General features: G+C 36.5%; 2 protein-coding genes across 3 annotated transcripts; one reads left to right on the top strand and one right to left on the bottom strand.

Annotated features, from left to right (window-relative positions):
- The first annotated feature begins 26,310 nt into the window (after positions 1 to 26,310).
- CALB1 (calbindin 1) lies at positions 26,311 to 47,244 on the top strand. The gene is made up of 11 exons (XM_068525954.1): positions 26,311 to 26,573; positions 27,069 to 27,145; positions 31,011 to 31,085; positions 39,268 to 39,351; positions 39,466 to 39,522; positions 42,757 to 42,834; positions 45,318 to 45,373; positions 45,463 to 45,502; positions 45,632 to 45,685; positions 46,537 to 46,608; positions 46,956 to 47,244. The coding sequence occupies exons 1-11, from the start codon at positions 26,495 to 26,497 to the stop codon at positions 47,067 to 47,069; spliced, it is 786 nt and encodes a 261-aa protein (XP_068382055.1). The 5' UTR covers positions 26,311 to 26,494; the 3' UTR covers positions 47,070 to 47,244.
- A 7,324-nt stretch (positions 47,245 to 54,568) lies between these two features.
- On the bottom strand, positions 54,569 to 134,069 carry DECR1 (2,4-dienoyl-CoA reductase 1). 2 transcript variants are annotated; one of them, XM_068526005.1, is made up of 10 exons: positions 133,990 to 134,069; positions 117,203 to 117,405; positions 115,573 to 115,630; positions 115,361 to 115,447; positions 114,176 to 114,323; positions 67,660 to 67,759; positions 63,315 to 63,387; positions 55,366 to 55,512; positions 54,830 to 54,892; positions 54,569 to 54,727 (listed from the first exon to the last, which is right to left on the bottom strand). In XM_068526005.1, exons 1-10 carry the CDS (start codon positions 134,038 to 134,040, stop codon positions 54,668 to 54,670), a joined length of 990 nt encoding a protein of 329 aa, XP_068382106.1. In that variant the 5' UTR covers positions 134,041 to 134,069; the 3' UTR covers positions 54,569 to 54,667. The 2 variants fall into 2 exon arrangements, with proteins under 2 accessions (XP_068382106.1, XP_068382107.1); XM_068526006.1 differs by lacking the exon at positions 133,990 to 134,069 and adding an exon at positions 125,561 to 125,580.
- Between the last annotated feature and the right edge of the window lie 10,110 nt (positions 134,070 to 144,179).

Here is a 144,179-nt window from a genome sequence, read left to right as displayed (position 1 = left end):
GCACAGGTTTCTGGTAACTGACTGTACTGCTGAACTGAATGAATAAGCATTTTCAGAACTCTAATGAAAAACTGATGAACTCATAAAAGTGCTAACAAAAGATCAAGATGAAAAAAAAAATTAATTACATGGGACTGAGTGAACTGATGAGGATGAGTATAATTTTTGTGACTTTCTGTTTGAATTAAAAAAAAAAATCCCACAAGGACTCAGAGGCAAAGAATATACAAATCAATTTTCACTGCAAAGTAAAGGAGCTGTTACAGTGGATTACTGGACTGAATGTCAATATTATGACATAGTATGAGTGTGTTTCATGTTTGGTAATTGCAATCATTGTTGCTTTTGTTGTGGTCATCCATGTACAATGCTTGGTGTCAGTCTATTTATCTCTTGTAAAAATAAAATACAGTGTGTGTGTGAAAAAATAAATAAATAAATATAAATAGCTTATGTTTTGCCCCAAAGTCACCAAAATGTGATGAAAGGAAAGGAGAAAAGGTAGGCTTAAGCTACCTGATTCTCTCCTGGGATCAACAACTCTTTTGGGATTCCAGTCAGTTACTTCTTTTGGGGCACTTTAGTGCATAAAGGAGTTACTGCATCTTGTTAGAGAGAACAATTTTTCTATCTCTCTGATTACTCCTAGTAAATTGGCTTGTTTTGAACTCTGAATAAAAGTGTTGTAGCCTATATTATGCCAGGTTCCCATTGGCTGCAGTACTTTGCCAATTTCCCACTGAGCAATGTAATCTCAAATTTTTTCCGTCAATAAGCGATCACAGGTTGGAGAAACTCACTTGTTAATTTGTGCTAGTGGTGATAGGGACTATTGAAAATTACCACATTTTATATATTAGAAGATATCTAAGAAAACATGATTAATACTCACTAAATATATTTTTTCTGAGAAACTGCTTACTTTGAATTATTTACATAAATGTCCTTTGCACTCACTGTACCATGATAGTGAAATATCACCAAGTTTTAGTAACACTTTAAATCATTTAATCTTTTCTAAGCAATGGAGTGAGACACTCATTTCTTTTCTTAGCAATTGGGCAAGACATTGTGTATTTGTTTTCTCCAACAGAGCAAGGACAGGAAAAAGATTTAAATTCTACTTATAAGGGAAACTTCATTTTAAATGAAGGTCATTAAACACTGAAATAAGGATTGGGAAAGGTCAAAATAGAACAAAGATGTGTTTTAACTAGAGAATAGACTATCTCCTGGAAGGATTCAGTTATGGTTCAAGGACCATCAATTCCTATAAATTTAAAAAGTCTTAGTCTGCATCAACATATTAAAAGATGGTCTATTCATACCTCTTCAATTTATAGGCAAGGAAACTGAGAGAGAAGGATAAAATGACTTCTACTGAAATTAGAATTCATGGGTCAGACTTAAATTTTTCAACTTGAGAAATACATTTTCACAGCTATGGTTGACAAAAATAAATAAAATAAACAAAAACATGTTACTTGAGGTTTGGGGAACATAGGTTGAAGAGTTAATGAAAGCTCAAATAACACTGCTATATCACTCACAAAAATATTGAAGTTACATTTCTGTCCTTACCCTTTTCTCTTTATATAAAATTACTCCTTTTGTATCACTCTATGAACCTGTATTCTACAGAGACCTGATTATATAACCAGTGGCACAGCTTGCTTAGATTTCAGAGTTTGTATTAAATAAAAAGGACTTTGAACTCCATATTTAGGGATATATGAAAGAAACACAAATTTCAAATGTGTACCTCCTCAAGTTTTGAAATTAACTTTTAGAACTAGGCCAAAGGAGTTGATTTTGTCTCTAATTAGATGGATGGGTTCCTAGAAGAGTTAGCAATGAGTCATCCAATCTAAATTTGAATTCATGCTGTTATTTGGATTAAAGATAATTCAGACTGCTATCAAAGGATTCATTTAATAAGGGCTTTTTAAGTAAAATTCACAGCAATGAAAATAGGAAAATATATAGAAAAAAATCTAAAAATATGCATTTATTTTATGGCAAAATTGTACAAGGAGAAACATAAGGTATTTTAAAATGTAAGACTAAAATAATAAAAATAACAACAAGATAAGAAAATGGTGTTTTCACTACAAAAGTGAGAAACTGACAAGAAGAAAACATTGGGTCAAAGTTTTGATATACATAAAGTTACATATGTATACTGTTAAAAACAAGAAATCAGGTCCAAAATGGAGTTGCTTATGCTAAGCCCTACATCACCAAACCAAGACTTCATTACAGTTTCTAGTCTCTCAGAAATGAAATCTTAAACCAGTCAATCAGGAATCTCTTGATCAGCACTAGTTAGGTCATCTGCCTGATAGATTCCTGCTACGCCCTAAAGGAAAGTAAACTTCCAGTAACCAACCTGCCTTTTTGACTAGTGCAACTTCCTTGTTCCTCCTCCTTTCTGCCCATAAAAGTCTTTCATTTTATACAACTCCTCGAAGCTCCTTTCTATCTGCTAGATTGCATACTGCCTGATTCTAATGAATTTTTGCTGAAATAAACTCAGAAGTTCTAATATGCTTCAGTTTATCTTGTAACAGCTCTGATGTCAGAAGAGGGAACCAAAGAAGACCCTGACAGCCTGCAGCAGCAATGAACAACCAGATAGAGGTACCTGTTGAGCCCCTTGAGTTCGTTGCTTTCTGGAGGTGATGGGTAAGTCCCTCTCAAATCTTAGGTCTGTAGCTTTTGCATTAGGAGCTTTCAAACTTTATTTGAACATTTCTTTTTCTGGACTGAGTCCAGAAATCAGCCAGAGTTGAACTGCATTTGACTTAGAAACCAGACTGGGTACAAGTTAAGCTGAGCTGGACCCAGTGTAAGGCCTTGGGTGAATAAAAATTTATTTTAAAGCTGAACAAGCATGATTACCTTACCAAAGATAATCTTGAATTATAGTGGCCTTAGTGGAGAACTTCTAACCTAGATAAGATTACCCATTTATGAGATGCCCTAGAGAAAAAGGGGTCTCAGCAAAGCACTCACCATAAAGTGTGGAGGGAAATTACTTTTTCTCTACAGTTTATGGTGACTAAGATGAGACCCACTGGGACACCCCACTCACACCAGAGCCTGCAGACAGTGGGAAAACTGGCAGAAACTGGCAAAGGGTGAGAATTCTTACCAAAGCTTTTCCAGATTTCTATCTGTGGTGCTTGGTCAAGAAAGAGTGCTTTGTGACCACCTAGAGGGGTGGGATAAGGAGGGTGGGAGGGAGGGAGGCACAAGAGGGAAGAGATATGGGGACATATGTATATGTATAACTGATTCACCTTGTTATAAAGCAGAAACTAAAACACCATTGTAAAGCAATTATACTCCAACAAAGATGTTTTAAAAAAAGGAAAAAGAAAGGAAGGTAAAACTTCACTTTGTCCCTTCCTTTCCAAATTCAGGTTGACAGGCTGTTGGAGGAGATCATCAAGAGAACATGACTTCTGGTGACCCCAGAGTTTGACACGGGCAATGAATGGCTCCTCATACATTTTCCTGTCCTTGGAATGTATGGTTGGCTCATCATTCCCACAGTGGGAACCTTTTTCAAGGATGCAACCTTGAGAGAAATGTGTTGTTGAGACCATCTGGGCAGTGTTCTTGACTGAACCCAGTTAAGGCCTCTATGTAAACTTTTAAGATTCTGGTGGGTGAGGGCAGATATCTACTCAACTTATAGCCACTAAAGGCAACCTTTGTATGTAAGTTCCTTTGCTTAATAAACCTTCCACCTACCTATCTGGAGTGATCTGCCTCTTTCTTCAGTCTCTCCCTGCCCTCCATGTAGGGGAGGCCGGTTTTAGATTTCACCTGGAAGCTCCCAAGTTTTCAAACCAACAATTGGTAAGAAAGCCAAGAGACAAACAAATAAACAAACAAAAAAGGGGGTCTTATAAAAGAGGCATGTGGTGGGGAGGAATCCCAAGTTGGTCATCAACCTCTGTGTAAGGAGGGGTGGTCCATACACTAGATGCTTGTGGACCACTGAGTGAGTATGGGACACCCTATAAAAGCCAGCTGGTTTGATGTACTTGTTTGAGGAACTGCTGCAAATTAGGGAAATGAATGGTTACACAGTGGGTTGGCTTCTACGGTGAGCAGGTCTGTGACCACTGATGCTTAACTAGAGGCTGATACTCAAGTTAGAAAGTTGGAAGAAGAGCCGAGGTTAAAGAAGGATGTGCAGTTATCTCTGCTAGCTTCAGGGCTGGCAGACAAGGTGGGAGAGCAGGATAATAAATTGAAGACCCTAACATGCCATTTTGCAAAGCTAAGGAGGGAACAATCTGCTGCGAATTACTGTCTGAGTACTTGTGACAAAGCACTGATTGGGATGTTAAGCACTGACAAAGCCTGATTGGGATGCTAAGAGGTGGGATCCCTAGGAAAGTGAGGAGAGTGAAGGGGAGGATGTTGTGGTGATTGACAGTAAACACCCCATGCTAAAGGAAAGCAAAAGCACAGCAATAACAACCCAACCAGCAGGGAAGCCTCAATTCAGGAAACATTCAAGATGAGAGAATATATTCCTGTTGAGCTTATTGTTATAACTGCCAAGTTCCAGCAAAAGTATCCAGGCACAGTTAGTACAGCTATGGGATATGGAGTGGGGCAGTGAGGAAGGGCGAAGGTGAGGATATAGCACTTGTCTGACAAGCAGTAGGTAAGAAAATGAACATTATCACACAGCCTGACCTTAGGCAGCACCTGCATGGAGCTGGGGGGAGGGAGGAGGAGAGCAGTGTTCAAGGTACTCACTCCCTTATAGATTGGATTATTCTAGCCTGCAGGGAGATTTGGACCAATGAGAGGGATCTCCCTGGCCATGTGGGACCCTAGAAATCTATAGAGGAGGTACAACAAATTCTTAGGGAGTTAAGAATGAGACAGGCCATCTATGACCCTGTCTTTGAAGTACCTGATCTGGCCACATTCACTGCAGGAATGAAAGCCAGATACTTCAATCCCCAGCACCTGGTGTGGGATGCTGATATCCATGGTAAGCTCAGTTATGGGATGAGACATTTATGATGTGAGTGACCATTGCTGATCTGAGGTAAATTGACAAATCCCTAGGTACATGTATGGGCTGCAGGAAAGACCCAAGACAGAGAGAGAGCTAGAAAAACCAAAGACTATCCTAATCAGCTGTAAAGGGTCTGGCCAACTTTTAAAATTTTTAATATGCCTTAGTTCATCTCTTAACATTTTACATATATCTACATGTATCTATATATAGCTATAAATATGTATACATAAATACTCATAGTTTGTGTGTGTGTATATGTACAGATTAAATTCTGTTCATTCTAATTCTCATCATGTGTCAATTTTCTCACTGAGTCTTAAATTTTAAATTACTAGGACATTCTTATTAACCAACAATGTTTCTAATCAGGCTATGACTTCTGGTCACTTAATCTTTTCCTGCATAAAACATTACTAATAATTGTATAAGGTTCACAGTTTGAATATAAAAGAATACTGAAAATCTAGTCTTCTAACCACTAACACACAAAAAAACCTCCAGGGATATTGCTCAGCAAATAAAAAATAAAGAAACATTTCAGTTGTTTCACAATGTTTCTCATTTTGAAATTTTTGATAACTGCAAAGGGAAATAATTATTTCTTCACTATTTACATTTCACACCCACAAATGTTAATGAAAATGGCACTTGGGAAACAAATGCCAAATTTGCCTCTAGTGTTGCTGGAACCCCCAAAGTGGCTAGCTGAAAATATTCATACATGATGACATGGTAAATAAATCTCATTGGTAAATAACTCCACAGCTGAGTAGCTGATTTGCACTAGCAAATTCTAATTATGTTAACTAGTTTCCTTAGCATCCCCCATGGAAATATAGACCTAATTCAAGATCATAGGGCTCAAGTGATGAACTAGTTAACCATTTCAGGTTATGTACTTTAGTTACTGCTTTTTTCCCATATAACACTATATTGAGATGCCATTCATATAATGTATTTGCTTTTGAATCACATGGAATTGACCTATCGCCATAGTAAGATTTGAAATTACACAATTCAGAATTTCCAGTATTTATTTCAGGGCTGCCACTAGTTATTAAGGCTCCCCCTAGCTCCAACATGTTACTAATATGAACATTTTCTCAAGGGATAATTATGACCTCTCAGATACCAACAAGTCTATAATGGAATTATAATAAATACATGTAAGTAAAAATGTGTATTTCATTAATTGAGACCCAAATGTTCTTAACTCTAAATACTTTTGCTTTAAATTAACAAACATTTATTTTATTTAAAAGTCAATATCTTTTTTCCTGAGGAGTATCTGGTATATAAAAAACTTATTTTGGCTAAATATTAGAAATATTTTTATTTATAGCTGGTGATGGAGTTTTCAGTGTGCTGATAACAATATAAAAATTATAAAAGCATAGCCCAGTCTCTCGGCTTTTAAAAACTACTTAAAATATATGCATTCTCTGTCTATGATGAATGTTCTTCTCTTCCCATCCCCCTCCCAACCCTACATCCTCCCTCTGTTATTCTTATAGGGACTGTGTAGACAAGAAATTTCCATATAGAAGGATCATGGTATAAATGTTCAAGTTGTGGTGCCTCAATGCCACAGTCTTCTTCACTGGGGAAGATTTTCTAAAGCTGCTTTCTTAGAATATCATAGAACTTCAGAGGTGGAGGAGATCTTAAATGTCAATTAGTCCAACCCCTTCCTGGTTCTTGATTTTCATCTTCAACAGTTCATGATACAGAATATCTCACCTACCAAGATTCCACTTCTGGATAGTTTGATTCTCAGTTTTTTTCTCAAATTTTGAAATTAAAATCCCTAAGTTTTTCATCCATTGCCCTTCTGAGGCAACTTTTTAATAAAAGGCAAGAAAAAGGCAGATAGTGTAGGAAATTTTAAGTGCTGAGAAAGCCCAACAACCCAGGAATGTCAACGGGAGCAGAAAAAAGCCCCAAGAAAGGAAGATCTCTCTAGCTAAAAGATCAAAAAAGGGCTGCCTAGCAAAACAGTAAGCTTTTAGACAATAACCTATCTACTCCAACCAAACACTCCAGAGAAAACTATGGCTATACCCTATCCTCTGCCAGCAAAGGCCAAGTGAAGAATATTGACTTGTGGAGTCAGGATTTTCATCCCTGCCTGGCAGTAACCAGCACCCACCACAGTGTCAGTGGAGGCCATGTAGAGAACAATACCAGTCTTCCCTCCCTTTCCAGCCAGAGTGGTGTCAGTGCAGGCTTAGTAGGGAGCTTGAATTCCTACCCACATTCAACAATAGCAAGGAAGGCTATCCCTACTCTGGGCTGTCAATGGAAGCTGAGTAGAGAATATGCACTTGCACTTCCACATGACAACGAGACTGCACCCCTCTTTGTCCACAGACATGGTGTCAGAAGAGACCTATCACATCTTAAGATTTTTTAAAGATCCATAGTTTCATTACATAATACCCAAGATGTCCAGGATACAATTTATTCAATAAAATCCCTCTTCCTATCAAGAACCAAGAAAATATCAACAAGAATAAGAAAAGATAATAAAAAGATACCAACACTGAGATGACAGAAATGGTGGAATTATCTGACAAGAGTTTTAAAGCAGCCATCATAAGAATGTTTAAATTAGCCATAACATACTTATTAGGTGAAAAAAATAGAAAGTCTTATCAAAGAAACAGGAGGTATAAAATAGAACCAAATGAAATTTTTAAATTTTAAATTGAAAAAGTTGAAATTAAAATTTTTAAATTTTAAATTAAAAAGTTGAAGTTTAAATTTTTAAATTTTAAACATTAAAAAACGTTTTTTTAACTCAATGATGGGCATAACATCAGAATGGAGAGGACAGAGGAAAGAATCTGTGAACTTGAAAATAGAATAATAAAAATTACCTAAATTGAGCAATAGGTAGAAAATAGACTGACCAAAGTTAAACAGAGTTTAAACAGAGTTTCAAAGCCCTGTGAGACTATAACAAAATATCTAATATTCACACAATTTGAGTCTCAGAAGTAGCGGAGAAAGAGGGAAGGCCTAGAAAAGTAATGAAAGAAAATAATAGACCCAAATTTCCCAAATTTGACAAAAAGACATAAGCCTACAGATTCAATAAGCTAAACAAACCACAAACAAGATAAACTCAAAGTAATCTGTGCCAAGACATAGCATACTCAAATTTCTGACAACTAAGGACAAAGAAAAAACTGGAAAACAGTCAGAGAGAATACCTTACCTACAGTGGAAAAGCTATTGAATGACAGATCATTTCTCACCAGCTACAATCATGACCAGAAGAAGTAGAAAAACATGTTCAATGAAAGTATTCTTAAGAAATGAAGGAGAAATCATAACATTCCCAAATGAAAGAAAACAAAGAATTTGTCACCTGCATACTTACTTTAATGAATAACTAAATGAAGTTTTTGAAACAGAAAGGAAATGATGACGGAATCTTGGAACATCAGGAAGGAAGATAAAACAATGGTAAAAGTAAAATTTGCGGTACATAGACTTTTCTCCTTTTGAGTTTTCTAAATTGTGTTTGACAATTCAAGCAAGACATTTAAAATTAAGAATTACTAACAGAACTGAACATGTATATTTATTGAAAATCTACACACACAAAAATCCAGTTTTTTTAAAAAAAATCAAACTTAGGAAATAGCTTAACTTGAAAAAACTAAAATGTTGAAGTAAGAGATCTCTAAGTCTGGGAGCAATAAAATATAGTATTGCAGTTCAGTTGAATCATAAATATTTAGAAAAGGAGTAAAGAGTTAAAATTTAGTGACTGATAGTGTAAAGAAATTGTCGGGTTTGGAGGATGCTAAGATGGCTAATGGCTGATATGAGAAAGGCTGAAAAAGACATTCAGGCTATACACTTGCAACTATTAGTTGTAACCTGAGATTCAGTTTCCTGAACTTTAAAGGAGCTGTGCCAAACAATTTCAAAGATTCCCTAAAATTCTAAGATTCTAAGTTTTGTCTCCCACTGAATGGAAAGTGTCACCTAGTAAAATGGCTGCTGATTTTGTGAGTATATAGGTATGCATAGGTGTTGAGGAAGTAAGTTCAGTTACAACTTAAAAAAGGAAAGGTTATTTAAACTAGTGATGAATCACGATAATGAATGCATCTACCTCCCTCCCTCTCCACAGGCTCTTTCCTAACAACAGCTTATCAGTCATGATCTAGTCTCTAATAGTTGTATGCTGGATGAACTGGCTCTCAAGAGTCAATTGTTAAATACTGAGGAATTTTGCACGGCAATTGTTAAACCACTGGTAGCATGAAAGTGGCCATGGTGAGAGTCTTTACAGCACAGAAATGGGCAAACATTACAAAGCAGAGCATTTTATTCATAGAACTGTTTACCAGCACACCACAGAACAGTAATTCTCCTTTCATAGGCTATAAACTTATTCATATTCTGGCCACTGCCGGCCTCATCTCTCACCTCATCTCTCACCTTCGACATCTCTCCATTCTCCCATATTAAACCCTTCAACAATACTTAAAATGTGCAGATCCACAAATACTTTGTGCTCCTGCCTAGAACACCCCCTACCATCACCAACACCACCATCCCTAACTCGGTGCATCTACCATCATCACTAGGCCCTCGATAGCCACATTCTACTCTATTTTTGCCTAGATAATTCCTTCTTGTGCTTAGATTCCATCCCCTCTAGGAACTCCCTCTGCCTCAGTTGACTGTGTTAAGTATGGTCTGTATTCTTCCATACTACTCAGCATCATCTTTATATAACATGTTACATTGTGTTGAAATTCCTTGTTTACTTCTCTGTGTCTCTAACTAAAGGATAAATCCCTTGGAAATAGAAAGAGAGAGAGTTTGTGATTTAACATTGCATCCCCAGCTTATTTGCAGTAGAGGACACATAGTGATTGTTGAAAAATTGTTTTTGAGTAAAAACTTTATTAACAAATTCCAGACCAGTATTTACTTCTCAGTTTCATTATCTTCCATGGAAAATGTTTCCAATTACCTGAATGGGATAGGTTGGAAAATAAGATTTGCTATATGGAAACTCACTTTAAATTCATTAGCACAAATATATTTCATAAAGTGAAATATGGTTCATTAACTACAGATAAATGGAATATTGCCTGCCATATCAGTAAACAAAGGATGTCACAGACATCAATGATTGCAGCCACCACTGGATGGTAAGTTGGTGAGCCCTGAGGGGACTCAGGAAAGAAAGAGTACCTGCCACCTAGCAGCCATCAGACTGCAGCCACTCCCTATGGTGAACCCTGAGAAAACTTAAGATGTGAAAACACAGGATACTGGCGCCAGATAGCTGAGGTGCATATCAAAGGAATGATTTCAGTGAACCCAGACTCTTGTATCTTCCCATACATAGAAAAGCGCTATATGCCTTAACTTGGGGTATTTGGTTTTCTTTAATTAACAATAATATTTTGATGTTCCCTACTACCTGCCCTTTGTTGCAAAACTCCTATATATCCTAGCTCCCCCCTCACCTTCTCAAAGCAGTTCTCTCAGGGTTACTTGAGATGCTGCCTCCTGGGCTTGAAGTCCTAAAAATTCCTGCTGAATAAAACATAACTCTCAACTTTTAGGTTGTGAATAATTTTTTAGTTGACACTACATATGCTTGCATATATACATATATATCCTTAGTACATATTTATAGATAAAGCTCTGTCTATTTATCTTCAATAATTTTTAAACAGTGTTCATCATAATTAACATTATGATTATTGGTGCTTTAGTTATTTTGCATTTCCCTGGCACCAAACACTACAGTGCTGGGTGCAGTACCTCTGAGCATATTCTAATTGTTTTCCATCTGTCTGTCAAGATATTTCTCTACTGCTCATCACTGCTCTCCCTGGGCATATACATGATTTTTAAGAAAAAAAAATTAATAACATTTTCCTAGAGGAAATTGAGTATAATGTAAAAGCTCTCAGTCTGATTTATCCCTAAGTGTTCCAAAGCTCTATTATTCCAAGAAACAAAACAGAAAAGAATCCAACTTTCAAATTTTCCCTGATGTCCGAGAACATTCTTAATGTTTTGTTTGCAGAAGACACACTCACAAATGTGCTGGAATAAAATATGTTTTGCATCAGGTAGTTCTCTTTGTTTGCTTTTGTTTTGTTTCGTTACTGATTATCTTCTTTTACCCTCATTTTTGTGGTGCCCTTAAATACTCCTTTTATTCATCTTTCATGAAGGCATTTTTCTCGGGAGATCTCTTTATTTTGTGTCTGATTTTGTGTCTATTTATTTTTGGCTGATTGGAAATGGATATCCTAAGATTCATTTACTGAGACTGTGCTCAGCTTTAATAGTCAAAAATACCTCAGCAACACTGTGATAAATAGACCTCACCTTTATATTTTAATTTATGCTGGCATTGCTTGCAATGAATAAGTCAAAAGGTCATTCAAAACAGCACCTCTAGTTAATGAATTATGATCTATGAATGAAAATTAACAATAACCATACAATAATTATGCACCAATAAAAACTGCCATGGAATTTTGCTATCATAAAGGGCATGGGAATAGTTTCCCCAGTCAACTATAATGAATCAGGATTAGAGAATTTTAAGATAAGAATCTTGAATCTAATTGAGTACTCTAATATGCTAACCTTAAAAGATGCTTATTATTACTACATTAATCACTAACTATTTGACCTGGCTAGCACCCTACCAGGCACTTTTTCTAAGGTTTCTTTTTTAATTTTACAATACCATGAGACAGATATCACCATTTTACACATTTTAGAACTCCTTTTGACCAAGGTCACAAAATAAACAACGGGTCTTGCAACCAGGTCTTGCAACAGGTCTTCCAAGATGCAAAGCCTGTGCTTTTCCTATTATCCTGTGGTTCCTAATCAGTAATATCTGTTTTCACTTAATGAATAACAGAGTAACAGTAAAAGATGCTGATTTTCTTAAAAACTCCCCATATACTCAAAAAAAGCTTGTCAGACTGGATTAAAAAAGCAAAACCCAACAATATGTTGTCCAAAAAAGATATACTTTAGATTCCAAATGTACAAGTAGATTGAAAATAAAAGGGTAGAAAAACATATAAAATGCAAACAGTAACCATAAGAGAGCTGTAGTGGCTATATTAACTTTAGACAAATATGTTTTAAAATAAGAAATATTATGAGACAAAGGATACTTTATAATGATAAAAGCCAGGGATGTATAACAATCATAAATGTATACACACCTAAGAATAGATTATCTAAATACAGAAGCAAAAACTGAAAAAATTTAAAGGAGAAATAGATAATTGAAAAACAATAGTTGAATATTTCAATAACCCACTCTCAATAATTGAGATATCATCTACATAGAGGAGGAGAAGGATAGGGAGGGGGAGGAAGAGAAAGAGTAGAAGGAAGAAAAGAAATTTAAAAATTCAGGTCAGAAATGAAGAAGTAAAAATGTCTTTATTTGCAGGTTACTCAATATGTAGAAAACCCCAAGGAATTCACAAAAGTACTAGAATTAATGAATGAGTTTTGCAAGGTCACAGGATATAAGATCAAAGTACAAGAATCAACTGTATTTCTACATACTACCAATAAACAATCTGAAAGTGAAATTAAAAATAATTGCATTTGCAATAACGTCAAAATGAACAAAATATGTAGGAATAAATTTAACAAAAGAGAGCAAAGTTTATAGACTGAAAACTGCAAACCATTCCTGAGAGAAATTGAATAAGATCTAAATAAATGAAGAGTCATTCCATGTCCATACAGTAGGAGACTCAATATTATTAAAGGACAATCTTTCACATGTTCATCTATAGAAACAACTCAATCTCTGTTAAATTACACCAGGTTTTTATGTAGAAATTGCCAAGCTACCCTAAAATTTTATGAAAATGCAAAGGACCTATAAGTGCCAAAGCAATTTTGAAAAAGAAGAAAAAGTTGGAAAACTTAAACTGCCCAATATCAAAATTAACAATGCAGTTAACAATAATCAGGACAGTGTGAAATCAGTATACAGATTGGCATTAACATCAGTAGAAGAGAAATGAGTGTCCAAAATAAATCCTTGTATTTATAATAGATTGATTTTCAACAAAGATGTCAAGGCAATTAAATAGGAAAAGAACAGTCATTTCCTATGATGCCGGGGAAATTTGATATCCATATGTAAATAAATAAACTTAGATCCTTGCTTTAAACCAGACACAAAAATTAACTCAAAAGAATGTTCATCAATGGATGAATGGATAAAGAAGATGTGGTATATATATATAATGGAATATTCTTCAGCCACAAAAAAGAAGGAAATCTTGCTGCTTGTGACAACATGGATGGACATTGAGGGCATTATGCTCAATGAAATAAGTAAGACAGAGAAAGACATATCGTGTGTGGTCTTAATTATATGTGTTATCTAAAACAAAAAATAAACAAAACAAACAAAAAACCAAGCTCATAGATACAGAGAACAAATTGGTGGTTGACAGATGTGGGGCTGGGGTTGAAATGAGTGAAGAGTCAAAAGTTCCAAACTTCCAGTTATAAAATAAATAAGTCCTGGGGATGGGGTGTAATGTACAGCATGGTGACTATATGTACTACATATTTGAAAGTTGCTAAGAGTAGATCTTAAAAGTTCTCATCACAAGAAAAAAATTTTGTAACTATGTATGGTGATGGCTGTTAACTAGACTTATTGTAGTAATCATTTCACAATATATACAAATATCAAATTATTATGTTGTACACCTGAAACTAACATAATGTTATTGGTCAATTATACATCAATTTGAAAAAATAACTCAAAAGGATTATAGACCTAAATGTAAGAACTAGAATTTAAGAACTAACATAAATTTGGAGAAAAGTTTTATGACATTGGATTAGTAAATATCTCTTAGATACAATCCCAAAACATAAGCAACAAAAGAAAAAGAATTTCATTAAAACTTAAACCTTTTGCACTTCAAAAGACACCATTAACAAAATAAAAAGGCAAGCCAAAGACTGGAATGAAATATTTGCCCATCATAAAACTGATAACAGACTTGTATACAGTATACACATAACAGGAAAACAACAAAACTTACAAAAGAACAAAGGCTTAAATAGACATTTCACATAAGTAAATACATGCCTGACTAATAAGAACATGAAAGATACACAAAATCAGTACACATGGGGAAATGCAAATTAAAACCACAATGAGATACCTCTACACACTAACCAGAATGGCTATAATCAAAAAGACAGACAATAACAACTGCTGGTGAGACTGTGGAAAAACTAAAATCTTCATGCATTGCTAATGGGAATGTAAATACAAACGATATAACCATTTTGGAAAACAGTTTGGAAGTTTCTTAAAAAGTTAAATCTAAATTTATCATATGGTTTTGCAATTCTGTTCTTAAGAATCCACCAAAGGAAAATTAGAACATATGCCCCACAGAGTTTTGTATGACAAAGTTCATAGATGCATTATTCATAATAACCAATAACTTTAAAAGAATCCAAATGTCCACTAACTGGGAAATGAACAAACAAAATGTGCTGTACCCATACAATGGAATACTATTCAGCAACAAAAAGGGAAAGAAATACTGACACATGTTACAACATGGTTGAACCTCAAGAACATTAGAAGCCAGTTGCAAAAGACTACACATTGTATGATTCCATTTATATGAAATACCAAGAAAGAGAAATTTACAGAAAAAAGCAGATCACTGATTGCCTGGAGCTGGTGGAGTATAAGTAGAGATTTATAACAGGCTTAAGATAAATTCAGGAGGTGGGGAAAACTAAAACTGTATTGAGGTGGTAGTTTTACACTCTATAAATTCATTAAAAATCACTGAATTATATACTAACAGTGGGTGAACTTTATGGTATATTTCAATAAAGCCATTAAAAAATACTAAATGAGCAAGGTTCTTCAACCTTGGTCTCACATTTGAATCACTTGGATAGTTTTAAGATATACTCATGTCTGGGGCCCATTGTCTGATATTCTGGTTTAATATTCTTAGGATCAGGGCATCAGGAATTTTTTTAAGCTGTTCAGGTAATTCAAATGTCCAGTCAATGGTTGAGAACTCCTACAATAAAGTTTGTTCTTCCTTGAAGCCTTAATATATGGTATTCCAACTCTCTATCAATTTATTTAACAATTTATTGAACATTCATTACATCCCAGGCACAGTGTTTGACACTGAGGAGACAGAAAATAAAGAAGACCTCATCTCTGTCTCCATGGACTAATGTACAAGAAAGAGGTACAATCCAATCATTATAACAGTATGATAAATTTTATAACAAAAGTAAGTACAATGTTAGTGGAAGTGCAAAGAAAAGAATAATCAATTCTGAACAATGAAAGAAAAGGTGAAATGAAAGAAAAGCTTAAGAGATAATGGTTCTTAATCCTGGAAGATTAAAAGGAAAGAAAATGGCAGGCAAAAATATACAAAGCATAGAGTATTGAAGGAAAAGCTGAAAAATTGGGGAAAGAAAAAAAAACACTGAGAGAACCTATAAAGGAGGGCAAAGTGAAATTACAGAGCATATCATAAGCCGTACAGTGGGAAGCCACTGAATGAAAGGCCTTTAGAAAGAGCACTCTACCAGCATAATAAATAATGAATTAGAAGATTTCCACTTCTGGTCAAGATGGAGCAACAAGAACCAAATACACACACGCATACACACACACACACCTGTAAAAAACAAAAACTGTACAAAATATATAAAACCATAGTTTTCAGGACAACAGAGATCAGGCAACAAAAGACAGGTATCCCTGAGAGAAGGGAAACAAATGAGATGAGCTCAATTATTGCAACAGCTACTGCCTTGAGAAGGTTCTAGTTCTTAGTTTAGGGATTAGTAACCCAGGTAGAGTCCAGCAGACTTCTGAGCTGAGGAGACAATGCCACGAGTCTGAGGAGAACAATGTGGATCAAGTTTACAGGCAAGAGTACTAGAGAGAAGAAACCTGCACAGAGAGAGAACTCGAAATCTACAGAGTGTCCTCTTAGGATTCCTGCTAAGTACTGACCAGTATATGCATATAGGAGACTAACTAAAGCTGGGAAGAAATCACCAGGAAGGATGAGAAAAAGGAATATTCAGTGCTCTCATATGGCTGGGAATATTGCCTATTCCCACCAGGTAGACTGGAAAAACTCTTGGGGAATTAGGTAGAGTACACAGGAGGTATCTTAGTAGTGGGGAATAATTAGCCTTAGACTAAACACTGCTCTGACCTCACAAGAAAGACCCAAACAGATCAAACTGCTTTCCATAATACTAACTGTGTCATACAGCAGTGTTCAAGAATATATATAGGCATACAAAAATAGACAATACCCAACAAGGTAAAATTTACATTGTCTGGAATCCAATAAAAATCACCAGGCATTCAAAGAATTATGCAAATATGACCCATTCTGAGAAGATAAATCAGTTGATCAAAACTGACCAAGAACTGACACAACTATTATTGCAGACAAGGACATTTAAAACAGTTATAACTGTATCCTATATATTCAGAAAATTAAGATATAAAAAAAGACTCAAATTGAACTAGTAGAGATGAAAACTACAATGTCTGAGATGAAGATACACTGGATGAGAGTAACACTGAATTAGAGATTTCAGGAGAAAAGATTAGTGAGCTTGCAGACATAGCAATGGAAACTCTCCAAAAAGAAACACACAGAGAAAAAAATGATTTTAAAAACTGAAAATTGCATCGGTGAACTGTGGGACCACTTCTAGTGACCTAGTATAACTGGAGTTTCCAAAAGGATGAAGGACAAAGAAAGAAAGATTTTAAAACTTCCACTTTTTATGAATTCCAAGAAAGAATTTTCCAAGAAAATTTTCCAAATTGTTAAATTTTCCAAGAAGAAAAACAAAAATGAAGCACAAGAAACATAAATCATATTATACCAAGACACATCATAATCAAACTCCTCAAAACCTGTGACAATGACAAATCTTAAAAGCAACCAGAAAAAAATAAGATACTTTACATATACACACAGAGAAACAGAGAAAAAGATTTTTTGTAAAAAACAAAGCAAGTGAGAAGATAGTAGAGCAACATTTTTAAGTACAGAAAAAAAGTATATGGTCAAAAAAACAGGAGAAAGGATAATCTTTTCAAAATTTGGGTACTCAAATGCAAAAAAATGAACTTTGATACATACTTCAAAATTAACTCAAAATGATCATAGATCTAAATGTAAAACCTAAAACTATAAAATGTGTAAAATCAGAAGATAAAATCTTTACATTCTTGTATCAGGCAAAGATTTCTTAGAAATACCGAAAGCATGATCCATAAAAGAAAATATTGATAAAGTGGACTTCATCAAAATTAAAAAGTTCAGATCTTCAAAAGACAGCTTTAAGAGAATAAAAAGACAAGCCACAGACCAAGGGAAATTATTTACAAATTGTATATTCAATAAAGAACATATATCCAGAATATATATTAAAAAAGTAAAACCTCATTGTTCAATAAGAAGATGACATACAACCAAATTTATAAAAGCCTTTAACAGATATTTCACCAAATGGCAAATAAGCACATGGAAAGATGCTCAATATCATTAGTCATTAGGGAAATGCAAATTAAAACAATAATAAGATACTACTACATACATATTATGCTACCTAAAATAAAAAGACTATTCCAAGTGTTTTCAAGGATGTGACAGAACTGGAAATCTTATGCAGATCTGGTTGGAATGCAAAATGGCACAACCACTTTGGAAAACAGTATGGCAGGTTTTTAAAAAATTTAAACATATATCTCCCATATGATTCAGCCATTCTACACCTAGATGTTCTCCCAGGAGAAATGAAAGCTTATGTCTATACAAAGACTTGTGCATGGACGCCCATAGCAGCTTTATTTGTAATGGCCAGAACTGAAACAAACTAAATGAATACCACCAGGTGAATGAACAAAGTGTGGTACATCCATGAAGTAGAATACTACTCAGCAATAAAAAAGAACTATTTATAAACATAGCAACACAAAGAAGCCAGACAAGAAGAATGTGCATTGTGTGAGCTCATTTACATAAAACCCTAGAAAATATAGTGCCATAAAGCAGATCAGTAGCTGCCTGGAGATGGGGAAGAGATAACTGGAAGGAATAGAAGGTAAGAAAGGGTCATAAAAGGGCATGAGGAAATTTTTGAGGTGGTGGGTGTTGCTCATTATCTTGATTATGGTGATGGTTTCACAAGAGTGAAAAAACTTGTCAAATTATACAGTATAAATATATGTAGTTTGTTGTATGGTAATTATACCTCTATAAAGCTGTTTTATAAAAGAATAATTAAGTAGAGAAGGCATCCAGAGTAGAGGCAGAGGACCATCTAAGAGGCTATTGCAATAGTCCAAGAAATGACTAGGCTGAAGGGGTTGAACAAAAGAGTCGCCTTGGGTGGGAAAAAGAGAGAACTTCATTATTTTGGAATAAACCAGTTTGATGCAGTGGACAGAAAAGTCCAGTCCCTGTGGCTTGGGAAACTGAATAGCCATTAACAAAAATGTGAAATACAGAATGGGAGGGCATTGACTGAGGTGAGGGTTGGAATATGAGTCCAATTTTGGGTGTGAATTCTGTGGATTTATTATCCCTGAGTATTTTTAGCCATACTTCCATACAGTTATTTACTTTAATTAGTTTTTCATTTGCCCTGAGTAATTTAGTATGCTTTTTTCCCATGATCTTCTCCTCCCTTTGTCTATCCTCCCTATCCATTTGAATTTAGATCTCAGAAAAGCAGAATAAAGAAATACAAAATGTATTGAAGCTTCAGATCCTTAATTAAGAACACTTACATCTTTATCTGTATTTAATAACTCATTTAAAAAATATCTATTGATTATGTACTTTGTGTCAGGTACTTATGAAACAATGAAGGAAAGATAGACTTGGTCCCTGTCCTGAGCGAACTTAGAATCTGGTGAAAAAAAAGAGATGTTAAAAGTTAGAGTGTCAAGTGTTATGATAAAGGAAGTACACAGGGTGCTCGCTGAGCATATAGCAAGGTTTTATAAACTGAAAGAAAATTTAGGAAAGGACTTCTTGTAAAACTAACATTTAATTTTAGTCCCAAGTGATGATCAGGAGTTGGCCCAGCTAAGAGAATGTGTGAAGATGTTGCAGGAAACAGGAAGCATAAGTGCAAATGCCCTGGAGAAAAAAAGAGAATCTTGAAGAACTAAAAAAGTTTCACACAGAATACAATAGGGCAAGTGTGCTGGAAAGAGATGATTCTAAAACTTGAGGACTCGAGGAGGGGGAAGGGTAAGCTGGGACGAAGTGAGAGAGTGGCATGGACATATATACACTACCAAATGTAAAATAGATAGCTAGTGGGACGCAGCTGCATAGCACAGGGAGATCAGTTCAGTGCTTTGTGACCACCTAGAGGGGTGAGATAGGGAGGGTGGGAGGGAGACGCAAGAGGGAGGGGTTATGGGGATATATGTGTATGTATAGCTGATTCTCTTTATTATAAAGCAGAAACTAACACATCATTGTAAATCAATTATACTCTAATAAATATGTTAAAAAAATAAAATAAAAAATAAAAAAAGTCAGACACCAGACTTTGTTAATAACTTTGAAATTCTTGAACAGTACATACTTGTTTCATTGATTAACTAGTTGTCCATTTTCAATTCCCTATTGCATTTTTTAAAAAGCTAATATTTTAATTCATTGCATGTATTGATGAGAACTTTCCACCTTTCACACTTCTAAATGTTACAAAAGTCTATTGGGAAAAAGGCACAATTATAAATTCAAAGATATTAGCGTATAATGGCTTTCTTCTAGTCAGGTGTTAATCCAGGTTAAAATCAAGATGTGTTCCATTTCCTGGCTATTGTTAGCCAAATATACTTCCTTTTATCTAGGCCTTTAAAACCACTTTATAAATAACTGCATAATCCAGCTGAGAGGCCAGTCAGAGAAGATACAGAACAGTAAGCTACTCAAAGTTACTCAACAGAGAGAATTGTGTCTTGATGAGACACCAAGAGAGAGCAACCTGGCAATGTCTAAACCTGTAGCAAGATGCTGATAGGTAGTACTCCAACAGGGAAATATTGATGAAGGAAAAAGGCAAATTTCCCAGAAAAAGAAGAATAACATAAGCAAAGACTTACTGCAAATATGCAGGTGTGTGTGTGTGTGTCTGGAAAGTTGGATATTATGGGAATGGTGTTGGAAATAAGGCTGAAAATATATTGTATAGGTCATAGGTCTCTGGATTCTAGGCTGAGAGATTTAAATTCTATTCTTCATGTAATTGGGTAACCACTGAAATTTTTGAAGGGAATTAACAAACTTCAAGTTTAATATACCATTGATTTAAGGTACATGATTATCATGTATCAACTTGCCAATTGTAGAACACTAATTGTAAGATATGTCACAATATCAGAGATTGTAAAATATGAAAAAAATGAAGTTTAGGACTGATTAAAATTGTTATCAACTGAAGAAGCCTGATAACTTTAGATATCTACTCTAAAGAAAAAAACTTGGTAAAATCTGCCTTTCATGTTTTAGATCCCTTTCTCTTCATAAATCAAAAGATTCTATGTCTTTGAAAAAATGAAAATACAGTTAATGTAAATAAAAATATTTGTAGCAGTATTTACTGGTGTTTGTAACTCAGGAGGTTAGAAGATGGGTTCAGTGAGGCCAAGGACTTCAGAATATGGGTTCAGTGAGGCCAAGGACTTCAGAATTATCTTAAGTAGGTCAGTTAGTCACCAAGAAAATCATTTTTGCTCAAGGCCACAGTCTATACTCCTCACTAGAAATCTATTTTGCAAATGAACACTACCTATCGCAAAAACACCAGACCAAGCAGAGTCACAAAATTACAGAATTGAAGAGTTAGGAAGGACCACAGAAGTTAAAAAGTTAAAATGCCCCCTGTGCATATATCCCTTCTCACAGCCTGCCATTCAACTTCTACATTCTTTCCTGCTAAACTGTAACCCCCATGAGGACAGAGACTCTCTTTTCCACCATTATAGCCCCCTGAATGCTGTGGTCAGTAAATATTTTTGAGCAAGTGAATGGGTGTTCTTGGGGGGAAATTGTGTCACCTATATCCAGTAGTGCCCATTTTGTAGACGAGCTCAAATTGAGAGATGTTCCTTTAAACTGCACTAAATTCACCTCTGGCACCTTCTGATAAATTCTGCCCCATCTTCCATATGTAAGCTTTGCAAATATTTGCAGGCAGCAACTTCTTCACCAAGCCACACTTCACCATTCCAACATTTGCCACATGTCATTGTTTCCAAGACTTTACTGTCCTCTATGTGAGCAACATTTGGTCATTTCTTTTTCTAAAACTTGTGACACTCAGAATGAAATATAATTCCTTCCAATTGTTGCCTAGCCAGCCCAGAATTTTCTGTGACTATATCTATGCAAGTTTTTCAATCTTTGGGAAAATAATATCAGATGACAAGATGATGCTGATGAGGTATCTTGCAGAGAACACAAGTAGGTAAAACAATGAACTCCTCCCAGAAGGCTTAATTCATCTATTAAGGACACTTCCAGGGAATTCCCTGACTGTCCAGTGGTTAGGACTCTGAGCTTCCATTGCAGGGGGCACGGGTTCCATCCCTGGTCGGGAACTAAGATCCCACATGCTGCGACATGGCCAAAAAAAAGGACACCTCTATGAGGAGCTATGATGCTAAGAGATAGTGATTTATTATATTCCACAAGCGATTGCCCATAGTGAAAGATTTCTGGGAGTTTTCTTTTCTGAATAGACATTAAGTAAGCATTCATTAAACCTGGGAGGTTCAGTCTTCCAATTTGCATAGTGAATTGGAACCACAGTAGCCTTAATATCAATGGAGATATGGTAATTCAGTACCATGAAATGGGAAATGCATTTTAATTACCTCAGGGAATTTTTTTTTTTTTTTTTGGCAAACGAATTGCTTCTATTTTTAGGACAATATTGGATCATGAACCCATTCACCTTAATGTTGAGTAATGAGGCCTATAAAGCAGGTCATAAAAATGCCTTGTTTGCAATGCTGTTTTTAGAAACTCCAATCTTATGGAAAAATCACTCTCATTATTAAAAGCTTGTGTAGTTCTTCAAGAATCCTAGAACTGAAAGGATTCCCATGAACTTAAGAAGATCCTTCTCACCTTAATTAAGGAATCAAAGGATTTGAAGACAATAGTAAGAATTATTTCTAAATTTACTTCAAATCTATATAAAACATACACTTCTTTGCTGGTAGCATAGAGTAGAATTTAATCTAGAAATGGCTGAAAATATTCTGAAAAGAGACATTGTAGGTACAATTAGGTAACAGTCTGAGACAATAGACCAATAATACTTTCAAGGAAAAATATTTTCTGTTGACTGACATTTCTGCTATTATATATATATATATGATGAAAATCTCACCTTAGAAAATCAAAAGGTAACTTTTAAGAATAGTGAATGCAAATTAAGAGAAGACTAATAACATATTTTTACCCATTAGATTAGCACAAAATTTAAAGGCATAGCTAATGAGGATAAGTCATCCTCATGCTTTGTATGAGTTGCTACAAATTGGGGAAAATAGTCTGGAAACGTATATTAAAATTTAAAGTATGCACAATTCTGAACTAGCAATACTACTTTTGGGGACTCTGTCCTATTGTAATTAAAAATACACATATTGGGAATTCCCTGGCCGTCCAGTGGTTAGGACTCAGCGCTTTCACTGGGGTGGCCTGGGTTCAATATCTGGTCGCCTGGTTGGGGAACTAAGATCCCTCAAGCCAAGGGCCAAAAAACAAACAAACAAACAAAAAACAACAAGAACAAAACACATTTCTATCTAAGATAAATGGATAAAGGTGTATGTTGCACTGTTGCAACATTGTGTGTCAGTAAAAAGAAGAAAAAATAAAAAATAAAAATTTGAAAAAGCTAGAAATAACTTGAATGTCTATAATTACAGTTAATCAATAAAATATTATTTGACTATAAAAATTATGAATTAGATGTTGATGTTAATATTGGAGGGATGCCTTTGATTTAATAATAAGAAGTTACAGAGTAATATAAAGAATATAGTCTCTTTTCTGTGAAACCAATTTAAAAAAAAACATATTTCTGTGTTTGTAAAAGCATGGAGATTTTAATATTGATTGCTTAAGGTAGTGGCAGTACTAAAAGATGATTTAAAAGGGGGCTTTAGAGCTCCATAATCTACAATAGTTCCCTCAAAAGCCAATTTACATAAAAATAAAAAGAAGTAAAAAGAGTGTGCTTGCTATTTGCACACAGCTCCAAGAAAATCACCTATTCCTTTCCCACCCTAAGCAAATCACCACACGTAAAAAATGTTATGTGGAAATTCTGAAGTCTTCTTAACTTCAGCAAGTAAAATGTAAAGGAGCTGGTTTTTTCATATACATCTTTAAATTTTTTTTTCAAGTTGTCATGTAATATATTTTTTAACATCTTTATTGGAGTATAATTGCTTTACAATGTTGTATTGGTTTCTGCTGTATAACAAAGTGAATTAGCTATATGTATACATATATCCCCATATCTCCTCCCTCTTACATTTCTCTCTCACTGTCATGTAATATTTTTGAAACTTAAAACAATACTCTAAAAAAAGTTATGGTGGAACTATTTAGGAATTTATACCACTGTATGTTGGGTGGGAGGAGGGTGTCAGGGGGTGTTCAGGAAGAAAATTAGTTGTAATTACCAAAAGTAATAGAAGTGTTAGCTGTCTTTTCATTGGTTTGTTCAATTCATGTTCCTTCATTTTTTTCCCAGCATTTTTCCTTCTCTCCGAACTGTACCCAAAGTCTAGACATTGTTAGCTGTTAGGACTAGAAAGGGTCAGAGTGCTTCCTCAAATTATTCTATAGTCAATTCTTTCTCACCCTGTCTTTGAAGTGATAGCATTTGCTTCCAAGTTCACATACTATATTTTTTCAAACAAAGTTCCTGCTGCTAATATAGTGGCAAACTGGATTTAGGATTAGTCTTCCAGAATTTATGAGCTTGCACAAGCTATTGGTCTTTCATTCCCATGACCATTTCTCCTTATAACCAAAAGTGCCCACCGTGGAACAAAGTTTTCTCTGTGCTTGTTACCTAAGAAAAGTTAGATAATTTAAGCTTCAACTCTCACACATGCAGAAAAATTAGGAGGTTTATACATACATAGTAGTTTGTGCATACCTCCATCATATCTATTATGTCATGTGTGTGCATGTGACTATATCCCCATAAATCTAAACTTCAATAAGGCAGGCACCATGTTTTTTATTTCGTTATTTTCCAGTGTCTAGCAGAGTGCTTGACATAATAAGTACTAATAAATGTTTATTGGATAAAAAAAGTATAAACAAATGAATATTTAATGAATGCCTATTTAGTCCAAGAATACAGTTATTTACCTTTTGTTTAAAATATTAGTAGTAGTATTGCTCTGCATAACAGCCTCAGAAACTAAATGTGAGAATCATATAAGGTAACTAAAGTGAAAATAATTTGCATACAGCAAAGTACTATGGAAGTGAGAACTCCATTGAGAAGATTATTGAAATAGGCCACAAATCTACTACTAGGTAGACTTACAGTCTCAGAAACATAAAATTGAGGGTTCTCATTCTCAATTACACAGGTTAAAAAATAGAGCTTGGTGAATTCACTTTAATTCACTTTAAGTCTATATTGGCTGTATTCGAATTTTCTCTTGTTCCTTTATTTTGCTTTTGTACCATTCTAATCAGACACTTAAGATACATCTTCAGGGCTTCCCTGGTGGCGCAGTGGTTGAGAATCTGCCTGCTAATGCAGGGGACATGGGTTCGAGCCCTGGTCTGGGAAGATCCCACATGCCGCGGAGCAACTAGGCCCTTGAGCCACAGCTACTGAACCTGCGCGTCTGGAGCCTGTGCTCCGCAACAAGAGATGCCACGATAGTGAGAGGCCCATGCACCGCGATGAAGAGTGGCCCCCACTTGCCGCAACTAGAGAAAGCCCTCGCACAGAAACGAAGACCCAATACAGTCAAAAATAAATATAAATAAATAAATTAATTTTTTAAAAAAAGAAAAACTCATAACTAACATCTTAAAAAAAAAGATACATATTTAATGGACCTCGAGGTTTCAAAATATTCAAAACCAAATATTTTAGAAGTATTTAAGTAGATAATAAATCATCTAAATATATTATTTATTATATTAAAATACATAAAGTGTTCAGTTAGTTTTTTTCCCCCCAACTCTGATGGTAACTTCCCGTTTCTGAAAAATTATTTAACAGGACTTGCTTGGCATAGCAAAAAGGAAAGATATGTGTGTTCCAGCCACTGAGCAGGGCCTTGGCTGAGTCATTAACTCACCTAGGTGTGAACTTGGACCAGATCCTTCGTTTATCTTTTTTTAGTTTGCTCACACTTTCTAAACCCAAAGGAGATAAACCATAGTATCCCTAAAGATTACTTTCTTCTCCTAACATTTTATGATTTTATAGTTTAATTCTGTCACTTTCCAATTACAATTCTACTTCAGGTTGAAAAAAAAAAACCATAATCCTGCTTTCTCATGTTGGCAAGGCTTGTTTACATAAACCATCTTAAGAAACATTCATGTGATGGTCCTCACAAGCACAAAATAGAGTAGTTATTGATATCAATATATTCTTTGCATACATTAATCAAATTAATCTAATATTTGCCAAACTTTCACCTGACTTTGTTCAAACAAATACTAAAACATCTTGGAGAAATCATGCACATACACACACAATATAAGTATCATTTATGTGGTTCTACCCATCATTAGCTTTCCTCTTCCATCTGAAATCAAAACCTCTTCATGTACGTTGTTTTACTATAATATTCAGGAGTAAGATACCTTTTGGACATAAGAATGTGAGGGAAATTAGTCTGTTTTCAGCATCCAGTCTCTGAGCTAAGGATTTCCCACCACCCGCTGCTTTCTACACTTCACAACTACTGCTCCAACTAGCTTTCCTGGGAGGAGAGGAGAAAACTGGAAGGGCGGGGAAGAAGGTTGGTGCGAGCAAGAGGCGGGATTGAGGAATGGGAGGCAAGAGGAGGCGTGGCCCAGCTCGACTGTCAAGATAAATACTGAGAACTGGGTGCCGGCTGTGGAGAGAGAACTCCGGAGGAAAGCCAGAGCTGAGCAGCACCGAGGACAGCGCCTGGCAGCGCCTGCGCCCTGCTCTTCTTCCTCCAGCAGCCCAGGATTTCTTCTTTACACGCACACACACACACCCTGAGGTTCTCACCCCACTTTCGCCCTGACATACTCACACACACATATTGCAGGCAGACACACACTCCGCTATACAATGGCAGAATCCCACCTGCAATCATCCCTGATCACAGCCTCACAGTTTTTCGAGATCTGGCTTCATTTCGACGCTGACGGTGATTATCTTCTCTCTTTTGAAGAACCTTGTCCATGCCCTTTCCCTCCCTTTCCCCTTCCTTGAGGCTCCTGATCTGATTATCCCTCATTTCTTTTCTTTACTTCTTCCCCCACCTCCTTAATCTTATCTCTCCATTTGGCGGCCAACCATTAACTTTAAAGTTTATGTATTGTTTCTATGTTATCCCAAAACCGTAAACTTTTATTCTCCAAGAATGGTACTCATAAAAAAGGGGGGGGGATTGAGGGACCCTGCCCCCAAAGTTTCTACGGCTACACTCAGCATCCCAACCATCCTCCTTTGCCCTTAGTGGGTCTAAATGTTGACGCGCCGGGAGGGGAGCACTGCTGCGTCTGTATCCTTTGCGGGTTAATGAATATCGAGGCAAGAGAGAACCTCTCCGGTGGCCAGAAAGATAGCTGTTGTGGAAATTGAATGGGGAAGAAACTCAGAATGAGATGTCTGACACCTGGGTGCCTCTTTGTCTTTACAGGAAGTGGTTACCTGGAAGGAAAAGAGCTTCAGAACTTGATTCAGGAGCTCCAGCAGGCGCGGAAGAAGGCTGGATTGGTAGGTTGAAGTTTGCAAAGGAGTAAAAGGACCTTCGCCCTTAAATAAATAGATATTCTAGCATTCTCATAAAGAGCCAGCGAAATCAAACGGTTTCCAGGAATGTAAACATTTATTTACTGAGAAGGGAAGAAAGAGAGCCTTTGCAAATCGTGTAGGGAGAGGGAGAGACAGAGGGAGAGGGAGAGGGAAAGGGAGAGGGAGAAGGGGAGGGGGAAGGGGAGGGGGAAGGGGAAGGGGGAGAGGGGGAGAGAAAGGAGAGAGAGAGAGAAATTCCTTAAAGGGAAAAAACCTTACAGTTTGAAATCAGAGCTTTTAAAATATAGATTCTATACTTGTACTTTCTTTAATAGTGCTTAAAAGGAAAGTGTGGGTGAGATCTTGTAGCAGATCACCACCTCTTCGATTGAGTTCAGTTAGGTAATTTTTAACTTCTCTTTAACAGCCTGTATGGGAGTAGAAATACATTTCTGCCCCTTGGTGGTCAGGAAACAAATCTGCAGATTATGGATCTCTTATTCTATTGCCAATTATTATTCTTGTAATGTTGATGTGGTTGGAGTGATGAAAAAATGTCCTGTCTTGACCTTCCTCTCTGGGGGAAAGTTGTACAACTTTGCAACATAACAATGAGCAAGAAATTTAGCAAAAAGGGGATTCATTTCTGTTGAGAAGGAGAAAACCAAAAGTTAGAGATGTAAAAAGTAATTTTAAGAACTTCACATATTTTAAACAAGCAAAGTGATACTCTAATGAGAAGCAATTAGTGGTGTTTTGAAAATAAGCTGTATTTGTAATTTAAGCCATTAGTTAATTAAACAAATGACAATTTTTACTAATTATGAATGACTTCCTTTAGGCATAAATTAACCTGTTAAGAAGAGATATTGTCAGCATAAAAATAAAATATGCCCAGCTTTAAAACATAGATGAGATGATTACATAGAGGGAAATAGGTTAAGAATCTTAGTAATTTATTGGGGTTTATGTAAGACTGCATTTCAGAAGGCAATGTTGGATTTGGGCTAGAGAGAAGTTACCAATCTTTGGTCTTTTTGACTATCGTTAGAGATTTTACATTATAGACTATACATATGTATATCTTTAGAGGAAAATATAGTTGTGTGTGAATCTTTTAGCAGATCACCACGTCTAGCATTGAGTTATATATATAATAGTATACATATATTATATATATATCTGTCCATACAATTTACTAATAGTTACCTTTTTGTTCTATCTAAATTGAAAATTGTGTGATACACATCTCTGTACAACATATTCAAAAGAATCCCAGAGAACACTAAAATGTATTATGATGCATTAAAAAACTATCAATTGCTAAAATCCAATGATTTAAATCAAATTGATTTAAAACCAGATAACACTCTGGGAATTGTTTTACCCAGATTTAATATTACATAAATTTGAAAGTATAATAGGATGAGATCAAATAAAATTGAAAATGTTTTATAAACTTTCTCCATTCCCTTCCCCCACCTTATACATTACCATGTAAATAAATTCATGCAATACTATCATTATAGCTCTATGTATCTTTGACTAATAAAACATTTTCTTCCACATTTAAAAATATAAATATTTAAAAATCTGGTTGGAAAATCTTACCTGCCATAAAATTTCTCATTAAAGCCTTGAAAGATGCTTCCAGCAGCTAAATGATTATATTTTAATTGTTCTGGAAGTAATTTATTTTCATTTAGAAATTCAGATATTTAGAAACTCTATACATGTTTTCAGATACTTCTTTTCCTCTTCCCATTTTAATATTTATACTTTTTGTAAACAGTGACTTCATGTTAGAGTTTTAAAGATTTTAGATCTTAATTATTTTTTTCTACTGTCAATGTTCCAATTTTAGAATATTGGAAGCTGTAATTATTAGATTATTATCCAATAATACCAAATTTGAGCACAGGTACAGGACTATATCAAGTTGCTTAATACCTTGATTATTGAATACTTTGTGAATTATGTAATATAGGCTTTGAATAGTTAAAATCTAAATCCAGATATGGATTGAGAGGTTCATGTAGTAGACAAATATTTCACTACTGACCCCATTGTACTAAATCTACTTTTATATTTTTTCTTCTCTTTTTTTAGAACTTAAAGGTTGACCTTATAAACCCAGCTTCTTTGCATTTCTAGCAATAGGATAACAGATTTTGCTGTATTAATGGAAACATTGTTTGGCTTATCATATGAATAATGTGAAATTTCAAAAATTTCAATAATATTAACTATAAGTGAATATAACATTAATGAAATATAAAAACACAGTCTACTTTCAGAGTTACCATTTTTCACTAAACATAGTTTTTAAGTTTGCATTTCTTTTTTATAAAGCTTTAATTTGTTATTATTATCATTATCATTACGTTTTACACTGTTTAAAACAAATTTGGACTAGAGGTATACACTGTTTTAAGTTTACTTTATACTTTTTTGTTACTTTAAGGAATGTGTAAAGAACATAACAGCTGATAGTCACACTATTGCCACTTTTACTTTCTTACAATTGTTGCTGTAATAAAATAAATAAACTTTAATAAATACAAGTTGAAATAATCCATATTAGAAGAGTTTTTTAAGTCTATATTAAATTGCTTAATTACTATTTGTTACCTCAGTTCTACTAAAGATATTTACTTTTAACCAAAGTAGGATTTTGTAACACTAGCAATAATAATATTCAGCCTCAATATAGCCATCAAATTATATCCCTAGAGCAAATGTGTGTGATAGATAATATCACTATCTTGTTAGTTATGATAAAAACTGAGACCTTAATTTACTTTTCCAAGGACACAGAATAGGACACTCATAAAGGCTGACCTATTTTACATAGGCTTCAGTTAATGTAAGAGGGCTATTTTAAATGGGCTATGTTGAAGACCCAAGGGTATAAATCCAACTTCCTGAATACTAGTTCTATGTTCAGGTTACTAGTTTACAGTTCAGAGTTCTCTAATCTGGCAATATGTGAAGAGATTATGTAAGCAATAGAATACATTGAAAAATACAAGTCAAATGAGATGAAAGCATTCACTTTTTCACTCTTCAACATGTCTTATGTACATAACTAAATGGGAGAGAGAACATCGTCTTGGGAAAAAAAATGGAAACAAGGAAACACTGGAAAACTGTTCCGTAAATTACTCTTGGAGTCAAAAATCTTAAGCATATACAGTCAGTGACCAAAATAAGGTCATCAGTATTGTCTGTCTCTAATGAAAGTGCAAATTGGTCAAGTTATTTTTTTTTAATCTGACACATATTTTTCTGATTTTTAATTTGTAAGCAAAGAATGTTTCTGACTACTTCCATGCTGGAAACATTCTTTGCTTACAAATGAGTTGCTCTTGAACATTCACATTATTTGCTTGTCTGAAAACACATATTTTTAACTTCCATGGATAAAACATGTTATAATAAGGAAAATATTATAGGGCAATTAGTGCAGCAATATAAAATAATCTTTCCTGAAGCAAGCAATGTTAAAGTACTTTCACAGTGATCATTATATTTAAATTCACTAAATGTTATGAACTGAATGATTCTGACTACATTCTCAAAGGATAACATATTCTGAAAACTAATAATAGAAGATAAATCATAGTGATTGATTCAGAAATAATAATAATAAGTCATTTGAAACCAGTAAAAACTGTGTATCACTTGTATCTTAATTTTCATGAAAATAGTTAATCAGTATGCATAATTCTGAATGGTTCTAATTCCAGTTTTTCTTTGCAACAAGTTATTAACACTATCACAAGCATACTGTTTGTTTGGGTTTTTTTTAAAAAAAAACTTCTTACCTGCTTTTTTATAATTTTAGGAGTTATCACCTGAGATGAAAACTTTTGTGGATCAGTATGGGCAAAAAGATGATGGAAAAATAGGAATTGTAGAGGTAAGGAACTTATGCATTGTTCTCATATAGTTTTAATAAATGAGTTTTTTGGAGTTTTATTCAACTCAAACATGATATGGCAAGACCTGTTCCAAGAGGTTTATTTTACTTAAGTAACATATTATCTTTTATTAAGAAATATAAAATCAAAAACTGCTCAGAAATGAAAGAAACCTAAGAATTTGCCTAATCCAAAGCTGAAATTTAATACATTAAGAAACTAAGACCTGGAGAAGTGAAATGATTTGCCTTTGACTATGTTATCTGTTTGCTGGCACTGGTGCAGTTAGAGGCTCAAGTCCCCAACTTCTGGATGAGTACTCATCCCATTACATTACCCAGATTCAGTTCAATAAAACACCAACCAAGTACATGGTTCGTTGGTATTTCTTATTGTTTAACAGTGTAGACCTTTCTGTTAGAATATAAAATAAAGTATTTGCAGTCCCTAAATGATATCATGGCAAAAAACTGCATGTTGGTTTCTGAAATTCCATTTTAGATTAGCAGTTGGCCTTATAAAAACATAAGAACTTAGCTAAAGTCAGTGAATATTATATGATGTGTTATAGGTACAGATTTCTTTTGAGTCTTTAAGAGTTAAAACTGTGGATGTCAAATCTTATCTTTTGACAATGACTGTTCCTATTGAGGACAACTTTTGTTTTGTCTATGAATCAAGGAGGCAAAACTTTGACTATGCATTAATTCTTCAGCATTCTCAGATTTGTGAAACAGCTGTTGCTTCCCTTACTTCTACTTTTATAAAATCTAGTGTCTCAGTTACTTTCTTTATCTCTGCAACCCATTAGAGAAGTTGAGTGAACAACTTTGTCCAGAAAAATTAATAAGGTCATATTTTAAAATATACCAAATCACAGGCATAATTATGTTCTTTATATAATGTTCTTAATGTATTAGATTGTGAAGTATTTTGGCTGTCAACAACATTTAGTCATAATTTACCTTTGATTCAGAGAACTAACCTGGTTTTCAAATAATTGATCTTATAGGACACCTGTGATGTCAATGTGAAATACACTTATTTTTAAACAGCTACTTCAAATAGAGTTAAGGAAGAACATACTATTATTATCTTTGTAATTAAAATATTTCCCTGGAGTATACACTTTCCCCTTTGCCCATGTGTAACTCATTACTATATAAATAGATAAATTAATAGTAATGGGACTTATAGACTGACATAGAGGCCAACTAATCAAGATATGAATCATCAAGGATAAGAAAATAACTTTGAAATGAGCATAAATGAGATGACATAAATCTAATTATTCAAAACTAGTGGAAATTCTAAAATCAGTGAAATTATAGATGTGGCTATTTCAGAGTTTGGCATACTTTATAATTCTAGCAGAGGAAAGACTGTCATCTTGTATTTAAAGTATTTCACCTTTAAGAACTCCAGTGGGCTCAGCTATTTATTTTAATTTCTTCAGTGATACTGGGTTGTAACAGTAGCACAAAAAGCATGGATCTGATTCACATGGATTCTACATTTTTAAAAGGATAAGAGGGATGAATCTGTTTTGAATCTATATTTTACTGTGTATGATATGGTATAATCATTTATGAAGCATCATTTGAGGTCTAATTTGAATGGGAGGCTAGGAGTCACTAGCAGATGCATTTTCCTAGAGGTTTGATGCAAGAAATTTCCCCAGAAGTTTGAGAAAAGAAACTGTTATAGGAAAGAAAAGATTTCTGTATGAGGAAAGATAGAGAGAAATAGGTAACAGAAGTGGATGAAGAAGTTAATGAAGACTGAAATGAAGACTTGAGGAACTTTTTATAGCAATAAGAGTAAGAAAAAGAATTTTCATTTATTTGTATACATTGCACAATTTATAGAGTGTTTTCAAATATGTGATCTCATTTGATCCTCATTATAACAAAATAAAATAAATACAAATATAAAATGAGCATCTAATTTATAGTTGAGGAAACCTGTGACTTCAATAGAATTTCAGCCATTTTCCTTTAAATTACTCAGCCTTTTTTTACAATTAATAATCCATACATTTTTCTGCATTAAAAGAAAATATTTTCAAGCTTCAGTTCATTGATTACTTATGGCAAGGCTTAAATTTAGCCTGGTTGAACAGGGATGCAGAAAGTATAGAGAAGTTATTTGACCAAACCGCTTGAAACATAATTTGGGAAGAATTTTCAGATCAGTGGAAGCAAAAAGAGTTTAAAGGGAGAGAAGTGAGACACATAAGAATTAATTAGAAAGTTTAAGTATTCCAGAACAGGGAACTTTTTGTCATATGGGACCTGTGGGAAAAACTAGCCAAGATTTCTCATTTTAAGGATAAAGAAACTGAAGCCCAGAAAGGTTGAATGATGTGTCCAAGATCCCACTGGCAGGGAGTGACAGAACATTTATAAAGGCCTATGTCTGGCTCTGATTCCAGAATTCTTTTCATTAATCTGAGTTATCATCCAAGAAACAGAAGGAAGTGGGGAGGGTGAGTACTTGGAGAAGTGAGAATGAGAGAATGGGAGAACAGGGAAGAGATTGCTGCTGTAGTTAATATGCATGTTGATTGTACTTAGCCTGGTTAAGCAGAAGGGACAAGAAAAAGGAGAGGTTCTGAAAAAATCATTGTAAAAAAGGAATTGAAAGCTACAGATTACATGTACAAAATGGAGAAAGGGAGAGTGGGGAATGCTTGAATTTGTTATGTGCCCTCTAGTGTCACCAGAAAGTTGTATTAAATAAACTTCATCCTTTCTGTTTTCCAACTTATATATCACTTGCTAAGAAATACTATATATAACAAGGAATACAAATACACAAATCTCAGCCAGCTATGAAGGAATGGAAAAACCCAGGTTTTCCAAGATATATAATCGTCTACTTACTCCCATCAACTCACATCAAGTACACCATCACTTCGGTGTTCAAAGGAAAAAGGGGTTAGATTTGCTTGTTTTGCCCACTTAGCAGGTGTACACATGGGCTCATCAAAATCTAATCAAAGTAAACCAAATGGTATTTAAGTGGCAGTCTACTTTCCTGGTGGAAACAGGCCAAATTGACTTGGCTCTAATTGAAATGTGTCATTCAAAAGATCAGAAAATATAGTGGTTAATTTTCAAACTTCTGTTCTAATAAAGTTGACTGATACTTTCCAACAACATGCTTTTGCTACCTAGACATGTAAAAACATGTAAAAAGAAGGGTAATGTACAGATATGCTTTCTTGTGAACTTTTCAATTTTATGTCTCCAAAGAGATTTTTAAAATTCACACAAATACAGTTCGGTAATAAAGAGATTGTTGATACAAACTCAAAACAGGAGCATTGAAATTCTGAGATAATTTAACAAATACCATGACAGTCAAAATGTTCTAAATTTATTCAGACTAATAGCTCTATTGCAGAGAACACTGATTAAAATAGTCAAAGAGAGAGACTGAATGATTTAACAGATAATAGAAATTTCTTCTCTGGTGCTCACATTAAGTATAGATATTTCCTTTAGCTGGATGTCAAATCTGCAAACTTTTCACCTGATCCCTTGGGAACTATGTGGGAAACTACTAACCTCTCCAGTCTATTGTGTCTATTTGTCTAGGTCAGTGCATCCACTGGAAAAATAGATCTATAAGCTATTTTAATCCTAAAACAATAATAACCTTCCCAGGGAAGCAGACACTTCTCTAGACTTTCCTTCTTTTCAGCCATAGTGGGATTTGAGCATGTGAGTTTAACCATAGTAAATGTGATTTTTTTATAGCAGACTACTTTTCTACCTCAGAATTTGGGGAAATGACTGACAATAAAGTCTGATTTAAAACTTCGTTCTGGATAGATTTTTAAAAACAGTTTATTAAGAAAACTTTTTGACTGAAGATTTTAATGGAGGGTGATGGTAAAAGGACAAGGTCTCAAAATCAAAAAAGTCAGACTGTCTGATTTCAAATGTGGCTCCAACTATAAGCTATGTGATAGCAGGCCATTTATCTTCTCTGAGTCTCTGTTTCCTTGGCTATGAACAGGGGTGACATATGAGTATCAACATCAAATGTGATAATACATGTCAAACAAATAGATAAACTCTGGCACACTGTAAAAACTCAATAAATGTATTTGCTATTATTATTGAAAATAAAAGTATTTCATTGGAAAATCTACACCATTTTTCTGAATGTCAATCTTTTTCCCATTTTTATAACTTGTCAAATTCAAATATTAAATTCCACTAGTCTTTAATTTGTACAAAAAGATTATTTGCCTTTCAAATTTCCAGGTTTCCTGGACTCACTTCTCATTGGCTAGAAAAATATTTCTTTGGTTCCCAAACCAAAAAAGTGAATGTTTTACTAATATGTGTTGAAGGAAGCTAACATGCACCAAGATTGTCTTCAAAAGTTATGCCTCATGTGTGCTTTAAAAGATATAGCTCAGTCACTTATACTTCTAGTAAAGTTACTTCATGTGTACTCTCCCAGCACCTAGCATGTTGCTTTGAAATTGTCTGAAAAAAACTTTTTTTGAAATTATCTGCCTCCCAGTAAAGTTCTTACTATCGGTGACTACGAATCCCCAGCATCCAGCACAGTGCCTAGTAGGTTCTGAATCATAGCCACATGAGTCATAGCAAGGGATTTCAACCTACTCCAAAACACAGGCAAGAGCTCCATTTTATGCATAGGAATAGAAGAGAGATGGTAAAGATCCCTGTCATGGGATAGGTTGAGTTCCTTGGGGAGCATATCTGAGTTGAAGAAAAGCAATGAGGAAGTTTATTAGGAAGTGCTCTTGGGATCAATACCTGTGGAAGGTAAATGAAAAGAACAGGGCTGGGCAGAGGGAGACTTTGGGCTGTGATATAGTCTCAACTTCAGTTTACCCTACAGCAGAGATGTCCCAAGTTTTCAGTGAGAGGGCTAGGTTTTATATCCCCATATGCATCAGTCATAGAATTCAGCTTCCTTGGGGAACATAACTCTCTTCAGCCCAGGTAATCTCCCAAAGAGACCTGGCAGTTGAGACCATAGCAACACTCCTAGCACCTAAAGAGAGCTCTGGATATCATATCACAGTGACCACCCCAACCCCTATCCACAACTCAATAATAAGTTATTTGAATTATCTCCAAAGGAACTTTATTTCCATTTATTGGAAGCCTATTCTGACCCTAGATAGTCAATTGCCTTCATTCATTGGCTGAGTAAAATATTTACTGAAATTTTTGCAGGTGCCAGGCAAAGAAACAGTAATTAAGACACAGACCTTTTCCTCAACATGTATATAGACTGATAGGGAAGACAGGCAAGTAGAAATTTTTGCTTCACCACTCTCAGTGACAAGCAACAAGTGAAAAGCTTCATAAATGAAGCTTTGAGAGATTCTCCTGTGGCAGCTTATCTGCCTGCCACTTATTCCCTTGCTTTTCTCCACTCTCTTCTCCAACCCATAATAAAGTTTTGAGAGTTTATAAAAAAGCAGGCAGGCAGCCCAAGAACTAAGAAATCACCAATAATCTTGGAACAGGTAGTACTGGATACTACTATGGACAACAGTGACTTAGCAAAACAGAGACAAAAGCAGCCCTACTTAACAACTTCTATAAAAGACCTCAGGTACTTTGTAGATATGGTCTTAGAGTCAACAGCTGGAGAGTTACTGCACCAGCTCTGAAATTTGAATATTAATTCATAAGCATTGTGAAACACACCTTGAAAAAGATGATTTTGGGAATTCCCTGGCCATCCAGTGGTTAGGATTAGGCGCTTGCACTGACAAGGACCCGGATTCAATCCCTGGTCTGGGAACTAAGATCCCACAAACCACATAGTGTGGCCAAAAAAACCCCACCAAAAAGCAAAAACAAAACAAAAAACACAAAAAAGATGATTTCTTAATGTTCACTAATAGCCACATCCTATCCACACATATTCATTGCTTCTTTCTTAGTGGCTGGTTTGTCTTATTACAATGTTTTATGTGTTTAAGACTCATTTCTAATGTCTGTAAAATAGGACAGCACTGTATTCAGTTTAACATTAACAGTTCAATTAAATTAAAAGATTGACTATTTTGCATGTAGATATAATATGTATTTTCTTATAATTAAACCAACTAGGACCAAAATGGCATGGGCAAAGAGATATATATTCATACTACACATGAAAAGCAATTTTACCATCTCTATATTTGACATTCTAGAGACCTCTGTACTTTATGAAAGTTATATGAAGTTTAATTTTTGAAACAAAGATGGTTAAAATTTCCCTAATTTTACATGTGGTCGTTGCTTACTAGCTCATTCTTTTATTTTTTCTGTTTTTATATATTTGGTGGATTTTGATAAATAGAAGTTTTTAAGAAAAATTATTATTTTTGTTCAAAACAACACACAATAATTAGGAAAATCCAAGCAATATAGAAAATTACAATCAAGATGGGAAAAAAATGCTCACTACAAATCATATTAAGTAGGTATTTTTAATGAAGTAAAATTATCACCAAATTCCAAACATTTATGTCAGGCACCTAACATTGAGCACCACACTAAGTATTCAGAGGATGCAGGCAAAGAATAGTCTTTGCCCTCCTGAAGTGGATGGTCTATGGGGAGGTCCACCAAAAACTTACAAAGTGGTATCTGACAAGTTACATACCAATAAATAGAGAGTTGGCATTGGCTATTTCCTGTTTCCTAAATAAATGCTTGCATTAATGCACAACCAAACTAGTGACCTTTGTTTCAAAATAAATAAGAAAATGTCTTCTGAGTCATACTAAACATCCTAATAAGATGTCTGGCCCTGTCTCTTAGTTTCATCCCATTATTAGTGCCTGTAAACTGAATGATTCTAAATTGAGATATTATTTCAAAGATCTAAAAACAAGATAAGTTAAAGGACATATTTTACAGGCATAAAGAAGCTGAGATTACTTGCCTATAAGGTAGAATGATACATTTTATATTAAATTTTATATTTTTTAATGGACCTAAAAGGACAACATTTTTTTGAAGTGTGAGAGTCTCCTATAATTTGGTAGAACTTTTGGCCTTTATGCTGACCTTAAGGTTAATCTAGACTGCAGATTCTTGGTCTAAAATCCAGAGATGAGGGTTCATGCCCGTAGTTCAGGGGATTCATCAGCTTCCGGAAATTAGATGAAATATAGTGTTGTAGGTTCATTCTTTAATGCTGAAGATGTAGTGATTCTAACAGATTCTCATTTAAGAGACACTGGTTTCTATTTCAACTCCTTTTTTTAGTGATGAGCATGCTAAGTTCCAGAAATGGCTGAGGGAGTTGCTGGGGACCACAGCTAATTAGCAGCTGAGCCAGGAATAGAACCCACACCTTCAGTGAGGCCATCAATCGAGCTCCCTCCCTCCCTGCACACAATAGATAGATTATATTCATCTTAAAATGGGATCTGGAGTCCTTCTTTCCTAAAAAAAGTGAACATTGAAGTTACGAAATGAGATCTAAGGAGAAATGTCATAGGGTCACTAAATGGAGATCATCAAATAGAATTCAAGTCCTGGACTCAAGCAGCAGATGTCCTTTTAGCAGAAACCAAAAATTTGAGAACTGATATTCCCTATTACTGGTCAGTTTCCACTGTTCATTGTGAATTGTCTTTTCCATCTCTCTTTCCACTGTCTTACAATTGTCTTGAGTTTCTCTTCCTTTGCATCTCTTAATAAGCTTTCTCCTCAGACTTGGGAATGCATTTTTTCCTTCTATCCTTTCCACTGCATTCATATTTCTCATAGTTTCTTTTATTCTACATGAAATGTATGGCCCCGTGTGTGCCATTCTGTGTGCCCTGAGAGGAACAAGACCAGATCTGTGGCACAGAAAAGATGAAGGGGTCAAGCCACCAGGATAAGTCTGCTTGTATGTCTAGCAGTTAAGAATTGGTCAAATAATCCCTATCTGAGCTTCCTATGCATGCTTGCTGTGGTCATCTACCAGACCAGAGAACCAGTCACTCAAGGACACCCAAGCACTGGAAAACACAATGGCACTTTGTAGGGGCAAAGTATCAGAAAGGGAAAATCGATTATAATGTTTTTCCTTTCCTAGTTTTCTAGGTAATAAAACTATGTTAAGAAAAACTAAGAGCAGGAAATATGAGAGACTTGCTTTCAAGCTCCTTACAATAACTTTTTAAATCTTTTCTAGTTGGCTCATGTATTACCCACAGAAGAGAACTTCCTGCTGCTCTTCCGATGCCAGCAGCTGAAGTCCTGTGAGGAATTCATGAAGGTATAAGAAAGCTCTGTCACTGAGTGATGTTTTCAGAAAGCTACTTAAAATAGGAAAATGGTTGCCTTTTTTTTTTTAATATATTTGGTTTTCCTTATCCAAAATAATTTACAGACATGGAGAAAATATGATACTGATCACAGTGGCTTCATAGAAACCGAGGAGCTTAAGGTAAGCAAGTAAAAACATGAAAGCTTTTTCCTGTCAAATATAATTATGAACTTTGTAGCTTTTTAAAAAACCTCCCACAAAAGAAACTAATGTTGAGCAATGGCACATTTTCACCCACTCTTCCAATTGTTAATAAAGAACCAGATCAAAAAAGAGACTTCAAGTACTTCTTGAAATTCTGTTCAGCAATATAAAATTAGCATTTTCTGTGGTGTATACAAATTGTTATATGAGGTAGCTTATAGATAGATAGATAGATAGATAGATAGATAGATAGATAGATAGATAGATAGATAGATGATATACTAAGCCAAAGAAGTTGGTTATTTTCATTAAATTTTGGCATTTTATTTTATAAATGAAACAGCTATATAAAATAGATTTCTCTTTCAAGGTAAATAATTATTGGACACCTACTGTATGCCAGGTGCTTTACACTCATTTAATCTTCACGTGAGTTCTTTGAGATTAGTATTACCCCAGTGAGGAAAAATTTAAAAGAAGTTAAGTGATGTACTGAAGGCTACACAGAAATAAGACATAGAACAGTGATCTTTAAACTCGTCTGTTTCCAAGACCCCTAGCTTACTGTCTCTCAGTAACAGCAATAAAAACAAAGTCCTAATATAATCAAACTTCTGAAAAACTGCAACTTTGAAAATGAATTTATCAATTCATATCTCACAGATGTACATAGGAGCTGGTGGGGGAGGAAGAAGATATGAAGGAAAAGGCAAAGAGGTCTGAAATCAAGTCCTACCTCTAGACAAATCTCTATATCATTCTGCCTGATTTTTTTCATCTTTTATGTGGGGGTAATAATACCTTCCTTTCAGACTTATTTTGAAGGTCAAGTAAGATGTTGCACGTAGAAGATTTTGTGAAATACAGGCACAGTATAAATTATATTATTCATGAACTCAATAATTTACTAGCCTTCAGAAATATAGAAACATCTTTCTCTCATTTCTTTAAATTGACCTCAATACTTCTCAGTCTGGAAGACTCTATTTTCTCTATCTTCATGGTATAGAGTGACTAAAAGGGAAGAAAATTAATAATTATTGAGCACCTACTATGTGGCAGGCATAGTACTAGATGCCTAAAATATATTTTAACATTTAATCCTCACAGAAAAGTTACAAGGGAGGTATTATAATTCCCATTATACAAACAGAGAAACTGAAATTCAGAGAGATTAGATAATTTTTAAAGAGTACACAGCTGCCTGGGAAAAGAACCTGGTTTTGGACACAGAATATCTGATAATGATAATAATGTTTTTTTTCCCCACAAGGCCAAACATTTGCAAGCTTCAGTCATCAAGAGCTACCTCTTCTGCTATTATGTAGGGAAACATGAATATCAAACACAGTTTCCTGGTCATAGTTTAACATGGTTTGAGTTACATATATTTGTACCACTGCAAAATTGTTAAAACATATTTAACTAAAAACACTTAACAGGGACTTCCTTGGCCCTCCAGTGGTTAAGAGTCCACGCTTCCACTGCAGGGGGCACGGGTTCAATCTCTGGTAGGAGAACTAAGATCCCACATGCCTCGTGGCACGGCCAAAAAAATAATTTTTTAAAATTTCTTAAAAAATTTTTAAGAAAGGAAAATAATAGTAATAACATCTTAAAAAATAAAAACACTTAGAAATGTAAAGATTTTTCCTGTGCAATCACCAAAAACAATGTCTTTCACAAATTTGCAACTCAGCAACCCACAAGGTTACCCACAAGGTGACAGTTAAACTATTGTGTTTTTATTCTATTGGACAAAAAAAAATTCTTTTAAAAATCATTTCAAGTTCATAATGAAACTTTAGCTCATTTCCAATACTGGCCTTCTTTATTCTAAATTTTATTCTCAGAAGAGATTCTAAATAGAAGTACTCCTCTCTGGGGAATTTTGAAGATAAGTTGGCATTCTTTTTTAATGGATCTTTCAAGAAAGCTAATTTTAAGATCCGTAATAGAGTAAAACATTGCTTGCTCTCAGACACGACTTTGAATCTCAGCATCCCGAGGTTTCTCCCAGGCTATTTTTGTGACCACGATTTTAGTCTCTGATGAGGATTTTTAACCCAATTAGTCTCTGACAAAAGCCTCATATGGTTCAAAAGTAAAATTCACCCCCCAACAGATAACTTTGAATTTTCCATGCTTCACTTTGAATTTGAAGTGGAATGTCTGAAGTGAAATTAAATTTATCAAACCAAGGAAAAGGTCTCCTTCCTTGAAAATAATGAAGTTAAATCAGCCCAGCAGAGCTAGAAAATCTGGGAGGGAGATAAACAACTGCAAAACTGAAGAAACCCAATCCTTCAATAATTTCTGAACATAATACCTGCTCAGTTTTCCATAATTGCGTTAATTCATTTTCTGAACAAATAAAGAAGTTGCAAATGAACAGCACTAGACAAAATGAAAGACTTTTATATTAAGTACTTACACTGTCATTTATATGGCAAGTTTTTTTAAAGCTTTAATTTATTTCTCTGTTAAAAAAATTAAATTCACTCCTAAACTTCAACTGTCAAATTAATAATCATCTTTTTTCATCCTTCCCACATTAATCTCTACTTTGATGTGATTCATATATCCTTCAAAGATTAGGTAACATCTGCAGCCAACTGTTTTAGTTTGAACAGTCAGCTGAAACATTCTAACCAAGGTGCTTTGTACCGCATCAAGCCTAAAAGCCCTCTGGTGAAATGTACTTCATATTGGCTATAAACTGATGTGGAAATACAGCTTGTGAGGGCAGAAAATGCACTTGAAATTAAGGGTAGGTCTCCACCTTCTTTATTGATAATTGTTCACATATCTTACAAAGGTTTAAGGGGGTCCCTTGTGTTTCTTGTTTCTTGGAGAATAGTTACATGAGTATTTGTGAAGATACCATTAGGTAGAAATGCATCCATTGGGCTGGCTGGTTTTACAAGTTTTTACTCTGATTCCTACATGGTGCACAATCAAGATACTTCTTTAATTGAAATCATAAAAGCATAGCATAGCATAGCACAGACTGTGACAGATCAGTTTTCAGTCAAAGAGAACTGCTGGAACACCAAGAGTACCTCCCTTCTAAGCTCCTCCCATTACCGGGTTCTACCCTCAAAAAGAGACTTCCTTTGTATTCCTGGGGTGTTCCATTTCAAGGCAGGCTGAAATGAAAGCAGATTGTTTGTTATTGATGAAATTTATCTGACTTTTTTGTCTTAACAGAACTTTCTAAAGGACCTGCTGGAAAAAGCAAACAAGACTGTTGATGATACAAAACTAGCTGAGTATACAGACCTAATGGTAAGACTGATCTTGAAAAGACTACAGCCAAGAGCCTATGAAATATTACTGTGTTCTGGCTAATTCCCAAGTCTACACAGGATAAAATTAACAAGCCATGGTGTGGGTATCACATGCACATAGGTATCATTTCACTTGAAAAGTGAGATACCTAGGGATGCTTATACCTTGTAAGGCTGAATGCTACAATTGTATTGTAAGGCTGGCTTTAAGGCTCAGCATATGAGCATTTCCTTTCTTGTGGAGGTAGGTAATTTTCATCTATCAAAATATCACTTGTTTTTCTTACAAGCCAGTGTAATTGTATCACATATATATGTAAGTTACATTATAGATATATAAATTATATCACCAAAAATTTATTATAGAGATTCTGAATCCATTTTTATCATGTCTTAGGAAATCATTGATTTTGTTACAGTTTAAAGAAAACTTCTGGCTACTTTATTCATTGAGTGACTAAAAATAGATATTTCCTCCTTCTTTCTTTTGATTCCTGTTATTTGGGAATATTGTCTTGGTGCTTTGGGTGAGGAAATCCACATATACCCTGAGCTTGATGCTATGGTAAATAGTATAACCAAGAACTATTTTAGAATATTGACAATAGAGTGAAGAAAATTGCTTCGCACATAAGCACTTAATGTTTGAAGAATGAATGAACAAATAAATTTATAAAGTTCCAGATAAAATAATACAATGCCCATGAAGTTAATTAACTTCCAAGCGGGTGAAGTTTGTTCATTTTGATTCACAGCACTAGGACTATGAGGAAAAAGCCTTTGCCAAACTGATTAAGCCATGACCCAATATTTTGGCAACATTATTTTAATTGTTTAATTTTTGAAATTCAGAGTTTTAAATTATCCAGATCAGTACCTATATTTATACACACTTTAAGTACTATAAATGTACAGTGAATTCTTACCTCATTGATATAAATAAGTAACTTGTAAAACATAAGTCCCTATTATAACAATTATGTTATTTTAGACCAATAAAGGAGTTAGAATTTTCTCCTGAGAAATAATTTTATAAAGAGTTTGATCATATTTGGTGTAACTGAGGTTTACTTTCAGCCTGTCAGCCTACTTTTATGTGGGGAAAAAAAACCCACTAGAACTTTACTATTGCCTTATTCATTATACAGTGATATTTATTATAAAGTGGGACTAATCTTTAGTTTCAAAACAATCAAAAAAGTTTTCACTGTAAGGAAGTGTCCTCTTTAATTCCTCATTACATCGCCACTTACCACAGCACTAACACACACGTGTCACAATGGGCAGATCTACACTCTGAATAACTTTTGAGAAATGGACAATAACCTACATTTATCAATTTTCTGTTTTGTGCCAGTATTAAAGGATGTCTACTTAAAGACTCCTTTCCAAGTAGAAATTTGAAGCAGCCTTTTTAAAACCACTCAGATGGGAGTTTTCCCCCTGTTGAATTGGCCTGGCCTATCTGGTTAAATGTCATAAACAAGCTCAAATCCAGGAAGCAGATTAATCAAGAACTAATTAAAATTTAAATATATTTGTAGGGAAATATTTCCCTGTGGACACTAAACTGTGTGATCTGGTGTCCAGTATCTTGGTAGACACTGTGACAATTTAGAACTTTTATAGACAATGGACTATAAAATGTTGCATCAGTATCAGATCCTGAAAAAATCTACCTCCTACAAAGGATTCTTAGAACGTCTCAAACCACAGAATGCCCTTCTTTTTTTCCCTAAAGAGACCTCACCAAACCTATATCCTTTATGATCACATTCCTTTCTTTAAAAACAAAAATAGTACCACTTTTTCACATATTTTATATATTTTATTTTATACATAGTCCTTCTATATAAAATATTAGAACAGTAGTTGCAACTTTCTAAAATGTGAATGCTTCCCAAATATGGGTAAGAATGTGTTTATACCTGGCTATGTCTTGGTATATGATGTGTATGTAAGTGCAATGGGTAGGTAAGGAGCTTTATTAAGTATCTAGTACTCAAGGCAAAATAAAACAATTCAAACTTACTCAAAAAATTTATTCTCTGAGGATTTATTTATATTACCTGCTTATTCTGATTGTACTCTTTGATACTCTAAAAGAGAGAAACAAATTAAATATTAATTTTCATACTATTATTTGGAAAGTTTCAGGACGTGCTATGTACTGCCAAACACCATCTCTCCCACATCTTGATACATATAAACACATATTTGCAAGAAAAATAAATGATTATGTTCCAGAAGCCTAGCCTAAGATCACTATTACTCTGACTATTCTATATTCTGATAAATTTTGGCAATTGACACAGGTCATAGAATAGAAATTTTGCACTGAAAGTTTAATAGATGCTAGTTTCTAGAATTCTGCTGTCTATATAGGTAATTGATAACTCAAACTGCTTTATTTTGAATTTCCTTCTCCTTAATGCAATAAACAATTCTTCAACGGCTACAGTAATGCATTCTATCTTTCAGCTGAAATTGTTTGATTCAAATAATGATGGGAAGCTGGAATTAACTGAGATGGCCAGGTGAGTTTAGGAACTATGCAAATATTATTATAAAAAGCTGATTCTTGTCAAAAATCTAATGTATTAATATAATGTTTTTCTCTCAAAAGGTTACTGCCAGTGCAGGAGAATTTTCTTCTTAAATTTCAGGTATTTCTCTTTTTCTCTACCATAAATAATATTTTTCTCGAAAGGTTAGAATGTGGGATATTTGCCAAGGGAAACACGATGGAATATAATGGTTGCATTTTAATTTTTGCTCTCTTCTCTATCATTTAGGGAGTCAAAATGTGTGGGAAAGAGTTCAATAAAGCTTTTGAGTTATATGATCAGGTAAAAAAATTTTCTTATCTATAATTTGATTCTTTAGAAGAATTTGGAAAATGCTCAGGAAGGGTTAACCTCAAACTCAAGGTTATATTAAAAGAAACATGAGCTATTAAAATTACTCAGCCAATTTATTCTTGTCATAGGAAATGAGTTATGTTATATCCCAAATTAGACAAATTTGATTCAAATCCCATGCTACAATTTATCTCCTGTGAGGCTTTGAATAAGATACCAAACTCCTCTGATCCTCAGTTTCCTCATTTGTAACCAAGAGATAATAATGCTCACTTTGCAGGGTAGAATGAGGATTAAGCTAGATGAAAATATCCAGCAGAATCCTCCCATGTAGTATATGGTAAGATCATGTGTGTGAGGAAAGGTTGTGTATGATGTCACTAGTTAACATGCTTTGTTTCTTCTAATTTCTCTACTCCTGGACCAAATCAGTCCTCTGCGGGCTCTAGTGCAGCCTTTCCACTGCCTGATGTGACATCAAGCCAGTAATATAGCTTCCCCAAGCCTATGTCCTCACTCATATGAAAATATTTGTGATTAATTTCTTACTTCAACAGGAGGTGGTGATATTGTTAACATAAAGTGAAATATTAAATGTGAAATCACTTTGAAAATTTCAAAGCATTTTACAAATATAAGATGCTGAATGAGAGGGAATTCATATCTGTTTTGGAACTTTGGAGCAGTTAAAAATTTGAGGGTCTGACCTAAGAGGTTAGAATATCTGCCAAGTTTGCAGTAGGATGATTTTCTGAGGATTTCAATTATTTCCAATTTACTACATTCTCCATTATTATGGATGAGTTTGCTTATATACTGTTTTATTACTCCTCCCTTAGGATGGCAATGGATACATAGATGAAAATGAACTGGATGCTTTACTGAAGGATCTATGTGAGAAGAATAAACAGGTAATCTAGTTACCTTGCCACACTTACTTCTTAAGCAGACTTGATGGATCCATCTAGAAGCAACCTCACATCCATTTTGGAGAATCTACTTTAAAAATTTATAGAGGAGCAGAAGTAGATTTCAGTTCTTAACCTGATTTGGTACAGGCCTGAATCAGTGTTTAACTGTGATAAATAGATTTCAAAAACAACCTTGTGATTTATCCACATTTGTATAAGAATTTAATCTAGCTCTTTTCTTGATGGATTGATGTAACAAGCAGTTTTGTCTCACATTTTATCACTTGAAGGTGGTTAATTCACTTCCATGTTTAACTGGATTATAATACATTCTATGTCCTATATAGGATCTGGATATTAATAATATTCCAACATACAAGAAAAGCATAATGGCTTTATCGGATGGAGGGAAGCTGTACCGAACGGATCTTGCTCTTATTCTCTCTGCTGGGGACAACTAGAGTTGATGCTCATGACCACTTACTAGCGGTACATTGTATCTAAAAAATAACTGTGCACTATAAGGGAGTAGGCTGTATTTTGTTTTGTATCTGTAAATTTAACTGCATATAGATAATTATCCAGGATGTGTGGCACACTCTTTTCAGTTTGTTTCTATACTCTTTGTAATGTACATTTTTTGTACATTTGAAAAGGAAAATGTCTATGCTTAGGCCAGTCAATACATCCAATTAAAAAAAATAATCTAACATATTCTTGCTTCCATAAATATAGTTGGACAAGATTTCCCTAAAAATCCCACCAGGATTAATCTCTAAAATCCTAGTCTCTGATATGTAAATGCATATTTGTCACTGAATAGAAGAACTATACATAACAAGCCAAGCATTCTTATTTCAGACAATTGTAAGTTTGCCCCACAAAGTAGTTCTAAGCTGTGTTTCCAATTAGAAGAAATGTGCTTTTGCATCTAAAATACCAAAATATCAATCAATAGTTAGTTAACTGTGGCTCTATGAGGTTAACAGTCTCACTAGGCAAGATTTAGTCAATTAATCAACAACACACCTATTGCTTGAATCCACACCAGTCTATTGGTTCAAGTTGATTTGATGACAAGGAAAGGCAGCACCAGACGATGCATAAATCTGTTTTATTGTACATTTGTATTTCCAACGAGTCTACTGTCAAAGAGTATGACCTTAACCCATTTTCTAAACTGTTTTCATGTGTTGCAGACTATAATTATTCTAGTAAACTGCTGTTTTTATGTCATAGTCTATGTACTATCTGATTAAATTATATATATCAGGTATCCTGGTGTTTAGTTTGCATTCTTCCTGGATCTTCTTTTTATGTAGAACTGTTCATTTCCACCAAGGGTAACTGCTGCCTCTGAAATTTTTTTTTTTTCTAGCTACAACTCTATTTTTACTACATAATTGAATTTTAATTTAAAGTTCATAGCACCCTGATTGTTGAATATTATATCATCAACAATTTTGTGTATTCTGTGAATTCTATGTTTCATGTTGAGATCAGCATTCAAAATAGTTCTATTTCTATCTGCAAATAGTTTCAAATGAGTTAAAAAGAACATCTCAAGAGAAATGCTAATGCAATCATTTATCTTATGTAGCAAGGGTGACTCTAAAACATTCTTTTGACCCACATCCAAGTCACAGTTTCATATATTTGTAGCTAGAATATACTACACTGGTTATAGTTGACATGTTATGGTTGGTGATTTCTCATTTTTTGATGTGAAGCAGGGAACTATGAGAGATGTGTCTCTTTGAAATTTATAAAGTTACTGCCAAAGAGTTAATGGTTCTGGGTCACTCTGAATGTCCCCATTCTATAAATTCTGCACTGATTTTCTCAATTCATATAAATAACAAAAAAGTGAGGTATCTCTTTCCCCCAAGAATGAACAGAAAAGATTGCCAAAAAATAAAATTTCTCATATGATGGCAGTAGTAGACTGGCTTTGCTTCTAGTGTGTAAATGGAAGCACTGAGCTTAGGCTGAATTTAAGTACTAAGAATAAATAAAAAGGAAAATAACTCTAATAATATTGTATATTTGTTTTCTTCCTCAAAAAGTCAGTGAATACGTAGCCCATGATCAATTCAGGGGAAATGTAGGTTACTGAAATTATTACAGCCTAGGAAATCTAAATAAATGTAAACCTGCCTGACTCAGTGCATTATTGGATGCCTCATTGAATTAATATGTGTCTCTGACATTAAGATTTACAAAGAAATCTCAAAAAATCCAAATATTTGTAGCTCTTTGCCCAACAGACATAATCAAATATTTCTGTATGAAAGATATTCTCCAGAGGAATAAGAAGAATATATAGAATTTTCCTACATTTCATCTGTAGGAAAACAACTATCCATTACAAAGTATACACTATAACTAGACCAGGTTTGGTACTCTTACAATAATAGCATGGAAAAAGAAAGAAAAGCAACAAGAAAAAGTCTGATAGGAGTATATCTGAGGGAACGTCCTAGAGTGCTCATAGTAATAATGGCTACGAATCCAGCACCTGGCCTATCATGGTGGACTTTAACTCCCGAGCACTACCAGGAAAAGAAATTCTTATAACTCAGCTAAATCAGTCACAGTTACATATAAGTGACAGGCCAGTCCCTGGAGCAGAGAACAGAATGAAGAATGGAAGATGAATCTGAAAGGGCAAATGTAAGATAGCTCATATAATGCCTACCTCATATCACAAAATTCATTCCAAGTATATTATTAAACATAAATGGGAAGTATATGCAGACAACAACAAGAGAATATCTCTAATATCTCATGCATGGAAAAATTCCTTAACCAATTATGAAAAAACAGATTGAAAAATTGGACTCTATTAAAATTAAGAACTCTGTTCCCAAAAATATACTATTAAGAGAGTAAATTTGTTTGTAGTTTGAAAAAACAAACATCAGAGTGTGAGAAGATATTTATGTTGGCTCAGAACCTTGAGAGTTCCCCAGGTGAAATCTGAAACTGGCCCCGGTACATGGAGGACAAGGAGAGACCTAAGAAAGAGTCAGACCACTCCAGATTGGTAGGTGGCAGGTTTAATAAGCAAGGAAACCTATGTACAAGGTTCGGCTTGGGTGTAAAATGAGTAGATCTCTACACCTGCCCACCAGAATCTTAAAGTTTCTAGAGCCTTTAAACTGGGTTCAGTCATGAGTTCAATCCAGATGGTCTCAACAGCACCTTACTCACTCAAGGCTGCTTCCTTGAAATAGCTCTGGCTGTGGGAACAGTGGCTCAAATCTACATTCCAGAACGAGGGAGTGAGGAGCCTGGATTCAGCTCTTGGGTCAACCTGCAGTCACGTCCTCTCGAGACCTCCTCCAACAATTTATAACACTGACAGAGGTACATATCCAAAATATATAAACATTATTCCTAAAAATAATGTTTATATATAACACAACAGAAAATATATAAGAAAGTTGAATGGGCATTTCACAAATAAAAGGATATCTAAATATCCAAAATAAAAACTAATCAACTTTATTAGTAATCAAGAGAAATACAAATTAAAATAAATGAAATACTACCATGCACTCATCAGAGAGACTAAAGTTAAAGAGATTTTTGAATGCTAAGTATTGATGAGGATGTGGCACAATGGAAATTTTTACACACTGCTTGATAGGAGGTTAAGTTGTGAAGACTTCGAAAAGCCATTTGGCGGTATCTACTAAATTTGAACATATGCACACTTCAAAATCCCGCAATTTCACTTCTATGTTTTATCTTCACCAAAAAAAGAATGCTCACAGCAGCATTGTATTTGACATAGCCCAAACTAGAAACAACCCAATGTCCACCAATAGCAGAACAAAATAAATTGTGGTATACTCATACAGTGGAATGTTATGTAACAATGAGAATGCATAAGCAATTGCTACACAGATAAAAGCCAGCAATAGAAGAATACATGTTGTGTAATTCTACTTAAATAAACTTCAAAAGCAGCTTAGCTTAGAGGTTACAAGTCAAGATAGTGGTTAGTTTTAGGGAGAGAAAGGGAGTCATGATTGGGGACATAAGCGAGGCTTCTGGATTCCTGGTGATATTTTGTTTCTTACCTGGTTAGCGGTTATACACGCGTATTCACTTTGTGAAAATTCATGATTTGAGTACTTTTAGAAATCATAGGTCACTTAAAAGTTTTTTAAAATTAATGGTGTGCAAATAGGGATATAGGGAAGCCTCTCTGAAGAACCCAGCCATATAAAGATAAGGAAAAGTACATTCATAGGACAAATAAGCAGCCAGTGCAAAGGCCCTAGGTTGAACAATCCTAAGGAACAGAAAGAAAGCTGCTGTTACAGAGCCTGTGTGAGGAGAGAGTGTGTATAAGGTAGAGCAGGCAAGATCACCTATGCTAGTGTTAAGGGGCCGAGATTTTATACTAAGCGCCATTTTTCTGTCTCCAAACCCAAGGATTATTTTACTGTACAGTTGAGAAATGTACAGTTAGAAGAAAATTAAAGGGATTGAGGTTGAGAATGAATTTATGAAAGTCTAATAAATATTTTTATGTTCAACTACAACAAAATAAAATTGATCAAGAACACCTCCCCCCAAAAAATTAATGGGCCTTTTTCCTTTGAAGAAAGATTTTGCAATACAACTATATCTCATAAAGACCCTATTATTGTCTCTTGGTTTAAATTATGATCCCAAGAAACTGGTCCAGTTGAGCAGAAGACATGAGCTTGACTAATTATATGACACTGGCCAAGTCACAACTTCCTTGAGCCTCAGTTCCCTTAACTATAAAATGAAGGGGTTGAGAGTACTATCTTCTAAGACTTTTCCAGCTCTAAAATTCTATTATTCAAAGTCACTTAAATTCTCACTGCTTTAGTTTTTCACAAGAACAAAGTAACAATAGCTGTTACTCCTTACCTGAAACATTTCTTGGAGATGTCTTCATACATTAATTCTAAGATGAGTGATATTGTTACCAATAATCTTCACTTTAATTTTCTGAGTATTAACTCTTCTGTTAACGCATTAGAAGCAGGACTCTTATAGAAGTTACTAAGTAGTTTGACAAAGTAATAATTCTTACGGTAAAACATTGATATGGTTACAGCCCAAAGGTGTTGTGTCATAAAATATAGTGACTATCCATCAATAATATTTGTTTCTCTTTCAGACTTCCTAAGAAATTTTTCTTAGGAAGAAATTTCAATCAAACGATATTACCATGATCTCTTTTCTGGTCCTCCCTGCCATGCTTGCAAGCTTTGCTTCTTCATTCATCATTTATAATAACATACAATAAAGAAGCAAACTCTAAGAGATGATTAATGGAAGAAAAATTTGTATACAAACTCAGACAAGTCAAAATTTTTATGACACCCCATTAAGAGGCAAAAAGACAAACAGGACATTCATTAAGTATAGAAAAGTATTATCACTAATGATTAAATAAATACATGTCTGAAGGAGCTATCAATTTTTACTTATGAAATTGGCAAATAGTTTGAAAGTGAAACTACCCCATGTTGGTAGGTATTTGTTGAAATTGGCACTAGCACACATAGCTCAGGGTTTTTTAAACCCATACAAATCTCAGGAATAGCAATTTGGAAATGTGTATCAAGGGTCTTTAAAAGCTTCATAACTTTGATTAATAATATTACTTCCAGGAATCTATCAGGAGAAAATAATTCCAAACTCTAAAAATGTTTTATGCATAAAGATATTCATCGCAGTTTTACATATCATACTGAAAAAAATTTTTAAACTAATTCTAAGAATAAAAAATCAAAGTATGATACATATAAACAATGAAATATAAAAAATCTTTGATTTATGAGAAATAGGATCTGACTTATCATATAATCTCAACTGTTAAAAAGAAGTAGGGAAGTTGAGAAAACATTGAGGAAAAAGCAATATTAATAAAGTTATAAAAATGTAAACACTGAATATAAATTTAACCAAAAATAGGGATATGGTTATATTGGTAGAATTAGTGGATGGGGAAGAATGTATATTCCAGAAAACAAACAAACAAAAAAAAAACAAACCAAAATAATGGTTAAAAGAGCTGAAGATAGTTACATGGGAAGATAGCTTTGGAGCAAAGATTGCAGTAGTACTCTTCCCTATATAAATTATATAAACAAATTACTTTCATAAAAAATAAAAATTAAATGAAAAAAGGCAAAAGGTTGAAAATAAATATACCAAAGTATTAATAGAAGTTTTCTTTAGGAAGTTAGTTTTTAAATTTTTTATTCTTTTGTATTCTCACGTTTTCTACGATAATCATGTCTTAAAAATCAAAGAGTAGAAAAACAGGAGGGCCTTGTCTTTCATTTGTGTGCTTTACATTTACATGGTGTTTTTAATTGTTTCATCTCACTTAATCCTCATAACAACCCTGTGAAGCAGATATTATAATCCTGAATTTTATCATGAAGAAAATAAGAAGTGATGAAACTTACAAAAGGTAATTTATATAACTACTGGCACTTTTTTTTCCTACACCACAAGAAGTATTGATAATTTAAAAATAAAGAAGAAATATGCAGATAGAAGAGAGGAAAACTATGGTTAGTGTTAATGGTAAAATGGAGACTGGGTATGGTACCCCAGTGAAAGGCAAAATTATTGGAAATGTCAAGGCCACTCATTCTAAACCATTTATGTACACAATTTAATGTAACTTATGCACGAAATTAACTGTCAATGTAATAAGGATTTGCCCATCAGGCTTACAGCATATAAATTCAAACAGGAAAACGAGATTCCTTTGCAGATCTATTCAGAGGAGGTAAAATAGAAGCTGGTCCCCTCTCTTGGTAATTCAGACAATGGGGAAAGTCAGTCTAGTGAGCATGTAATGAGTGATTCCTATGAAAGCAAAATACTCTTTTTTAATATAAACTCAAAATTATAACTATATACACTTGAGACTGTGGCTTTCTTATTATTTGATTCTTAGGATGACAAATTAGTCAAACCAAATATGGAATTAAATGAAATTATACATAAAAATATTTTATGAGCTTTGTTCATCTTCTCTACACGAGAATATATACTTTTTTTTTTTAGCATTTCCTATTCCAGTACACTGTATTTTTTTATAACAACAATTTATTAAAAAAAGTATTTTTTTCTACTCTTTTTCAAAGTCTTTTCCCATTTAGGTTATTACAGAATATTGAGCAGAGCTCCCTGTGCTATACAGAAGGTCCCTTCTGGCTATCCATCCTAAATATCACAATGTGTACATGTCAATCTGAAACTCCCAGTCTATCCCTCCCCACCCCCCCCACCCCCAGTAACCATAAATTCATAGAGAATATATACTTTAAAAGCTGAGATGGAATGCTATCTCCTAGGTGTCACTTTCTCTAAACTCTGGAGACAGATTGAATTACTTCCCCCTCCACACTTTAACACTGCTGGAATATTTATCACAATGAATCATAAATAATTATTTACAGGTCTATCTATCCTGCTAGATAATGAGTTTTAAGAGGGCAAAGGCTGTAGATTATTCATGTTTTATTCTCAGTACCAAATAAAATGTCTGGCTACAAAATAGGTCCTGGCAAGAACTTATTTGAATTAATACTGAGCTATCTAAAGAAGACAATTCATAAGGCCAATGAAAAGGAAATACACTGAAAAGACAGTCCATTAGATTTACCGTAAATCCTCTACTTTCTTTTAGGCACCATCACCAAAGACATGGTTTTAATATATAATTCAAATACTACTTTCACCATTAAGTTTCTCCTGATTTTTCCAGGTTACAAATATCTGTTCCTTTCTCTGCACTTCCAGTCTCGTTTCACCTCTATCAAAAGCCTTCACTCACTTTCCTCTTTTTATTTTTAAAAAATTCTTTACAGGGACAATAGCCCATCTTATTTATATTTTAATATACAAGATCTACCTACCATTGGCCTAGCACATAATACAAGCTCAATGTTTGCTAAGTAACAATTTATTAGACTTGAAAATATTCAAAAGATTATAGACAGTTTGTATAATTTCCATTATAACCAAGATGAAGGCCAGAGTAGTCTTAGGAGCCTTTCGTCTTCCTGATGAGTCCTTCTATTGTGTCCCACTGCTCCCTGGTGACCTACCACAAAAAGAAAAAGTCAATTTAATGAGGTTCTTGTGTGTTTTTAAAGCTTAGTATCCTCACTGCCAACATTATATTATACTCACAAAATGGCATTACCTTCCTCAGACTGTTGAATTCCCCTGAAATAAGTACTTCCTCTCCACCATCAAATCTAATTACCTGAAAAATAATAATAAAAGCTGTGAAACTAACTTCTTTTAAAAAGTTTCTGAACCATTAGCCATTTCTCCCTCCTAACTGGACAGACTATCTCCTTGGCACTTTCAATCAAAGCCTAAATTTTAAGGACAAAACTGATGATTAAACCTAAATTGATTTACTCTCTTTAAAATCCTCTCTCCATCATTTCTACAATTTCAAATTCTACCCAATCTTAAAGTTCATCTTAGAGGCATGTCTACCAGAGTGATTTGCATTTAATAAAATTAATTTATCAATTAATCAATAGTGGAATCAATTCCAGAAGCTAAACAGAATATATTAATATTTCTATATTATAAATAATATACTAAATACAGCTAATTAAATACTTTAAATCATATTTACATTCAACATCGTCAGGATTGGTTCTACAATCCACCTGCCCACCCCAAATCCACCTCCCAAAAAAGTTGAGAGACAACAATGCTTACAGCTCCATTAATCCAAGAAGCATAATCACTACAAAGGAAAGCAGCAAGATTTGCAAGTTCTTCCACAGTTCCTAGCCGACCACAGGGAATTCTGTCAATAATTTCTTTCTCAAAAGCTCCAGTTGGGTCAAGACGGCTAAAGGCACCCTTAGGAATTAAGAAAATAATTAGGTTGCTTTTTCTTTTTTAATACAACCTATTTCCTATTTAAGAAACAAATTTGCAGTAAATGGAATGTTACTATGGCAGCCTGTTCATACCTTAGTACTTGTAAGCAACAGAGAGTTTTGCCAAATTCTTCCATACTCATTTTACCCAATATTGACCTTTAAAAAACCACTAGAAAGGACAGAAGGAAAAAGGAAAACCAGATTGGAGGGACTCCATGATTCTCCTCCAAGGTATTTTTAAATGGGCTTAGGAGATCAGCATGCTTCATTTCCAGAATGTTTCTGCAGTGATTCAGCCGTGTGGAGGACAGGCTATTGGTGCTCTAGCCAGGCGTCAGGGCTGTGCCACTGAGGTGGGAGACCCACGTTGAGGACACTGGTCCACAAGAGGCCTCCCAGCTACACGTAATATCAAATGGGGAAAATCTCCCACAGATCTCCATCTCAAAACCAAGACCCAGCTCCACTCAATGACCAGCAAGCTACAGTGCTGGACACCCTATGCCAAACAACTAGCAAGACAGGAACACAGCCCCATCCATTAGCACAGAGGCTGCCTAAAATCATAATAAGGCCACAGACACCCCAAAACACACCACCAGACATGGACCTGCCCACCAGAAAGACAAGATCCAACCTCATCCACCAAAACACAGGCACTAGTCCACTCCACCAGGAAGCCTGCAAAACCCACTGAACCAACCTTAGCCACTGGGGACAGACACCAAAAACAATGGAAACTATGAACCTGCAGCCTGTGAAAAGGAGACCCCAAACATAGGAAGTTAAGCAAAATAAGAAGACATAGAAACACACAGCAGATGAAGGAGCAAGGCAAAAACCCACCAGACTTAACAAATGAAGAGGAAATAGGCAGTCTACCCGAAAAAGAATTCAGAACAATGATAGTAAAGATGATCCAAAATCTTGGAAATAGAATGGAGAAAATACAAGAAACGTTTAACAAGGACCTAGAAGAACTAAAGAGCAAACAAACAGAGATGAACAACACAATAAATGAAATTAAAAATTCTCTAGAAAGGATCAATAGCAGAATAACTGAGGCAGAAGAATGGATAAGTGACCTGGAAGATAAAATAGTGTAAATAACTACTGCAGAGCAGAATAAAGAAAAAAGAATGAAAAGAATAGAGGACAGGCTCAGAGACCTCTGGGAAAACATTAAATGCACCAACATTCGAATTATACAGGTCCCAGAAGATGAAGAGAAAAAGAAAGGGACTGAGAAAATATTTGAAGAGATTATAGTTGAAAAGTTCCCTAATATGGGAAAGGAAATAGTTAATCAAGTCCAGGAAGCACATAGAGTCCCATACAGGATAAATCCAAGGAGAAACACACCAAGACACATATTAATCAAACTATCAAAAATTAAATACAAAGAACAAATATTAAAAGAAGCAAGGGAAAAGCAACAAGTAACACATAAGGGAATCCCCATAAGGTTAACACCTGAGCTTTCAGCAGAAACTCTGTAAGCCTGAAGGGAGCAGCAGGACATATTTAAAGTGATGAAAGAGGAAAACCTACAACCAAGATTACTCTACCCAGCAAGGATCTCATTCAGATTTGACAGAGAAATTAAAAGCTTTAGAGACAAGCAAAAGCTAAGAGAGTTCAGCACCACCAAACCAGCTTTAAAACAAATGCTAAAGGAACTTCTCTAGGCAGGAAACACAAGAGAAGGAAAAGACCTACAATAATAAACCCAAAACAATTAAGAAAATGGTAATAGGAACATACATATCGATAATTACCTTAAATGTAAATGGATTAAATGCTCCAACCAAAAGACACAGACTGGCTGAATGGATACAAAAACAAGACCTGTATATATGCTGTCTACAAGAGACCCACTTCAGACCTAGGGACACATACAGACTGAAAATGAGGGGATGGAAAAAGATATTCCATGCGAATGGAAATCAAAAGAAAGCTGGAGTAGCAATTCTCATATCAGACAAAATAGACTTTAAAACAAAGACTATTACAAGAGACAAATAAGGACACTACATAATGATCAAGGGGTCAATCCAAGAGGAAGGTATAACGATTGTAAATATTTATGCACCCAACATAGGACCACCTCAATACATAAGGCAAATACTAACAGCCACAAAAGGGGAAATCGACAGTAACACAATCATAGTAGGGGACTTTAACACCCCACTTTCACCAATGGACAGATCATCCAAAAGGAAAATAAATAAGGAAACACAAGCTTTTAATGATACATTAAACAAGATGGACTTAGCTGATATTTATAGGACATTCCATCCAAAAACAACAGAATACACATTCTTCTCAAGTGCTCATGGAACATTCTCCAGGATAGATCATATCTTGGGTCACAAATCAAGCCTTGGTAAATTTAAGATAATTGAAATCTTATCAAGTATCTTTTCCAACCACAACGCTATGAGACTAGATATCAGTTACATGAAAAAATCTGTAAGAAATACAAACAAATGGAGGTTAAACAACACAATACTTAATAACCAAGAGATCACTGAAGAAATCAAAGAGGAAATCAAAAAATACCTAGAAACAAATGACAATGAAAACACAATGACCCAAAACCTATGGGATGCAGCAAAAGCAGTTCTAAGAGGGAAGTTTATAGCCATACAAGCCTACCTTAAGAAACAAGAAACATCTCAAATAAACAACCTAACCTTACACCTAAAGCAATTAGAGAAAGAAGAACAAAAAAACCCCAAAGTTAGCAGAAGGAAAGAAATCATAAAGATCAGATCAGAAATAAATGAAAAAGAAATGAAGGAAATGATAGCAAAGATCAATAAAACTAAAAGCTGGTTCTTTGAGAAGATAAACAAAATTGATAAACCATTAGCTAGACTTATGCAGAAAAAAAGGGAGAAGACTCAAATCAATAGAATTAGAAATGAAAAAGGAGAAGTAACCACTGACACGGCAGAAATACAAAGGATCATGAGAGATTACTGCAAGCAACTCTATGCCAATAAAATGGACAACCTGGAAGAAACGGACACATTCTTAGAAATGCACAACCTTCCGAAACTGAACCACGAAAAATAGAAAATATAAACAGACCAATCACAAGCACTGAAATTGAAACTGTGAATAAAAATCTTCCAACAAACAAAAGCCCAGGACCATATGGCTTCACAGGCGAATTCTAGCAAACATTTAGAGAAGAAGTAACACCTATCCTTCTCAAGCTCTTTCAAAATTTAGCAGAGGGAGGAACACTCCCAAACTCATTATACGAGACCACCATCACTCTGATTCCAAAACCAGACAAAGATGTCACAAAGAAAGAAAACTACAGGCCAATATCACTGATGAACATAGATGCAAAAATCCTCAACAAAATACTAGCAAACAGAATCCAACAGCATATTAAAAGGATGATACATTATGATCAAGTGGGGTTTATCCCAGGAATGCAAGGATTCTTCAATATATGCAAATCAATCAATGTGATACACCATATTAAAAAATTGAAGGAGAAAAACGATATGATCATCTCAATAGATGCAGAGAAAGCTTTTGACAAAATTCAACACCCATTTATGATAAAAACTCTCAAGAAAGTGGGCATAGAGGGGACTTTGTTCAACATAATATAGGCCATATATGACAAACCCACAGCCAACATCGTCCTCAATGGTGAAAAACTAAAACCATTTCCACTAAGGTCAGGAACAAGACAAGGTTGCCCACTCTCACCACTATTATTCAACATAGTTTTGGAAGTTTTACCCACAGCAATCAGAGAAGAAAAAGAAATAGAAGGAATCCAAATTGGAAAAGAAGTAAAGCTGTCACTGTTTGCAGATGACATGATACTATACATAGAGAATCCTAAAGATGCTACCAGAAAACTACTAGAGCTAATCAATTAATTTGGTAAAGTAGCAGGATACAAAATTAATGCACAGAAATCTCTTGCATGTCTATACACTAATGATGAAAAATCTGAAAGTGAAATTAAGAAAACACTCCCATTTACCATTGCAAAAAAAAAGAATTAAATATCTAGGAGTAAACCTACCTAAGGAGACAAAAGACCTGTATGTAGAAAATTATAAGACACTGATGAAAGAAATTAAAGATGATTCACACAGATGGAGAGATATACCATGTTCTTGGATTGGAAGAATCTACATTGTGAAAATGACTCTACTACCCAAAGCAATCTACAGATTCAATGCAATCCCTATGAAACTACCACTGGCATTTTTCACAGAAGTAGAACAAAAAATTTCACAATTTGTATGAAACACAAAAGACCCTGAATAGCCAAAGCAATCTTGAGAAAGAAAAACAGAGCTGGAGGAATCAGGCTCCCTGACTTCAGACTATACTACAAAGCTACAGTAATCAAGACAGCATGGTACTGGCACAATAACAGAAATATAGATCAGTGGAACAGGATAGAAAGCCCAGAGATAAACCCACACACATATGGTCACCTTATCTTTGATAAAGGAGGCAAGAATATACAGTGGAGAAAAGACAGCCTCTTCAATAAGTGGTGCTGGGAAAACTGGACAGCTACATGTAAAAGAATGACATTAGAACACTCTCTAACACCATACACAAAAACAAACTCAAAATGGATTAAAGACCTAAATGTAAGGCCAGACACCATCAAACTCTTAGAGGAAAACAGGCAGAACACTCTATGACATAAATCACAGCAAGATCCTTTTTGACTCTCCTCCTAGAGAAATGGAAATAAAAACCAAAATAAACAAATGGGACCTAACAAAACTTAAAAGCTTTTGCACAGCAATGAAAACCATAAACAAGACGAAAAGACAACCCTCAGAATGGGAGAAAATATTTGCAAATGAAGCAACTGACAAAGGATTAATCTCTAAAACATACAAGCAAGTCATGCAGTTCAATATCAAAAAAACAGACAAGCCAATCCAAAAATGGGCAGGAGACCTAAATAGACATTTCTCCAGGGAAGATATACAGATTGCCAACAAACACATGAAAGAATGTTCAACATCACTAATCATTAGAGAAATGCAAATCAAAACTACAATGAGATATCATCTCACTCAATGGCCACTATCAAAAAATCTAGAAACAATAAATGCTGGAGAGGGTGTGGAGAAAAGGGAACCCTCTTGCATTGTTGGTGGGAATGTAAATTGATACAGCCACTATGTAGAACAATATGGAGGTTCCTTTAAAAACTAAAAATAGAACTGCCATACGACCCAGCAATCCCGCTACTGGGCATATACTCTGAGAAAACCATAATTCAAAAAGAGTCATGTACCAAAATCTTCATTGCAGCTCTATTTACAATAGCCAGGACGTGGAAGCAACCTAAGTGTCCATCAACTGATGAGTGGATAAAGAAGATGTGGCACATATATACAATGGAATATTACTCAGCCATAAAAAGAAACGAAATTGAGTTATTTGTAGTGAGGTGGATGGACCTAGAGTTTGTCATACAGAGTGAAGTAAGTTATAAAGAGAAAAACAAATACCGTATGCTAACACATATATATGGAATCAAAAAAAAAAAAAAATGGTCAGAAGAACCTAGGGGCAAGCCAGGAAAAACGATGCAGACCTACTAGAGAATGGACTTGAGGATATGGGGAGGGGGATGGGTAAGCTGGGACAAAGTGTGAGAGTGACATGGACATATACACACTACCAAACGTAAAATAGATAGCTAGTGGGAAGCAGCCGCATAGCACAGGGAGATCTGCTCGGTGCTTTGTGACCACCTAGAGGGGTGGGACAGGGAGGGTGGGATGGATGGAGATGCAAGAGGGAAGAGATATGGGGACATATGTATATGTATAACTGATTCACTTTGTTATAAAGCAGAAACTGACACACCATTGTAAAGCAATTATACTCTAATAAAGATGGTAAAAAAAAAAAACACTAGAAAATAAAACCTTTTTACCTTAGTTTCTTCATGTGTAAAATGAGGATGCCTGTCTTAGTTATCTCACAAAACTGTTGTCTGAGAAATGAGAAAATGTATATGAAAGTACTCTGAAATATGTACAAATTTAGTGTGGTGGAGGTAGGGCTGCTACTGTCATCTGATTTAGTAAACACAGGAAAATCACTCAAGTAGGAAATATTTAAGAGGAAATTCCTTTTCTTCTCCTTTCTCCTCATAATAATAGAAAAGGAAGAAAACAAGTATGTAGGAATATTAAATTCAAGTAGATTCCAGAGAGAGAAAAACCATAACTAAATTTGCCAAACAATTTCTGCCTTCTGTTAATGATAAAAAGGAGCAGACCAAGATAAAGTATGCATGCGCATTGATTAATAAAAATAATAGGCTTTTTCTCTACCAGTTCCTGGAAGTCTAGGTGACAACTCTCTTCAATAACACAGATATGAGACATAGCAAGCACACACAGGCTCCTTGTGAGCACTTCAGCTCTCCCTAGGCAGGTATGAAGCATCAAAGACAAAGGGTAGACAAAGGTCCCAATCCTGGTTCTATCAGCGCTTGCTAGAGAGTTCCTATACTACAATTTTCTTTTAATCTCTTTAAAACTATATGCATGTTATTTGCATAAAACTTACACCTATATTACTAAAAGCTCCTTGATGGCAAGCATCTGTCACAAATGTTTTTGTATCTTTCTTAGCACCTTTGCATACTGAAAGCACTCAGTAAATACATGTTAAATAAATAATAAAATGCCGATGATCTTTCCTAGATAGTGAGGTCCTAAAAAGAAGTTTCTATGACTATATATGATAGTGCTTAGCACAGTGTTATTCTGAATCATGTGTTTTAATATGTGCCTTTGAATTATTTTTCCATTAATTTTATTATTTTTTATTATAGAAGTGCCAACCAAATAAGATATTCAGTCAAGTTTCACTCACTCAGGTAGTTTTTCTTTCCATTTTCCACCCTTCAAACTGCTAAATAAATTAATACAACCATCTCCATGTTAATATTTAATACTCCAGAACCATCTACAAGCCAAATACTCCTTTGCATTATTTTCAGTTTATACAACAGAAACAAGTTAGCAAATTGCACCTGGGCCTTCAAAGAAACATCCCAGTTGGGATTATAAATTCTTGCTTTACACGGAAACAAAAAGAAGTATGAGAGTAAAGTCATTTGGGGTAATGTGAGAGAAAGAGAACCTGTGAACCTTTTGAGCAACATCTGTAACAGCATTAGTGATAATTATGAGTTGCAATATCTGATTTCAGGTGAAATGCATGCCATCAGAAGGATTTTTAATCAGAGAGACATGGGAATTAAATGATGTGCATAACAGTGTTTGAAAGTGAAAAGGCACAGACATGAGTCAAAGAAAATGTTGCCTATGACGAGACCAAGCATATATGATAAATTTCTAAAGCATCTCTTAAATTTAAAATATAATTACATTTCCATGATTTTAAAAAAGGATGTCAAAGTAAGAACCTTTAAAATATAGTAAAAATTAAGAAATATAACACAATAACAGATCATTAAAGCAAATCAGACAAAATGCCAAAATTGATGGCATAAAAGATCCCAGAAAGATTACGACACTGAAATAGACCTTATCAAGGAGTTGTATAGCTGCTGTATTCTTGCCCATCTCCTTATTTCTTATGTTGGATAATGGCAAAACCTTCTTCCCTTCCACCAGGGCTCCAAACTAAGGTATCACTGGAAAATCCTGCACACATCAGAATATATCTATCTATCTTTCACTCCTTAATCACTCAAAATGTGATCATAAGCAAACCAAAACTTACTTTGGTTTTTATAGGCCCCGGTTGAATCACGTTGAATCTCATTCCATATTTACCCCATTCAGCTGCAAGAGACCTAAAAATTAAAATAAACAACACAGATTCTAAAATATTAAACTATATATTAAAAATACTAATAACCAAGACTGCATGCTTATTAAATGCTAGAGACTACAACTCCAATAGGTAGGGACTATTATTATTCCCCCTGTTATAGACAAGGAAACTGAGGCACAGAGAAGTTAAATCATTTGCTCTGGGTCATATGGCTAGTGAGTCAACCTGTAGCAGTCTAGCTCTAGAGTTTGTGCCCTTAATCTCACTCTGCTGTACTATCTACCATTTACATTTTAGTGTCCTTAAGGACTATGCTAGATGACCTACCATTCACATTTTGAACAAAGTCCAATATCAATACACATTTTTAAAAAGGGTATCATTATTTAGCATAAGGAAGGAAGAGATTCACGTCTCTCCCCCACATTTTCTGGAGTTCAGTCCTGCAATTATAAAGTTCAATGTAACTTTACTCATAGTACATAAGATTACAATGTTTGCAACATTACAAGTGCCTTAATTGAGTAAGAAATGGATTACATAGATTTAAAATATTAACCATATCATGTTTAACTAGGCTTTAATACAATTGTTGAACTGAGCTAAAAAGGAAATAAGAATCTAAAAGAATCTTGCTAAATGCCCCAAAGCAAAATAGAACACTAATAGCAAACATGAAACCTTGAAGAAGCAACCTGCTTTAAAACCCTACTTGGGACTTCCCTGGTGGCACAGTGGTTAAGAATCTGCCTGCCAATGCAGGGGACATGGGTTCGAGCTCTGCTCCAGGAAGATCCCACATGCCGCAGAGCAACTGAGCCCATGCGACACAACTACTGAGCCTGAGCTCTAGACCCCGAGAGCCACAACTACTGAGCCTGAGTGCCACAACTACTGAAGCCCGTGCGCCTAGAGCCCATGCTCCGCAACGAGAAGCCCCCACTCGCTGCAACAAGAGAAAGCCCGTGCACAGCAACGAAGACGCAATGCAGCCAAAAATAAATTTTAAAAAAAAGCTTACTTGATAGATATGTCTAACTTTTATTACCTAAACTTATTTTAGAAATTTATATTCATATGTATATTTGTGTGCATATACACTTAATCTACTTTCAAAAAATGATTTAACGTAACTTAAGGAATACATATAATGCAAATGAGGAAGATAAAATTACTTGAAAAGAAACAAAACAAACAAAACAAGGATAAGGAAATATAAAAGAAGTCAAGAATGAAACTTATAACTAAATATATTGTGATATTTCATATAATTATAATAGGCAGGTCAAAAACTTGTATCTACTCCTTCCATGATGCTATGCAAAAGGTAAGCCTAATCAGTTACACAATTCACACTGCCCATAACAAAAAAAGCAAGCTAATCTCTCAGGAAAAACACAATTGTTTCTGACAAAAAAATTTAATAAAACATTTCTTCCAAGAAAACGTATAAAAGGAAAATTGTGTAGTATAGTAATGCCTTTAAGACACTGTATCCTTGCAATAGATACAAAGGGATACGTTTTGTGTAATTATAAGATATCCATTAACACAAGCTTTATGTGATTATAAGATACCCACTAAGATAAGCATTAACATTAACAATGCTTTATAAAGCATTGTGCTCCAAGTACAGTCTGTTAATCTGATTAATCCACTGGTGCATTTTAGAGAAATGGGCTGCATCTCTTCAGGCAAACCATACATAAAAACTGCTTTTCTGAGTGATACCTTTGACAGAGTCCAAGACCATACCTACCCTGGGTATGTACTTACAGTGCACCTACTAGATTGCTAGGGAAGTAGTAGCTGTGTGTCTTAACAGAATTACTGAGCTGAGCAGAGTTTACAGCATTCTGTGAAAAACTGGGCAAGCTATTAAGGAAACTGGCTTAAGAGGAAAAGCCATGCTATCTCTATTCATAGGTGCAACAGATAAATTTGTTCTAGTGCTAGCTCTTTTAACCTAGTTTATATTCTCAAGATCTATTGTAACATGAGGAATCCACCTCACTGGCTCACTCTGCATGTTAAGATGCTAAGTACAATATACTCAATAATGTTAACCATTATTGTTTTTCAATCAACAGGTGTTTATTGTGAGCTTACTATATGCCAATACCCTCAAATAAAGAAAGGCAGCCCTGCTTTCAGGAGATAGTCCCTCTCTCAAGAGAGGTCACTTTAGTTGTATAATGAACTAGATACTACTACCCTGGAAATTGTGTAATATGTGCCAAGGCTACTTAAAGGAAGAAGTACCTATGCCTTCCTGAGTACATGGAAGGCTTCCCTCAGGAGGTGATAATTGAGCTGACACTTGAAGAAGGATTAGGAGTTTTTTGTGGGAGTAAGGGGGAAAGGAGAAGAGGATGGGAGATATTAGAAGGTAGGGTGGAGAAAAGAAGACAGCCCAGGCATATGGGCCAGTGTGAGTAAAGGACAAAGGCATAAACAACATGCAGTATTCAGGGACCTACAAGACCTTATCTGGTATGATTGTGTACTATAAAATATGAAAGAGGGCTGATGGGAACACAGGCTGGGGAGGAAGGTACACATTTATTGAGCATCTGTTATGTGCAATTCACTATGCAGTAAAACCAAAAAAGCAGCACAGGATCATAGTCTTTAAAAGACATGAAATTGAAACCTCTAACAAGAGTCAAAGATCTCGACAAAACAAATATTGTACAAATGGTGCCAAAATAGTCAAGTTCAAATCCCTTATTTCCAATACCATTTGACCTTAAAAAAAAAAAACCCAAAAATGGTAATTATCTCTATTCAAACTAAACTGCTGAGTAAAGTATGACTTCCTTGTATCTCAAACAAATGTGTATTAGTGGTTTAAATGTTAAAAAGAACCTTGAGACTACTCGAAAAAGAGAACAATTATGTAGTTCTGCAAGCACTGAGCACCAGCTATGTACCAGATCTTGCTGAGCAATGAGTATACAAATATGAATAAGATATGCTTTCTTCTCCCACAGAACACACATTCTAGTGGGGAAGTCATATAGCTTTAATGATATGTTAAAAATAGTCTACAATGCCCTTCTCTGTGCCCCTTCATTTTAGAATCTACAACACTGGATGGCATTTATTAATGTGTTAGTCTTCTCACTAGATTGGAATAAACAAAGTTTTAAGGGTGCAAAGAGTAGAGAATGGTTAATTCTCTTCTAGAGGAATGAAAGAAAATATCCCAGAGGAGGTGATACAAGCACCCTGAAGAGAGGCAAAATATCACAGCAAATTCCAACAACAGCATAACCCAGGCATAGAGATATGAAAATGCGTGGTGTGTTTAAGAAAATATAGAGCACAGGAATGATGGTGATTAAAAGCACAGGAATAATGGTAAAAGAATGCAAGTTCAGGTGAGAATGAGGACTGTTCTATTTCCATCACTATCATATCCCTTTATCCCATGTACACAAAAGATACACAATAAATATTTATCAAATAAGTCAATGAATAAAGAAAGGCCAGGGACAAGTCTGTTTAGAATACCATATTGACTTTTGGCTTTTATTCCAAAGAGTAATAGAAAAATGATCTAAGGTTTTAGCTAGGCATTATAATAAGCAGATATACATTTTTAGTAAGGTGAGTCTGGTGGGAATGTGAATAAAAAATAAAGAGAAAAGAAACTGGTAACAGAGAAACATATTATGGGGTTATTACAATAAGCAAGACAAGCAATGATAAGACCTTACATTACAACTAAGACAGTGGAAAAGGCCAGTGGGGAACAGATTCAAAAAGCAATCATATGCTGCTGAGAAAAGGCCAAAAGAGCTGACAAGTGGTCACTGTCTATGTTAGTTCTATTAATCGTGTATAGTAGGTACAATAAAAGGATGAAGGTATGTTTAAGAGAGGTCAGAGGGGGCACTAGTAAAGATACATGGATACAGTAGTCTGAGTTCCTATCAGCCCTTTTCTCATACTTTATAATACACAGTCATACTGGATAAGTAATTAAAATTAAATAAAATTTAGTTTCTCAGTCACAGTAGCCAGAATGCAAGGGTTCAATGGCCACATATAGCTATTGGATACTGCAGATTTACAGAACAGTTCGATCATTGCAGAAAATTCTATTGGACAGTGCTGCTGTAGACAAATAGGACCTATTCATGAAATAGAATGTCTCCTGGTGAATCCAAATTAGTCTTTGTTTTATTTTTCTCTGGAAAGAGACTAGAAAGCAGGAATTTAGTTACACAAGCTACCAAAGCACATTATTTATCTTCAGTGACAGGATTAACACAGTAGTACTCACTTGCTCATGGCCTCCACTCCTGCTTTGGCAGAAGCACTTGGTACTACAAAACCTGACCCAGTCTCAGCATAGATGGTTGTAATAGCAAGAAACGATGCTCCTGACATTTTAAAATGATACAGTAATTAACAATACAGCTAAATCAATTCACATCAGAAAAACATTATTTATAATAATGGGATCTAATTCAAGAGGGTATAACAAAAACTGAAAAATTTTTCAAAACTTCACTAATGCTAAATTAATGAAAGAGTAATCTAATAAAATTGCTACATCTTTGCTAGTAATCTTGCTGCCATTCAGTATGGTCCAGTCTGTGCTTAATTAAAATTCTATACCAGGTGAGTCAATACCAAGGCTCAAATCTCAAAGGTATGGCCCTATTATACCCTGCATAATCAACTGGACAGGATTTCCATTAACTAAGCACCCATTTATAAGAATAAATCAGAACCAAAACTAAATTAGCAGGGACTTCTGCCTCCAGCATCATGGATTTGTCCTCCTCCTGTAAACACAAAGAAACTGTATCAAATATATGATACCACTCTTTTCAGACACTGTTTAGCAGGCAGGGAAAGATGGCAATTCCTGAGAGAAGAAAAACAAATGAAATGAGCCCTAAGATCAGATTTTGCCTAAAGGTACTGTACATATACGATAGTATGTACTATATACTACATATATATACATACTATATATTCTATATTACATACTCTATATTATACTATATACATATGTCATATAGACTGTGGCACAAGGAGTAGGAAAATAGCCAAATAAGGCATTATCACTGAGTTGAGGAGACAGATCAGAGTTTAGAGAGACTGAGGAAGTTGCAGTTTGTGAGGAGAGTTCCCCCAAAGAGAAAAGTATGTAAAGATAGAGCCCCATAAATCTGCACAGTGTATCCTTGAGTCTCTGGCCAAACACCAAGCTGTACATGTTTAGGGTAAGATTCCATAAGGCGAGGCAAAGAACAACTGCCTGGGAACCATAAGCTGAACAATTCCCAGAGTACACATAGGGCTGGGAGATAAGTGAGTCTGAGCAGCTTTGTTGACTATCCAGGGCTTTCAGTGGAAAGTTCAGAAGGGCTGTGCATTAATAGGAGGGTTAAATTAGCCCAAAAGTAAAGTCTACCCGAGACTCACCCAAATAAAACTTAAAAATGAACACTGAACTGATCAAGCTGGTCCACAAGTTTTTAATTCAAAGGGAAATTAAAATGCATACACATATGTGGACACCACACACACACACACACACACACACACACAACAACAACAACAACACAGCATGCAACCAAAAATTACTACACATAAAAAGACACAGAAACAACCAGGAGAAAAATCAGATAATAGAAAGACTCTCAGAAATGACACAGAAGATAGAATCAGCAGATGAAGACCTTTCAAATGATATTGTACACTGGACAGCTACATGTAAAAGAATAAGATTAGAACATTTCCTCACACCATATACAAAAATAAACTCAAAATGAATCAAAGACCTAAAAAGACCTAAAACCATAAAATTCCTAGGAGAGAATATAGGCAGAACACACTTTGACATAAACCACAGCAATATTTTTTTGGATGTGTCTCCTAAGACAAAAGAATAAAAGCAAAAATTAACAAATGGGAACTAATTAAACTTAAAAGCTTTTGTACAATGAAGAAAACCATGGATGAAATGTAAAAACCTACTGAATGGGAGAAAATACTGGCAAATAAGATGGCCAATAAGGGGTTAATATTCAAAATATGTAAACAGCTCATACAACTCAATATCAAAAAAACAAACAGCCCAATTAAAAAATGGGCAAAGACCTGAATAGACATATTTCCAAAGAAGATATACAGATGGCCAGCAGACACACGAAAATATGCTCAACAATGCTAATCATCAGAGACATGTAAATCAAAACCACAATGAGATATCACCTCACACATGTCAGAATGGTTATCACCAAAAAGTTTACAAATAACAAGTGTTGGCGAGGATGTGCAGAAAAGGGAACCCTAGTACACTCTTGATGGGATTGTAAATTGAGGCATCCACTATGGAAAACAGTATGAAGAGTCCTCAAAAAACTAAAAATAGGGCTTCCCTGGTGGCGCAGTGGTTGAGAATCTGCCTGCTAATGCAGGGGACACGGGTTTGAGCCCTGGTCTGGGAAGATCCCACATGCCGCGGAGCAACTGGGCCCGTGAGCCACAACTGCTGAGCCTGCGCGTCTGGAGCCTGTGCCCCACAACGGGAGGGGCTGCGATAGTGAGAGGCCCGCGCACCGCAATGAAGAGTGGTCCCTGCACCATGATGAAGAGTGGCCCCCGCTTGCCGCAACTAGAGAAGGCCCTCGCACGAGACGAAGACCCAACACAGCTAAAAAAATAAAATAAATAAATAAATAAATAAATAATGTAGCTATAAAAAAACAACTTTAAAAAAAAAAAAACAAAAACTAAAAATAGAACTACCATATGATCCAGCAATTCCACTGCTGGGTATGTATCTGAAGAAAAAGAATATACTAATTCAAGAAGATACATAGGGGCTTCCCTGGTGGCGCAGTGGTTGAGAGTCTGCCTGCTGATGCAGGGGACACGGGTTCGAGCCCTGGTCTGGGAGGATCCCGCGTGCCGCGGAGCGGCTGGGCCCGTGAGCCACAACTGCTGGGCCTGCGTGTCTGGAGCCTGTGCTCCGCAGCAAGAGAGGCAGCGACGGTGAGAGGCCTGCACACCGCGATGAAGAGTGGCCCCCGCTTGCTGCAGCTAGAGGGAGCCCTCGCGCAGAAACGAAGACCCAACATAGCAATCAATCAATCAGTCAATAAATAAATCTTTAAAAAAAAAAAAAAAGAGAAAGACATTTCTTAAAAAAAAAAAAAAAAGATACATACACCACAATGTTCATAGCAGCATTACTTACAATTGCCAAGATATGGAAGCAATCTAAGTGCCCATCAACAGATGAATGGATAAAGAAAATGTGGTATATATATACACAATGGAATATTATTCAGCCATAAAAAAGAATGAAATGTTGACATCTGCAACATGTGCATGGACCTAAAGAGTATTATGCTTAGGTAAATGCTGTATGTTATCACTTATACGTGGAAAATAAAAAATAAAATAAATGAATGTATATAACAAAATAGAAACAGACTCACGGATATAGAGAACAAACAAGTGGTTACCACTGAGGAGAGGAAAGGGGGAAGGGGTGAGATAGGGGTATCGGACTAAGAGACACAAACTACTATGTATAAAATAAGCAACAAGGATATATTGTACAGCACAGGAAAATACAGCCATTATTTTGTAATAACTTTAAATGGAGTATAATCTATAAAAATATTGAATCACTATGCTGTACACCTGAAACTAATATAATATTGTAAATCAACTATACTTCAATGTTTTTAAAAAAGACAGTAGAAAAAAGGATATTGTAAGTATGCTAAAGATTTCAAGGAAAACATGAGTATAATTAGAAATATAAAAAAAAAAAACCAAATAGAACTTCTAAAGCTAAAACATAAAATATCTGAAATGAAAAATTAAATAAATGGCCTCAGTTGCAGAAGAAAAGATCCATGCTCCTGAAGACACAGCAAATATCAACCATGCAAAATAAAGGACAAAGAGGGGATAAAAATTGAGGGAAAAAATAAAGGAGAGCCACAATGAGCTGTGGAAGTATCTAGCATGCTAACATATGTATAATTGGAGTCCCAGAAGAAAGAGACAGAAAAATCACTTGGGGAAATAAATACCGAAAATGTTTCATATTTGGTAAAAACTATAACCTGTAGAGGCAAGAAGCTAAACAAATCCCAAGCAGTATAAATACAAAGAAAACCATACCAGGGCATATCACAACCAATCACTCAAAGAGATATAGAGAAAACCGTAATAGCAACCAGAGGAGGAAAAAAATAAAGGAACAAAGATAAAAATATTCACTGACATTATTAGAAACAATGTTAACTAGAGAACAATGGAATGGTATCTTCAAGGTGCTGAAAGAAAAAAAAAAACCTGTCAACCCTGAAGCCTTTGCACAGAGAAAATACCTTTCAAAAATGAAGGTGATACTTTCTGACAAAGAAAAGCTGAAAGAATTCACAGACAGCAGACCTGCACTACATGAAATATGGAAGAAAGTTCTTCAGATAAAATGAAAATGATATTAAATAGAAATTCAGATATTCAGATGAAATGATGGATGTCAGAAATGGTATTGAATAAATTTGTCAGTAAATATATAACATTTTTTCTTGTTCTCTAAATTCCTTTTGAAAATAATTGACAGTATAAAACTACACGACAAACACAGTAATCAACATTGCCTGGGACATAGTGGGTTCTCAGTAAATTGACTGCATGAAAGTTTAAAATAATAATCTTTAGCTCCTGAAAAATCAGTGATTTTCTACTTCTTACTTAGCCACAACACTGAAAATACTGTAAGTTAATATTAGCAAATGAATCAAACTATATATATATAATTTATGAAACAGTAGATACTTTAAGAAATTTAAGACTACAAGTTTGAAGGACTACAAGGAAAATAATTTAAAGAATATTCAGATAAGTTTTTTTTCTCCTTGACTATTTTGTTTCTCTTTCCCTCCACACACTCCAGAGTAGAAACAAAACTTAGCACAACCCGGAAAACATTGGGAGTGGAAGAAGGGAAAGGAGTACCATTTTAAGGACATGAGAAATAAGAATAGTTATGTTAGGCATTATGGTAACTTTTTCTAATATATCAAGCTCAGTCTTTCAGATCTCTGAAAATTACTTTGTTTCCAAATTCACCCTGTGAAAGAAGAGGGATGTAGAACTTTAGTGTACACCATTACAGTACACTGACAACAGATGCTAACTGCATCATCTTACAACAAAATTATAAAAACTACTTTTAAAAGTGACAATTGAGAGAAGATGGCGGAAGAGTAAGACGCGGAGATCACCTTCCTTCCCACAGATACAGTAGAAATACATCTACACGTGGAACTGCTCCTACAGAACACCCACTGAACGCTGGCAGAAAACGTCCGACCTCCAAAAAGGCAAGAAACTCCCCCCGTACTTGGGTAGGGCAAAAGAAAAAAGAAATAACAGAGACAAAAGAATAGGGACGGCACCTGCACCAGTGGGAGGGAGCTGTGAAGGAGGAAAGATTTCCATGCACTAGGAAGCCCCTTCGTGGGCAGAGACTGCGGGTGGCAGAGGGGGGAAGCTTCGGAGCCACGGAGGAGAGCGCAGCCACAGGGGTGCGGAGGGCAAAGCGGAGAGGCTCCCGCACGGAGGAGCGGTGCCGACCAGCACTCACCAGCCCGAGAGGCTTGTCTGCTCCCCCGCCGGGGCGGGCGGGGGCTGGGAGCTGAGGCTCGGGCTTCGGTCGAGGACCGGGATTGGCAGCGTGAACACAGCCTGAAGGGGTTAGTGCACCACAGCTAGCCGGGAGGGAGTCCGAGAAAAAGTCTGCAGCTGCCGAAGAGGCAAGAGACTTTTTCTTCCCTCTTTGTTTCCTGGTGCGCGAGGAGAGGGGATTGAGAGCGCCGCCTAAACAAACTTCAGAGACGGGCGCGAGCCGCAGCTAACAGCGCGGATCCCAGAGCAACAGGGGCACACAGGAAAAAAACGGAGAGACTCCCGCACAGAGGCTCGGCGCCGAGCAGCGCTCACCAGCCCGAGAGGCTTGTCTGCTCACCCGCCGGGGCAGGCGGGGCTGGGAGCTGAGGCTCGGCTTCGGTCGGATCGCAGGGAGAGGACTGGGGCTGGCGGCGTGAACACAGCCTGAAGGGGTTAGCGCACCACAGCTGGCTGGGAGGGAGACCGGGAAAAGGTCTGCAGCTGCCGAAGAGGCAAGAGACTTTTTCTTGCCTCTTTGTTTCGTGGCGCGCAAGGAGAGGGGATTCAGAGCGCCGCCTAAACGAACTCCAGAGAAGGGCGCGAGCCGCGGCGATCAGCGCGGACCCCAGAGACGGGCGTGAGACGCTGGGGCTGCTGCTGCCGCCTCCAAAAAGCCTGCGTGTGAGCACAGGTCACTCTCCACACCGCCCCTCCCGGGAGCCGGTGCAGCCCGCCACTGCCAGGGTCCCGTGATCCCCGGACAAATTCCCCGGGAGAAAGCACTGCGCGCCTCAGGCTGGTGCAACGTCACGCCGGCCTCTGCTGCCGCAGGCTCGCCCCGCCTCCTCCGTACCCCTCCCTCCCCACGGCCTGAGTGAGCCAGCGCCCCTGAAGCAGCTGCTCCTTTAACCCCGTTCTGTCTGGGCGGGGAATAGACGCCCTCAGGCGACCTACACGAAGAGGCGGGTCCAAATCCAAAGCTGAACCCCAGGAGCTGTGTGAACAGGGAAGAGAAGGGGAAATCTCTCCCAGCAGCCTCAGAAGAAGCGGATTAAAACTCCACAAACAACTTGATGTGCCTGCATCTGTTGAATACCTGAATAGACAACGAATCATCCCAAATTCAGGAGGTGGACTTTGGGAGCAGGATATATTAATTTTTCCCCTGTTCCTTTTTTTTTGTGAGTGTATATGTATATGCTTCTGGGTGAGATTTTGTCTGTATAGCTTTGCTTTACAATAGCTTTATTTTACTTCACTATATTATAGCCTCTTTCTTTCTTTCTTTCTATTTTTTCTCCCTTTTACTCTGAGCCGTGTGGACGAAAGGCTCTTGGTGCTCCAGCCAGGCATCAGGGCCGTGCCTCTGAGGTGGGAGAGCCAACTTCAGGACACTGGTCCACAAGAGACCTCCCAGCTCCACGTAATACCAAACGGTAAAAATCTCTCAGAGATCTCCATCTCAACATCAAGACCCAGCATCACTCAATGACCAGCAAGCTACAGTGCTGAACACCCTATGCCAAACAACTAGCAAGACAGGAACACAGCCCCATCCATTAGCAGAGAGGCTGCCTAAAATCATAATAAGGCCACAGACACCCCAAAATACACCACCAGACGTGGATGTGCCCACCAGAAAGACAAGATCCAGCCTCATCCACCAGAGCTCAGGCACTAGTTCCCTACACCAGGAAGCCTACACAACCCACTGAACCAACCTTAGCCACTGGGGACAGATACCAAAAACAACGGGAACTACAAACCTGCAGTCTGTGAAAAGGAGACCCCAAACACAGTAAGATAAGCAAAATGAGACGACAGAAAAACACACAGCAGATGAAGGAGCAGGGTCAAAGCACACTAGACTTAACAAATGAAGAGGAAATAGGTAGTCTACCTGAAAAAGAATTCAGAATAATGATAGTAAGGATGATCCAAAATCTTGGAAATAGAATAGACAAAATGCAAGAAACATTTAACAAGGACGTAGAAGAACTAAAGAGGAACCAAGCATTGATGAAAAACACAATAAATGAAATTAAAAATACTCTAGATGGGATCAATAGCAGAATAACTGAGGCAGAAGAAAGGATAAGTGACCTGGAAGATAAAATGGTGGAAATAACTACTACAGAGCAGGATAAAGAAAAAAGAATGAAAAGAACTGAGGACAGTCTCAGAGACCTCTGGGACAACATTAAACGCACCAACATTCGAATTATAGGGGTCCCAGAAGAGGAAGAGAAAAAGAAAGGGACTGAGAAAATATTTGAAGAGATTATAGTTGAAAACTTCCCTAATATGGGAAAGGAAAAAGTTAATCAAGTTCTGGAAGTACAGAGAGTCCCATACAGGATAAACCCAAGGAGAAACACGCCAAGACACATATTAATCAAACTGTCAAAAATTAAATATAAGGAAAACATATTAAAGGCAGCAAGGGAAAAAAAACAAATAACACACAAGGGAATCCCCATAAGGTTAACATCTGATCTTTCAGCAGAAACTCTGCAAGCCAGAAGGGAGTGGCAGGATATACTTAAAGTGATGAAGGAGAAAAACCTACAACCAAGATTACTCTACCCAGCAAGGATCTCATTCAGATTCGATGGAGAAATTAAAACCTTTACAGACAAGCAAAAGCTGAGAGAGTTCAGCACCAGCAAACCAGCTTTACAACAAATGCTAAAGGAACTTCTCTAGGCAAGAAACACAAGAGAAGGAAAACACCTACAATAACAAACCCAAAACATTTAAGAAAATGGGAATAGGAACATACATATCGATAATTACCTTGAATGTAAATGGATTAAATGCTCCCACCAAAAGACACAGGCTGGCTGAACGGATACAAAAACAAGACCCATATATATGCTGTCTACAAGAGACCCACTTCAGACCTAGAGACACATACAGACTGAAAGTGAGGGGATGGAAAAAGATATTCCATGCAAATGGAAATCAAAAAAAGCTGGAGTAGCAATTCTCATATCAGACAAAATAGACTTTAAAATAAAGACTATTACAAGAGACAAAGAAGGACACTATATAATGATCAAGGGATCGATCCAAGAGGAAGCTATAACAATTGTAAATATTTATGCACCCAACATAGGAGCACCTCAATACATAAGGCAAATACTAACAGCCATAAAAGGGGAACTCGACAGCAACACAATCATAGTAGGGGACTTTAACACCCCACTTTCACCAATGGACAGATCATCCAAAATGAAAATAAATAAGGAAACACAAGCTTTAAATGATACATTAAACAAGATGGACTTAATTGATATTTATAGGACATTCTACCCAAAAACAACAGAATACACATTTTTCTCAAGTGCTCATGGAACATTCTCCAGGATAGATCATATCTTGGGTCATAAATCAAGTCTTGGTAAATTTAAGAAAATTGAAATCGTATCAAGTATCTTTTCCGACCACAACGCTATGAGACTAGATATCAATTACAGGAAAAGATCTGTAAAAAATACAAACACATGGAGGCTACACAATACACTACTTAATAACGAAGTGATTACTGAAGAAATCAAAGGGGAAATCAAAAAATACCTAGAAACAAATGACAATGGAGATACGACGACCCAAAACCTATGGGACGCAGCAAAAGCAGTGCTAAGAGGGAAGTTTACAGCAATACAAGCCTACCTCAAGAAACAGGAAACATCTCGAATAAACAACCTAACCTTGCACCTGAAGCAATTAGAGAAAGAAGAACAAAAAAACCCCAAAGCCAGCAGAAGGAAAGAAATTATAAAGATCAGGTCAGAAATAAATGAAAAAGAAATGAAGGAAACAATAGCAAAAATCAATGAAACTAAAAGCTGGTTCTTTGAGAAGATAAACAAAATTGATAAACCATTAGCCAGACTCATCAAGAGAAAAAGGGAGAAGACTCAGATCAATAGAATTAGAAATGAAAAAGGAGAAGTAACCACTGACACTGCAGAAATACAAAAGATCATGAGAGATTACTACAAGCAACTCTATGCCAATAAAATGGACAACATGGAAGAAATGGACAGATTCTTAGAAATGCACAAACTGCCGAGACTGAACCAGGAAGAAATAGAAAATATGAACAGACCAATCACAAGCACTGAAATTGAAACTGTGATTAAAAACCTTCCAACAAACAAAAGCCCAGGACCAGATGGCTTCACAGGTGAATTCTATCAAACATTTAGAGACGAGCTAACACCTATCCTTCTCAAACTCTTCCAAAATATTGCAGAGGGAGGAACACTCCCAAACTCATTCTACGAGGCCACCATCACCCTGATACCAAAACCAGACAAAGATGTCACAAAGAAAGAAAACTACAGGCCAATATCACTGATGAACATAGATGCAAAAATCCTCAACAAAATACTAGCAAACAGAATCCAACAGCACATTAAAAGGATCATACACCATGATCAAGTGGGGTTTACCCCAGGAATGCAAGGATTCTTCAATATACGCAAATCAATCAATGTGATACACTATATTAACAAATTGAAGGAGAAAAACCATATGATCATCTCAATAGATGCAGAGAAAGCTTTCGACAAAATTCAACACCCATTTATGATAAAAGCCCTGCAGAAAGTAGGCATAGAGGGAACTTTCCTCAACATAATAAAGGCCATATATGACAAACCCACAGCCAACATTATCCTCAATGGTGAAAAACTGAAACCATTTCCACTAAGATCAGGAACAAGACAAGGTTGCCCACTCTCACCACTATTATTCAACATAGTTTTGGAAGTGTTAGCCACAGCAATCAGAGAAGACAAAGAAATAAAAGGAATCCAAATCGGAAAAGAAGAAGGAAAGCTGTCACTATTTGCAGATGACATGATACTATACATAGAGAATCCTAAAGGTGCTACCAGAAAACTCCTAGAGCTAATCAATGAATTTGGTAAAGTAGCAGGATACAAAATAAATGCACAGAAATCTCTTGCATTTCTATACACTAATGACGAAAAATCTGAAAGTGAAATTAAGAAAACACTCCCATTTACCATTGCAACAAAAAGAATAAAATATCTAGGAATAAACCTACCTAAGGAGACAAAAGACCTGTATGCAGAAAATTATAAGACACTGATGAAAGAAATTAAAGATGATACAAATAGATGGAGAGATATACCATGTTCCTGGATTGGAAGAATCAACATTGTGAAAATGACTCTACTACCCAAAGCAATCTACAGATTCAATGCAATCCCTATCAAACTACCACTGGCATTTTTCACAGAACTAGAACAAAAAATTTCACAATTTGTATGGAAACACAAAAGACCCCGAATAGCCAAAGCAATCTTGAGAACGAAAAATGGAGCTGGGGGAATCAGGCTTCCTGACTTCAGACTATATTACAAAGCTTCAGTAATCAAGATAGTTTGGTACTGGCACAAAAACAGAAATATAGATCAATGGAACAGGATAGAAAGCCCGGAGATAAACCCACACACATATGGTCACCTTATCTTTGATAAAGGAGGCAAGAATATACAGTGGAGAAAAGACAGCCTCTTCAATAAGTGGTGCTGGGAAAATTGGACAGGTACATGTAAAAGTATGAAATTAGAACACTCCCTGACACCATGCACAAAAATAAACTCAAAATGGATTAAAGACCTAAGTGTAAGGGCAGACACTATCAAACTCTTAGAGGAAAACATAGGCAGAACACTCTATGACATACATCACAGCAAGATTCTTTTTGACCCAGCTCCCAGAGAAATGGAAATAAGAACACAAATAAACAAATGGGACCTAATGAAACTTAAAAGCTTTTGCACAGCAAAGGAAACCATAAACAAGACCAAAATACAACCATCAGAATGGGAGAAAATATTTGCAAATGAAGCAACTGACAAAGGATTAATCTCCAAGATTTACAAGCAGCTCATGCAGCTCAATAACAAAAAAACCAACAACCCAATCCAAAAATGGGCAGAAGACCTAAATAGACATTTCTCCAAAGAAGATATACAGATGGCCTACAGACACATGAAAGAATGCTCAACATCATTAATCATTAGAGAAATGCAAATCAAAACTACAATGAGATATCATCTCACACCTGTCAGAATGGCCATCATCAAAAAATCTAGAAACAATAAATGCTGGAGAGGGTGTGGAGGAAAGGGAACACTCTTGCACTGTTGGTGGGAATGTAAATTGATACAGCCACTATGGAGAACAGTATGGAGATTCCTTAAAAAACTACAAATAGAACTACCATACGACCCAGCAATCCCACTACTGGGCATATACCCTGAGAAAACCATAGGTCAAAAAGAGTCATGTACCAAAATGTTCATTGCAGCTCTATTTACAATAGCCAGGACATGGAAGCAACCTAAATGTCCATCGACAGATGAATGGATAAAGAAGATGTGGCACATATATACAATGGAATATTACTCAGCCATAAAAAGAAATGAAATGGAGGTATTTGTAATGAGGTGGATGGAGTTAGAGTCTGTCATACAGAGTGAAGTAAGACAGAAAGAGAAAAACAAATACAGTATGCTAACACATATATACGGAATCTAAGGAAAAAAAAAAAAAAAAAAAAAGGCCATGAAGAACCTAGTGTCAAGACGGGAATAAAGACACAGACCTACTAGAGAATGGACTTGAGGATATGGGGAGGGGGTGGGGTGAGATGTGACAGGGTAAGAGAGTGTCATGGACATATATACACTACCAAATGTAAAATAGATAACTAGTGGGAAGCAGCCGCATAGCACAGGGAGATCAGCTCGGTGCTTTGTGACCACCTAGAGGGGTGGGATGGGGAGGGTGGGAGGGAGGGAGATGCAAGAGGGAAGAGAAATGGGAACATATTGTATAACTGATTCACTTTGTTATAAAGCAGAAGCTAACACACCATTGTAAGGCAATTATACTTCAATAAAGATGTTTAAAAAAAAAAAAAGTAACAATTACTTATGTAATGCCAATGTTCCAATATAATGTGCTCTATCTTCCCATTCAGATTTAACAGAAATGTTTCTTGAGGTGTGGGAAAGGAGGAGTTAAGCCATTATTATGTAATTGAGACACTGGAAATGAAAGCTATCATCCTCTTCTCTTTCTCTCTAGATTTTAAGATGTGGGTAGCCCACTGCTTAGAATGAGATACTGCTGCTTTTAATTACCCGAGTGTAAAAAAGAGGCAAACATTTGAAATTGCACTGTTCCAATAGGATGAATGCTGCATAAACAATTAACAGCTGGATTTCAAAAAATGAACAGTGGTGCTAATAGCTCAAAGTAAAGAATTCCCAGATTCCCAGGGTCAGTCACAGATATATTTTTTCTTTTCGTAGGAAGACTAATCATTTAAATTAGAATTACCTATGGAAGAGGTTTGTAAATGGCAAGTTTCTAACATCCCAGTGCTGACCACAAAAATAGAATCTATGTTAGCGAAGTTAAGAAAATAGAGAAAGGGAGCAATAAATAAAATAAATATTATGCTAGCCCATCCTTAACTACTTCAAAATGGAAAAAAGTAGTTACAAAGAAACACTAAAAATCACACTATTAAAAAGGATAAAACGTGTAAGATTATGTGCCAGTTTCAAAAAAAGACTTAAAAGCTCTAAAATCTGGTTTAAATACAAATTTTGAAAATTAAAATAAAAAATTTTAGTTCCAATGTCCAGTAGAGATGGAATACTGTAGTTTAAAGACACCTGACTCAAACATTGATTCTACTATTTACTAGCTCTATAACTGTGTGACCTTGGGCAAATCACTTCCCTGTTCTGGGCCCCAGATTTATTACTGTAAGAAGGAAAATAGGGAGTTTCCAGCAAATGTCGTTACATTCTACAGATTATTCACTAATTAATCATTGTTACCGATTCTACCTATTACTCTTTTACCCTCATGCAAAAAGTCCCATTTTGAAAATGATAATATCCAGCTCTTTAACCACCATTTGTAACTTCAATTGATGTTAACTTTGACTTCCCAACTACTCTGCCATTTTCATTAAAATTTGACTCCTGGCCTTAAACCTACAAAAATATCTGTATCCACATCTCAAAGCAAACTTCTCTCAACAATCTGGAAGACTTCAACGTTCAGGTGGACAAGATCATAAATCTTACAGCTCCATGACCTTCGGTGCTACCCCAATTTAGCCACAACCTGAACTTTGTCATCATTCCAAAATACTGACTGCAATGTGTTACTCTCTGTATTCTGTCCTTCCAGATCTTTCACATCCTCATACTACATGCGCTCTTTGAGACCTCATTATAAATTCTGGGTGCTTTATCTCCCATATTCTTTAGGCTTATAGTTCCCTCCTAGTCTAACTTTTCTATTTACAGCCTAGACTATTACATGAATCAGGCACTCAATTCCTAGCCACACACTCTCTCAAACATCCACCCTGCAGCTCTCAATACCAGAATGGGCTTCTCCACTCTTATAAGGAGGGAGTTTCAAAACTGTTCCAAACTGTGGGTAAATGCCATTGGAAAGATGCACCTACAATTTCACCAGGGCCCTCAACATCATTTATCAACTCTTTCAGTATCCAGAGTAAGCTTCTCCACCTATGTTTCTGATTCACATCTCCTGAGACTAGAACATTCCTTCATTGGTTCTCTCTTCTTTCTTTTTCAACACTTCTCCTCATTGGGCCCTCCCCTCAGTCATTAATCATGTTTCAATCTCCACTCTGAATATATCTCTTGTTAAGATCCTTCAGTTTATCTTTACCCAATTCCAGGGGGTAAAGTCCACACCCCTTAGCCTCATCTTTGCCTCTCCAGGCATTACATACTACATGTAAGTAAGCCTGAACTCCTTGTACTTCCTAAGCACACAGGTGAACTATTGTTTGCAGGTTTAACTCTTCTACTGTTATTGCCAGCAATTAATCTTCCTGACAATCATAACATGAAGAGAAAACTCTTCACTTCTCTTTTTGATGAAGGCACAGAGGACACTATCTCTCAGCCACTTTTTGATAAGAGCATCTATTGAGTTTAAATCTAAAAGTCATCAACACTCTAAAAGTTATTCACAGGATGATCATATAACTTAAAAACAAATAGAATAACTCTTTTTAAAAGAATATTATCTACTAAGTGAAGACATCTCATTTGAACATTTAACATAAATACATCCTTCTTATAGATTGAAACTTAAAAGTTTAATTACAATAAGTGGTATCAGAGCTCCGGTTTTTCTAGTCTATTTTAACTATGGGACATAGGGACATAACCTCACATTCAGATACTTTATGGTCCCCTTGTAAAACAGGTGGTAAAAATACACTTATCTTGGAGGAATCTAACATTTTCTTTAATAGCTAATACTATTGAGCAGTAGTCTGAGCCAGGTACTATTCTTAACACTTTACAGGCACTAGCTCACTTAATCATCACAGCAATCCTAGGAGGAAGGTTCTATCTTTATCTTCCTATTTACAAAAGAGACTGAGGCACAGAGAGGTAGTTTTCCCAAGTTCACACTACTAATAAGTGGTATCATCAGGACTAGAACCAGGCAGTTTGATCCAGAGCCTACACTCTTATAAAATTTCCTCTCGAAGAAATTTCCAGTTATATAGTTAAAAAGAAAAAAAAAGATTCCTTTCCAAAATTTCCAAATCACCTTACCTTTATATTATCTTCACAAAACATCAAAGTAAGGTACACAGTTGCTATAAGAAAATTTAATAAATGAGGTAGAAATGTTGTATCAAATTAGTAACTCTAGCAAAAAGTGATTTTAAAAGGATATTAACACTGCCTTAATAAATGCCAACTCATTACTAAGAATGTGTTTTTAAACATTCTTAAAATGCACCCACTGTTCTAAGGAAGGCCTAGATGCAATACACAGAAATGTACCCATATGGTTCTTCTATACTTTAAAACCTAAACAGCATACAACTTGCACTCACACTACTGACAAATAAGAAAAGCCTCATCCTATGCCTGCTCTATTCTTCCTTCTTCTGAAACAAGGTGCATTTGCCTCCTTATCAGTTGATTTTGTCAAATGGCTTATCATCTTCTTTTCCCCTAACAGTAAAGCTGAAGGACATAATTGAAAGTAGTGTTAAACATGCCCTCAATGCGTCTTTTTTTTGTGGGTCTCACAAATGTTTCATTCCATAAACAAAGCATCACCTTTGTGCTTAGTGATGAGTTAGGAACTGGTGGGGAGAAGAATGGAGTAAGGGTGGAAAGGGTTTGCAGGTGGGGCAGAAGTATTGCATACTGATGGGTAATAGCATTTCCAATTTTGATAGATGAGAAAAGGAGACTTGCAACATGGAACAATAACAATGTGCAGCATGTTTTTAAATGCTAAAGTTGTATTAGAGCTTTTGAATAGGACATCATTCATTGAGGTGTGGAACTAAAGCTGGGCATGACAATTCTATATGGCTTAAGGAAAAATGATTCTGTCAGAGTCTACGTAAAAGAGCAGCCAAACAAAGGGTGATTACAGAAGGATGAGAGGTTGGACAGGCTGAGGTTCACTGAATAATGAATGATGAGGGAAAAGTAACTGGCTGAGTTCAATATCAATGGATTGAAAATAAGAATGCTATAAAATTTATTTCTGTGTTTACAGTTCACACATTGTGTCTAGAACAGCAAGATAGTTAAAAACCTTGTGTTTTCTGATAATTTGTTTTAACTCAATTGCAAGAATAGCATAAAGTATTTTACTAAGTTCAAAGCCTTCAACTGTTTCTTCATAACTATTGATTAAAAGGATCTTTCCTTTTTTACTTTCTTCGGTTGGTGCATTATTTGCATTTACTCTTCTCTTCCTCTAGCACAAGGCCGCTGGTAAGATATTCTCAGGCTGCTGGTAAGATCATCTCAGGCATACTTCCAATGACACTGATCCTATCCATGATTTCCTTTACAGACATTTCTTAACTACTTTCTATTTCCCCTTCATTGTTCATGATTGATCTGACTATAGAGTAACCTTTCACTCCTTGTCTTTCCCTGACACAGTCCATATGATTCAAGCTTCCTTGGGCTGCTTCTGACTATTCTGTACTCTTAGATACCCTGCATCTCTGAAAATTAATTCTACCTATTTCTTTAAATTATCTAAGCTACCATATGTTCATTCACATACATGAAGAAGCACATGAATATTTTTGAAGCAATTTATGTTTTTCACAAAATTTTGTATCTAATACCTTGTTTGCTTACTAAATATTGCAGTAGTAGTTGATTATCCAATCTTTTTTACAGATGAGAAAGCTGAGTAGTGGTCAAAATATCAAGACTCACCATCTAAGTATCAGGTATAAACTAGGTGACAATGAGTTCAATTAAACTACTGTTCCTTCTTTTTTCCTACTGGACCACGTCTTTTTTTTTTATTTAATGAATTTATTTATTTTATTTATTTATTTTTGGCTGCGTTGGGTCTTCATTGCAGTGAGTGGGCTTCTCATTGTGGTGGCTTCTCTTATTGCAGAGCACGGGCTCTAGGCATGTGGGCTTCAGTAGTTGTGTCATGCGGGCTCAGTAGTTGTGGTTCGCAGGCTCAGTAGTTGTGGCCCCATGGTTCTAGAGCACAGGCTCAGTAATTGTGGCGCACGGGCTTAGTTGCTCTGCGGCATGTGGGATCTTCCCGGACCAGGGATCAAACCCGTGTCCCCTGCATTGGCAGGCGGATTCTCAACCACTGCGCCACCAGGGAAGCCCTGGACCACTTCTGACAATAAAAAAAAAAATATGCCAATCATCAATTTTAACTTTAATTTTAATTTTAAGTGATAATTAACATTTCTTATTTAATAAACCATATTTTCTCATCTGTAAAAGTGTGAATTAAAAACATCTACCAATATATTAAAAAAGACTAATTCTGCCCCTCAGTTTCTACCCATAACTAAAAACAGCACTTACCTTCCAGAGTCATTACAAGTATTAAATGAGCTCATAAATATTTAACACTTAGAACAAAACCTGATATAGAATAAGCACTTGATAAATGTTAGGTGTTTTAAAAAAGTAAGAAGAAAGGAAGTAAGGAAGGAGGGGAGAGGGAGGGAAGGAGAGGGAGTGAGGGAGACAAGAAGGAAGAAAATTTAGTTAAAATTAGAGCATTTCCTTATAAATAATACTGTTCAGTATTCTAACATCTATTGCCTCTTATATCTGTATTTAATAATTATACAAGTTGCAGTAATCACTACAGATTTCTCATATGTGGTCTTATGTGGAAGAAATTCTAGCTTCCTGGTATAAAGAAATCTATGTGACTCAATGATCAAAGATAGTCCAAAATCAAGTAAAATATCTGGGTAGGCTGTCACATATTTTGTCAATTAATACACTCACACACACAAAAAAAGTAAAATTTAAGAAAAATTATTCTCTTTAAATAGAATCCAAACAAATATATTTTTTAAAAAAACAATAGTGGATATGTGGTCAATATTCTTACTCAAATGTTAAGTAATTTAAAATTCTGAAAAACAACCAAGTGTGAAGGGTATCATACTATGTTGAACACTTATTTAATATGTCTTTCACAGTGGCACAAGAGGCATTTGTTGAATTTAGTTTAAATATAATACCAATTTCAAAAGACAGGGCTGTAACCAACACATCATCTATTGGCAAAGTAGGGCTGAAGACTGACAGAGTAGTAAGTGAGGCCTTAAGAAAACAAATCCAGGAGACGTTCAAGATGGAGGAGGAGTATGAAATGGAGATCACCTTCCTCCCCACAAATACATCAGAAATACATCTACATGTGGAACAACTCCTACAGAACACCTACTGAACGCTGACAGAAGACCTCACACTTCCCAAAAGGCAAAAACTCCCCATGTACCTGTTTCTTTCTTTCTTTCTTTTTTTCTCCCTTTTCTTCTGAGCCACGTGGCTGACAAGGTGTTGGTGCTCCGAGTGGGAGTCAGGCCTGTGCCTCTGAGGTGGGAGAGCCGAGTTCAGGACATTGGTCCAACAGAGACCTCCTGGCTCCATGTAATATCAAAAGGCAAAAGCTCTCCCAGAGATCTTCATCTCAACACTAAGACCCAGCTCCACTCAACAACCAGCAAGCTCCGGTGCTGGACACCCTATGCCAGACAACTAGCAAGACAGGAACACAACCCCACCCATTAGCAGAGAGGCTGCCTAAAATCATAATAAGGTCACAGACACCTCAAAACACACCACCAGACACGGTCCTGCCCACCAGAAAGACAAGATCCAGCTTCATCCCCCAGAACACAGGCACTAGTGTCCCCTCCACCAGGAAGCCTACATAACCCACTGAACCAACCTCACCCACTGGGGGCAGATACCAAAAACAATGGAAACTATGAACCTGCAGCCTGTGAAAAGGAGACCCCAAACACAGGAAGTTAAGCAAAATGAGAAGACAGAGAAACACACAGCAGATGAAGGAGCAAGGTAAAAACCCACCAGACCAAACAAATGAAGAGGAAATAGGCAGTCTACCCGAAAAAGAATTCAGAGTAATGATAGTAAAGATGATCTAAAATCTTGGAAATAGAATGGAGAAAATACAAGAAACGTTTAACAAGGACCTAGAAGAACTAAAGAGCAAATAACAAGGATGAACAACAAAATGAATGAAAATAAAAATTCTCTAGAAGGACTCAATAGCAGCATAACCGAGGCAGAAGAACGGATAAGTGACCTGGAAGATAAAATAGTGGAACTAACTCCTGCAGAGCAGAATAAAGAAAAAAGAATGAAAAGAACTGAGGACAGTCTTAGAGATTTCTGGGAAAACATTAAACGTATGAATATTTGAATTATAGGGGTCCCAGAAGAAGAAGAGAAAAAGAAAGGGACTGAGAAAATATTTGAAGAGATTATAGTTGAAAACATCCCTAAAATAGGAAAGGAAATAAACAAGTCCAGGAAGCGCAGAGAGTCCCATACAGGATAAATCTAAGGAGAAACACGCCAAGACACATATTAATCAAACTATTAAAAATTAAATAAAAAGAAAAAATATTAAAAGCAGCAAGGGAAAAACAACAAATAACATACAAGGGAATCCCCGTAAGGTTAACAGCTGATCTTTCAGCAGAAACTCTGCAAGACAGAGGGACTGGCAGGACATATTTAAAGTGATGAAAGAGAAAAATCTACAACCAAGATTACTCTACCCAGCAAAGTTCTCATTCAGATTCAGAATGAGAAATTAAAACTTTTGCAGATATGCAAAAGCTAAGAGAATTCAGCACCACCAAACCAGCTTTATAACAAATGTTAAAGGAACTTCTCTAGGCAGGAAACACAAGAGAAGGAAAAGACTTACAACAACAAACCCAAAACAATTCAGAAAATGTTAATAGGAACATACATATCGATAACTACCTTAAATGTAAATGGATTAAATCCTCCAACCAAAAGACATAGACTGGCTGAATGGATACAATAACAAGACCTGTATATATGCTGTCTACAGGAGACCCACTTCAGACCTAGGGACACATACAGACTGAAAGTGAGGGGATGGAAAAAGAAATTCCATGCAAATGGAAGTCAAAAGAAAGCTGGAGTAGCAATTCTCATATCAGACAAAACAGACACTAAAATAAAGACTATTACAAGAGACAAAGAAGGACATTACATAATGATCAAGAGATCAATCCAAGAGAAGATATAACAATTGTAAATATTTATGCACCCAACATAGGATGCATAATGCAAATGCTAACAGCCAAAAAAGGGGAAATCAACAATAACAGAAACATAGTAAGGGACTTTAACACCCCACTTTCACCAATGGACAGATCATCCAAAATGAAAATAAGGAGACACAAGCTTTAAATGATACATTAAACAATATGGACATAATTAATACTTATAGGACTTAATTGATTTATTATAGGACATTCCATCCAGAAACAACAGAATACACACTCTTCTCAAGTGCTTATGGAACATTCTCCAGGATAGACCATATCTTGGGTCACAAATCAAGCCTTGATAAATTTAAGAAAATTGAAATCGTATCAAGTATCTTTTCTGACCACAACGCAATGAGTCTAGATATCAATTAAGGGAAAAAATCTGTAAAAAATACAAACACATGGAGGCTAAACAATACACTATTTAATAACTAAGACACCACTGAAGAAATCAAAGGGGAAATCAAAAAATACCTAGAAACAAATGACAATTAAAACATGATGACCCAAAACCTATAGGATGTAGCAAATGCAGTTCTAAGAGGGAACTTTATAGCAGTACAATCCTACCTCAAGAAACAAAAGAAATCTAAAATAAACAACCTAACCTTACACCTAAAGCAATTAGAGAAAGAAGAACAAAAAAACCCCAAAGTTAGCAGAAGGAAATAAATCATAAAGATCATATCAGAAAGAAATGAAGGAAACAATAGCAAAGATCAATAAAACTAAAAGCTGGTTCTTTGAGAAGAAAAACAAAATTGATAAACCATTAGCCAGACTCAACAAGAGAAAAAGGGAGAAGACTCAAATCAATAGAATTAGAAATGAAAAAGGAGAAGTAACCACTGACACCTCAGAAATACAAAGGATCATGAGAGATTAGTACAAGCAAGCATATGCCAATAAAATGGACAACGTGGAAGAAATGGACAATTTCTAAGAAAAGCACAACCTTCCGAGACTGAACCAGGAAAAAAATAGAAAATATAAACAGACCAATCACAAGCACTGAAATTGTGACTGTGATTTAAAATCTTCCAACAAACAAAAGCCCAGGACCAGATGGCTTCACAGGCAAATTCTATCAAACATTTAGAGAAGAGCTAACATCTATCCTTCTCAAACTCTTCCAAAATATAGCAGAGGGAGGAACACTATCAAACTCATTCCACGAGGCCACCATCACCCTGATACCAAAAGCAGACAAAAGATGTCACAAGGAAGGAAAACTACAGGCCAATATCACTGATGAACATAGATGCACAAATCTTCAACAAAATACTAGCAAACGGAATCCAACAACACATTAAAAGGATCATACACCATGATCAAGTGGGGTATATCCCAGGAATGCAAGGATACTTCCATACACGCAAATCAATCAATGTGATATACCATATTAACAAGCTGAAGGAGAAAAACCATATGATCATCTCAATAGATGCAGAAAAAGGTTTCAACAGAATTCAACACCCATTTATGATAAAAACCCTCCAGAAAGTAGGCATAGAGGGAACTTACCTCAACATAATAAAGGCCATATATGACAAACCCACAGCCAACATCATTCTCAGTGGTGAAAAAGTGAAACCATTTCCACTAAGATCAGGAACAAGACAAGGATGTCCACTCCCACCACTATTATTCAACATAGTTTTGGAAGTTTTAGCCACAGCAATCAGAGAAGGAAAAGAAATAAAGGGAATCCAAATCAGAAAAGAAGTAAAGCTGTCACTGTCTGCAGATGACATGATAATATACATAGAGAATCCTAAAGATGCTACCAGAAAAGTACTAGAGCTAATCAATGAATTTGGTAAAGTAGCAAGATACAAAATTAATGCACAGAAATCTCTTGCATTCCTATACACTAACGATGAAAAATCTGAAAGACAAATTAAGGAAACATTCCCAATTACCACTGCAACAAAAAGAATAAAATACCTAGGAATAAACCCACCTAAGGAGACAAAAGACCTGTATGCAGAAAAGTATAAGACACTGATGAAAGAAATTAAATATGATACAAACAGATGCAGAGATATACCATGTTCTTGGATTGGAAGAATCAACATTGTGAAAATGACTATACTACCCAAAGCAATCTACAGATTCAATGCAATCCTTATCCAACTACCAATGGCATTTTTCACAGAACTAGAACAAAAAATTTCACAATTTGCATGGAAACACAAAAGGCCCCGAACAGCCAAAGCAATCTTGAGAAAGAAAAACAGAGCTGGAGGAATCAGGCTCCTGGACTTCAGACTATACTACAAAGCTACAGTAATCAAGACAGTTTGGTACTGGCACAAAAACAGAAATATAGATAAATGGAACAGGATAGAAAGCCCAGAGATAAACTCACAGAAATATGGTCACCTTATTTTTGATAAAGGAGGCAAGAATATACAATGGAAAAAAGAGAGCCTCTTCAATAAGTGGTGCTGGGAAAACTGGACAGCTACATGTAAAAGAATGAAATTAGAACACTCCCTAACACCATACACAAAAATAAACTCAAGATAGACTAAAGACCTAAATGTAAGGCCAGACACTATCAAACTCTTAGAGGAAATTATAGGCAGAACCCTCTATGACATAAATCACAGCAAGATCCTTTTTGACCCACCTCCTAGAGAAATCACAATAAAAATAAAAGTAAACAAATGGGACCTAATGAAACTTAAAAGCTTTTGCACAGCAATGAAAACCATAAACAAGACGAAAAGACAACCCTCAGAATGGGAGAAAATATTTGCAAATGAAGCAACTGACAAAGGATTAATCTCCAAAATATACAAGCAGCTCATGCAGCTCAATTTCAAATAAACAAACAACCCAATCCAAAAACGGGCAGAAGACCTAAATAGACATTTCCCCAAAGAAGACATACAGATTGCCAACAAACACATGAAAGGATGCTCAACATCACTAATCATTAGAGAAATGCAAATCAAAACTACAATGAGGTATCACCTCACACCAGTCAGAATGGCTATAATCAAAAAATCTACAAACAATAAATGCTGGAGAGGGTGTGGAGAAAAGGGAACCCTCTTGCACTGTTGGTGGGAATGTAAATTGATACAGCCACTATGGAGAACAGTATGGAGGTTCCTTATAAAATTAAAAATAGAACTACCATACAACCCAGCAAGCCCACTACTGGGTATATACCGTGAGAAAACCAAAATTCAAAAAGAGTCATGTACCACAATGTTCACTGCAGCTCTGTTTACTATAGCCAGGACATGGAAGCAACCTAACTGTCCATCGACAGATGAGTAGATAAAGAAGATATGGCACATATATACAGTGGAATATTACTCGGCCATAAAAAGAAATGAAATTGAGTTATTTGTAGTAAGGTAGATGGACCTAGAGTCTGTCATACAGAGTGAAGTAAGTCAGAAAGAGAAAAAGAAATACCATATGCTAACACATATATACGGAACCAAAAAAAAAAAAAAAAAAAGGTTTTGAAGAACCTAAGGGCAGGACAGGAATAAGGACGCCGATGTGGAGAATGGACTTGAGGACATGGCAAGGGGGGAAGGGTAAGCTGGGACGAAGTGAGAGAGTGGCATGGACATATATATACTACCAAATGTAAAATAGATAGCTAGTGGGAAGCAGCTGCATAGCATAGGGAGATCAGCTCGGTGCTTTGTAACCACCTAGAGGGGTGGGAGGGAGACACAAGAGGAGGAGATATGGGGATACATGTATATGTATAGCTGATTCACTTTGTTATAAAGCAGAAAATAACACACCATTGTAAAGCAATTATATTCCAATAAAGATTTTAAAAAAAAAAAGGTTTTTTTTTGAGTTTTTTTAAACTCTACTCAAGTAGAGTTTAGCCCAGGAATGCAATGTTGGCTTTAAAATTCAAAAATTAATCAGTGTAATTCACCATATTAACAGGTTAAAAACATGGATATCTCAATAAATATAGAAAGAAGACTTGACAAATTCAATACCTATTCATGATTTTTAAAAAAGAAAAAACTGATATCAGGAGGAAATGTATTTGATTTGTTTTTGATATCAGGAACAAACAAGGACATTTGCTTTCACCACTGCTATTCAACATTGTACTAGAGGTCCCAGAGAGTAAAATAAGGCAAGAAAAGCAAGGGCACACAGACATGTTGGAAAGAAAGATATAAAAATCATCTTTTTTTTTCAGCAACATTATTAACAATATAGAAAATTTTAAGGAATGTATAGAAATGAATCCACTGTATTTCTAAATAGTAGAAGAAAACAGTTAGAAAATAGAATTTAGAAAATAATGCCCTTTTGCAATAGCATCAAAAAATATAAAATACCTTGGGAGAAATTTAACAAAACTGATATAAGACCTATACAATGTAAAGAGCAAAACACTGCTAACAGAAATCAAACTTTATAAAATGGAAAGACATATGCTAATGGATGGAAAGACTTGATATTGTCAAAATATCAAGTCTCCCCAATATAACCTGTAGATTTAAAACAAGCCTGGTTAAAATTCCAGGAGGCATTTTTTTAAATTGTTGAATTAATTATAAAATGTATATGAAAATTCTAAGGGCATAGAATAGCAAAAACAACTTTGAAAAAGAAGAATGCTACCTGATTTCAAGTTAATATAAAGTTAAAGTAATCAATATATATGTAAAACATATAATATATAGTTTATAAAGCTAAGAAACAAAAATAATGATGGACATATAAATCAATTGAACAGAACAGAGATCTCAGAAATTGACCCACATATATCAATTGATTTTCGAAAAAAGTACCTAGGTATTTCAATAGGGAAAGGAAAATGCAAAAAATTAACCTTGACCATTATCTCATACCATATATAAACATTAACTCAAAATGGACCATGGGCCTAAATATAAAAGTGAATACTATAAAAGTTCCAGAAGAAAACAATGGAGAAATTACTCATGGCTTTGGGTCAGGCAAAGATCTCCTAGATAGGGCTCAAAAAGCATAAGCCTTAGAAGAAAAATATCATAAGTTGGAAAATATCAAAATTAAAGACCTTTCCTCTCCAGAAAACGTTGTTAAGGACATGAAAGGCAGGTCATAGACTGGGAAACACATCTGCAAAACAGATCTGATAAGGGATTTGTATCAGAATACATAAAAATAACTTTTTTAATTCAATACCAAGAAGATAAATAACCCAATAAAAAATGGACAAAAGTTAGAACAGTCACTTGATCAAAGAATACATACGAATGATGAATAATCACATGAAAAGATGCTCAACCTCATTAGTCATTAGGAAAATGTAAGTTAACACCATAAATGAAGAACGACTACACAACCCTAGAGTGGATAAAATGTAATATGGTTGACCCTTGAACATGGGGTTGGGGTGTTAACACTCCATGCAACCAAAAATTCATGTATAATTATAGTCGTCCCTCTGTGTACTTGGTTCCTACATATCTGTGTTTTGGTATCCTAATTCAGCCAACCTCAGATCATGTAGTACTGTTGCATGAAAAATATTCGTATGTAAGTGGACCCGTACAGTTCAAACCTGTGTTGTTCAAGGGTCAACTGTATAACCAAGTGGGTGTTAGCAAGAGTGTGGTGCACCTACAACCTGTAAATTGCTACTGGGAACACAATGTGGTTAAAGCCAATTTGGAAAACCATTTGGCAGATTGATAAAAGTGAAAATTTCTTCTGTAATCAAAGACACCGCTATGGAAATCAGAAGACAAGCCATAGACTAGGAGGAAATATTCTAAATACATACCATATCTGACAAAGTACTCAATCCAGATTCTATGAAGAATTTCTAGAAATCAGTAAGAGAAGGCAGAGCAAAATGGCAGTCAAAAGCTACCTTTATCTCTCCCCTTCAATCTACAAGCAGTAAAATACATCTAAAATACAACAGGTGCCTCTGCCCAACACACCAGGATGCCAGAGAATTCCACACATCTGTACTTCTAAAGGTGGGTGGACTGGAACACAAAGAGGAGATGGAACCAAGGGAACAGCGGAGGCAGTGCCTGCAATCCCATCAGCTGAGCCCAGAACCCCAGAAAAGCTGGTGATAGGAGGGGTCGCAGCCCACACAATGTTGACCTCCCAACCGCAGTGGTGCCCCCAGCCACAGGTAACTGGGCAGCAGCAGCAGTGGGGCCTGTGACTCTGTCCCTTTTTAGCCACTGAGGCATCCATAACCTTGGCCCCATACTCTCCCACCCAGTGGAGGAGTCCATAAACTTTACAACGTCGGACAGATCAGAGGCAACCATGTGACCCCAGGTACCCTCTACCCTCACCTTCCCCCAGCATGGCAGAGCCTGTAAATCAGGGGATCCCATAACATGATAAAAAAGCCCACCATCCTAGTGTACCAGGCAGTAACACCAGCAAAACTGACAAAAGCAAGGTATCAATGACCCTGGAGGCACAAGAAGCAATAACAAGGGCATGGGGCCACAGAGGTGGTGGAGAGTGGAAGGTGCAGACTCTCAAATATCAATATAACCAAAGGCAGCACAGGTAAGAGGGGAACAAAATGTGCTATAGTACCACCTACTGAAAAAGAAAAGCCTCTAATTTCTAATCTGTTGATTCATTAGAATCAAAAAGAAAGGAGTTCCCTACTTGAAATGTGCCAGCAAAGGAACACTGCATCAAGTACCATGAAGAAACACAGTAACACTGTACCACAAAAAGAAAATGACAATTCTCCAGAAATCAAACTTAAAGTCACAGAATACTGCAATCTAACTGATAGAGAATTCAAAATATCTTTCATGAAGAAAATCAACAAACTATAAGAAAACTAAGAAAGGCATGGGAATTCCCTGGTGGTCTAGTGGTTAGGACTCTGCACTTTCATTGCCAAGGGCCCAGGTTCAATCCTTGGTCAGGGAACTAAGATCCCACAAACCATGTGGTGCAGCCAAAAAGATAAAAACAACAACAACTAAGAAAGGTACTTCAATGAGCGCAGGAATAAAATTAATGATCAGAAGGAATACTTTACCAAAAATATTGAAACTTTAAACAAAAAGAACCAAACAAATTCTAGAGCTGAAGAACTCAGTAAATTAGATGAAGAATGCATTAGAAAGCACAGAAAATAGAGCAAACCGTATGGAAGAGACAAGTAATGAGCTCAAAGATAGAAATCTAGAAGTGATGCAAGTATAAGAAAAAAGAGAAAATGTTTTTAAAAACGAGGAAATTCTACAAGAGCTATCTGACTCTTTTAGAAGGGAAACACTAGTGTAATGGGTATCCCAGCAAGAGGAGAGAGAAAGAAGGAAGCAGAGCATTTATTTAAAGAAATAAGGGACTTCCCTGGTGGTCCAGTGGTAAAGACTTTGCCTTCAAATGCAGAGGATGTGGCTCCGATCCCTGGTGGGGGAGCTAAGATCCCACATGCCTTGTGGCCAAAAAACCAAAACATAAAATAGGAGCAATATTGTAACAAGTTCAGTAAAGACTTTAAAAATGGTCCACATCAAAAGAATCAAAGAAAGAAAGAAAGAAAGAAAGAAAGAAAGAAGGAAGGAAGGAAGGAAGGAAGGAAGGAAGGAAGGAAGGAAGGAAGGAAGGAAGGAAGGAAGGAAGGAAAGAAAGAAAGAAAAAGAAAGAAAGAAAGAGAAAGAAAGGAAAGAAAGAGAGAGAGAGGGAGGGAGGGAGGGAGGAGAGGGAGGAAGAAAAGCTGATAACTTCCCAAACTTGGGGAAGGAACTGGATATACAAGTCCATGAAGCTAAGAGAACAGCTAATTACCTAAATGAAAGAAGACCTTCTCCAAGACACATTTTATTAAAATTGTCAAAAGTCAATGACAAAGAATTTTAAAGGCAGCCAGGGAAAAAAGAATGGTAACCTCCAAAGGAATACCCGTGAGGCTATCAGCAGATTTCTCAACAGAAACTCTACAGGCCAGGAAGAAAAGGAAAGACACCCTCAAAGTCCTGAAAGATAAAAACTGTCACCAAAGAATATTCTATCCAGAAAAGTCATCATTAAGATATGAAGGAGAAATAAAGACTTTCTCAGACAAACAAAAGCTGAGGGGGTTCATCAACACTAGACCTGCCTTACAAAAAATGTTGAAAGCATCACTTCTACTAGAAACAAAAAGGCAAAAGTACAAAAAACATTGAGTAAGATGATAAATAGAAAAGACGTAATCGGAAAATTGCAACTCTTTATCAGAATAGGTTTTTTTCTTTCAGTTTTATTGAGATAAAGTTGACATACAGCAAGCACTACATAAGTTTAAGGTGTACAACATAACAATCTTACATACATCATGAAATGATTACCACAATAAGTTTAGTGAACAATGATCACTTCATACAGATACAAAATAAAAGAAAGTTTTTTCCTTGTGATGAGAACACTTAGGATTTACTCTAACTTTCATATATAGCATACAGCAGTGTTAATTATATTAATCATGTTGTACATAACAAACTTACAGAACAGGTCTTTTAAACACTCTATTATTGCATAAAAGTTAAAAGGGGGACTTCCATGGTGGCGCAGTGGTTGAGAATCCGCCTGCCAATGCAGGGGACACAGGTTCAAACCCTGGTCCGGGAAGATCCCACATGCCGCAGAGCAACTAAGCCCTCGAGCCACAACTACTGAAGCCTGCATGCCTAGAGCCTGTGCTCCACAACAAGAGAAGCCACCACAATGAGAAGCCTGCACACCACAACAAAGAGTAGCCCCCACTCACCACAACTAGAGAAAGCCCACGTGCAGCAACAAAGACCCAAAGCAGCCAAAAATAAATAAATAAATAAATAGATTTTTTTAAAAGTTAAAAGGGAACAAAAGCAGAAAAATATAGCTACTTCAATTTGGTAACAAACTCACAACATAAAAAGGGGTAAGTTGTGACAACAAAAACACAAAAGTGAAGAGGTAAGGGATGGAACCCATATAGGTAAATAAAGATATGATGCTATCATCAGAAAAAGGACAATTTTCTCTATGAGACATTTTATACAAACCCCATGGAACCACAATACATAAATCTAGAGCAGAGACACAAAACATAAAAAAGAGGAAACTGAGTAAAATATCTAGAAAACCACCAAACCAAAAAAGCAGACAGAAACACAAAGAAAATGAAACAATGGAGATACAGAACAAGCAGAAAACAGGAGATAAAATGGCAGTCCTCATTTAACAATAATCACCCTAAATATAAATGGATTGAATTCACTAATCAAAAGACACAGAATTAGATGAATTAAAAAACAAGACCCAAATATACGCTGCCTCCAGGAGACCCATCTCAGCTCTAAAGACAAATGTAGGCTAAAAGTGAAGCAATAGAAGATAATACTCCAAGCAAATAGTAGCCAAAAGAAAGTGGGTATAGGGGAGTGATCAAGATGGCTCCGCCATCTTGTTTGGGAACAAACAAACAAAAAAAGATAGCAGAGGAGTAGGATTTGAAGCTCTACTCCTCCCACAAAAACACCAAAACACATGTACAAGTGGAGCGATTCACACAGAACATCTACTCAACGCTGGCAGAAAGTGGATATAGCTATACTTATATCAGACAAAATAGACATCAAATAGAAAAGGTAACAAGAGACAAAAATGGAGAGTATATAATGATTAAGAGGACAATTTATCAAAAAGACATAGTGATTAATATATGTGCACCTAACATAGGAGTACCAAAATATATGAAACAATTATTAACAGACCTAAAGGAAGAAATTGACAGCAACACAATAATAGTAGGGGACTTTAACACTCCACTTACATTGATGGATAGATCATCCAGACAGAAAGTCAACAAGGAAACAGTGACCTTAAATGTGAGATTATACCATATGAATTTGATAGATTTGTAAAGAACATTCCATCTAAATGTAGCAGAAAACACATTCTTCTCAAGTGCACACGGAATTTTCTCAAGGATAGACCATTTGTTAGGACACGAAACAAGTCTCAAAAAATTTAAGAAATTTGAAATCATATCAAGCATCTTTTTCAACCACAATGGTATAACACTAGAAATCAACTACAAGAAGAAAGCTGGAAAAATCACGAATATGTGCAGAATGAACAACATGCTACTGAACAACTACTGGTTCAATAAAGAAACCAAAGGAGAAATCAAAAATTATCTGAAGACAAATGAAAACGGAAACACAACATACCAAAATTTATGGGATGCAGCAAAAGCAATACTAAGAGGGAAGTTTACGCTAATACAGGCCTACCACAAGAAACAAGAAAAATCTCAAATAAATAAACTTACACCTAAAGGAATTAGAAAGAGAAGAACAAATCCCAAAGTCTGTAAAAGAAAGAATATAGTAAAGATGGAGCAGAAATAAATGAAATAGAGACTAAAAAGACAAAAGAACATATCAGTAAAACTAAAACCTGTTTCTTCAAAAGGACAAACAAAATTGACAAAGCTTTAGCTAGACCCACAAGAAAAAGAGAGGGCTCTAATAAATAAAATCAGCAACAAAAGAGGAGAAATAACAAGAGACACAACAGAAGTACAAAGAATTATAAAAACATATTATGAACAGCTATATGCCAACAAATCAGACAGCTGAGAAGAAACAGATAAATTCATAGAATCATACAACCTTCCAAGACTGAATCATGAAGAAACAGAACATCTGAATAGACTGATCACTAGTACAGAGATTGAAACAGTATTCAAAAACCTCCCAAAAAACAAAAGTAGAGGACCAGATGTCTTCACAGGTGAATTCTACCAAACATTTAATATCTATTAATACCTATTCTTCTAAAAAGCTTTCAAAAATTTGAAGAGGAGGGAACACTTCCTAACTCATTTCTATGAAGCCATCATCATCCTGACAACAACAAAAAAGAAAATTACAGGGGCATCCCTGGTGACGCAGTGGTTAAGAATCCGCCTGCCACTGCAGGGGACATGGGTTCGAGCCCTGGTCCGGGAAGATCCCACATGCTGCAGAGCAGCTAAGCCCATGCGCCACAACTACTGAGCCTGTGCTCTAGGGCCTGTGAGCCACAACTACTGAAGCCCGTGTGCCTAAGGCCCGTGCTCTGCAACAAGAGAAGCCACCGCAATAAGAAGCCCGCGCACCACAACAAAGAGTAGCCCCCACTCACCGCAACTAGAGAAAGCCCGCGCACAGCAACAAAGACCCAACACAGCCAAAAATAAATAAATAAATAAATAAAATTAAAAGAAAAAAAAGAAAATTACAGGTCAATATTCCTGATGAAAACAGATCCAAAAATCCTCAATAAAATATTAGCAAACCAAATACAACAATACATTAAAAGGATCATACACCATGATCAAGTGCAATTTATCCCAGGGATGCAAGGATGGTTCAAGATCACAAATCAATGTAATATGCCATATTAACAAAATGAAGGATAAAAAACATGATCATCTCAATCAGGTGCAGAAAAAGCTTTTGACAAAATTCAACATCCATTTATGATAAAAAAAAAAAAAAACTCTCCAGAAAGTGGACATAGAGGGAACATACCTCAGCATAATAAAGACCCAATATGACAAACCCACAACTAACATCATACTCAATGGTGAAAAGCTGAAAGCATTTCCTCTAAGGTCAGGAACAAGACAAGGATGCCCACCCTTGCCACTTTTATTCAGCATAATACTGGAAGTCCTAGCCACAGCAATCAGAAAAGAAAAAGAAATAAAAGGAATCCAAATTGGAAAGGAAGAAGCAAAACTGTCACTGCTTGCAGATGATAAGATAAATAGAAAATCCTCAGAACAGAACACACCAAAAAATTACTCATCAATGAATTCGGTAAAGTTGCAGGATACAAAATTAATATACAGAAATCTGTTGCATCTCTGTACACTAACAACAAACTATCAGAAAGAGAAACTAAGGAAACAATCCTGTTTACCAGCACATCAAAAAGAGTAAATACCTAGGAATAAACCTATCTAAGGAAGTAAAAGACATGTACTCAGAAAACTGTGACACTAATGAAAGAAACTGAAGATGACACAAACAGATGGAAAGATATACCAGGTTATTGGATTGGAATGATTAATATTGTTAAGATGACCATACTACTCAACATCAAAAAAACAAACAACCTGATTTAAAAATGGGCAGAAGACCTGAATAGACATTTTTCCAAAGTGGACATGCAGATAGGCAACAGGCATGTGAAAAGATGCTCAACATCACTAATCATCAGGAAAATGCAAATCAAAACCACAATAACATAGTACCTCACACCTGTCAGGATGGCCATCATGAAAAAGAACACAAATAACACACGTTGACGAGGATGTGGAGAAAAGGGAACCCTTGTACATTGTTGGTGGGAATGTAAATTGGTGCAGTCACTGTGGAAAACAGTACAGAGGTTTCTCAAAAAAAAAAAAAAAATAGAACTACCATATGACCCAGCAACTTCACTCCTGGGTATACATCCAAAAAACACTAATTTGCAAAGATACATGCACTGCAATGTTCATTGTACTGGGTTGGCCAAAAAGTTCATTCTGGTTTTCCCCTAACATCTTACATTTATTTGTAAGTAGTATTATCTACAATTGTCAAGATACAGAAGCAACCTAAATATCCATCAACAGATGAGTGGATTAAGAAGATGCGATATAAACAGGGCGGAGTCAAGATGGCAGAGTAGGAGGACACAGAGTTCACATGTCCTCACAACTAGGGCACCTACCAGATGCTGGTGGGGGACCTCAATACCCAAAGGGACGGGAGGAACCCCCGAGCGACAGGGTAGGACATGGTGGGGAACGAGGGGGGGAAGTGGAGGTCAGATGGGACCGGCATGCCTGAGGGGTGGCTGGGGAAGGGGAGGGATTCCCACTCCTGGAGAGGCCCACTCACCATGAACGAACCAATGGGGACCGGGGTCGGGGGAGACCCTCAGGGGTTCAGAGGTTAGCATTTCCCCCACCCACTCAGGCCCTAGGGAGCCTGCTGAGGTCCGGGGCCTGGTCCTCTGCCCTCCAGGGCCCCCTCTGGTGTATGGGTCATGGGAACATGGGAGGTAGGGGGGAGGAAGAGTAGAGGTGAGCTGGGAGGGACCCCCAGGGTTGGAGGATCCAGGGGGAACACAGCTAGCATTTCCCCCACCCACTCAAGCCCCTGGGAGCCAGCTGGGGTCCTGAGCCTGGATCTCTGCCCTCTGAGGCCCCCTCCAGCCATGTGGGTTCTGTGGGTGTGGAAGACGGGGGAGGAAGAGTAGACATGAACAGGGAGGGACCCTCAGGATTGGAGAATCGGACGGAACACAGCTAGCATTTCCCTGCCAGCTCCGACCTCATGGAAGCTGCTGGGGTGCTGGGCCTGGCACTCCACCCTCCGAGGCTGGAGGTACCCCAAGGGCCCCTCAAACCCCGCTGAGCCTAACCCCCACCCCCAACCCCCAGGGCCTTCTCCAGCAGCATAGGTCCTGAACACAGGCTCTGCCTCAGCCTAAAGCCCGCCTCCAGCTAAGCCCCGCCCCAGCTAAGCTCTGCACCCCACATCCAAGGCCCTTTCTGGCCTTTTTTTTTTTTTTTTTTTTGCTACTGGGGTTATGTTTTACCTTCTGGTTGCTGTTTCATTTATATTTTTAATTTTTCTAATATACCTGTTAGTTTTCAATTTTTATTTTCTTTTTTACTCCTTGTCATTGTTCTGCTCCTTTTTTTTTTTCTTGTCACACCACATCACTTGCAGAATCAGTTCATGGGCCAGGGGTCGGAACTGAGCTCCTGTGGAGGGAGCGCTGAGTCTGAACCTCTGGACTAACAAAGAACCTCAGACCCCAGTGAATATTAATTGGAGTGAGGTCTCCCAGAGGTCCTCATCTCGGCACCAAAACCTGGCTCTACCCAACTGCCTGCAACCTCCAGTGCTGGAAGTGTCAGGCCAAACAACCATTAAGACAGGAACACACTCCCACCCAAAAAAAAAATAAGATGACAAAAAAATATGTTACAGACGAAGGAGCAAGGTAAAAACCTACAAGACCAAATAAATGAAGAGGAAATATGTAACCCACCTAAAAAGTAATTCAGAGTAATGATAGTAAAGATGATCCATAATCTTGGAAATAGAAGGGAGGCACAGATTGAGAAAATACAAGAAATGTTTAACAAGGACCTGGAAGAAATAAGGGACAAACAAACAGTGATGTACAGCACAATAAATAAAATGAAAACTACACTAGAAGGAATCAATAGCAGAATAACTGAGACAGAAGAATGAATAAGTGAGCTGGAAGATAAAATGGTGGAAATAACTGCCGAGAGGCAGAATAAAGAAAAAAGAATGAAAAGAATTGAGGATAGTCTCAGAGACCTCTGGGACAACACTAAACACACCAACATTCAAATTATAGGGGTCCCAGAAGAGGAAGAGAAAGAGAAAGGGTCTGAGAAAATATTCAAAGAGAGTTGAAAACTTCCCTAACATGGGAAAGGAAATAGCCACCCAAGTCCAGGAAGAGTAGAGAGTTCCATACAGGATAAACCCAAGGAAAAACACACCAAGACACATATTAATCAAAATAACAAAAATTAAATTAAAAAAATATTAAAAGCAGCAAGGGAAAAGCAAAAAATAACATACAACAGAAACCCCATAAGGTTATCAGCTGATATTTCAGCAGAAACTCTGCAAGCCAGAAGGGAGTGGCAGGATATACTTGATGAAAGGGAAAAACCTACACCAAGATTACTCTACCCAGCAGGGATCTCATTCAGATTCGACAGAAAAATCAAAAGCTTTACACACAAGCAAAAGTTAAGAGAATTCAGCACCACAAAAACCAACCTTACAAAAAATGCTAAAGGAACTTCTGTAGGCGGGAAACACAAGAAAAGAAAAAGACCAACAAGAACAAACTCAAAACAATTAAGAAAATGGTAATGGGAACATATATATCGATAATTACCTTAAATGTAAATAGATTAAATACTCCGACCAAAAGACATAGACTAGCTGAATGGATACAAAAGCAAGACCTATATGTATGATGTCTAAAAGAAACCCACTTCAGACCTAGGGACACATACAGACTGAAAGTGAGGGGATAGAAAAAGATATTCCACACAAATGGAAATTAAAAGAAAGCTGGAGTGGCAATACTCGTATCAGATAAAATATAAAGACTGTTACAAGAGATAGGGAAGGACACTACATAATGGTCATGGGATCAATCCAAGAAGAAGATATAACAATTATAAATATATATGCACCCAACATAGGAGCACCTCAACATATAAGGCAAATGCTAACAGCCAGAAATTGATGTAACACAATACTAGTGGGGGACTTTAACACCCCACTTACACCAATGGACAGATCATCCAGACAGAAAATTAATAAAGAAACAAAAGCTTTAGGTGACACTATAGACCAGGTAGATTTAATGGATATTTACAGGACATTCCACCCAAAAGTGGAAGAATACACTTTCTCCTCAAGTGCACACGAAACATTCTCCAGGACAGATCACATCTTGGGTCTCAAATCAAGCCTTGGAAAATTTAAGGAAACTGAAATCGTATCAAGCATCTTTTCGAACCACAACGCTATGAGATCATAAATGAATTACAGGGAAAAAAATGGAAAAAAACACAAACACATGGAGGCTAAATAGTACATTGCTAAATAACCAAGAGATCACTGAAGAAATCAAAAGAAAACAAAAAATACATAGAAACAAATGACAACGAAAACACAATGATCCAAAACCTATGGGATGCAGCAAAAGCAGTACTAAAAGGGAAATTTATAGCAATACAATCTCACCTTAAGGAACAAGAAAAATATCAAAAAAACAATGTAACCTTACACCTAAAGCAACTAGAGAAAGAAGAACAAAGAAAACCCAAAGTCAGTAGAAGGAAAGAAATCATAAAGATCAGAGCAGAAATAAATGAAATAGAAATGAAGAAAACACTACCAAAGATCACTAAAACTAAAAGTTGATTCTTGGAGAAGATAAACAAAATTGATAAACCTTTAGCCAGGCTCATGAAGAAAAAAAGGGAGAGGACTCAAATCAATAAAATAGAAATAAAAAAGGAGAAATTACAATTGAAACTGCAGAAATACAAAGGATCATAAGAAACTACTACAAGCAACTATATGCCAATAAATGGACAACCTGGAAGGAATGGTCAAATTCGTGGAAAGGTACAACTTTCCAAGATTGAACCAGGAAGAATTAGAAAATATAAAAGGAACAATCACAAGTAATGAAATTGAAACTGTAATTAACAATCTTCTAACAAACAAAAGTCAAGGACCAGATGGCTTCACAGGCGAATTCCATCAAACAATTAGAGAAAAGCTAACACCCATCCTTCTCAAACTCTTCCAAAAAACTGCAGAGTGAGGAACACTCCCAAATTCGTTCTACCAGGCCACCATCACCCTGATATTAAAACCAGACAAAGATATCACAAAAAAAGAAAATTACAGACCAATATCACTGATGAACATAGATACAAAAATCCTCAATGAAATACTTGCAAACAGAATCCAACAACACATTAAAAAGATCATATACTATGATCAAGTGGGATTTGTCCCAGGAATGCAAAGATTCTTCAATATATGCAAATCAATCAATGTGATGCACCATATTAACAAACTACAGAATAAAAGCCATATGATCATCTCAATAGATGCAGAAAAAGCTTTTGACAAAATTCAACACGCATTTATGATAAAAACTCTCCAGAAAGGGGGCAGAGAGGGAACCTAACTCAACATAATAAAGGCCATATATGACAAACCCACAGGAAACATGATTCTCAATGGTGAAAAACTAAAAGCATTTCCTCTAAGATCAGTAACAAGACAAGGATGTCCACTCTCACCACTCTTATGCAATATAGTTTTGGAAGTCCTAGCCATAGCAATCAGAGAAGAAAAAGAAATAAAAGGACTCCAAATTGGAAGAGAAGAAGTAAAACTGTCACTGTTTGCAGATGACATGATACTACACATAGAAAATCCTGCAGAAGCCACCAGAAAACTACTAGAGCTAATCAATGAATTTGGTAAAGTTGCAGGATACAAAATTAATTCACAGAAATCTCTTGGCATTCTTATACACTAACAATGAAAGATCAGAAAGAGAAATAAAGGAAACAATCCCATTTATCATTGCAACAAAACTAATAAAATACCTAGGAATAAACCTAAGGAGGCAAAAGACCTGTACTCAGAAGACTATAAAACACTGATGAAAGAAATGAAAGATGACACAAACAGATGGAGAGATATACCATGTTCTTGGATTGGAAGAACCAATATTGTGAAAATGACTATATTACCCAAAGCAATCTACAGATTCAATGCAATCCCTATCAAATTACCAATGGCATTCCTCACAGAATTAGAACAAAAAATTTTACAGTTTATATGGAAACACAAAAGACCCCGAATAGCCAAAGCAATCTTGAGAAAGAAAAATGGAGCTGGAGGAATCAGGCTCCCTGACTTCAGACTATACTACAAAGCTACAGTAATCAAGACAGTATGGTACTGGCACAAAAACAGAAATATAGCTCAATGGTACAGGATAAAAAGCCCAGAGATAAACCCACTCACCTATGGTCACCTAATCTATGACGAAGGAGGCAAGAATATACAATGGAGAAAAGACAGCTTCTTCAATAAGTGGTGCTGGGAAAACTGCACAGGTACATGTAAAAGAATGAAATTTGAACTCTCCCTAACACTATACACAAAAATAAACTCAAAATGGATTAAAGACCTAAATGTAAGACTGGACACTATAAAACTCTGATAGGAAAACATAGGAAAAACACTCTTTGACATAAACCACAGCAAGATCTTTTATGACCCACCTCCTAGAGTAATGAATGAATATAAAAACAAAAATAAACAAAGGGGACCTAATTAAACTTAAAATCTTTTGCACAGCAAAGGAAACTGTAAGCAAGATGAAAAGACAACCCTCAGAATGGGAGAAAATATTTGCAAACGAAGCAATGGACAAAGGATTAATCTCCAAAATATACAAACAGCTCATGGAGCTCAATATCATAAAAACAAACAACCCAATCAAAACAATGGGTGGAAGACCTAAATTTCATCTCTCAAAGAAGACATACAGATGGCCAAGGGACACATGAAAGGATGCTCAACATCACTGATTATTATAGAAATGCAAATCAAAACTACAGTGAGGTATCACCTCACACCAGTCAGAATGGCCATCATGAAAAAATCTACAAACAATAAATGCTGGAGAGGGTGTGGAGAAAAGGGAACCCTCTTGCACTCAGAATATAAATTGATACAGCCACTGTGGAGAACAGTATGGAGGTTTCTTAAAAAACTAAAAATAGAATCACCATATGACCCAGCAATCCCACTACTGGGCATATACTGTGAGAAAACCATAAGTCAAAAGGACACATGTACCCCATGTTCATTGCAGCACTATTTACAATAGCCAGGACATGGAAACAACCTAAATCTCCAACAACAGATGAATGGATAAAGAAGATATGGTACATATGTATGATGGAGTATTACTCAGCCATAAAAAGGAACGAAATTGGGTCATTTGTAGAGATGTGGATGGATGTAGAGTCTGTCATACAGAGTGAAGTAAGTCAGAAAATCAAATATTGTATATTAACACATATTGTGGAATCTTGAAAAATGTTACAGATGAACCTACTTCCAGGGCAGGAATAGAGACACAGATGTAGAGAACAGACATGTGGACACAGTGGGGGGAAGGGGAGGGTGGGACGAATTGGGAGATTAGGATTCACATATATACACTACCACGTGTAAAATAGATAGCTAGTGGGAACCTGCTATAAAGCACAGGGAACACAGCTCAGTGCTCTGTGTGACCTAGATGGGTGGGATGGGGGGTGGGAGGGAGGTCCAAGAGGGAGGGGATATAGGTATACATGTAGCTGATTCACTTCATTGTACAGCAGAAACTAACACAACATTGTAAAGCAATTATACTCCAATAAAAAAAAAGATGTTTTATATATATATATATGTAAAATATATATGGAACATATATATATATGTGTATATATGGAACACTATTCACCCATAAAAAAAAGAATGAAATTTGCCATTTGTAACAAGATGGATGGCCTTGGAGGGTATTATGCTGAGTGAAATAAGTCAGAGAAAGACAAATACTGTATGTTATCACTTACATGGGAAATCTAAAAAATACAACAAACTAGTGAATATAACAAGAAAGAAACAGACTCACAGATATATAGAACAAACTAGTGGTTACCAGTGGAGAGAGGGGGGTGGGGAGGGGCAATTTAGGGGAGACAATTAAGAGGTCCAAACTATTATGTATAAAATAAGCTATAAGGATATACTGTACAACACAGGGAATACAGACAATATTTTATAATAACTATAATGGAATATAACTTTCAAAACTTGTAAATCCCTATATTGCACACCTGTAACATATAATATTATATATCAACTATACTTCAATTAAAAAAACTATTTTGTGGAGACATTTGGTGAAATTTGAATATGAACTGGATAATAAAACATTGTGGATTAGTTTTCTTAGGTAAAATAATGGTATGGTGTTACACAGAAGAATAAAATTTTTGTTATTTTTTCAAGGATGCATGTGGAAACAGGTAGAAGCCAAAATAGACAAGTGGGACTACATCAAACTAAAAAGCTTCTGCACAGCAACAGAAACAATCAACAGAATAAAAAAGGCAACCTATAGCATGGGAGAAAATATTTGCAAATTACATATCTGGTAAGAGGTTAATATCCAAATTCTATAAGGAACTCCAACACCTCAACAGCGAAAAACAAATAGTCAGATTAAAAAATAGGCAAAAGACTTGAATAGACATCTCTCTAAAGAAGATATCCAGACGGCCAACAGGTACATGAAAAGGTGCTCTACTTCACTAATTATCAGGAAAATGCAAATCAAAACCACAATCAGATATCACCTCACACCTGTTAGGAAAGATATTATTTGGAAAAAAAAAAAGATACATGTTGGCAAGGATATGGAGAAAATGGAAACCTTGTACACTGTTAATGGTGAATGTGCAACCATTGTGTAAATGTGAAATGGTGCAACCACTATGGAAAACAGTATGGAGGCTCCTCAAAAAATTAAAAATAAAACTACCTTTATGATCCAGCAATCTCACTTCTGGGTATATATCCAAAAGAACTGATATCAAGACCTGGAAATGGTATCTGCACTCCCATGTTCATTGCAGCATTATTCACAATAGCAAATATATGGAAACAACCCTAAGGCCCATCGACAGATAAAGAAAAAAAGAAAATTTGGTATACATATACAATGGAATATTATTAAGCCTTAATAGAAATTGTCATGTGCAACAACATGGATGAACCTGAAGGACATTATGCTAAGTGAAATAAGCCCATCACAGAAGGACAAATATTGCATGATTACACTTATATAAGGTATCTAAAGAGGTAAAACTCATAGAAGCAGAAGGTAGAATGGTGGCTGCCAGGGCCTGGTGGGAAGGGGAAATGGGGGTTGTTCAATGACTATAAAGTTTCAGTTGTGCAAGGTGAATAAGTTCTAGAGATCTGCAAAATCTCTTTAGGTACAAAATCGTGCCTAAATTTAGCAATACTGTATTGTGCACTTAAAATGTTTTATTAAGATAGTAGTTCTCACATAAGTGCTCTTAACACACACACACACAGAAGAAGGACATGAGAAACCTCACGGAGGTGATGGATATGTTTTATTACCTTGATTGGACGGTGGTTTCATGGGTATACACAAATGTATACATTAAATATGTACGGTTTTTTATACATCAATTATACCTCAATAAAGTTAATTTTAACACACCATATGATCATCTCAATAGAATAAGAAAAAGCATTTGAAAGGATTAAACACCCATTTATGATAAAACTCTCAATAAAGTTGGTATAGAAGGAACATACCGCAACACAATAAAGGCCATACATGACAAGCCCACAGCTAACATCATACTCAATGGGGAAAAACTGAAAACTATCACTCTAAAATCAGGAACAAGGAAAGAATAACCACTCTTGTCACTCTTATTCAACATAGTATTGGAAGCCCCAGCCAGAGCAATTAGGCAAGAAAAAGAAATCAAAGGCATTTAAATTAGAAAGGAAGAAGAAAAATTGTCACTATTTGTGAATGATAAGATTTCATATATAGAAAACCCTAAAGACTCCCCCAAATAGTATTAGAAATAGTAAAGAAATACAGTAAAGTTGAAAGGTACAAAATCAACATAGAAAAAATCAGCTGTGTTTCTATATACCAACAGTGAGCTAGCAGAAAGGCAAATTTAAAAAACAATCCCATTTACAATCACAAAAAAAAGAATAAAATATCTAGGAATAAATTTAACCAAGGAGGTAAAAGACTCATACACTGAAAACTATAAGACATTGTTGAAAGAAGTTGAAGAAGACACAAATAAGTGAAAAGATATTCTGGGCTTATGGGTTGGAAGAATTAACTTTGTTAAAATGTCCTTATTACCTAAAGCAATCTATAGATTCAATGCAATCCTTATCAAATTCCCAAGGACTTTTTTCATGAAAATAGAACCAAAAAAATCTAAAATTTATATTGAAGCACAAAATACAGCAAATAGCCAACACACTCCTGAGAACAGAGAACAAAGCTGGAGGTATCACACTCCCGATTTCAAACTAAATTACAAAGCTATAGTAATCAGAACAGCATGGAATGAAAGAAAAAGATACACAGATCAAAGGAAAAGAAAGTAGAGCCCAGAAATAATCCCATGTATATACAGACAATTAATATGTGACAAAGAAGCAAAGAACATACAATGGAGAGAGGATAATCTCTCCAGTACTTGGTGTTGGGAAAACTGGACAGCTACTGACAAAAAAATGAAACTAGACCACTATCTCACACCATACATAAAAATCAACTCAAAATGGATTAAAGATTGTATCTAAGACCTGAAACCACAAAATTCCTAGAAGAAAATAGGCAGTAAGCTCTTTAACATCAGTCTTAGCAATCTTTCTAGATATGTCTCCTCAGGCAAGGGAAACTAAAGCAAAAATAAACAAATGGGACTACATCAAACTAAAAAGCTTCTGCACAGCAAAGGAAACCATCAACAAAATGAAAATACAACCTATTGAATGGAAGAAGATACGTGCAAATGATACATTTGATAAGAGGTTAACATCCAAAATATATAAAGAACTCATACAGCTCAACAACAACAACAGAAAAACCATTTAAAAAATGGGCAGAGGAGCTGAATAAACATTTTTCCAATGAAGACTTATAGATGGCCATCAGGCACATGAAAAGATGCTCAACATTGCTAATCATCAGGTAAATGTAAATCAAAACCACAATGAGATAGCACCTCATACCTGTCAGAATGGCTATCATCAAAAAGACCATAAATAACAGATGTTGGTGAGGATACAGAATAAAGGGAACCCTAGTAAACTGTTAGTGGGAATATAAACTGGTGTAGCCACTATGGAAAACAGTATAGAGAGTCCTGAAAAAATTAAGAATAGAACTACCATATTTTCCAGCTATCCCACTTCTGGGTATTTATCCAAAGAATACAGAATATATGTAACCCTGTGTTCATCATGGCATTATTTACAATAGTCAAGATATTAAAATAGCTAAGTGCCCATCAACAGTTGAATGGATAAAGATGTGATATACACACACACACACAGAGAAATACTACTCAGCCATAAAAAGATAAAATTTTCCCATTTGTGACAACACAGATGGACCTTGAGGGTATCATGCTAAGTGAAATAAGTCAGATGGAAAAAGACAAATACCATATGATATCACTCATATGTGGACTATAAAAAACAAACACACACACACACACACACAAACAAAATAAATGAAAAAACCAAACAAAAACACACACATAAATACAGAGAACAGAGTAGTGGTTACCAGGGGAAGGGGCAGGGAGGAATGGGTAAAGGGGATCAACTGTATGGTGATAGATGGAAACTAAATTTTTAGTGGTAAACACACTGTAGTGTATGTAGAAGTAGAAATACTGCACACTTGAAACATTTATATATGTTATAAACCAATGTTACTTCAATAAAAAATAAATCTAGAATTTTTAAAATAATAAAAAGAGAAACAACTCAATAAAAATGGATTAAAAACATAGTGAGGATTAAGTAGAAATTGGCAAGAGGGAACATTTGGAGGCAATAGAAATGTTCTATGTCTTGGTTTGGTAATGGTTACCTAAGTGTATAAATTTATAAAACAATCAAAATTCTGTATCAACTTATATATAGAAAATCTGTGGATTTCACTATACATAAATGTTTCCTCCCATTTAGCAAACTAAAAATAATACATACATTAGAGCTACATTATGCATTGATTTACTCTTTCTTTAATCTATCTGTATTTCAGTACACAATAATCCTGCATTCATACTGATTCTATACTGGTACATGAAAATACTTTGTAAATTACAAAGCACTATTGTGGTATAAAGTGTTATTAATGCTACTTAAATAATAATGCTACTTTAAGAGGTTAAAATAACCTCTTAAGAGTTTCAAGAGGTATCTCTTGCTTCTAGTGATCTCTAGGGTTTGAGGAAAAATTCAATATTTATCCTATCCATGTCCTTCATGACTAGACTCTTAAATAAAACTCTGTATTATTCTTTTAGTCTTTCCTCATTGCAAGTTCTCTCAATTCTTTAATAAAATTAGGTACTCTTTTCCACACTATTTACTAAAAATTTTAAATGTATACATGACATCCTAGTGATGAATGAACCTCAGCATGATAATTTCAAATCCTCCCCAGAAAGGATCAGCCATATATTCACTGACCTTTGTGGCTATAAGAGCACATTGGGCTAAGGTCTTTAGGAGTTTCCTAAATCTTTTATCTGTTCAAAATTGTTAGTTTTGCATCAGTGTTGCCTAGAAACATACTTTTTATCTGTTCAAAATTGTTAGTTTTGCATCAGTGTTGCCTAGAAACATACTTTAACAGTGTCCCTCTAATTTTAGCTTCTCTGCCCCTGCTAAGGCCACAGTTCTCTTGATCTTCAGTCATCTGCTAGCCCCTCTCTGAGTGCACCTCATCACCAATTCCTATCCCCAGCAAGTGAGCATCTGGCTTCTAGTTGCTGGTGCCCTTATATTTTCTAGTCTGACTTCCCGGATATCTTACCTTGACCGCCTTCCTAGATACCAGACCACCTAACATACTTCTGATCACAGATTATTACAGATTGCCTGCCCCCTGAACTGACTTCCATATTTATCACTTTGACACACCTCAGAGGTCATTAGCACCTGAGTGCCTTGACTATCGCTCCAATACCAGAATAGACCCTGTGCATTGTACTCTCCACAGCTCACTAATACAAGTCCTTAAAACCCTGTCAGGTTACAGCATCTATAACCGACAGGAATTTTGGAAGAAGAAAAACTGGCTCCATCTTTTAATAAGTCTTAGCTAATGTATTTTTAATGAAGCCCATAGAATTTTAACCAATGTGATGAATAAAAATAGATCAAAGTCTATGTTAAAATGAATGACAATAATGAGAAAAGAAGGGAGAGTCAGAGAGAAATCAAGAGTAACACAGATGGGCAGGGGATGAAATAAAAGAGACAAGGCAGAGAAACACCAAGTGGTGAGAGAGACCAAGATGAAGAAAGAAACAGAAGCAAAAGTGAAGAGTTGACAGAGAGAGAGAAAGAGACAGACAGACAGACAGAGAGAAACAAATAGAGAAATGAGTAAGAGGTATGGAGAGAGAAAATCAGACAGAGGCCGAGTGAGAAGAGATAGAAGGATCCTAGAACAGAGAAGAGAGAGAAGTCAGCCCACACTTCTCTGTCTCCCTTCCCAATCATCCACCCTTTTAAAAAAAATCAAAAAAAAATTATGTAAATTCCAAATTTCAATCATATCCACTTTGCTGTAATGGGAATGAGTGACCTGGGGTTTCAATTTCAATGAGTGCATGGAGAAAAGATGGAAGTTATTAGCACATGCATAGAAAAAAAGCTAGTGCCTCTCTAGCATCCTTCTGTCTGTTCCTACATCCTTTCTCAAGCTGATTTGAGAATTATCCACACTGTAAAGAAGAAGAAATTGAATCTAATAAGGCAAAGGCTTTGAACCAACAGAAGGAAACTGGTCAGCTCCAATGCCATTCCCCTCAAGCCCCAGAGGACATCCTTCAAGGAGCACAAGGATTCTTCCTCCTTGTCCTGGTTCAGAATACTCTCCAGCCTCTCTGAGAAAATACCCCCATCCTTCAAGTCCCAACCACAACCTGCTCAGGGACAGTGTCTTAGTCACCTGTCATGTGGGCATGCAGCACAGGGCCCGGTACACAAAAATCAGTTAAGTTTCTGTTAAATGAATAAATGTACACTGGTTCTAGACATATATGTATATACCCACATAAATACATTACAAATATATTCACTATTTATATTGTATGAACTTTTCTAAAGAAGTCTGTTCCTATAGTACTAAACAAAAATGTTCTAGTACATTCTGAATCTACTCTCCTTCCAGTTTTCTCATTGATGTCATCATCATCTAAACTATCCACTCCAACTAAAAACTCTCTCACCTAATCAGTAAGGCCTATTGATCTTATCTTCTAAATATCTCCTAATTTATCCTCCATGCCATCTATCCTAACAAAAGGAAAATAAGACCCTCCTAAATGATCTCTCTAATCTTTTCTAGCCCCCACATTGTTCCCACTAACCTTTCTAATCAAGTCACATTCTTTATGAGACACCTTCAAGAAAAAGCCATAAGAAAATAATTCCCCATTTCCTCAAAATTAACATCAAATTCCCCATTTTGGTATTGGGAACTTTCCCAATTACACCCAACCCACCTCCCATAATCATCTCCCACTAATCTCCCTCCCCATCTGTAACCAGTCCCTAAACCCTTCTGCTTTTCCCACACCAAGCTTCTTCCCATGGACATTTACATTTCCTTTCCTTCCCCCTTCTCCATGTCTAGATCTTTGAAAATTCAGCTAAAATTGCATTCTGTTCCTCAACATGATAATCACCCCTAGGGAGAGTTAGTTATTTCTTTCTCTGAATTTCCAATGCACTTGAAACATAACATTTAATATAGCTTAGATCACAGCATATGGTAACTATTTAAGTGCATATGGTAACTATTTAAGTATCTTTCTTCCCCACTAGATTATGAGTTGTACAAGAATAGACACTGTCATTGATGTTTTTACATATCCCAGGGCTTAGCACAGAACCTGCACAAGTAGGGATCCAATAAACATGTAAAGAATAAATATACATACCTTTCTGTGCTTTGATTAGTTGCTTTCCAATTTCTAGTGTCACAAAGGCTGTGCCATTTAGAACTATGTCAGTTATGGTCTTCCAAGCATTAGGAGACAGTCTTTCAGTGGGAGAAATAAAATTCCCTGCTGCATTGTTTATCACAATCTAATAAATGATTAAGGCAAGTTACAGAAACTTAGATGAGGAAGAATACTTTCCCTAAAGGGCTTTTATTTCTGAAACTTATAAATCCAAATAATATAATAAAGCTAAAGTTCACAGTCTGCTATGAAAAAATACCATGAGATTTGGTTCAGTTTTACCTTTTTTGAGCCTGTGAAAATTTCCTATTATTATTTACCAAATTTTAGAATTCTAATCCTCATCTCAAAATTAGGGTAGAGTCTATTATTAAAAATATAAATATAGATTAAGCATATCTACCATGTGACTATACTTTATTTCAAGAAATCTTCATTAAAATGCCTTTAATTTCTGGTATCATTTTGGCTTAATTTAGCTAATGAAATTCTTGGTTGATGACCTGCTTCTTCAATATCAATAAAGATTCCACTTATTATCGGTGGAATATTATTATTCCACCAATAATACAATATATTAATATAATATATTAATATAATATATATACAATATATATTAATATATTATTGGTCTGTCTGAAAATATCTTTAACATAGAAAAGTGCTCTCTTTGAGACTACTGGAAGAAATGGTTTCTTCCCAATATGTGAACCAAACAAAAGCAAAATACCCATGCATATCTCAGGTCTTACAAGAAGAAATCCGGAGTTTTTTTGTAGGTTTTCTTGTTTGTATTATTCTCCTCCACTGACAGATAACCAAAAGTTATTTAAAAAAAGCAAAGAGCATGAATCATTTAAACTAGATATTGTGCTCTTGGATAACTGCTCTTATTTCATAATCTTATTAAATAACGTGAAATCAAGTTTGTTCTATATGATTGTAAGTGTATTTTTTAAGTACTTCTGAAAGGAAATGGTGTAGCAGTCCACCTAATCTATTCTCTGATTTAAACAGAGCTAGCTTTTTGCTAGCGATGGAAAATAGATGCTTCTTAACACAGCACTTGCTCACATCAATATTTTATTTCCTTAATACATCTTGGTAGGTGATATCAACATCAAAGGCCTCATACTTTCGCCTCATCACCATTACACTTACATCAGGATGTCCTATGACTTTGATCAGCTCTAACACAGTGCTTTGCACCATACCAGGATCCCTCACATCACACTGAATTGCATGAACCTGCAAAACAACAAAGAGGAAAAAAGAACCCTATTTTTTCAGACTTCCTAATCCATAAGCATGAGTAAATTACTTAAGCATGCTATAATTCCTAAATCTGATTTAAGTAACTGTTTTTAAGGTACCTTATTTCCAGTTTGAGAAGAAATTTGTTCTGCAGTTGCTTTCAGAGCATCAATTTTTCTAGAAATAAACACATCGTACTTTGCATGAGTTTTGAAATAACTTCATGTTATATTTTTCTTTTTAATTTCATAAATTAAAAAAGAGAATCTACAGCTTAATGACATGAATTTTTAAGACAATAGAAAAGCTATATCTATAAACAAGTTAGTTTGAATGCATTTATTTTCTAGAAGTTAAATTTAAGCAATTTTCATATATGTGACACTAGTTTTTTGAATTACTTCTAAGCCAGTTATTTTATATCTACTCATAGATTTTAAATTATTTCCTTAATTATATTCATTTCTATGTATTTCCTTGCCCAAGCCTGCTTTAGAAGGAAAATACATTCCTGGAATGATGTAAGTTTATGTTAAACTATAAAAAAACTATGTTATGTATAAAATCTACGTTAGTAGATTTTAGATCAAATTGATGGGTCTGGACAACTATATATAGTCAGAATCTTATGCTCTTGAGAGAAACAAAAAAAAATAAACAATGTAAATTATGTACTGTTACAAAGAAAATAATATTTTAACACTCTTAAACACATTACAACATGAAAAAAAAATGTTCTGGCCAATTTGCATTAAAGACAACATCTGAAAGAAATTCCTTTTGCCACCTGTAAATTATAGTGACTTGTCATTCAGGTTACTACTTAGCCTACTTAAAAATTGTACACTATTCAAAATTGGAAGAAGGGGTAGATTTTTTTGACCAGTCTCTAAACCTCTAGACTTACATAGTTCTAAGGTACCGGGACATGCCTAAATAAGAAATTCTTTCCACATGGTCTCACCCTCCCTACATTCATCACAACAGCTGTTTTGAAATATCTGCCCATCTTATAGAAAATGGAAGCATTATATCCATTATCCTGGTACAAGTTTAACCATCCACTGAATCAGTAATTTTAATCACTCTCACTGAAAACAAAGCAGCCTCAATATAGAACTTTTTAACTTCATATACAGAAAAAATTCAACCACTGAATTTGTGAAATATATATATCATCAGTTCCATAATCAATTATTTCTATCATCACAAATTATTTTTTTTAATTAATTAATTTATTTATTTATTTTGGCTGCATTGGGTCTTCATTGCTGTGCACGGACTTTCTCCAGTTGCAGCGAGCCGGGGCTACTCTTCATTGTGGTGCACGGGCTTCTCATTGCTGCGGCTTCTCTGGTTGCAGAGCATGGGCTCTAGGTGCGCGGGCTTCAGTAGTTGTGGCATGCAGGCTTCAGTAGTTGTGGCTCGCGGGCTCTAGCGCAGAGGCTCAGTAGTGTGGCACTCGGGCTTAGTTGCTCTGCGGCATGTGGGACCTTCCCAGACCAGGGTTCGAACCCGTGTCCCCTGCATTAGCAGGCGGATTCTTAACCACTGTGCCACAAGGGAAGCCCTATCATCACAAATTATAACTGACTTTTTCCAAGGAGATTTAGTTAAATAATCTAAAGGATATTTCATAGACGATTACGACGCAAATCAAACAGCTCTGGCAAATAGTGTTTTCAATATTGTGGCACAGAATTATTCATCAATAGACTCTTGCGAGGCAACTTGCTGAGACTGACTTACCGGCTGGCTATCACACACTGTGCACCCAGAATGGACAGATGAGTTGTCATTCCTTTACCAAGGCCAGTACCTCCCCCAGTAATGAATGCTACTTTTCCTTGAAAACTATTTGGTGGTAGCATCACTTTTTGAAAGGGTGGAAAGAAGTTAGACTGAAAATCTTCATTGTTTTGATATAATATTTTTGTTCCATACCTAAAAAACTAAAAGAAAAAAATGAATTGAAATTTGCATACTTGTATTCCCACAAAAGATATGAATTTTTTAAAACATACTCTTTAATATTAATCAAACTCTTGGATCAACACAAACTCACTGTAAACATATTGGTACTGTATTTAATCAATTTTTATTCTTTTCCTGTTGGAATGTTAAGTAACATAGTAGAGTGGTTAAAAGCATGGGCTTTGGAGCTAGACTACACAGGGCAGAATTTTCTCCCTAGCATGTAACCTTCAGCAAGTTACTTAATCTCTTTTTGCCTCAGTTTCTTCTATAATTGGAGATAATAATAGAACCTTCCTCATAGGACATTATAAGGATTTCATGAGTTAATATGAATAATAAACCTAGAAAATTGTGTAGCACACAGAAAGCACTCTATAAATGCTAGCATTATTAGTTTACGTGTTTAGCTTAAATTTAACTTCAAAAAAACTTACATAAAGCATTTTTGTCTTTTAACAAGAATAATTTGGATAAAAATCACATTCCATCTTGGAATCACTGAAGGAAATTATAAAAAGTCCTTTATAAGATTTATTAAACCAAATGCCTCTTCCCATGTTGTCTTCTGGATAACAAATTTAGAACAGATAAAAATATTTGTTATATTTAAAATGGGGGGAAAAAAATCAAACCATTTTCAACTGAAAAATATTTATAGTGCCCTCTTATATTTTACAGCTTACTCTCATATTACTTGTCAAAATCACTGCTATTCTCTCACTTTTAATTATGAAAACAAACTTTTAAGTGTTAACCATAATAACAAACAATAAAGAGCTAATATTCATTAAGGTTTACCATTTATCAGGATTAGAAACTAATCTTCAAGACTCCATGAGATAGGTATTATTTTTACCCCATTGTTCAGCAGGGGCCCAGAGACGTTAAGCATGTTGCCCAACTTGCAAAACCAAGATTATGATGACCTTGTATACTGCCTCTCTCTACTCACTGAGCTCCTACTGAGTTTAATGATCACATCAGTCAGGTATCTGATATTCCCCATCAGGTTATGGTTATAAGATTAAAACTCCAGAATCGATAATTTCCTGCTAGAGCACTCTTATAAGTTAAATGGGCTGCCATTAGTTGTTCTGAGATATCTAAAATTTACCCTAAGGAAATAGAAATGTAGTCACTGATTTAGGATAAGGCTATTCATCAACTAGAAATTGAACAACAAAATGCTTATAATATGATGCTAAGAACCTAAGGATTAACCAAAATGGCGGAGTAGAAGGACGTGCTCTCACTCCCTCTTGTGAGAGCACCAGAATCACAACTGGCTGCTGGACAATCATCGACAGGAAGACACTGGACTTCACCAAGGAGGATACCCCACATCCAAGGACAGAGGAGAAGCCAAAGTGAGACAGTAGGACGGGCGCAATCAGAGTAAAATCAAATCCCATAACTGCTGGGTGGGTGACTCACAGACTGGTGAGCACTTATACCACAGAAGTCCACCCACTGGAGTGAAGGTTCTGAGCCCCACGTCAGGCTTCCCAACCTGAGGGTCCGGCAATGGGAGGAGGAATTCATAGAGAATCAGACTCTGAAGCCTAGTGGGAATTGATTGCAGGACTTCGACAGGACTGGGGGAAACAGAGACCCCACTCTTGGAGGGTGCACACAAAATAGTGTGTGCATCGGGACCCAGGGGAAGGAGCAGTGACCCTGGGGGAGACTGAACCAGACATACCTGCTGGTGTTGGGGGGTCTCCTGCAGAGGCGGGGGCTGGCTCTGTTTCACCGTGGGGACAAGGACACTGGCAGCGGAGGTTCTGGGAAGTACTCCTTGGCGTGAGCCCTCCCAGAGTCTGCCATTAGCCCCACCAAAGAGCCCGGGTAGGCTCCTGTGTTGGGTTGCCTCAGGCAAAACAACCAACAGGGAGGGAACCCAGCCCCACCCATCAACAGTCAAGTGGATTAAAGTTTTACTGAGCTCTGACCGCCACAGCAACAGTCAGCTCTACCCACCACCAGAGCCTCCCATCAAGCCTCTTAGATAGCCTCAACCACCAGAGGGCAGACAGCAGAAGCAAGAAAAACTACAATCCTGCAGCCTGTGGAACAACAACCACATTTACAGAAAGACAGACAAGATGAAAAGGCAGGGGACTATACACCAGATGAAGGAACAAGAAAAAACCCCAGAAAAACAACTAAATGAAGTGGAGATAGGCAACCTTCCAGGAAAAGAATTCAAAATAATGATAGTGAAGATGATCCAGGACCTCGGAATAAGAATAGAGGCAAAGATCGAGAAGATGCAAGAAATGATTAACAATGACCTAGAAGAATTAAAGAACAAACAAACAGAGATGACCAATACAATAACTGAAATGAAAACTACACTAGAAGGAATCAATAGTAGAATAACTGAGGCAGAAGAATGGATAAGTGACCTGGAAGACAGAATGGTTGAATTCACTGCTGCGGAACAGAATAAAGAAAAAAGAAAGAAAAGACATGAATACAGCCCAAGAGACCTCTGGGACAACATTAAATGCAACAACATTCGCATTATAGGGGTCCCAGAAGGAGAAGAGAGAGAGAAAGGACCAGAGAAAATATTTGAAGAAATTACAGTCGAAAACTTCACTAACAAGGGAAAGGAAATAGCCACCCAAGTCCAGGAAGCGCAGAGAGTCCCATACAGGATAAACCCAAGGAGAAGCACAAGGAGCCACACAGTAATCAAAGTGGCAAAAATTAAAGACAAAGAAAAATTATTGAAAGCAGCAAGGGAAAAAAAACAAATACCATACAAGGGAACTCCCATAAGGTTAACAGCTGATTTCTCAGCAGAAACTCTACAAGCCAGAAGGGAGTGGCATGATATACTTAAAGTGATGAAAGGGAAGAACCTACAACCAAGATTACTCTACCCGGCAAGGATCTCATTTAGATTTGATGGAGAAATCAAAAGCTTTACAGACAAGCAAAAGCTAAGAGAATTCAGCACCACCAAACCAGCTCTACAACAAATGCTAAAGGAACTTCTCTAAGTGGGAAACACAAGAGAAGAAAAGGACCTACAAAAACAAACCCAAAACAATTAAGAAAATGGTCATAGAAACATACATATCAATAATTACCTTAAACGTGAATGGATTAAATGCTCCAGCCAAAAGACACAGGCTTGCTGAATGGATACAAAAACAAGACCCATATATATGCTGTCTACAAGAGACCCACTTTAGACCTAGGGACACATACAGACTGAAAGTGAGGGGATGGAAAAAGATATTCCATGCAAATGGAAATCAAAAGAAAGCTTGAGTAGCAATACTCATATCAGATAAAATAGACTTTAAAATAAAGAATGTTACAAGAGACAAGGAAGGACACTACATAATGATCAAGGGATCAATCCAAGAAGAAGATATAACAATTATAAATATATAGGCACCCAACATAGGAGCACCTCAATACATAAGGCAACTGCTAACAGCTATAAAAGAGGAAATTGACAGTAACACAATAATAGTGGGGGACTTTAACACCTCACTTACACCAATGGACAGATCATCCAAAATGAAAATAAATAAGGAAACAGAAGCTTTAAATGACACAATAGACCAGATAGATTTAATTGCTATTTATAGGACATTCCATCCAAAAACAGCAGATTACACGTTATTCTCAAGTGCGCACGGAACATTCTCCAGGATAGATCACTTCTTGGGGCACAAATCAAGCCTCAGTAAATTTAAGAAAATTGAAATCATATCAAGCATCTTTTCTGACCACAACGCTATGAGATTAGAAATGACTTGCAGGGAAAAAAACGTAAAAAACACAAACACATGGAGGCTAAACAATATGTTACTAAATAACCAAGAGATCACTGAAGAAATCAAAGAGGAAATCAAAAAATACCTAGAGACAAATGACAATGAAAACACGACGACCCAAAATCTATGGGATGCAGCAAAAGCAATTCTAAGAGGGAAGTTTATAGCTATACAAGCCTACCTAAAGAAACAAGAAAAATCTCAAGTAAACAACCTAACCTTACACCTAAAGAAACTAGAGAAAGAAGAACAAACAAAACCCAAAGTTACCAGAAGGAAAGAAATCATAAAGATCAGAGGGGAAATAAATGAAATAGAAACAAAGAAAACAATAGCAAAGAGCAAAAAAACTAAAAGCTGGTTCTTTGAGAAGATAAACAAAATTGATAAGCCATTAGCCAGACTCATCAAGAAAAAGAGGGATAGGACTCAAATCAATAAAATCAGAAATGGAAAAGGAGAAGTTACAACAGACACCACAGAAATACAAAGCATCCTAAGAGACTACTACAAGCAACTTTATGCCAATAAAATGGACAACCTGGAAGAAATGGACAAATTCTTAGAAAGGTATAACCTTCCAAGTCTGAACCAGGAAGAAGCAGAAAAATGAACAGACCAATCACAAGGAATGAAATTGAAACTGTGATTAAAAATCTTCCAACAAAGAAAAGTCCAGGACCAGATGGCTTCACAGGTGAATTCTATCAAACATTTAGAGAAGAGCTAACAACTATCCTTCTCAAACTCTTCCAAAAAATTGCAGAGGAAGGAACACTCCCAAACTCATTCTATGAGGCCACCATCACCCTGATACCAAAACCAGACAAAGACACTACAAAAAAAGAAAATTACAGACCAATATCACTGATGAATATAGATGCAAAATCCTCAACAAAATACTAGCAAACAGAATCCAACAACACTTAAAAGGATCATACACCACGATCAAGTGGGATTTATCCCAGGGATGCAAGGATTCTTCAATATATGCAAATCAATCAATGTGATACACCATATTAACAAATTGAAGAATAAAAACCATATGATCATCTCAATAGATGCAGAAAAAGCTTTTGACAAAATTCAACACCCATTTATGATAAAAACTCTCCAGAAAGGGGGAAGAGAGGGAACCTACCTCAACATAATAAAGGCCATATATGACAAACCCACAGCAAACATCATTCTCAATGGTGAAAAACTGAAAGCATTTCCTCTAAGATCAGGAACAAGATAAGGATGTCCACTCTCACCACTATTATTCCACATAGTTTTGGAAGTCTTAGCCACAGCAATCAGAGAAGAAAAAGAAAAAAAAGGAATACAATGGAAAAGAAGTAAAACTCTCACTGTTTGCAGATGACATGATACTATACATAGAGAATTCTAAAGATGCCACCAGAAAACTACTACAGTGAATCAATGAATTCAGTAGAGTAGCAGGATACAAAATTAATGCACAGAAATCTCTAGCATTCCTACACACTAATGATGAAAAATCTGAAAGAGAAGTTAAGGAAGCACTCCCATTTACCATTGCAACAAAAAGAATTAAACACCTAGGAATAAAACTACCTAGGGAGACAAAAGACCTGTATGCAGAAAACTATAAGACACTGATGAAAGAAATTAAAGATGATACCAACAGATGGAGAGATATACCATGTTCTTGGATTGGAAGAATCAACATTGTGAAAATGACTATACTACCCAAAGCAATCTACAGATTCAATGCAATCCCTATCAAATTACCAATGGCATTTTTTACGGAGCTAGAACAAATCATCTTAAAATTTGTATGGAGACACAAAAGACCCCGAATAGCCAAAGCAGTCTTGAGGGAAAAAAACGGAGCTGGAGGAATCAGCCTCCCTGACTTCAGACTGTACAACAAAGCTACAGTAATCAAGACAATATGGTACTGGCACAAAAACAGAAACATAGATCAATGGAACAAGATAGAAAGCCCAGAGATAAACCCACGCACCTATGGTCAACTAATCTATGACAAAGGAGGCAAAGATATACAATGGAGAAAAGACAGTCTCTTCAATAAGTGGTGCTGGGAAATCTGGACAGCTACATGTAAAAGAATGAAATTAGAATACTCCCTAACACCATACACAAAAATAAACTCAAAATGGATTAAAGACCTAAATGTAAGACTGGACACTATAAAACTCTTAGAGGAAAACATAGGAAGAACACTCTTTGACATAAATCACAGCAAGATCTTTTTTGATCCACCTCCTAGAGTAATGGAAATAAAAACAAAAATAAACAAATGGGACCTAATGAAACTTAAAAGCTTTTGCACAGCAAAGGAAACCATAAACAAGACGAAAAGACAACCCTCAGAATGGGAGAAAATATTTGCAAATGAATCGACAAAGGATTAATCTCCAAAATATATAAACAGCTCATTCAGCTCAATATTAAAGAAACAAACACCCCAATCCAAAAATGGGCAGAAGACCTAAATAGACATTTCTCCAAAGAAGACATACAGATGGCCACGAATCACATGAAATGATGCTCAACATCACTAATCATTTGAGAAATGCAAATCAAAACTACAATGAGGTATCACCTCACACCAGTTAGAATGGGCATCATCAGAAAATCTACAAACAACAAATGCTGGAGAGGGTGTGGAGAAAAGGGAACACTCTTGCACTGTTGGTGGGAATGTAAATTGATACAGCCACTATGGAGAACAATATGGAGGTTCCTTAAAAAACTAAAAATAGAATTACCATATGACCCAGCAATCCCACTATTGGGCATATACCCAGAAAAAACCATAATTCAAAAAGACACATGCACCCCAATGTTCATTGCAGCACTATTTACAATAGCCAGGTCATGGAAGCAATCTAAATGCCCATCAACAGACGAATGGATAAAGAAGTTGTGGTACATATATACAATGGAAGATTACTCTGCCATAAAAAGGAACGAAATTGAGTCATTTGTTGAGACGTGGATGGATCTAGAGACTGTCATACAGAGTGAAGTAAGTCAGAAAGAGAAAAACAAATATTGTATATTAACGCATGTATGTGGAACCTAGAAAAATGGTACAGATGAGCCAGTTTGCAGGGCAGAAGTTGAGACACAGATGTAGAGAACAGACATATGGACACCAAGGGGGGAAAACTGCGGTGGGGTGGGGATGGTGGTGTGCTGAATTGGGCAATTGGGATTGACATGTATACACTGATGTGTATAAAACTGATGACTAATAAGAACCTGCAGTATAAAACAAACAAACAAACAAAACAACTAATACTAAACTTTCATTGGGTTATTTGTATGGAAATATGTTAATATAAATGTTTCAGACATTACATGAAATTTCTAAAAATCTTATATGTTCTGGTATAATGTTATAAGTCATAATCCTAGTTATTACTTTAAAAGGTATATCTCAGAAATAACTAATTTTCTTGTCAACTGCATTATTATGAACTTTCATCAAATCTTTAACCATGGTCATTTTTAAGTCTTGTCATTTACAGATAGTTCTGGGTGTACTCTGATGCTTTTGTAAATATGTTCCTATAAAAGGGTTTCATCTTCAGGAAATTCATGGAAAAGACTCTGACAAGTACAGGTTTCTGGTAACTGACTGTACTGCTGAACTGAATGAATAAGCATTTTCAGAACTCTAATGAAAAACTGATGAACTCATAAAAGTGCTAACAAAAGATCAAGATGAAAAAAAAAATTAATTACATGGGACTGAGTGAACTGATGAGGATGAGTATAATTTTTGTGACTTTCTGTCTGAATTAAAAAAAAAAAAATCCCACAAGGACTCAGAGGCAAAGAATATACAAATCAATTTTCACTGCAAAGTAAAGGAGCTGTTACAGTGGAGGATTACTGGACTGAATGTCAATATTATGACATAGTATGAGTGTGTTTCATGTTTGGTAATTGCAATCATTGTTGCTTTTGTTGTGGTCATCCATGTACAATGCTTGGTGTCAGTCTATTTATCTCTTGTAAAAAAAAAAAAAAAAAAAATACCTAACCTAACTGCAGTTTCAACCTTCCTCAGAAATGTAATCTTAATCAGTTTGGAATTTTCTGCTCAGAATCAATGGGGTAATCTCTCAAATGGGACCTCTCCATCCCCCCGAAGAGGAAGAAGAGGCAATCTGCATAATAAAACCATCCACCTCCCCGCCCCCCCCCAAAAAAATATGATGCTAAGTAAAAAAAGAAATATACAGGATGTTCTTAACTATAAATAAAAATATATACTAAGAAAAAAGACTAGAAGAAAATAACAACAGTTAGTAGTAGATTCAATATTTACCATGTGCCAGGTCTACAAAGGACTTTCAACAACCCTGTAAGGTAAATTCTATTGTTACTCCCATTTTATAGATGAGAAAACTGAAGCACAGAAAAGTCAAGTAACTAATTTTTAAAGACAAATAATAATAAGTAGTAAAGACTCAAATCGAAGATGTGTCTGACTTCAGAGTCCATTCATTACCTTTCACAGTTATTATGTATGTCTAGGTGATGGGATAATGGAAGATTATTTGTTCTTTTTGTTAGTTTGATTGGTTCTTAGTAATTTCAAAACCTATTCAATAAATATGATTTGATTTTTTAACCAGGGGAAAAAGTTAGTGAAAGATAAAATTTGAAAACATGTATAAAATAATTGTTAAAGATAAATTTGCAAATCTGGTAATCCTCCATGCCGGTCATTATATTTCATTTACCTTCATGTTGACAAAGCATTTTTTGGTATCCTTTTGCCAAAGCATGATAATCTAAGCAACTTAAAATAATCTTTCTCTGCATAAATGGCAGTTTTACTTATTAAGGCTGCCACCAACTCCAGAACTATTACATTAAGATGATGAATCAGGAAATTTGCACAAGTAGGCTGGTGAGTTTATCATTACCTAGTAATAATGAAAAAATGTGTTCTAATTTCCCAAAAGCGCTAAAATGAATTTTTATTTATTTAGTATTGATTTGTATAGGGAATTTTACCTGGTACTTTATGAAAGATAAATTAAGCAAGATATTTGCATATAAACTTTCTTTTCTTATTATTTTAAAGCATTTTCTCAACCTCATAGAGGAAAGGTTATAAAGGTAAAAATAATCACATTTGAAATAAAAATTCCTAATAAGTGTCTACAATGTAACAGGTTACAACATAGCATAACAAACCCTTGAAAAGGGTTTGTTCTGATTTGGGAATTTGCTTGTATGAAGAAGTATTAGAGATAAACATGATATTATGATTATAGTGTTAACTCATTTTATTTATCTTTAGCATGTTTTTACTGAGCATTTGCTATGCCCCAGACACTGTTCTAGGCAATGGCAATACAGCAGTGAGCAAAAAAGATACAATATTCTACCCTCAGAGAGATTATCTTTGGGGGGGAGGGAAGATAAATTAAGTGAAATATAGAGTATATTAAAAGCTAATATGTTGCTGATAAGATAAGGCATAGAATATGGGTAGAGTGTTGCTATTTTAAATAGAGTGGTCAGCAAAGGTCTCACCGAGGTGACATCTGAGCAAAGACCTAAAGGGAGTGAGGGGATGAGTTGCATGGTCCTTTCAGGCAGACGGAAAACTAAAAGCAAAGGCCCTGAGAAGGAAGCATGCCTAGCACATTAAGAAGAGTCAGAGGGCCAGTGTGGCTGAAGTAGAAGGAGGGAAGAGAAAGAGGGACAGGAGGTGAGGTCAATGAGGTAAAGGGGACTGGATCACACAGGCTGAGTCAATCACTACGTGGACTTACAATTATACTCAAGTCAAGTGGGAAACTCTCCAAAGTTTTGAGCAGCGGATTGACATGAGCTGCCTTAAGTTTTTAGAGAATTGTTCTGGCTACTAAGTTGAGAATGGAATGTAGGAGGCAAGATTGGAAGCAGGGAGAGTAAGTATAATGTTTTTATACCAGGTCAGGCAAGAGATGATGATTTAGACTGGATGCCATCATAGAAGGGGTAAGAAGTTAGCAAATAAAATTACTTGCAGATGGGAAGGTCCCAGAAAATGAGGATATAGTGAATTACTATTGTACCTAATATTGCCTGATCCAATTATTTCTTCTTGCCTCAAAGTCCAACCTCAGCACACACTGACCTATTTCACTAAAAGCAGACAAAGAGGTCTCTCCATTTGATCAAGGCCATTTGGCGGGCAGAGCCTTTTCCACTTCTCTCACCTTCACCTCAATATCTCTGCTACTTTTTGCATTGCCTTTGTGTTTTGGAAAGAATAAGATTTAACTGTGAGCTAGAAGGAAATAGATATGAGTCAGACAAAAGGCATTAGTCTAATTGAGAAATAATGAGGACAGCAGAAATCAAGACAACATTTACCACACATATTTAACATGTTGATTAGCCTGAACTCAGAAGCCAACCAACTGGAAATGGTGAGCAAGAAGGGAAGAGCTGAAGATGACAGAGTTTTCTAGTTTAAATAGCTGCATGTGGAGTGATGCTATTACTGAAATGACTGGGCTGACACGAAAAGATTCAAGGTGGAGAATTGAAGATAACCAGTTCTGTATTAGAAATGCTTCACCTGGGATGCCTGTGGACTATTCAGGTGGAGATATCTAATCTGCAGTTGGAAATACAATTTTGAAGCACAGAGAATAAAATAAATCAGGGCTAAAGGTAAACGGCAACATCATTTCACAAACTGTGAAAGCCTACAGTTCTATCACTGTTTTAGATGCAATGCAATGCAATGTGGGAGTTTCCCCATGCTGGAAGGGATCAAAGTATAGCTGTCCCCTTACTCTTCACTTACTTATATTTACGCAGGCATTTCTAATCTCAAAGTAAGTTATCATTTTAGGAAGAGAATATAGGACAGCTAAGATTGCTGATTATTTTCTACCTGGAATTTTCTTTAAAAACTACGTGTTGCCAAACACCAATGAAATGCCTTCTAATATGAGCTCTAGGAAACCCTGGCTAACTTTAGAATTCCCCTCCTTTTTTGATGTGCTTTTTAATGACCTGTGGGGAATAATATGAGATCTAGATTTTTTTTAACATTACGAAGTTAGCTTTATAGTTTTGGAAGGGAGTTTGTTTTGAAATTTCTTCACATTAATATTTGAGCTCTGAGGCTACCATTCATCCATGTGAGTCCCTCCAGTGACTCCTTCACATCCTCTCTCTTCACCTAATATATTCCATCCCTCTCCAAGTCCCATGTATTTTACCTCCCCAGTCAGTATCTTTACTCTCCGTCCACTGCCTGAGTTCAAAGGTCCCTATCTTCCATCATTCACAAATACTAAGGGCCTATGCTACATCATCCATTATGTGGTCTCTGTCCTCCAGTCTCCCTTTACCCCAACATATCTGCAATGCTGCACTCCAGAGTACTGCAAACCTGCTCATGGTACTTCTACCCTTAAGATCCTTCAGTGACTCCCTGCATAAAGTCCAGATTCCTTAGCTTCACCCAGCACAGCAAGTCATTATGACCTGACTCTTGTCCATCTCTCCAGCCTCATCTCCCTCTGCTTTTCCCCCCTTGAAATTTACACTCAAAAAAACAAAATATGCAGGGTTCCCCAAACACAAATTGTTTCTACCTCTCTACCTTTATACAATTTGATCCCCACCAAAAAAAAAAATAAACAACAACAACAAATTGATCCCCACCATCACTCAACATTCATCATTCAAGGCTGAGGCTTCCCTAACATTCCCGACAGAATTATTCTCACCGCCACCTCTATAACTTAATCAAATTATCTGTATACCAGCTTGGAAGTCCTAGAGGCCCTTTAACATGTTCAAGATATATCACTTATCCCTCTCTTCCCTCTGGCTCCCTCTCATAAATGTTCTCTCTCAGAGAGTAGCATTTCCCTTAGCTCAGGGGTCAAAAATAGAAATCTGGGCTTCATCTCACACCACATACCCAAACCACTAAGTTCAGTTCATTTTAGTCCTAAATAGCTCCAACAACCACCCTTAGTTCAGACCCTTATCACTTTTACTTGCATTCTAGTATCCCCATCTCAAGTCTCACCTGATGATATTACTTTCCTGCTCACAATTCTGATGGTGCCATTCACCTCCTCAGCATGGCCCAATCTTCCTTCCTCACCCCCTACCACCAAACAATCACCAAGACCTCTCAATATATCTCTTAAATATCACCAGACTTCAAGTCTCTCATGTACTGCCATCCCTAAGTTGAAGCCACCATGGCCTCTCATCTGGAGAGAAGATTACCCAGGTTGCCTCCATTCTCACCCCTATTCCCAGGCCTTCAGGACAAAGCTGTCACTCCTTAATGTGGCTCACAGCCTGCTCCCTAGCCTGTCTCTCACCACCTGCCTCCTTACTTGCTACCTATAATCTAGTCTGGGCCTTCACATAGGCCACTCTCCTGCCTAGAACTTTCTTACTCTTACTCCTCCCCCTGACTGACTTCTACTAATCCTTCAGGTCCCAGCTTATATGTAAAACCCAAAAATTATACTCCTTAAAGTGATTTTTTTTAATTTATTTATTTTATTTATTTTATTTTTGGCTGCATTGGGTCTTCATTGCTGCACACGGGCTTTCTCTAATTGCGGCAAGTGGGATATACTCTTTGGTGCAGTGCACGGGCTTCTCGTTGCGGTGGCTTCTCTTGTTGCAGAGCACGGGCTCTAGGTGAGTGGGCTTCAGTAGTTGTGGCTCACAGGCTCTAGAGCACAGGCTCAGTAGTTTTGGCGCACGGGCTTAGTTGCTCCGTGGCATGTGGGATCTTCCCGGACCAGGGCTCGAACCTGTGTTCCCTGCATTGGCAGGTGGATTCTTAACCACTGTGCCACCAGGGAAGCCCCTATACTCCTTAAAACTGTACACTTCTCCCACTGTGGATGGGAAATGTTTCTTCCCTAATCCTGATGTTTCATTTCCCTCCAGGAGGGGAGCTGAGTTAGTTTAACTCCAGGCTTCTTTTTGCCCCCTTAGTCACCCTGTCCCCCTGGAAATGGTTTATCTGACCATCAAATTTTGAGAGAATAATTGGGCATGAGAAGTCCTTCTTAAACCTTCTCCCTCTTGGGAGCTAGCTGCCCTCAGAAAGCAAATGTTCCTCCTCAGATGATAAGTCTGCCTAATTCAGGAAATCCAGTTAGCATTGGCTCTAATACCAAACTGTAACAAGTGATACTTTGGCCTCCATCTTTACTCTGGTTTTTCAGACGGGAGAAGAGGGATGCTATTTATTTGTACCCCCTCTAAGATCAAGAACACTCATCATAACACATACCATAATATACTATAATGTTACTAGATTCTTAAGCTTCCTGAGAGCAGGAATCAGCTCTTTTTCTCATGCTCATATCCCTAGTACAGTGCCTAACATATAGTAAATGCTCAATTTGCCATATAAATAAGTGAAGCCCACCATGCCCTGGTCCCCCAGAAACCCGTCCAGTCTCATCTCCATGAACTTCTCTCTGACTCCAATACTTTGCAAAGTCCACAATGCCAAAACACCTGAATTTTTAAAAATAGGTCATGCTCCTTCACTTCTTGATACATGTTATTTCTTACATCTAGATTATCTTTGGGATCCTGTACACTGCAACTCCTTCAAAAGTGAGCTCTAGGAGCCCACCTCCTCCATGAAGCCTTCCCTGCCTCCTCTAGGCACACACTGCTTTGTTCATATATGCATTCTAATAAACATCTGCATTTTCACAGTCTGTTGATGTCTGGTGATGACCCACTAGAATATCATTTTTCAGACATATTCTGAATGAGGATCTAGTAAGAAATATGCCTTATACACAACACAGTACATGCATTCAGTCGTGTGACAGATATTCCATATTTACTCTGTGCTATGAACTACTCTAGACCTGGAGATACAGCAGTGAACAAATCAGATGAAAATCCTTGCCTCCAGGAAGCTTATTTCTGAAATTCTGAGATGAGTAAAGAAAGATTTCTTAGGCTTTCTGGATAGAAAAATGAAACAGAGAAAAAAAAGAAAGAAAAGGAAAGGAAAGGAAAGAAAGGGGGGAGAGAGGGAGGGAGGGAGAGAGGAAAGAAAGAAAACTCAAAACACAAACAAGAGGATAAAAAAAACCAGCTGGCCTTACACTTCTTGACACTAATCAGCATCAGAAGACAATGAAACAATGTTGATGAAGTTCAGTGGGAAAAATAAATGTGATACATCCAAGCAAAATTATGCCTATCTACCCATCCTTTTACCAGCACAAACAGATGCCTGGAATGATGTTAGCCAAATGTTAACCCCAGTTATTTCTGGGTGGCCAGTTTGGGAACATGTGATACTTTGCTTGTTTCAATTTAACTATATTACTTGAATTCATATTGGCCAGGTATCATTTTTATAAAAATAGTAGTTATTACTCTTGATAAAAAAAAGGAAAAAGATAGCAATGTGCACCACAGATATCAAAGAATGAATTTATGAAAGGAAGAATAGTAAATTTAAAAAAAAAGTTTCACAAAGTAAACTTAACCTTACTACATTAGGTTTTCTACTCTATTCCACTTTATTTTCTACTCCATTCCACTTTATTTTTCTTAAACTCATTTTGTTCCACTAAATTATTTCAAGGTCCATTCATGAGTTATTATCCATAACTTGAAAAATACACATGAGGCTATTAGTTCAAGGACGGTAGAGATACTTTTCAAGTAAGGATCGCCAAAGAACGCCCAACACTTTGTAGGCACTTAATTAGCATTTCTTGATAAACTATTGAATGAGTGAATGTTTTCCTCATTAAAACTGAAAGCGGGACTTCCCTGGTGGCGCAGTGGTTAAGAATCGCCTGCCAAGGCAGGGGACACGGGTTTAAGCCCTGGTCCGGGAAGATCCCACGTGCCATGGAGCAACTAAGCCTGTGCGCCACAACTACTGAGCCTGTGCTCCAGAGCCCACGAGCCACAACTACTGAGCCCATATGCCACAATTACTGAAGCCCATGCGCCTAGAGCCTGTGCTCCGCAACAAGAGAAGCCACTGCAATGAGAAGCCCTCGCACCGCAACGAAGACCCAACGCAGCCATAAATAAATAAATAAATTTATTTAAAAAAAAAACTGAGAGCAAGTTTCATACCTTTTTTTAACTTTTGCATCCCCAGGGCAGGCACAGAGACAGTTCTCATTAAACGCTGCACTGAACTGAACCCTACTAGCTAACAGCACAATACAGCACTTCATAAATAGGATGTATGACAAATGAAACATTTCTCAGTTTCTTGGTAACTAAAATATTCAAATCAGGGGCTTTAACTGAAAAAACTTGTATTTGCTCACAGAAACATTATGCTTCCTGGAACAATCTCCCACTTAACAGATGTGAAGACTTTTCCTTTCCCAGTAATTCATACCCAAGCCTGCATGTGCCAGGAAGGAGAGAAACACCACCTATAAGGGCCTCTATTGCCTTCAAACCCCCATCCTCAAAACTTCCATTTTTCTTAAGCAAAGGAATTTCACAACTGTCAGATTCCAGTTAATTTTTAAATGAGTTCATTTTCTCCCTCTCATGCTGTATTGTCTAATGGTGTCAGAAGAGATGGGATACAGTCTGTGTGACCTTATTACTACAATCCTAATGATTTGTGTTTTAAAAAAAATTCTCTTAAGACTTCTTCTTTACAGAGCCATTGTAGGATTCAGATGAGAGAGTTCCTTAAGAAGGGGTCTGAAAATGTAGCTTTCTTTTACAATAACCTATAACCTAAATCTTTATAAGAGAAAACAGTATCAACAAAACCCTAGCCTTGAACAAATTTCACTTTTTAAAAGGAAGTTCTTTCTTATTTCAGAGACTCATTATACCATTTCCTTGTGTTCACATTTGGAATTTGTCCATGTTTTTCAAAAAAGAAAACCATGGCTGCCCATTCTAACTGAAAAACAGTTTTTTCACAGTTGGCAGATTAATTTCTCTACCTGGCTAAGGAAATTGTGAACCCTGGTTTAGTTTAGTTTAGCGCACTAAGATTTTTTTTTTTAATTTAGTTGCGGGAAGAGGCTGTCTTGGATATGACTTTTTTATTTTCCTTTCTCTTTCTTCCCCCCTCCAGCTGTCTTCTCTTGCACACTTTATTTTGATTATTGGTCTAGTGGAGAGATGTTGACAAAACAAAACAAAATTATGAGAGTGAAAGTGGTGGAAGCCGGCCTGAGATGCAGCTCGCCCAGCATTATCTCTAGGAAGGGAAGTTTTTTATGTGAATATGTTTGTATTAATGTTTAACTGAACAATTAAGACTTGAAAGAATTCCTTCATTAAAAAAAAAACTACAGATAAGGCCAATGCTCCCTCCGGGCCCCACTCCCCACCCCGTCCCTCTCCCACTCCTCTAAAGGCCGGTGTGTACAGTGTCCTTCTGTCTTTCTGCTTACACACAACTTTGAAACTACTAGAAATGGGAACCAGTGAGAACCACGGCGTGCCCTCCCCAACCCCATCCCCACCCCAAACACAAACATATACCAGGATTTCCTTCGACAGCACCCCAAGGCGACCTTCCCACTTAATCCCAGTCCCCGGGTTCCCGCTCCTCGCGAGATTCCCCAGAAACCCCAGTCCTCTGTCCTCTCTCCGCGAGATACCCTGTCCTCGCTCCCAGCGCCCTGGTAACGCGAGTCCACGCTCTGCGCTTTGCTCCGCTAGCCCCCCGGACAGGGCGTTTGCGGGGAAAGCGCAGGGCCCTCGGCCCTTCCAGCGCCGCCTTACCCGCCGAGGACCGCGGCCCCAAGCAAAGAGAACACGGCCTAGCAGCGCCATGTAGAGCCGCCCAACATCCGGCCGGAAATGCAGGCGGCGCAGGGGGCGGGCCAGAAATCCGAGAGCTATGAGGGCTGGGCCGGGAGCGGTTGGGCCCTGGCGGCCGAGGCGTCTCGCGCCCTTCCACGCGGGTCTGAACCCCAGGGCGCTGCCTCGCTTGGTCTCTCCCACGCTTTTTCTTGTTGTCTTTCCCTTTGTTGTCCCGATTGTTTTTTATAGGGCTGGTAATGGCGGTTTATATGTCCTTGTGTTGGTGGACGAATTACTGTGCCAGAAAAGTTTGAAGACTGCAGAAACAAAAGGCATGTATACACTGCCGGACTGCTAATGCCTTTTCAGTAATTTATGTTTATTCCTGAAGTGCATGTTTAAGTCCAAGCTGAACCACACATCATCAGAATAATAATATATTTAAGACAGCCTCCATATTCCTAAGGGGAAGTGGCTGAAATCTAATAAAAGTTGCAGATTCCGGGCAGCTTTGACTTTTCCAAGGACACATCGACTTTTATCTTATCGCCGAGAGACAGCGGGTCTCTGACCCTCCTGCTTTTGCTTTTTCTCTCTAAGGGATTAATAATATTCACTTCAGAATTAAGGGCAGATCTCTGGTTTATCATTCTTCCTCTTAATGTAATGTACCTGTTGACATCCTGCATAAGCACAGATCACATTTCTTCCTCACTTCTAAAATGTGAATATAATTCATACCTAACTCAAGATTATTGTTAAGATTAAAAGAGGATGCTTGTGAAGCCCTAACTTCAGACTGGTGACTGGTATGTGACATTGAGAGTTTACTAAGTGCCTTGCATTTTCTAAGTGCTGAGAAATTAAAAAAGCAGACCAGGATTGGACTTTGGGAACCTGGCCTGGCATTCACAGGTAGACCATGCTAATCTATTAGACATAAACCATCTCACAGAATACCAACCTCAGACAAGTTTACTCTGAGATCAGAAGGTGAGACAAAGCAAGTCCACTTCACAATTTTGTCTAAACACAGACAAAAACAAGTTCCCGGTTGTCACCCACAAGTACCTGACAACCCAGCTCTTGGCCCAGATGAGTGGCTATTTCTTTACCAGTTGCAACTTTAACTTCATTTTAGTCTCCCCTCACTACAGGTAAGATTTATTGAGATCCTCCTTCATAGAATTGCCTGTGCTTTCTGACAGTATCCAATCCCTGCTTCCTTAGACCATCTCCCAAACCATCCAACCAAGTCCAAATACTATAATAGGTCCTTTCTGACACACTTTTTCAGAGACACTCCATGATATCCCATGGTGTGTGTCCTACCTTGATGCAAAAAATAAATAAACCCAACTGGTTCAACTGCAGATGTGTCCCTGGTGGTCTTTGGCTGGAGGGCATTGACAGTGCCCTTACAGTATTAACTCATTGTCTCAGTTTGGGTTCCTCTAAAACAGAGCCTGAGAGGAGGATCCACTACAAGTGACTCACAGGGGAACTTTGGAATACCAGTAAGAAAGGGAGGCAGACAATACAGGGTGAGTTATCCAGTTAACTAACAATGTGGGCAGTTAGACCAATGCCACAGGGAAACTCTGGGAGAAGATGGAGAGCACATGCTATGAAGTGAATATCTGTGTTCCCCCAAAATTCATATGTTGAAATCATGACCCCCAAAGCGATGGTATTACAATGAGAAGTCAGCAGTCTGCAAACCAGAAGGGGACTCTCTGTTGGCACACTGATCTTGGACTTCCAGCCTCCAGAGCTGCGAGCAATACATTTCTGTTGTTTATAAACCACCCAGTCGATGGTATTTTGTTATAGCAGCATGAACGGACTAACACACATGCCTCAGAGAAAGCCCACCTTCTCATGATCTTGAGAGTGAAGGAAAGGAACAGGACTCTAAGGATGACTAAGGTTGAATTTCCCACAATCATGGACGGATGGATGAGGACTAAGAATGGGACTTAAATAAAATAAAATGATATTACTTTCACTCCTGAATATGGGGTTGAAAATTCATATACACTGTACCTGTCTTGACACAAAAGAAATGATCATATTAAATTTTTTTAATTTTTAATTTTTCTTGAAATTGCAGGGCCTAAAAACACACCATGACTTCTGCCATCCTTCCTCATGGTTCAGCCTTAGCGTTTACACCCCAGTTCCTCACACTTTCTCCCTCCCATCCCCATCCCACATACACACACATAAATACACTACCATCTTAGTGTGGCTGCCTCTGACCCCCAACATCAAGAGTCAGCTTCAATGTCATTTTCTCAGAAAGTTACCTTGACTTCTGGACTAGTTTAGGTCTCCCTGCTAGACTTGCATCCAAGTTTGGTGATATCTGATACTTACACACTTTTGGGAGCCTTCTTTAAGAAAAAAGAATACCAAATTAGGTACAAAAATGAATATTAATTTAGAATGTAAGAAGAAATTATAACAAATTACAAATGTCAAAAAAATCTGTAATATCACACATTTCATACAATCCAGAAAAGTAAGGTAATATGTTTAATTACTTAAATGCTTAATTACCATACCACTATTTACACTTTTCCCCTACATTTTTTTGGCTGCATTCTCTTTGATCACCTCCTCATATATCAAAGATTTTGTAAGCACATTCTCTATAGAGGGAGTAGAAAGTTTGGGTGCTAAATCATGTGACCACACGCATATACAGACTTGCTGTTTATAGGACTGCTGCAGATTTGTATCCTGCATAGGCAGAAATTCTGATAAATTCTATTGTGTCCAATTCCCATCACACACACACAAAAAGTATGGTGTATCATAATAGTAAATACTGTATTGCTGAATATTTCTGACAAAGGAAAACTTCCATTATGACTATGCATCCATGAAACCATATCCTCTGCTTACAATTTTACACAATTGATACTAACTTCTTATTCCATACACTTCAAACATTTCAAACTTTGCTTCTCCTTCAATCCCCATATTCTTCCAGGACTGGACACCATGGGACACATCTATATCTCAATACCACCTCTGGCCTAGACATGGATGTCACAAGGTACAGAGAAAGTATATTTCTGGAAGATAGTCCTATAGCAATACAACTAAAATTTACTTATGCCTATACAGAAGAGACAACTAATCACAAAATATTTCTCATTTAGTCCAAGTCTAAGCTATCCCCAATTCAACTTCCTCTTAGCAAATCCCCCAACTGCTGGTGGTCACCCCAACATCGTCCAACAGGAGAGGAGGTTTGACAAAGAGAAGTGGAATGAAAAGTTATTTTAACCACAAATGTTAAGATATCTTGCAACTTTTACTAAAAAAAAAGGTTCTGTGTCCTTGGAAGGATTGTGCAAGTGAGGGGACCTGAAGTTTACTAGCTTCAGGTAAATCCACCTTGTTCTACATTTTCATAGAGCCCTGAATTTCCCTTTTGTAGCTCTTGTCACAGTTGCAGTTGCATCTCTCTTTTGTGTATTAGAGGGGAGGTGTGGGGGTGAGTGTCTTTTTCATATACTATCTTTCTATCTCCCATATCTAGCAAATGACTGGTAGCATAGTGAGCCCTCAAGAAACAATTGTTGCATGAATTTGTAAGCACTGAGACTGTTGCCATTTCTAAAGCCAGTACCATAAATATAGAGAACTTGTAGCATTGACAGTCACTACCAAGGAATAGACTGGGGGCATGAAAGAAAGAGACCTTTCCAAATGCAGTGAGTTATTTCAATTAGGCTGGAGCCATGGGGTTTGACTTCAATGACTGAGGATATATTATTAATGAAAGCTAATATCTCTCAACTTTTTTTCTCTTTATCAAACTCTTCAGCATCCTGTGCACACATATCAGTAATCCTCATGAGCTTTCATGAGGTTGTCGACTGAAAAAAACAAAACAAAACAAAACACAAAACCTAAAAGTTGAGAATTATGTTTTATTTGGCAGACAAAACTGAGGACTTAAGCCAGGACACAGCCTCTCAGATAGCTCTGAGAGACTGCTCCAAAGGGGTAAGGGAGGAGCCAGGATATATAGGAGTTTTGCAACAAAGACCAGGTAGTAGTAACTTCAAAAGATTGCTGTTAATTAAAGAAAACCAGACATCTCAAGTTAAGGAATTTAGCACTTTTCTATGTATGGGAATATACAAGAGTCTGGGCTCACTGAAATCATTCCTTTGATATGCACCCTAACCAACCAGGGTCAGTATCCTGTTCTTTCCCATCCTGAGTCCTCTCAGGGTGCACCGTCAGGGGTGGCTACAGCAGCTGAGGGCTGGGCATCGGGCAGCCTGTTTCCATCCTGAGTTCCCTCAGGGCTCACTGTAAGGGATGGCTGTAATGTGATGGCTTTATGGCTGTAACATCCTTTGTTTACTTATATGGCAGGCAACATTTTTCATTCACAGGTTTATACTATTATTATCCCCATTTGAAAAACTGAGGCACAGAACAATTAGGCAAACTTCTCAGCTAACAGTGATAGTATGTGAGCCCAGACCTGTCTGGCTCTGGGGCCCAGCTCGCAGCCATTGCTAGTAGGGTGTAAATATGGGAGTCAGACTGCTGAGGTTCAAGCCAAGCTACAGGTCTCACTAGATGCCTAATGTGTAGCAAGTTATGAACTCTGTTTGATTTTCTTATCTGTAAAGTACAGATAAGAAGAGTGTTTACTTTGTAAGGTTCTATACAGGTTTAAATGAAATAACATATTTAAAGCACTTAGAATAGGGCCTGGCATATAGAAAAGAGCCAGTAAACACTCACTGTTATCATGCACATGGACAAAGGCAATTGTTAACCCAGGATTAAGGGGAAACCCCTGGCATCACTATATAATGATTTTTTCTTTTCCCATGCAATCACAGTCTCCTACTATTAAGCAAGTTCAACAAGATTATTACCCAGAAGATAAACTACTCCAAGGGAGGAAAAAAAAAGGGAAAAAACTTACAATATTCCTGCTCAAGCATTATTGTCTAGAAATTACATTCAATGCTATTTAAACTTTTGTTAGAGAGTTTTACAAAAACCTAACATATAGTGTCCAAAATAAGGTTACCAAGTTCTGTTTGTACAAGATTATGCCTCACAGCTTCTGCTCAAGGGGAAGGGTTGAAGAGGGTAATCAGTCCCACTTAGTTTGGTACTGTAACGGGGATACAAATTAAAAATAATAGACAATTCTCCCTGTTGAAAATAAGGGGGGAAACTCCGTTATCTCCCTTTTTTTAGAGCATTTCCTTTAGAAAACTTATAATTGTAAATTCTTTCTCTTTGAAATGTATGTAAATCTTTTTTATAAAGCTAAATAAACTTCTTAATAGCTTTACAATCCAGCGATGTCTTTCTCAGAGACCTGGGGGCCATTTCTTAGAAATGTAATTATCAAAAAAGAGAGTACCCCATCTCCTAGTTTCTGTGGGTAGGTTGGATCCTAACTTCGGAGGACCTCCAGCTCCAACTTGCAAAATTATCTCCTGTCATAAAGATATGAGAAGTTTATTTTCCTTTGGATAAAGCCAATTAGTTAACACAGATGGTCACTCCAATTACCACGTAAATTTAGGATGAACAATATGTGACAAACAGTGCTATCAAGTCCTCCTTACTTGAAGACCAGTAATTGTTTATCTTGAGAACATGCATGGGATGGGTTATATCTGCTTGGCTATTGGTGAAATAAAATTAATATTTTATGGCAAGGCAAGAAAAATTTAAACATAAAATTTTTATCTGCCCGTATGAGCCTCCTCCCTCCCCTTTAATGTGTATTGTGTATCTGTATTAACCAGACCTCCTTAGGAGATAACATTCCATCTTTTTTTTTTTTAACCATATATATTTTTTAAAGTATTTATTTATTTGTTTATTTTTAGCTGCATTGGGTCTTAGTTGCAGCTGGCAGACTCTTCGTTGCAACACACAGGCTTCTCTCTAGTTGTGGTGCGTGGGCTCCACAGCACACAGGCTCCAGAGCATGTGGGCTCTCTAGTTGTGGCACGTGGGCTCAGTAGTTGCAGCACATGGGCTCTCTAGTTGTGGTGCATGGGCTCTAGAGCAGCGGTCCCCAACTTTTTTGGCACCAGGGACTGGTTTCATAGAAGACAATTTTTCCACAGATTGGGGGGGATGGATCAGGCAGTAACGGGAGTGATGGGGGGAATGGTTCAGGCGGTAATGCAAGCAATGCAGAGCGACACATGAAGCAATGAAGCTTTGCTCACTTGCCCACTGCTCATCTCCTGATGTGCAGCCTGCTTCCTAATAGGCCATGGACTGGTAGCAGTCCACAGCCCGGGGGTTGGGGAGCCCTGCTCTAGAGCAAGCGGGCTTAGTTGCCCCACGGCATGTAGAATCCTAGTTCCCCAACCAGGGATCAAACCCACGTCCCCTACATTGGAAGACGGGTTCTTAACCATTGGACCACCAGGGAATCCCCAACATTCCTTCTCAATCTTGTAAAGGGTCAGGATGATCTGCTACTCAATAACTCCTCAGGAGATAACCTTCCTTCTTAATCTTGTAAGGGGTTATGATGGCCCACTACTTGTTTTGTACATTTAGATCTGGATTGTGTAAATGGTCAATAAGTAATTTGACATATAACCCTTTGTCTCAAAAACTTATATAACTGTGCTTTGATCTCTAATGGGTAGAATAGTCCTCGGAGCTATTTGAAAGACTGTCTCCTGGGTTATAATCCTCAGGTTGGCTCAAATAAAATTCTCCCTTTCTTTCTTAGATCAACTATTGATTAATTTTTTCATTGACATATGCATGGTATGGTTGGCAGGATATCAGAGATACCCACCAGAGGGTACCTGGAGTCTATCCCAAACTGTCACTTGGTACCAACATAGGCCCATTGAGCCCCACCAGCTTCTCAGTACTCCTCAGGTGTTCTGGTGAGTTCTCCTGATATCTGGATCTCATTGCTTTTAAGTGATGATTCTAAATTTTTATTTGAGTGGTTTTTACTTAAGACTTGGAATCTTAAGGGGCACCAGTGCATTTCTTAGGCAGGAACCTAGGGTGATCTGGGTAGGAGATTCAGGGAAACACAGGTGGCTGGGTTTTTTAAATTTGGCTTAAATTGACAAAAAAATTTGATATATGTTCAGAACAAAACTTTTGTTAGTGGTGTGAAAGATTGAATCATTCAGCTCTGAAGAACAAGGGGCATTTGCTCCTTCCAGCCACAAGGTGTTCTTTGGTGACTAGGAATGTAGTGGAAGTATCTGAGGATCAATCCTCATGATGTGCAGTGAGGTCCCCACAGAGAACCATACTATAATCATTAAGTAAATACTGCTTTTCCAGAGATGCACGAGATAAGGACTGATCATCCAGTGCTCCAAGCACCCACAGTGGTTTCAGACTGTCAGAGGGAGAAACTGAGACATGTAAAAGAGTTGAACGAACCCAAAGACAACTTCTTGGGAAGCTAGACTCAGAAGAAGCACACATCCAATCTACCACACTGTCCTCAGAAAGTTGTTCAGATCAGATCTAATATCTGAATTAGATTACCAAATTATTAATGTAAAATTGTTTCTCAAAGGCCAAACAGTTCCTGGGAAGATAGCCACCCAGGGGGATACCAGCTGGGTTTATGTATACTTGCAAGTACTTACTTATTTGGGTATTAAAGGAAATCCCACACAGAAATGGTCAAGATAGGGTTCTTTAGGCACACCAAAACTGAACTTTGTGTGCACAGTTAAAGAAAGCCAGTGGAAGGTAAGTTCTTACCATGACAACCAGTCTGCTGGATCTCTGTCTGCAGGATCTACTGGAAACAAGAGTGGTAATAGTTTTTCTCTTTTCTAAAATTAGAATAGCAGGAGAAAATATGTGTAGGGCTAGCTCCTTGGATTCTTTGAATTGGAAAGACTTCTAAACTGTTAAAATTTTAGAGACCTCTCATCTTAAAACATTGTACTTATTTTAATTGGTGTGCAGAAGCCTCAAAAGGTTTCAAAATTCCAAAGTGGCCTTATTGAAGGATTTGTTGTAGAAGGCTAATGAAAGATTGATATAAAAGGTACCTAAAACAAAAGACTTCAAGACTGATGTAATTACTGTTCCCCTCTGTCCCCCTTTATTTGAGTACTCATTCTAGTAATCCTCTGAATTGCCTTTCCACTATGAAGAGACTATTGAATGGTTACCTTTAAGAATGGGACCACCTGAGGCTCTAGGTGAGCCTCTTCAGATCAAAGGCCAAACTGAGGGCCATAGTTAAAGAAGTTTTTAAACCCAGGGAGAATCCTCAAATGTTTTTGTAAATGGATTACCAAGAGGGGAAGCTACCAGTCTAACAGAACCATAGCTAATGTTGAGGGCCTGATTGGATTTCTTTTTCTCCTTTGGCCTTCTCCCCTAAGCTAAAGGAGGGAAAGGAAAACAATCCAACATAGCTGAAAAAGTTTGTCAGCCCTTCGATATCATTTAAGTGGCCACTCAATCCTTTGAGGAATTAAAAACAGCTGTCCTTGTTTTATAAGTCTAGTCTTTACAGGACCATATGTGTGTCTCCAGAAACAATCCAAAGCCCACCAATCCTTTTACTACTACACAAACCTCCCCTATTTATCTTAAGTGGCTTGTAAGTATTGAAAAAATAAACTCTGGCTTTAAGGGAACAAAATTTCCTCCTAAGGGGAATTTGCATTTCCCCTCTTATGCCTTTGAGATATAAAGGCATATATCTGGTCTTCTCTAAGAACTCTTATGTAAGCCATCTTTTTAAAATGCAAATTTCAAGAAGGTATCTCTTAAGGAAAGAAAAATACAAAAGGGAGATAGTTAATTTGGAACTTGACTTGTCAAGAACAAATACAAATCTTAAGTGTCTTCTCAATAAATAATAGTAAAAAGGATTTAGCCATCTAAACAAATGACCTTGATTTGTTCCATCTGCCAGAAACCCAATTTGAATCCAATCTCTTTTGTAACTGATGGGTTTTATATTATTGTACCTGATTCATGGCTGAAATTTTGTTATAAGAACTATGGGGTCTCTGTGTCTGTGTGTTTGTATGTATCTACATAGGTGTGTTTTAGATATATGGTATTGCTAAAATTAATTTATGAAAGAACTCTATTTACTTGGGTGAAAGGAAATTAAGTGCTTATATAAAAACTCAGAAATATAAAAGAAACTAATCCAAATGAATTTCAGTATCACATGATCTAAGATTAACTTTAATGAATGAAAACAAGTTTAAGTCTGTTGTTTTAATTAATATAGACGTGTCTTCAGAGTCATCAACATTAAGTGTAATATCAATACTTTTATGGTACCTAGGTTTACTACAAGTCAAATAAGTTATCATTCTTGTTGCAAAATTTGTCAGCAAGAACATTAACTTGATATGATGAAACTTTAAAGTACATTAAATATAAGTGAGGTAAGAGTTTTTTAGGTGAACTCTAGGAATAATGATGTTTAGGACTGTCTACTTAAAATAGTTTCTCCAGATTTTTTGGTAACTTGAAACTGCTAAATTAAGTTAAATTATGGGAATTCATTGAATATCCAGATCATTTCAAATAATGTACTGGAACTTTAATTGCTAAACAAGTCTAAGTTTACATACTTTTGTCTTCTTATTAGAGAAAAACTAAAGATATTTGGGTTCTTTAGATATGTTTTGTACCTCACTGAGGAAAGAAATTAGGTTATAAAATATGTTCCTAAGTTTGCCAATCAGGAAGTGCTGGTATGACAAACAAACAGTTCATAATTACTTGCCTGTTAGTTTGAGACACTAAGGTTTTAAAGTTAAGAATTCTAATTAAAATATGTAATTAAAACTACTAAAAATTAACGAGGAAAACATCTTTGTATGCAAGGAAAAAGAAGGCATAAGGATTGGAAATGAGTTTTCTTAAGGGAAAAGAAAGTAATTTTGTCCTAAAGCTGGTTATTTCTAAATGGGAAAGGAAATAAGGGACAAATTAATATGGATATAGAAAGTTGTAGAAGGTTTGTGAGAAAGAAAATGAAAGAATCTTTAGAAAAGAATTCTATGTCAGGATTTGCTAAGATTAGAATAAATTTAATTGAGTAAATTAATTTTAATATTAAAGGTTAGATGGTGTAAAATCTGAACTTGGTTTTCTCTCTGTTAAGAGGACAAAGTTTTCTT

The sequence above is a fragment of the Eschrichtius robustus genome, chromosome 17 (genome assembly GCF_028021215.1).
Source record: "Eschrichtius robustus isolate mEscRob2 chromosome 17, mEscRob2.pri, whole genome shotgun sequence".
Lineage (NCBI taxonomy): Eukaryota > Metazoa > Chordata > Mammalia > Artiodactyla > Eschrichtiidae > Eschrichtius > Eschrichtius robustus.
Note: the sequence above shows the minus strand (reverse complement) of the source record. Positions and strands in the feature narration are given on the sequence as shown.

Coding starts and splice junctions, on each gene's coding strand:
- DECR1 (XM_068526005.1), bottom strand. CDS start 134,040: ATGGCGCTGCTAGGCCGTGTTCTCTTTGCTTGGGGCCGCGGTCCTCGG. Junction 67,760..114,175: donor ACTAATCAAAGCACAGAAAG/GTATGTATATTT, acceptor TTAAAATGTCAG/GAGCATCGTTTCTTGCTATT. Junction 54,728..54,829: donor AATTCAACAGTCTGAGGAAG/GTAATGCCATTT, acceptor TTTTTGTGGTAG/GTCACCAGGGAGCAGTGGGA.
- CALB1 (XM_068525954.1), top strand. CDS start 26,495: ATGGCAGAATCCCACCTGCAATCATCCCTGATCACAGCCTCACAGTTT. Junction 45,374..45,462: donor GAATTAACTGAGATGGCCAG/GTGAGTTTAGGA, acceptor TTCTCTCAAAAG/GTTACTGCCAGTGCAGGAGA. Junction 46,609..46,955: donor TATGTGAGAAGAATAAACAG/GTAATCTAGTTA, acceptor TGTCCTATATAG/GATCTGGATATTAATAATAT.